General features: G+C 39.1%; 5 protein-coding genes across 9 annotated transcripts; 3 read left to right on the top strand and 2 right to left on the bottom strand.

Moving 5' to 3' along the window:
* The first annotated feature begins 15,724 nt into the window (after window positions 1–15,724).
* Window positions 15,725–19,392, top strand: LOC141547564 (glycine N-acyltransferase-like protein 2). Its single transcript, XM_074275950.1, has 5 exons — window positions 15,725–15,778; window positions 16,508–16,615; window positions 17,232–17,358; window positions 17,479–17,644; window positions 18,978–19,392. The coding sequence occupies exons 1-5, from the start codon at window positions 15,725–15,727 to the stop codon at window positions 19,390–19,392; spliced, it is 870 nt and encodes a 289-aa protein (XP_074132051.1).
* Window positions 19,393–50,559: 31,167 nt separating this feature from the next.
* Window positions 50,560–66,783, top strand: GLYAT (glycine-N-acyltransferase). 3 transcript variants are annotated; one of them, XM_074274186.1, is made up of 6 exons: window positions 50,560–50,770; window positions 57,905–58,008; window positions 61,309–61,416; window positions 61,568–61,694; window positions 62,598–62,772; window positions 66,175–66,783. In XM_074274186.1, the coding sequence occupies exons 2-6, from the start codon at window positions 57,931–57,933 to the stop codon at window positions 66,644–66,646; spliced, it is 960 nt and encodes a 319-aa protein (XP_074130287.1). In that variant the 5' UTR covers window positions 50,560–50,770; window positions 57,905–57,930; the 3' UTR covers window positions 66,647–66,783. The 3 variants fall into 3 exon arrangements, with proteins under 3 accessions (XP_074130287.1, XP_074130288.1, XP_074130289.1); XM_074274188.1 differs by lacking the exon at window positions 50,560–50,770 and adding an exon at window positions 57,643–57,694; XM_074274187.1 differs by lacking the exon at window positions 50,560–50,770 and having other exon boundaries at window positions 57,628–58,008.
* Window positions 66,784–81,137: 14,354 nt separating this feature from the next.
* On the bottom strand, window positions 81,138–86,912 carry CNTF (ciliary neurotrophic factor). The gene is made up of 2 exons (XM_074274552.1): window positions 85,532–86,912; window positions 81,138–84,003 (listed from the first exon to the last, which is right to left on the bottom strand). Exons 1-2 carry the CDS (start codon window positions 85,643–85,645, stop codon window positions 83,512–83,514), a joined length of 606 nt encoding a protein of 201 aa, XP_074130653.1. The 5' UTR covers window positions 85,646–86,912; the 3' UTR covers window positions 81,138–83,511.
* A 105-nt stretch (window positions 86,913–87,017) lies between these two features.
* On the bottom strand, window positions 87,018–120,369 carry ZFP91 (ZFP91 zinc finger protein, atypical E3 ubiquitin ligase). Of its 3 annotated transcripts, none has more exons than XM_074274550.1 (11): window positions 119,900–120,367; window positions 114,412–114,443; window positions 99,271–99,483; window positions 99,035–99,071; window positions 97,979–98,080; window positions 97,161–97,295; window positions 94,785–94,835; window positions 94,412–94,490; window positions 93,887–94,001; window positions 91,196–91,295; window positions 87,018–90,868 (listed from the first exon to the last, which is right to left on the bottom strand). In XM_074274550.1, exons 1-11 carry the CDS (start codon window positions 120,286–120,288, stop codon window positions 90,358–90,360), a joined length of 1,764 nt encoding a protein of 587 aa, XP_074130651.1. In that variant the 5' UTR covers window positions 120,289–120,367; the 3' UTR covers window positions 87,018–90,357. The 3 variants fall into 3 exon arrangements, with proteins under 3 accessions (XP_074130651.1, XP_074130650.1, XP_074130652.1); XM_074274549.1 differs by having other exon boundaries at window positions 97,979–98,083; window positions 119,900–120,364; XM_074274551.1 differs by lacking the exon at window positions 97,161–97,295 and having other exon boundaries at window positions 119,900–120,369.
* A 4,635-nt stretch (window positions 120,370–125,004) lies between these two features.
* Window positions 125,005–142,879, top strand: LPXN (leupaxin). Its single transcript, XM_074272812.1, is given in 10 exon segments — window positions 125,005–125,104; window positions 128,432–128,496; window positions 128,498–128,572; window positions 130,273–130,319; window positions 131,245–131,344; window positions 134,743–134,907; window positions 138,017–138,193; window positions 138,283–138,364; window positions 141,482–141,630; window positions 141,986–142,879. Coding segments are annotated over 10 exon segments (1,143 nt in total). The 5' UTR covers window positions 125,005–125,091; the 3' UTR covers window positions 142,256–142,879.
* The last annotated feature ends 1,300 nt before the right edge of the window (window positions 142,880–144,179 follow it).

Raw genomic sequence — 144,179 nt, 5'->3', positions numbered from 1 at the left:
TAGGAAGAGAAAATTATTGAAAGAACTGAGAATAGAGCCCATGAATTCCTTCCTTGATATCAAGCTCAATGTCACCTTAAAATCAGAGAATGTTAATAACAACAATAAAAATAGTTAATATTTATACAAGGTTTTAATACTGGCTAAACACTAAATATATTCTATATACCTGTATTTCACCCTGTGTAGGTGATTATTATTATGCCCATTTTACAGATTGGGAAGCTAAGCATAAGAAGGTCCAATAGCTGACCTTAGAAATTATCCCCGGAACACTTTTATGTATAGTTGAAGAAATGGAAGTCTAGATTGTGGGAAGTCACACAGTAGGTACATGCCCATAGTCAGTATTCTCAATCATGGATTTTTGCTCCTAGCTGAGAATTTGTTCAAGCCCATTTTATCGCCATGTGAAAACCGAAAGTAATCTTAGTAAGAAAAGACAACCAGAAAAACAAACTTTTAGAATTCTTTAGTTGAACTCTTGGAAAGTATCAACAAAATAAAAAGAAGAATGGCCCCATCTTGTGGTCTTTGAGAATATTGCTACTAAAGCAAAGTATGGATGAGGACATGGCTTAAAATCAAGACTTTTAAGAGTAAAGGGGAGACCTTAGAGAACATCTAATTCAATCCCTTCAGTCAGTCTGCTTAGGGAAATTTACTTTCCAAGGTCACATAAATAGGTGTGTATTTGTATGTATACATATGTTATTTGTATCTATCAATCTATATCTAAATCTATACATCTATCAACCTATCTATATATCTCTATGACTATCTATATCTATAACTATCTATATATCTATACCTATATATTCAGATTCTGAAGCCAGAAGTTTCTCAGTCCTGGTTAAGACACATTAGGTAGGGTATTTTATTAAAGAAGTGGGAAACTGGGCATTTGGGAAACACATCCTTAAACCTCTTAAGAAAGTTATTTCTGCTGTTGTTCAGTTGATTCAGTCATGTCCAGTTCTTTATGATTCAATTTGGGTTTTCTTGGCAAAAAAATACTAGAGCAGTTTGTCTTTTCCTTCCCCAGCTCATTTTCCAGAAGAGGGAAAAGGCAAACTAAGGTAAGTGACTTGACCAGGGTCACATAGCTAGTAAGTTTTCAAGACCAGATTCAAATTCAGGTTTTTTTGACTCTAGGTCCAGTGTTACCGTGTTTCCCCGATAATAAGACCTATCCTGAAAATAAGACACCCACATACTCTTTAATATTCCGCTAAAATAAGCCCTCCCCCGAAAATAAGCCCTATCGAACTTACTATGAAAACGGTCATCATGGTGATCCCCTGCGCTATATGCTGCGTAGCGGTACCTTCAGTAAGCAGCGCCGCCCTCCCCTCCCGGGTGAAACGCACGTCGCGCTCCGAGCTGCATCCAATCAGAGCTGCAGCAGTGAGCGCGTCATCCTCTTCTTCCCTGGTGATTTGCTTGCTGGCGCTACTGAGAGCAGCGCCGCGGAGTAGAGCTGAGACAGGACCATCTAAAAACTCGGTAAGTTCAGTAAGCGATGGAGAATAAAATAAGCACTCAGGGGGCATGATGGAGGCTAAAAGGGGCATGATGGAGGCTAAAATGGGCATGATGGAGGATAAAAGGGGCATGATGGAGGCTAAAATGGGCATGATGGAGGATAAAAGAGGCATGATGGAGGATAAAATAAGCCCTCCCCTGAAAATAAGCCCTCTGGTGTTTTTTAGTCCCAAAAAAATAATAAGACAGTGTCTTATTATCGGGGAAACACGGTATAACCAGAGTCACCAAATTGTCCCTAAGGAAGTTATGGGTAATAAGTATTTAGAAGAGGCTAAGAGGCAATGTGATTGGGAAGATCTGAAGTCAAAAGATCTGGCTTTAAAAACTTATCTCTGACTTATATGAACTGATGCTAAGTGAAGTGAGTAGAACCAAGAGGACATTGTACACAGCAACAAGAAGATTATATGATGATCAACTCTGAAGGACTTGGCTATTTTCAGCAATGAGATGATTCAGGTCAATTCTAATAGATTTGTGATAGAGAGATCCATCTGCATGCAGAAAGAGGATTGTGGGAAATGAATGTGGATCACAACATAGGCTTTCCACTTTGTTGTTGGTTAATTATTTTTGTTTCTTTCTCATTTTTCTCTTTTGATCTGATTTTTCTTGTGCAGCATGAAAAATGTGGAAATATGTTTAAAAGAATTGCACATGTTTAACCTACATTGGGTTACTTGCTGTCTAGGGAAGAGGGCAGAGAAGAGGGAGGGAGAAGGATTTGAAATAGAAAGTTTTGCAGGAGTGAATATCTTTGCATATAAAATAAAAAGCTATTATTTAAAAAAAAACTTATCTCTACTATGTACTATATGTGTGACCATCTGACTGATCTTATACCAGCAGAATGATGCTGAATGATTCCTCATTGATATTTACTCTTGATAACAATATGCTAATTAAAATCATTGAGCCTCAGTCTCCTCATCTAGAAAATAATGATGTTGGACTCATTGACACATAAGGCCCTTTCTCATCCTAATTCTATGATTCTATGAAGATCTTAGATATCATGGAGTATAATCTTTTTCTTTTGTAAGAGAAGAAAAAAAATGGAAGAAATCAGAATGGGGATGAGGTAATAAAACTATTTCTTTTTGCAGACAATATGATGATATACATGGAAACTTGAGAGTTTCAACTAAAAAGTTAGTTGAAAAATTAATAATTTTAGCAAAATAGCAGGATATAAAACAAATCCATATAAGTCATCAGCATTCCAATAAATTGCAAATAAAACCCTCCAAGAAGAGATAATAAAAGATATTGCATTTAAAATAATTCTTGACAGTATAAAATACCTAGGAGTATGTAACCTGCCAAAACAAATCCAAGAATTATATTTTTAAAATCATAAAAAAACTTTTTACACAAATAAAATCAAATTTAAATAATTGGAGAAATATTAATTGTTCATGGATAGGTAGGGTCAATATAATAATGACAATTCTACCTAAACTGATGTATGTATCCCAATCAAATTACAAAAAAAAAAGTAGTTGGCTGATTTAGAAAAAAATAAAAAATAAAGTTCATTTGGAAGAATAAAAAGTCAAGAATATCAAAAGAACAGGTAAAAATGTGAAGTAAGGTTTTGTTAAACTAAATTAGAAGGCAGTAATTATCACCACTATACCTTTTTATAAAGAAAAAAACCTTTAAGTTCTAAAATGCAGATAGCAGCTCTCTTTGTGGCAGCAAAGAATTGAAATGGAAAAGCTGCCCTTTAGTTGGGGAATGACTATACAAATTGTGGGATATGATTGTGATAGAATACTACTGTGCTATTAAAAATGAGTTTAGTGATCTTACAAAAACTTGCACGAAATAATGAGAAAGGAATGAGTAAAACCAAAGAATATTATATACAGAAACAGCAATTATTGTATTGACTTTCAATAACTAAGTCATTTTGACTATTATAAATAAAGAACATAAGAAGAAAAATTATATCTGCATCCAAAAAAAGAACTACTAAATTGAAGTATGTAAAATAATTTTATACATGCACACACATACATATACATATACATGAACACATATTTGTGTCCAAAGGTGGTCACTTCTAAGGGGGAATGTAAAGGAAATAAAAAAGGAAAAAAATTTGCATGATAGGCAATTTTATTATATATTTAAAAGGAATAAAAAGTTGCACATAATAGAGTTGTAGTTTCATGTATAATCATGTTTTTAATATACTACTACAGAAATCTGTTTTATTCTATAAATTTATATATGTATGTATGTATATGTAAAGAAAGAAAGAAATTGATTGAACCTGAGTCAATAAAAGTGACTATTAAGTTAGCAGATATCTAAGCTAGGATTTAATCCAGAACTACCAATTATAAGATCAAATGGACCAGAAGCTGGTGAAATCATGCTTGCTCACATTTTGGATTTTCCTTCATTGTCTCTTTCCATGAACGGCCACTGGGAGGTGCAGTGGATAGAACACTCTGGCTGGAGTTAGGAATATTCATCTTTATGTGTGCAAATCTGCCTTCACAGAGACTTCCAGTGCTAGAGTGAGGCAGGAACTCTCCCAAACCCTCCCAAATTCCCTTCTAAATAATCTTATGATACTATCTCAGAAGAAGTTTTAGAGTAGTGAAGCAGCCTTCCAGCCTAGGTATTTATTACATTATATTTTATATCATATCATATTATTTTTATATTATATTATATTATATTATATTATATTACATTATTTTATATTGTATATGTTATATTGCTATGTTATGTCATGTCATGTTAAATTATATCATATATTATGTTATGTTGTATTACAATGTTATACAAATGACCTTTGGCAGAAAAAATGATTCTTTATCTCTGCACTAGAGAAATAAAAGTCCACATGGACAACTTCAACTAGTCCAGATCACTTGTGGCAGTGAGATTTGAATCTCTAATCCCAGATTTCAAAGCCTCATGTCAATTCTATATTGCACTTGTCTAGCACATGTGATAGTCTCAAAACCAATGGGAGGGATGGATTTCGATCTTTACCGCCAAGTGGGCATACACATAAATCAATAACTTATGCCGTTATAGTAAAATGCGGTAAATAAAGTTGCATTAGAAAGCTAATATTTATTCCTGATCAGAAAATAAAACAGTTTCATAATCTTGTTAATCAGAACACTTATATTTCATATCAGCAAGCATTGTCTCCTTGGTTAAGCTTGATTTCTCTAATAACTGATTCTCTGAAGCAAATGCTTCTTATTCTTCCCAGTCTAGAGCCACCTCAGCTGCCAAGCTCTCTTACCTCCTGAAACCTTTGGACCTTTCAGAACTCACAGGTTCACCCGTGGCTCTGAATATATCCATCATGATACACTCATTTCCTTAAGGTCAGGAAATAATAAAGATAAACACAATAAAGTAGCTGGAGACCCTGGCTTTTGTGCTTGGTTGAGATCATGTGGGTTCACCATGACATGAGAGTAGAGAACTGTCCTTCTCCACATTTCACTGCAAAGTGGAAATAGCCAAGCTGGGAGCTATTTTTCATTTACTTATTTATTCATTCATTTATTTATTTATTTATTTATTCATTCATTTATTTATTTATTTATTTATCTATTTATCTATTTATCTATTTATCTATTTATTTATTCATTTATTCATTTATTTGTTTATTTATTTGTTTGTTTGTTTATTTATTTATCTGTTTATTTATTTATTTACTCATTCATTCATTCATTTATTTATTTATCTATCTATCTATCCATCTATCTATCTATCTATTTATTTATTTGTTTGTTTGTTTATTCATTCATTTATCTATCTATCTATCTATCCATCTATCTATCTATCTATCTATCTATCTATCTATCTATCTATTTGTTTGTTTATTCATTCATTTATCTATCTATCTATCTATCTATCTATCTATCTATCTATCTATCTATCTATTTATTTTAAAACAGATACAGCACCTCACTTCCTATTGTCATTGAGAAAGGTAATTCAGTTTGTATCTACCTGAGTTTTCACTCCCACTTTCATTAAATAGAGATTGAATCCAAAGACTCAGAACTAGGATATTCTTGAGAACCTGTCTTTCATTTAGTAATACAAAGACTCAGTGCCCAAGTAAAAAACTGAGGAGGATTAAATTATGATTGATTAGAAGTCCCCTTTGCCCTTGGAGCTATCCAAGGTAGCAGAAAGCTCTGTCCTCAAACTCAGACCTCCCTCCACCCCAGGTACTGGCTATGGAAGGATGTCTGTTGTAAAGAGTGACCAAATAAGGAGAAAGCCACTTTGCCTTTACGATTGGTTGATTTGCATCTCTGTGCAATGGGCTAATTCAGAGGAAAAGGGACGAGTGCTCCATGACCCACAGAGGAATCTACTGGCCTAAGTAAGTGTATATTGCACACCAAGAAATCCCCTTCCCCAGATCAGTATAATAAGAAAAAAACATTTATTCCCTAAGAATAAATCTGTTAAAAGTCTCTTCTTATTCCTGACTTGTTGACTGAGAAAACCACTTCACTTCTTGAAACCTTGATTTCCTTTTCTCAAAAATGGAAATAATAATATACCTTTAGTGCCTATCTCACAAGTTTGTGGTGAAGCATAAATAAAAAATACATAAAAGATGCCTTGTGAACTTTAAAATACTCTAACAATGCCAGTAATCACATATGGAAGTGGAGATTTAGCTTTATTTGGTACCCCAAATCCAACTAAACAGTTAGGAGTGTTTAATTTCCACTCTCCATATCATGTCACCAATGTCGGAGCTTAGAGCGTGGAATTTCTTCCTAGAAGTGAACTTAGATATAAAATATTAGGTCAGAGAATATAAATATGAGAGCTAGGAAGGACCTTCGTCTGCAGAATATAGATGAAACTCAAAGAGGCCATAGACCACTGGATATAAGAGTGTGAACTCTGGAAGAGAATCTAATTTATAGCATTTTAGAACAGACAATAGAGAATGTAAGGACCTTAGGTCACAGAACAGAGTGTAAGTGCTGAAACAGAGCTTAATCTATAGAAATACAGAAGTGAGAGCTAGAAAGGACCTTAGAACATAGAACATGGACTATCAGCATTGAATGTCAGAAAATAGAACAAAGAATGTGAACGCTAAAAAAGACCTGAGACCATGAAATAGAGGATTTTTGAGCTGGTCATAAACTTATGAAGGAACAAGTCCAAAGAATGAATCTTTGAAAAACTAGGCCTGTGAGCTTCCCAGACAGCCTCAGTGGGCAAAGTTCCATCCTGGAACTCACTCTCCGCTCCATTGATTGGTAACTCGTTCAGCAGAATCATCGCTTCTGGATGGCTCTCAGACACGCTCTCATCACTACCATGTCAACCTGCTCTTCAGGCTTCTCCACTTCTTTCTAGCTGCTTTTGCCCCTGTGCGGGCATCTTTCCCCATCCACACTTAATGCTCACTTGCCAGCTCCCCTTTCTGTATTGTCTTCCCCCAGGAGAATTAGGTTTTTTTTGTTGTTTGTTTGTTTTTTTAACGTAGGGTAAGGTAAGATCTTGTTTAGTTGTTTTTACGTCTCAAGAGCATATGCCTAGAGTGGCACATGATTCAGCTCTTTCAGAGAGACATAGACAGGGACAGAAAGCATAGGCACACAAATAGATAAGGACAGATAAATGGTAGATAGAAATGTAGACAGATTATATAAGTGTAGACAGACATAGACACAGACAGTCAGAGATAAAGAGGTAGACAGAAATGGAGACTGATGGATACACAGACATAGATAGACAGACATAAATAGATAAGACAGACATAGACAGACAGACAGATAGATAAGGACAAATAAATGGGTAGATAGATTTTATAAGTGTAGACAGACATAGACAGAAATGGAGACTGATGGATACACAGACATAGATAGACAGACATAAATAGATAGATAAGACAGACAGACAGGCAGATAGACAGATGAGAGACAGATATATAAAGACAGATAAACAGACAGAAATGTAGATAGAATATATAACTGTAGACAGACATAGACATAGATAGAGATAGAGGTAGAGAAATACAGAAATGTAGACTGATGGATACACAGATATAGATAGATAGACAGATCGATTATAGATAGATATAGATATAGATTAGACAGATAGATAGACAAATAATCAGAGATAGAGGTAGAGAGAGATAGAAATGTAGACTGATGGATACACAGACATAGATAGATAGATACATAGATAGTTAGATGATGGACAGATAGATGATAGGACATACAGATAAATAAAAATAGATATATACATACAAAGAAATTAAAAAGTAGGTAGATAGACGCACAAATACAGATAAATAGTAATGTAAAAAAGACAAATAGACAAAAATATAGATAGAAACAGACAAGAGACAGACACATAGATATAGAGACAGAGAGGGGGGGAGGAAGGGAAAGAGAGAGAGAAGGAGAGGAGAGAGGGGGAAGGAGGGAGGGAGAGGGAGAGAGAGGAGAGGAGAGGAGAGAGAGACAGAGAGAGACAGAGGAAGGGAGGAAAGGAAGGACATTGGGTATAGTCCTCTCACTTTATAATTGAGGAAATTAAGACTCAGAGGAATGGCAGAGCATTCAAAATGACGTGGCAGAGTCTGCTGATCACTAGAACAGAACTATTTTTATTAGACCACATTGCTCTAGCTTATGAGTTTCCAGTCAGTGAACAAGGTGAGAAGAGGGAGGAAGACTTCAAAGAAATACAGAATCTCAGAATTACAAGACACCTCCTTGGCCTTCTCATTCAGCTGTTATGATATCTCAAATGAGTGGTCATCCTGTTTCCAGCTGAAGGCCAGAGTAAGATGACCCACCTTCCTCAGGGCTCATCTCATCTAATCTAATCAATATCTGAGCAGGAGTAACTTCTACCATTATTACCACCTACAATGGTCATTTAACTTATACTTACGGGGTTTTAGATAGCTGTGATCATTGGGGAATTTTCCTTAAGGTGGAATTTTCCCAGTATCTTTACCACTCTCATCTCCCCCTACCTCTAGTTTTGGGGCTAAGTGGAGCAAGTCTAATCGTTCTGTTGTTGCTGCTGTTGTCGTTTGACCATTTCAGTTACGCCCAACCTTTTGTGACCCCATCTGTGGTTTTGTTTTCCTTTTGGGGTTTGCCATTTCCTTCTGCAGCTCATTTTACAGATGAGGAAACTGAGGCAAACAGGATGAAGTGACCTGCCCAGGTGACCAAGCTAGTAGGTTTTTGAGGCCAGATTTAAACTCAAGAAGATGAGTCTTTCTGACTTCAGGTCCAGTGTTCTATCCATTGTGCCATGCTGCTTGTTTATGCCAGGCCCAGAGGGATTTGGAGAATACAAAGTCAGAGCTGGGAAGGATCTCAGAATTTTAGTTCTCTGATACTCCATAGTCACTCCATAGGTCACCACTTGCTCCATATCAGTTTCTCTGCCTATGTGTCCTCCTCAAGAGCTGGCAGGGAAGTTTGGGGTCTCCCTTCTTGATTTAGCTAATGATTGGTTCTTTTTGCAAAGCTTAGTCTTTTAAAAAAACTTTTATTCATTTTATTCTGAATTTAAGAAATAAAATAATCATTTCTGTGACATAATAAAATAGAAAAATGATTGTATATGACAGTATATTATATATAACTTGCGATTCCCATAGCTACATTTAAAATATCTAATCTCTTGTAATATTTTAAGTATTTTAATATGATAAATGTTTTAATATATAATATAGTTATCATGTAAATTTCTTTTCCCCCTTTTTTCCTTCCCTCCTCCCACCCACTCTAGAAATGGCTACCATTAGACTCAGATATATATATATATATATATATTTATATGTATGTGTGTGTATAATATGCAAAACCATCTTTTATAAACTTCTATTTATCAGTTCTATCCACAATTTTTGTGGATGCAAATAGTATCTTCCTTCTTATGTCCTTTATAGTTAATGTGCATATTTGTAATAGTCAAAATGACTTAGTTACTCAAAATTATCCTTAAAACAGTATCTGTCACAGCATACAGCATTCTCTTGGTTCTGCTCATTTTGCTCTTCATTGTTTTGCACAGATCTATATGTTTTCTCTAAAATTATGAAGCTCATCATTTCTTATAGCACAGTAGTATTTCATCACAATCCTATAATACAACTTGTTCAGCCATTCCCCAGGTGATGGGCATCCCTGCAATTCCCAGTTCTTTGTCATCAGAAAGAGCTTCTATAAACATTTTAGAGCATATAGGTTTTTTGGGGTTTTTTTTGCCTTTTCCCCCTAATTATCTTGAGAACAGATCTAGTAGTGCTATTGCTGGGTCAAAAGTATAAGCAGTTTAATAATTTTTTGGACATAATTCCAAAGCCTTAGTCTTAAAACAAAAACTGCAAAGATCCCTTTCCAGACCCCATTCTTCTTATCCTATCTACAATGGATAGAAGGGACAGGTGGGATGAACTTCCCCACTGAGAACTACCCAGGCTTCTTCCCTCTCTCAGCGACCTGAATATTCAGTTATTAACTTGTGTACGAGTCCAGCCGATGCCTCGTTCCAACTCTGGTGTGCTCCCAATTTTCTAAATGTAAGAAAACCAGCAAGGAACAGTGGAAAGAATATTCTATCTCAATTGAGGAGAGAGCAGGAAGACAGAAACAAGTCCCTTTAGTCAGTTAATCAACAAAAATAACACTATGTACCGAGCACGTGGTGATACTAAGAAAGGAAAGAAGAAAGAAACACAACAACAACAACAAAAATAAACTCTGCCCTCAAGGAGATTATGTTCCCAAAATTATAATATGTATATAATCAGGTACTAAGACACACAAAGAGCCAATTTAGGCCATCTGAGATCTGAAGGCTGAAGGATCAGAAAAGACCCCCAGAAGTTAATAGAATTTGTTCTTGAAGAAAGTCTTAAAGGAAGCCAGAGCTTCTAAGAGGAGGTGGTAAAAGGGCAGAATTTCAGGCCTGGGGAGGAGGAAGGCTAGTCTGTGTTAAAACTAGAAAGAGAATGATAAGCATCAGTTTCCTAATCTATGAAGAGAGGATTTGAACGTCCATAGTGTCTACCTCAAGGGATTTTTGTGGCCATATGATGATAAATCTAAAATACCCTGTAAATTGTAAATTACTCTGTACTCAAGACACTACCCTTGACTGTCTTGGTCTGAGGAGTAATTCCTTAGCTTATTCCCATTGATACATAGGCTAATTATCTGGGACTGTAATGATACTTAATATTGATAATTAACAGCAATAGTATCGATATAACTAATATTAATTATCAGTATTTAATGACACTTTTTGTATGAGATTTCTAGAATGATCATGTTGGAGGACGACTTTGGTATGTGCTTACTCCTGGGGTAGCTTTGTGAAAGTCATTTCACAATAGTATATTGGAGTTGGCAATGGACAAATTATTATCCCCATTTTAAAGATGAGGATATCGAGGTCCAAAGTTTGGGGACTTGTCTGATTCCTCTGAACTAGTCAATGGTAGAAACAAGACTCAAACTCAAGCTCCCATTCACTCTCCTAAGTCTCAAAACGAAAAGCACCAGTAGAAAATTTCTTGACATGTTAAGTCTTGAACATGGTGTCTTATAGCAAACAAAATGCTGCACTTGATGGCAGAAGGATCTGAGTTCAGAAGCAGCCTCAGATACATTGTGAGGATAAGAATAGAACCTACTTCACAGGGTTATTAATGAATCAGATGAGCTAACATTTGTAGCATTTGTAAAAAATGCTTTCTAAGTCTTAAAGTGCTATAAAATTCTGCTTGCCTTCTCACTAAGTAGAGAAAGAACAGAAAGAAGAGAGAGGATTTGGAACTCAATTTTTAAAAAAATGAATGTTCACATTTTTTTAAATTAAAAATTAAAGTTGCTATATAAATGAGTAATTATATTTGCTATTGATCATCCCTCAAGCAGTGGTCCTCAAACTGGCCCTTATTTTAAAAGAGAACTAAAAACTAAAAACTAAAGCTCACACTCTGTCTGCCCCCCTCAGCCCATTTGCCATAACCCTGCATGCCGCATAAATGTCCTCAGTGAGCTGCATCTGGCCAGCCGGCCATGGAGAACCCCTGCCTCAAAGGTCTCATTAGATTAGGGCTAAATCAATTTTGTCCTCTTGTGACCTCTTATTGTCTGAGAAATTTTTATGTGACTGGATATTTAGGCATGTAAAATAGGTTTAAAAACCAAACATTACTGATAAAAATCATAATTTTGTGACCTGCACATTCAGCTATGAGACCCCATGTGGGGTTGTAAACCACAGTTTAAGAAATTGAGGACTAGGCCATGTATTTCCAGTTAGAAGAGATCTTAGCTATCAATTATGATCTTATAGGGAAGGAAGGAAGGAAGGAAGGAAGGAAGGAAGGAAGGAAGGAAGGAAGGAAGGAAGGAAGGAAGGAAGGAAGGAAGGAAGGAAGGAAGGAAGGAAGGAAGGAAGGAAGGAAGAGATGGAAAGGAAGGAAGGAAGAGAAGGAAGGAAGGAAGGAAGGAAGGAAGGAAGGAAGGGAGACAAAAAACAAAAAAGAAAGAATAAGATGAAGGAAGGAAATAAGGAAGGAAGAGCTTTCCTCTGATCTTTACTGCTTTCATGACTTTAGATAAATCATTTGATTTCCATGAGAATCATTTCCCTCATGCCCTCAGACCAATGGATCTGAGGTGCCTTTCAGCACTAGCTCAGTGGCTAGATGATAGAGAAGGAAGCAAGGCTCTGTTGGTTGGGGAACTTACTTTGAGAAATGTAGCTGGTAGAAGCCTAGGTCGGGGTGGGGGGTGCAGGAAGACCTATATTCCAAGCCTACCTATGATGCTTAGGTAGCAGTCCTATCTCCCTCCCTCTCTCCCTCCCTTCCTCCCTCCCTCTCTCCCTCTTTCCCTTCCTTCCTTCCTTCCTTCCTTCCTTCCTTCCTTCCTTCCTTCCTTCCTTCCTTCCTTCCTTCCCTTCCTTCCTCCCTCCCTTCCTTCCTTCCTCCCTCCCTCCCTCCCTCCCTTCCTTCCTTCCTTCCTTCCTTCCTTTCTTCCTTTCCTTCCTTCCTTCTTTTCCTTCCTTCCTTCCTTCCTTCCTTCCTTCCTTCCTTCCTTCCTTCCTTCCTTCCTTCCTTCCTTCCTTCCTTCCTTCCTTCCTTCCTTCCTCCTTCCCTTCCTTCCTTCCTGTAAGCATACAGTTAATTCTGTATGATCAGAGACAAGTCATTTCTCCCTAAGCCTCAGTTTCTTCATCTGTAAAAAAAGCACTTTGGAATAGATGGTTCCTGAGATATCTCTTCTGGCTCCAGATCTGAGGTCATATCAACCTCAAAGTCTCCATAGCCCAGTGGCCACATGAAGTGGCACCTTATTGATATCCCAGACAGGGCATAATTAGACTTTCTGGCAGCCAGATAGCTGTAAGTCATAAGATAGGGAAGCAGGTGCCATGCCAGGTGTTTTGCAATAAAAGTAATTTAGTAAGCAATAATTTTTCCAATTGTGCTTATTTTCATAATGTAGCAACACTTATTTATGCTCTGCCAAATTCTTTGGTAATTAGTGACCATTTTCTGAATGGACCAATGAGATAGGGATCTTGGCTATAAAGCCAAGAGCTATAAGGAAGAATCCTTGAAATTGGATTCATTCATCCAAAGCCATTCATCCTTCTTTCAAGAAGGTTCCTGGTAATTGAATCTAAAAGATCTAAAGGATCTTCAAACATCCCAGAGCCTCCCAACAGGCTGCCAGAGTGTGAACCAGAGAAGGTTGACCTGTGGCAAGCATCCCTACCACCACTACTGCGTGGTCAGCTAGGATCTCAAGAGAAAGGTGGGTATTATAATTTCCTAACCTAAATAAGCCAAAGGCTGCAATGGCCATTGGTATAGGGAGCTGAGGTTTAATTCTAAATTTCAATGGACCCATTTCTTATTGAATGGGAGAGGTTGTAACTCCGTGGGCTTCTGGGTTCTGGAACTGGAAAGGATTTTAGAGATTTGCTTATCCAGTTTCCAATCACATCCCCAATACATACTTTCTGGAAAGTAAAGACTAGAGATAGAAAGTAATATCCAAGATTACATAGCCTGGAAGGAACAGAACTACCTGGATTCTTAATTAAGGCCAAATCATGAGGTGTAATGGAGAGAGAAAACCAGGGATCTTATCCTGGCTTTCCGGAGGATAGCCATAGGGATAGAAACTGCTTCTGCTACTGTAGAATAATAAACCTCCATCCTGGAGGTTCTGCTCTGTCATTCCATCTTTACTACTCAATCAAATCCACGAGGAACAAGAATGGGTGGTAAGGATCTAAGGTGAAGAGAGTTTTAGGCTCAAATGGTCCCTCCTCCAAGGAAGGTAGGTGATCCTTGGGAGAGAGAGTCTTGGAAGAGTTTAGTGTAGAGTAGTAGGGACTAAGGGTTTACCAAAGCTCTATTCCAGTGACTTTTTCCACCCTAGGATATCCTCACCATTGATATTCTCATCTATTTCCATGGCTTGGTTTGTGAGTTCTATGGTGATGATTCCCAAGACTCTTCCTCTAAGCTTCAGAACTATAATAGGACATAGAATCATGGGATGCTAGATGTAGAGTCAAAATGAATCATAGAAACCAATGAATACAAATCCTTTTTTTTCTTTTCTTTGTTTTTTTAGAGATAAGGAAATTCGGGCACCGAAAGGTGAAATGAAATGCCTTGTGTCAGAAGCAGTATTTGAATCTAGCTCTTCCTGATTCCCTTTCTATCACTCTATCACCATATGGTGTCTCTCTACTTGGAACTCACACTAGCTCCTCAAATTCAAATCAAACTTGTCTTCTTCCTCTTGAGTCTGGAACCTGTCACTCCTTTCATTAAAGACATGCTATGTACCCAAGGCTTGGAATAGGGCAAGGGCAGGGGTTAGGGAAGAGCCAAGACTCTCCATCTTACCTCTACAGTACCTTTTATATCCTCTCCCTTCTTCTTACCCATAACATAGAACAGCTATTCTACTTCTTTCAGATAAGGGAAGAAAAACAGTTTCATCTATTCCCATTTTAAATAATCTGACAATGCACTGATCATTCCAACTACTAAGCACTTTTCTACCAAAGATCCTCTCTCCAATTTATCTCGCATTCAATTGTCTGAATAATCTTCCTAAATCATTGGTCTTATCCCATTACTTCCCTACTCAGCAACCTTCAATGGCTCTCTATTACCTAGAGAATCATTTTTTTTTTCTGGCATTCAAGACCTTCTTCAATTCTAACTCCAACTCTCAAGCCTTATCTCACACTACTTTTACCAATAAAATCAAGTTTCTTTCTGTCACTCATTATCTCCTATTAACATGCCTTTGCTCAGATTATCCCCTTTATCTGAAACAGAATCCTTTCCTTTCCTCTTTTCTCTAAATCTGGAAGAAAAAAAATTTAATGGTGAGTTCCCTATCATTAGGGATCTTTGAACAGAGGTTGGATGACCATTTCTGGAATATTATGTCATGGTGAGACTTTCTTTAGTTAAGGGTTGGATTTGGTGACTTTAAAGCTGTAAGGAACTTTAGAGATCATTTTACATAATCCTACATGTTATAGCTGAACAATCTGAGGCTTGGAGAGAAAGAAAGAAGTTGTTCAAGGTCACACATCTCTAAGTTATAAGCTGGGGGGGGTAATAATTAGCATTAGTTTAGTGTTTACATATGCTATCGCACTTGATTCTGACAGCAACCCTAAGAGTAATATTACTCTTAATATTGTTATTAATTATATATTATATAAATATAATTATTAATAATTATATTAATTATCCCCATTTTACAGATAAGAAAATGAAGGCACAGAAGTTTGATAATTGTATAGGGTCAAACATCTAGTTAAGTGTCTGAGAATGGATTTGAACTCTATGTTCAGCATTTTATACATGAAATCTCCTAAAAATCACTGGAAGATGTCATTCGTCTTCCCTATGTAATTCAAGAATTGGATTTTGCAGGGACTGCTTTAGTCCCTCAGTATCTGTGGCTCCCATAGGTCCCATGGATCTTTCTTGCCTGATTTCTTCTTTCTGCCTTCTTGGTCCTAGGTCCCTTGGTCCCTTGATTTCTATATTTGCTCTACTAACCATTATTTCATTTTGAAAATTTGTGTACAATACAGAATGTATCTAGTGTGTGATCCCTACATGGTGAAGACTCTGCATCAATCATTGGCGAAAAACATCCCAGAATCTCTGAAGGTGAGGTGGGAAGAGGGTGGATCAATCTCCAAGGGAGGACAAAATCGGAATAAGATCTATGGTCAAACTGGTAGCAAGAGGAAAGCGATAAAATAGAAAGGAACAGTAGTGACTAATCAAATTGAGTAACTTAGTTCAATCAGAAAAATCAAGCAGAATTTTTCACAATGAATACGTTTAACATAATAATTAGCTGTAATCATATTTGTGGTATTACTACCTAAGGCATTGGGAAATTGAATGACTCTCTCAACACAATGTAGTCAGTTGGTTTTAGCAGGACCCGAGTCAGATCTTCCTAATTCCAAGCCTAGCTCTCTATTATCTCTGCTCCATTGGGAGTGTGTGTGTGTGTGTGTGTGTGTGTGTGTGTGTGTGTGTGTGTGTGTGTTCCTTTCAAAGAAATATTGTTGAGGTGTGGATATTTGAGATGATCAATATGGACTTTTCTCTAAGGATAAAGTACAACTTGATCAGACTCATACACATCTGTTTGTTTGTCCGAATTTATTCAAAATCATTTGGATTTCGAAAAATATTTGTGCCTGACCCTTTAGCTTCCTCCAAGGTCCCAAGGCAATAGGGCATTTCCAGAGATGTAGCTGCTTTTCATCAAGTTACCTGCCATAATTAAACCTTTCATCTCCCAAGTTCTCTCAGGTACTTCATTTCCCACCTTTGGTTTTCATTAGATCATCTGCTTTTTTCTCTTTCCCCTCCACTCTCAAGGTATATGGTTCCATTTACTACATCATTCATGGAAACCCCTTCAATCTGGAAGTGGTGGTGGACTCCTGGCCAGACTATCAGATTGTCATTACTCGGCCTAAGAAACAGGTAAGTAGAAGAGAGAGAAATAAAAAAAAGGAGGAGGGGCAGGGACAGCTGGCAGTGGAGAGTCCAATTGGAGTATATTGAAAGATAGGTGGCCAGCCCCAAAGATGGTACTTTCAATCTCTTTGCTACCATAAATTCCCTGAAGGAACAGTTGGAAAAGTGGAAGAATAACCTACGAAAATAAAGTTGGAAAGAATAGTAGGAGATAATAATAACAATAATAATAATGACTAAAAATAATGATCATATAGCATTTTAAGATTTGCAAAATACTATATATGCATTGCATGCATATAAATAGATAATCTCATTTGGCAATAACAAAAAACTCAGTTTCTATAGATTTTTAAGGTTATAAAGCACTTTCAGCCCTAAGTTGTAGTTAGGGCAAATATTATTACCTCAGTTTACAAATGAAGAAACTGAGCTTTAGAGAAATGAAGACACTCGCTCAATATCCCAACTCTCCATAATATTTGTCACTTCCTTCAACATAATGACTTATAAGCATGTCTCTTGACTATGAATACTGGTTCTTGGAATGAAAAAATGAAGAAAAATATTTCTTCCATCATTTTTAACAAAATCCAAACATTCCCCTTTCCATTCTAAATAGGAAATGGTTGACAAATTGGATCAATACACAAACACTTACCACATCTTCACCAAAGACCTTCATAAATGTCAGCAATTTCTAGAAACTCCTGGGGTCATTGAGTGGGACCAAGTCATTCAGATTCAAGGTAATGGGTCTTGGGGCTAAGTAAATGGTTCTCTATCCCACTTAAAAACAAACAAACAAATGCTGGTATGAAACAGTGTAGACAAAGCTTAACAAAAGCCTTTCTCCTTTTTTCTCCCAGGTTGCCAGGAGAGTGTAGATAAAATCCTAAGAAAGATTGCGATTTCCAAGTCTCTTCAGATAGAACATTTAAGCAATGTTCTCTTTGTGAAAGAAGAAATTCTACAACTTAGGTCAAATGAGGGGAAATTGGCTACAACTGTGCCAGATACAAAAGTTTGTGAGAGGTAAGAATAAAGCTTTAAATCTCAAGAATCCACATGTATATTTCCTAAGTTCCTTGTTCTTTGTTGATAAAATAAAGCAAATTTAGAAATGTAAAGTTTGGGATTAGCCTGTGTTAGAAAAGGAAGATAATAATGACAATAGGAAGAATACTAGTTAGTAGTAGTAGAAGTACTAATAGTAGCATAATAGTAGTAGTAGTTAGTGTGTGTAATAATCGTAGTGGTAATAGTAGTGTAGTGATAGTATAGAAATAGTACTACTACTAGTTGTATAGTAATAGTAGTAGTAGTGGTAATAGTAGTAGTATAGTAGTACTAGTAGTAGTAGAAGTTATAGTAGTAGTAGTAGTAGTAGTAATATTGGTAGTAGTAGTATACTACTAGTAGTAGCAATGGTAATAGTAGTAATGTAGAAGTAGTATTACCTCTAGTTGTATAGTAATAGTAGTACAATATTAGCAGTAGTGTAGTACTGCTATATATAGTGGTACTATAATAATAATAATAATAGTGCAATTGTGGTAGTATTGCTATTAGTGGCATAATAATAGTATAGTAGTAGTAGTAGTAGTAATAGCTAGCATTCATATAGTATTTTTTAAAAGTTTGCGTTCACTTTGTATGTGCTATAACATTTATTCCTCACAACAACCCTGTGAGATAGGTGCCATGATTCATAATTTTCAGTGACAAAACTGCAACAAATAGAGATGAAGTGGCTTGTCTATAGTCTAGCTAGTAAATATTTGAGGCAGGATTTGAACTCAGGTATTCCTAACCTCAGGTCTACTACTTTCTCCCCCGAGCCACATGGCTGGGAAGCAAGAGAAGAGTACCACATTCTGGGAAGGGTATTGCCATATGGGGCTGCATCTGAATAAGGGAGATGACAAAGATACCAGATAAGAACTGAGTGAAGAAACTGGGATTTTTACTGTGAAGAAGAAAGGAACTATGAGAGAACTAGAGCTGTCTTCTAGTATCTGAAAGCTGTCCTGGTCAGAAATCAAAGCTATAGGTAATGAGTGGAATTATGGAGAATTAGACTGGACGTGAAAACTAAAATGTAACAATAAATACTATTGGGAAGGAGAGATCTTGAAGACAAAGCTTGATGACCCACCAGGGATGGAATAGGGATGATTCTTATGTAACTACATGGGTTCACCTGATAGTCAGGTTGAATGCCTGAATATTTATTAAGAACTTATTATGTGTAAAAGCCTTGGCCAAATAATTGATAAAAGGGAGAAGGAAAAGAAATAAGATTTTATTAAGTTTTTGTTACTTTTGTAATTTCATATTAGTTTTTCTTTCTTTCATTTCTTTACAGCAAAAATCTGGACTTCAAGTTTGCCTCCCTGAATGCATCTCATGCCAAACTTGTAAACGATAACTGGGAGATGGGTCTCAATGAAAAGAGCCTCAATTATGTCTTGCGTTGCATCTGGAGCCTTCCAAATTTTTGCTTGCTGAATTCTGAGGGGAATCCTGTTAGTTGGATTCTCTTGGATCAGACGGGAGAAATAAGGATGGGCTTTACCATTCCCAAATATCAAGCAAAAGGCATGGGGAGTTACTTGGGAGCTTATATGATACAGTATCTTAGAAAAGAAAAGATTCCATTTTTCCTGCATGTGGCAGAAAAGAAGAAACACCTTTTTGGGGCCATGATACGGTTTGGTTTCTGTTCTTTCCCTCATGGATGGAACCAGTGGAAGTTAACCCCTCCCAAAAGTCAATACTGATTCATACAAATATTTCAGATAGAGCTAACTAATGCAAATGCATATGTGTATATAAGCTTTTAGCACTGTGCTTAGCACATAGTAGGCACTTAATAATTATTTGTTGAATAAATGAATGAAAGTTACCAAATTAATTGAGCCTTGTAGTACTCTTTGTTCGCACCCCAATAGACAAAAAGAACCTTTATCTTCCTTCTACTCTTATTTCCTTACAAGTGGAACTACCCCATCCCCTCTGGAATAATGGGATCATTAAATGATAACAACAAGCCAGCATTTATATAGTTCTTTAAATTTTGCAATGCACTATACATGTTATTTTAACTGATCTTCACAACAGCCCTATGAGATAGGTGCTATTATTACCTCAGTTTACAGATGACAAAAATGAGGCAAACAGAGGTAAAGTGACATAACAAGTGTCTTTAGGACAGGTTTGAACTTCTGGGTCAGAAATTGAATTCAGGTCTTTTTTACTCCAGGTCTCATTCTCTTAGCAGCTATACCACCTAGCTCATTGAATCTAATCCCCATTATCTTGCAGATGAAGCCAGAAAGTGGCAGAGGTTTGCCTAAGATCTTACAGATTTTTAAAAAACATAGAGAACCTAGAATTTTAAATAGCAGTAAATCTTAAGCTCTACTCTGTGTTAGGAGTCTGAGATCCCAGATCTGAGTCCTAATGGACAAGCCTCCTGGCAACCCTAGTATAGGTCCTGATTTTTCTCAGCCATAACTTAGGGAAATTGAAACCCTTTATGTCTAAGTTCCTTCTCAATATTGATATTATATAACTAGCTGAATCTCCCATTGGAAGGGACTTCATAGATTATCTACTGTATCTATAAGACTTCTTCCTGATGTCATCACACAAAGACAGCCCACTGTTCTATCTCCTTTCCACTACTTCACACTGTCCTTTAAACAATCACAGTTCTCAGAACTGGAAATCTAGCAGTATCAGTGCACAAAACAGATTTAAACTCAATGCCTTGATTTCATTAAGAATATCTTTGGAAAGGATTCTGGGAAAGTGACAGAGCAGATCAGAAAATTTCAAACACTCCAGATTTTCCCCACAAACAAAACAAAATAAGGAAGACTTAGAGTAGAATAGTCCAGGTCTTCCTGGACAATCCAAGATTGAAAAAAAAATTCCAGGGATAGAGTTTGGGCCCCTGTGAAATGTAAACACTCTAGACTACTTCGGCTGAAGCAACCCCAGGCCAACTGTATTGAGAGATAGTCCCAGTCCAACAGAAGTGTATGAGAATCTTGGTTCAAGAATTTGAAGAAATTCTCTTAAAGTCACAAAGAGTTTATTAACTTCATGGGCTAGCCTCCAAAGGAAGTTTAACAAATTAGAAATAGTTCAGGAAGAGCTTTATAGATTGAAAATTTGGCACTTAGCTAGCAGGCTAACAGCCTATAAGGTTATAAATTATAAAAGAACGATAAGGAGACAGGATTCCCTTTAGCAAAGTATTGTTAATTAGACAGGATATCATCCCCCCCCCCCCCCAGAACAAATAAGGAGTAACAAATAAGAGGTTTTATTTCTTCATATTCCTTAGCTGGCTATGCAGTTTTGAGTAGACCCTCAGCTCTAACTCATCGTTTCCCCCTTTTTAGTCTTTTGGGGAGAGGAAATTCTGGGGATTCATCACAACTCCAGGAATTTTTCACTCCCAGACACTGTGGGGAGTTGTCAATCTGAGTCAGGGAAGATTGGGGAAACCTCTACTGATTAGGAATGCCAGACCCAGCTGTTCTGCTGAAAGATGGTCCTGGGCAAGAAGGAACTAGCCCTTACCCACCTTGGTGAGTGCAGAAGCTTCTGGCTATAAGCATTTAGAGGAGGAGAGAGTTCTTGGTCTCAGTTCCTGCCAGAGGGGAGAACTGAAGGAGAATGCCAGAAGCACAATACCCCATATCCCAAGACTAAGAGATGATTATACTAATCTGTTTCAAAAGGAACAGGCAAAGGAGAAAGAACCCAAACACAAATTACCATGGGAATAGGGAAAATTGGATTTCATTTTCAGAAGAGGATACAGAAAATTTTTAAGTCCCTCATCCTTCCAAAGAGTAACATCTAATGGTCAACTGTCCAAAAATAATTCATAGAAGAACTTTATAAAGACTTTAAAAATCAAATGAGAGAGATTGAGGAAAAACTAATAATAATAATAAAATTAACAATCTAAGAAAAACAAGATTATGTCAACCAACTAGAAAAGGATGTTAGAAATACACTCTTGACACTGAAAATCAGATATCAAGGAAAAATTATTAAAGAAGAATCTTAAGAAATCATCTTAACGTATCTGGCCAGAAGCGGCCATGCTCCTCTTTGGGAAGAGGGAGTCCTAAGCACAAAAGTGAGAAAAATTTTATAGAGTTTAGCTTGCTACAGTCCCTCCCTTCAAAAACTAGTCCTTTCCCTTCCAGATTACAGTTTTTCTTATATGTCCACTATAAGTTTCCCCCTAAATATTTATTGACCTGTTCCCCCTCCCTCATCATACTTCCATATTCAAAAATGGCAGAAAATTCTTCCTAGGGGGCATGTTGTTTATTATTCAATTAGCCTATTAATCAGACTCAATAGTGATTTGGTCATCAAGTTATTGACCCCAATCAGTTTGGGCTGAATTGGCTATTATTTTAAATTTGTGGTTTTCTCAAAACCACAAGTCTCTTTCTATTTGGCTGAATCCACCTGTACCTTCCAAGCTCCCCAATTTTTTATTTGCTCAAGTCTTCTACTGATCACTTAATGGTTCTGTGGTGTCTTAACCTTCCTTAAGCAATCACATTCTGAAAACCTCTTGGTCAGTGGTACCACCTCAAAGCTTGCAACACTATGGAAACTCAACTTTTCCGCATTTCTCACAAGGAGATCCAGAATCTTAAGGAAGAAAATTACTTATTAAAAACTACATTTGGGAAAGCCCATGAATTGGAAAGTCAGCAAAGTTATAAAAGACCCAGCACAAAGAAAACAAAATATAAAGAATAAAAAAGTAAAAAAGAATGTGAAACAGAGAGATCTAGAGAACAGATCAAGGAAAGAAAACATAAGAATAATTGGATTACCTGAAAGTTATGATTAAAAAAAGAATCTTAATACAATAATACAAGAAATAAATAAAGAAATTAGCATTTCTCACAAGGAGATCCAGAATCTTAAGGAAGAAAATTACTTATTGAAAACTACATTTGGGAAAGCCCATGTATTGGAAAGTCAGCAAAGTTATAAGAGACCCAGCACAAAGAAAACAAAATATAAAGAATAAAAAAGTAGAAAAGAATGTGAAACAGAGAGATCTAGAGAACAGATCAAGAAAGAAAACATAAGAATAATTGGACTACCTGAAAGTTAGGATTAAAAAAAAGAATCTTAATACAATAATACAAGAAACAATTAAAGAAATTAATTAATACCTTGTAAGAATCCTTATTTCAAGTACAGAGTTCTGGCCCATAACAGTCTATGATTGTCATTAGTTTGTAGGTAGTTCAAAAGAACTACCTATATGAGTATGTTGTAACTGAAAAAAAACCATATAGGAAAAGGTAAAAAAAACAGTAATTAGGTTATATGAATGAGGTATGAGAGCAAGACCTGGGAGAAAGAAATTAGATGGAGAAGAAGGGCTAGTAGTTCAGAATCCTCACATAAGGAATGGGTTAAAGAGAGAACAAGAGGGAGAAACCTTTGATGCAGGTGAATTTCAAGTAATTCTGATGAAAAGACCAAAAGTGAACAAAAAATTTTAGACTGTTCAAAAACACCTGTCATTATAAGGATGGAATATAGCTGTGGTGTAGGAGATGGAGTAGATTTAGAAAACTGGGAAAACTTGAATCTAAGAGAGATGATGTTATCCACCTTCAGAGAAATAGGACACACAAGCAATAGTACAATCCCACATAGGTGTATATGAATAGTATATATGTGTATATGTGTATGATTATAGATATCTATGCAAATGTATGTGTATATGTGTATATTGATTTTAATTTCTCCGGGCCTCAATTCCACTAGACAATTGTATAAAGTCTCTTTTACCTCTTAATCTTTCAGTGAAGACTACCTCAAAGGAGTTTACACTTTTGATTCTCTCTTTTTATATAACACAGGAAGCCCAATTCAAAAGAGAGACCGCAGTTTATCGCTCTGAATCAAAATTATCTAGCTTACTAATAGGAACTGAATCTAGCAATATTTCTAATTAAAACCCAGGTCAAAAACTTGCAAGAGTTCAGATCAGAGGGAGATTTTTACATTAATATTCTTTGGTTTCTCAGTAGTCACTGACAGACACTGGAAAATTCAAGTTTATTCTCTTCTAGTGAGACACACTCCACCAATAGATGAAAGACATAGGTGTCTATTATAAGTTAGCTAATGATAATTTTACCAGTCTATTATTTATCTCATCAACAATTCATTAAATGAGACAAAAAAGGGATGGGCTTGTTGGGCAATAGAGAAGGAATGTATATATGTTATATAAAAAAGAGGCCATTTATCACTTGTTATAAAAGAAGAAATATGTCCTAGTTAGCAAAGCTGTCCATATTAAATCAAAGGGAGCTATATATCACCTGCTGCATAAGACGAATAAAAGGGACAGATTTACAAAATAAAACAGATTACAAAAGAAAACCTTTCATAGCCATTAGAGACTTAATGGAAACACTCAAAGAAGTGAAGCTAAAGTATGTGCTGAAGCAATACATAGTAAAATAGTGACTGTAAAACAAAATGGAATTAGCTATGTTAAGTCTCAGTAGATTATTCAACTCCCCCAAATCTACTTTTGACAATCCACATTTTGATTCAAAATGATACAGGGCCAACTCAGATAAGTATAAGATTCAAAATTATTTTTCCCCTTTCCTCAGGGGCTGATGGTAATGTATCTAGAAGGACACTGCTTTTGACAGAAGAAATACAACCTTGGATGACACGCTTTTCACAGAAATAGAAGATAAGCATAGTTTTACACATCTCAAACAACAGAAGAGTCAGCTTCTCATCCAGAGTTAAGCCCATTAAATAGTTCCCATAGACTCTAACCTGAAGGTTCCTCTCTTATGCCAGGAGACAACTTGACAGGACCTTTCATTTCACTCAGAAATACTTCTGTTGTGGTCAATATTAAAACAACTTGCACTCCAACTAAGGTACAGGTATCTACTTGATAGGAAGATGGGCTATCTTCCATTGTCCTTTGATTTGGGAGTGCCACTGATGCTGAAGAAGCAGCTTGCTCTTCGAAACTTTGAATGACTCTGATCAAGACATTCAATGATTTTTCTAATTCTTAAGAAATCTTGACAATAGCCCAGTTCAGATCACTAATCTTATAATGAGTCAATAAGACTATTTTTTTCCTGAGTTCAGATTCACTCAGATACTAGTAGTATGACCCTGGGCAAATCACATAACTGTTTATCTCAGCTTCCTTATCTGCAAAATGAGCTGAAGAAAGACATGACAAATCACTACACCATCTTTGCCAAGAAAACTCCAAATGGAGTCACAGGGAATCAGACACAACTCAACAACAAAGATAATAAATCTTATAAAAAATTTCTACACTTATCACTTGCACTTATCCTAATAATCCAAGGTACTGTATAAATAGATTATTAAACAAACTTCCTTATCCTGTGTGAGAAACTATGAAAGTTGGTGAGAGTATAAGAAAATAAATCCTTTGGAATATGGAAAAGAGAAAGGATATTCAGAGTCCATTCTAGGCTGATGAAAGGGCCACATGCAATAGAGTAGTCCCAGGGTTGTGATAATAAGGATCAGGGCATTATCTTGTATGAGTTTCCAGGGTATTATTTAGGGTTCTATGCCTAAGATCACAATCTTATTCTAAAGCATTACTTAGTAAAAATGCATTCCAATTTGTGTTATGAATTCAGTGTTTAAGGGTAAATTTTAATCCATGTATAATCACTCAGTGAATAATTTAAACAAATCCTTGACCTAGAGAATTATAACAAAGTCCATTCTGTAATATATTTTGGATTATGCACAACCATTCTCAATGCAAGGAAAATGCTATGATTAGTGAGACTATCAGACTGGTTTTTCAAAAAGGTAGGTATCATTTAACTGTCCCCAGCTAATATTTATCAATTCGTATAGACCCTGCTCAGAGGTAAAGGACTTTCTGCATTCATTTTATATTGATTTTTAAAGAAAGGATTTTTATTGATAGTAAGCAGAGAAGAGAATTGTTAACTTTTATCGAGTCCAAACAGGGATACAAGCTGAGTGGCCTGCATTTACATAGATTGCTTGGGATATTCAATAAAGGTAAATAAAAGTAAAAAATAAAAAAATATAAAGGTAAGATAAAAGTAAATAAAAACATTCAATAAAACTTGTACAGAGCCAAAACACAAGCTCTTTGGATGTACCCAAAAAAGACCTGGGTGGGATCTAAGCTTTCCTTGCAGTGAAGGGTTCCCAAAGTAATTATAATCTGTGGTAAGCCTTGAGTCAGACACTTAATACACAAATAAAAATAGGTTCAAACAATATTAGTGAATAATAAAGTATTTTACCTACTCTTCAAAGAGATATTTCAAAGAGAATTTCCCTGTGGTATCAAATTTTTTTTCTTACAAAAATCCTCTCCCAAATCCATAAAGGCTTACCAGTCCCAGTTGGATTTTGGAAACAAGTGGTATACTTTGTAGCTGAAATATGAATTATTTGGGTTTGGGATATTACTTGAAAAGAAAAGACATAATGTTTTTGTTTACTGTAGGGAAGTTGGGGGGCACAGGGGATATAGTGCTGATCCTGGAGGCAGGAAGACTAGTCTTCATGTGTTCAAATGTGAACTCAGATATTTACTAGTATGTTCCTCCATCTGTAAAGTGAGATGGATAAGGAAATGACAAAGCCAGTATCTTTGCCAAGGAAACCTCAAATAGGGTCATAAAAAGTTGGACATAATTAGATAACAAGAAGAACCTACCATTTCTTTTTGTTTGTGGACATAAAAGAATAAAGTCTTTCTTGTAATCTAGAATCCCTAAAGCACAAGGAATTATCTGATCTTTAAGCTAACAAAATGCACACTCAGGAGCCTTGCTCAGGTTCAGGGAAAACTTTTTGAATTAGTCCAGGTAGTTGTTGGATATTGTTTAAAAATCCTTCAGCTCCCCCCCCCAATACCCCCACTTACCTCTGGCTTTCAGATTATGTCACTTTAGTAAATTGTTGCTCAGTCATGTCCAAGTCTTCATGACCTTATGGACCATACACTCCATGGGGTTTTCTTGGAAAAGATACTGAAGTAGCTTGCCATTGTTTTCCTCTGGTGGATTAAGACCAAGGCTAAGTATCTTGCTCAGGGTCACATAGATATTAAATTCTGGGATCAAATTTGAACTAACATCCTTCTGACTCCAAAACTCTATTCATTTCATCACCTAGCAACCCCAAATTATCCAAGCCAATAGTCATTTTCCCAAGGAGTATACAAGTTGATGGGGCCTAAATCTGACATAAATTTTCGTAATCAGAGTGAATCTTTATCATTAATGATCTAAAGCTGACATAAGACTTACTTAACTAGTCATTCTTCTTTAATGGGATCCAGTATTTTTGGTCATTCTGTTTTGTAACAGAGCCCTACTAAGCTTATTTTGGCTAATTAGGAAAAAAAATTCCTGGAAATAGATCATTAGTGATAAGGATCTACTCTGATTACTGAAAATTCATGTCAGTCTTGGACCCCACCAACTTGTGCACTCTTGTAACTTGGGCCTTCTTCCCTAATTACAGGTGTTTTAGAAGCATTCTCTTCTTCTGCATATGTGTCTTGGGTGTCCCTGCCACCATAATAGCTCATTATGGAAAGTTTCTTTTTTGGCTTACTTATTACCAAGAATTTTAAAAGGAAGGGTAATTTAGAAAGGAAGAAATATGTTCGTCTTAAATGGCAGGAGACTAGTATGTGGAAAATGAAATAAAGGGACATAAAGTACAGAAAAATCCTAGTCCTGGCACAAATATTCACCCAGAAATAGAAGAAGCCCTTCTATTAAAAATTACTTTCCTCAGCTAAACCGTTGTGTTCCTGTGCTGAATTATAGTACCATATTCATTGGGGCTTCAGGGAGACTGCCTAGGTGATTGCCTCAGTTTATTGGTTTATATCTAATAGGTATGGATTATTCAGATGCAAGAGACAAAAAATAGATTCTATCCCTATCTCTGAAGAGCTCTCAACTTACACAAAGGTGTTGGACAACAACTCTATCAGACCTTCTTGCTCCTCCTCTCTACAAGTCTCCAAATACGTGCATTTACCTGGTGTTCTTGGAGATGAGAAGCTGAGATGGTCTGAGTTGGCAGTCCCTTTATGGTCTCCAAAATATTTGCACAAATCCCCTTTCGGTACTGACTAGTCACTACAAAAAAGACAACACAGAAGACAGACATAGGAGAAACACGTTTATTTACCCAAATGAGGCACTCCACTAGGAAATGATGGACATATATGTCTGCTACAATTCCACAGATGACATTTATACCGTCTATCATTTGCCTAATCACTATAAGATTAATCTAGGTTCAGAATTCACATTCAATAGGAATAGTCTTAAAGAGGGTGGATACCAGTTTATTACTGCTTAGAACCATGATTTAAATAAGACATAAGAGAAGAGGAAACTCATAGCAGGAAAATAATACACAATTAACAAACACAGTGGCCACTATAACATACAGACAACATACATCATCACCACTCTGAGGAAGCAACAAGATCTGAATTCCTTGGCTGGGAGGACAGTCACAGCTATTCAGAATCTCCAGGGGGAACCGTTGCTAGGCAAGTTTGTCCAAGAGTTCCTAGACCAAATCCTCAAAGTCCCTTTCCACTAGGGGACTTTTATAGGCTGAGAACCAAGAAGGAACTATTGAGTATTCTCATTTGATATGTGACTCTTGAGACATGGCAGCCTTCCTGCTACAAGATACTTTATCATAAGAGGCTCATCAAAGAGAATTCTTTTAGGAAGACTGTTTATTCAAGGAACTGGCCAGGTTTCTGGGATAAATACAGGCTTGCAATAAAAGATATTTATTTGTTAATTAATGCACCAGAAGAGTAGCCTTTCGATATTTTTGGTGCTTTTCCTGGAATTCCATCAGATAACTGCAAGCCCATTCTCATGTTCTCAGCAAAAAGTTACACAAAAGACATGGCTAAGACTTAAGATTCCTTATTCTCTGGGATTTCTTACAATCACTCACTAGACAAAGCAAAGAGATACACTGGCGGTTCACATAGAGAAAGAAAGTGTTTTTCTTATATCAAAAAGATGCTTATCACTTGTTACAAAAAGAGAAATACGTCCTTGTTAGTATAACTATTTCTATAGGATCAAAATAAGCCATACTTTTTTCTACCAGACAAAAAAAAGGTCATTTTTTCCTTGGGCTTTCAAAGTTGTCCTTTGCAAAATAAAATATTTTATCAAAATTAGAAACTAAAAGAAGATATTCAAGGAAGCCAGCCTGCAGGCTGTACTAAGGCAATACATGGTAAAATGAAACAGAAGGGGGTTAGTGACATCAATTCCCAAGAGATCACTCAGTTCTCAAAACTCTACTTTTGAAAACAGCAATAAGACTCTTTTCTTGATCAGATCACCCTAAGAACAATGAAATTTTTCAGGTTCCTAGACTGTCTCTGAGATTTTAGAATAACACAACATTTAACATACCAAAAAAAAAAAAAGCGTAGCTTGAGAGTCATGAAAGGAAATTAACAGAAGCCCAAAGCCTTGCTCATGAAATATACCCTGAAAGTTAGAATGAACCAAATAGAAACCAATGACTCCATGAGACAACAAGAAATATTAAAATAATCTCAAATCTGAAAAATAAAAAAAATTAAAGTAAAATAAAAATGTCATCATAACAGAAAAAACTGACAAAAAAAAGATCAAGGAGAAAAAAAAATTAAGAATCATTGGACCATTTGAGTTCCATGAGCTAATAAAGACCTTAGACATCCTATTTCAAGAAAGCAGAAAAGAAACTTGTCCAGATCTAATAGATTCAGAGAGAAAAATGGAATTAGAAAAAATCCATTGGTCACCTCCTGAAAAACAAAACTCCAAAATTAAAAGCTTCAGGAACATCATAGTCAAAATCCAGCTTCTAAGTTAAAGGGGGAAAAGCAGCCAGAAAGAATGAATTTATGAACTGTGGAGCTATAGTCAAGATTACACGTGACTAAGCAGCCACTATTATAAAGAAGCAAAGAACTTGAAATATGCAATTCCAGAAGACAAAGGCTCACAGCCAAGAATAGTTTACTCAGCAAAACTGAATACACATGCTTTGGGAGAAAAATGGACCTCTAATGAGATAGAAAACTTCCAAGCACTGATGGAAAATGTTAGAACTGCATAGAAAGGGGGCAGCTAGGTGGCGCAGTGGACAGAGCACCAGCCCTGAATTCAGGAGGACCCGAGTTCAAATCTGGTCTCAGACACTTAACACTTCCTAGCTGTGTGACCCTGGGTGAGTCACTTAACCCCAGCCTCAGAAAAATAAATAAATAAACAAACAAACAAACAAATAAATAAATAAATAAAACTGCATAGAAAGTCTGAGGTTCAAAAATAGGAGTTAAGATAGACATGAAACAGTAAACATGAATGAACAATGATAATTATATGTGTATATAATATACATATAATATCATATAATATGTATTCCCACAGGGAGATGACACAGGTATCCCCTCTGAATCCTGTTATCATCAGAGATCATAAAGGAAATTTAATTAAACAAAGCCTAAAAGAAGTTCTATCATAGCATGATGATTTTAAGTAAATACAAAGAGAGAAGAAAAAAATTAAATACACAGGGTGGGAAATAAGGGAAAGGAAGAGAGGAAGAGGAAATTATTTCACATAATTAAGGTACACAAGTAGATATTTACATAAACAAACAAAGCTGTTGGGAAAAGCAGCCGACATCTCACCTTTACTCTCATCTGAACTGATTAAAGGAAGGCAAAATATATATTGCACATACATAGATAGATTTCATTCATTCATTTATAAGATTTAATTTAACAGTGAAATAGCAGGAGAGATTAAGGAAGGCATTAATTCTACGCAAAACAAACTCTAAGGTGTAAAAAGAAAATTAAAAACATAGTTCTCTGGAGGAGGTTAAAATTGGACCTTATCTGAGAAGGTATTTATAAATTAGGAAATAGATGAACAAATTATGGCATATAAATGTGATGGAATATTGTTGTGATGTAAGAAACAACGAAAGGGATAACTTCAGAGAACCCTGAGAAGACATGTGTTCCAATGCCTAGTAACATAAAGAGAACAGGAGAACAATTTATAAAGCAGCAATACCGTAAAGGCAAATAACTTTAAAGGAATTAGGAACTCTTATTAGCTTAATGACCACTCTGGATGCCAGAGGACTGATGAAGAAAGTTGCTACTTACTGCCTAATAGAGAAGTGAAAAACTTAGAGTACAGAATGAGTTACTTTCTAAAAAAATGGAGCATGGCCAACATGGAGATTTGTTTTGATTGACAATACAAATATAACAATGTTTATTATTCTTTATGCCTTCCAGGAAATGAAAAAAATAAAATATAGGTTTACAAAAGCTTAAATTGATCTCTCTGCATCTCTCTTCCTAACCTGCCCCTACTCCATTTCTCCTACTTCTATCCTCTGAGATGAAGTAGAATAGTCTCATTCTTCTTCCATATGGCAGTCCTTCAAATATTTGGAGAGACCTATTATAGGATCCTGGAATAGTTGAGAGGAAGGGGGAAAGTGGAAAGAGAGGAAGATTGCCTCACAATTCTATTCCATCACATTGTTTATCCATTTCCCAATTTATGAGCACATTCTCAAATAGAGTCCTATTTTTACCTTCTCCAAAGAACTACAAATACTTTTACATCTTAAAGCCAATGAAATCTCAATCCACAGGACCTTGGACAATACTGTCTACTTAGTCTTTATCTGCATTTCCAGACACATGACAATACATAATGGAGAGATTCTACCTTCTTTCTCCATATCCAGTGCAGATATCTTGACCGTTTCCTGTTGGCTTTCTACAAAGTGATAAAAACATTTTGATTGATTGTTAAGAAGAACTAAGAATGTACACAAAAGATATAAACATATAAGAACTCTCTCTTTTCCTGCCTCGAGACATTTGGATGATGATAGTACTTAGAAAACTGCCTGTAGTAAAGAAAACCCAAGTTCAGTCTGATCTCAAACACTTGCTACTTTGGACAAGTACTGTTTGCCTCAATTTTCTCAACTATGAAATGGGGATAAAAACAGTTTTGCCTGCCTAGGATTGTTATAAGGATCAAATAAAATATATTCAGCAGTGTCTATCACCATCACTTTAAAAAAATGATTACACCATCCATCCTTCTCTGATAGAAGTTCAGTAAAAAGAAAGAAATATTGCAAACCTCTGGCTAAAGAGAAAGGAAACAGACACTATTTGCTGTATTATATCCCCACCTGGATGGGGTCACCTATGTGACCTGAGTCACAAATAAATGCATGGCACCTCTTATTCCTTAGATCTGTTGTCTTTCACTACTGATCAGAGAAATGCAAATTAAGACAACTCTGAGATATCACTACACACCTGTTAGATTGGCTAAGATGACAGGAACAAATAATGATGAATATTGGAGGGGATGTGGGAAAACTGGGACACTAATGCATTGTTGGTGGAGTTGTGAAAGAATCCAGCCATTCTGGAGAGCAATTTGGAGCTATGTCCAAAAAGTTATCAAATTGTGCATGCCCTTTGACCCAGCCTACTACTACTGGGCTTATATCCCAAGGAAATACTAATGAAGGGAAAGGGACCTGTATGTGCCACAATGTTTGTGGCAGCTCTTTTAGTAGTGGCCAGAAGCTGGAAAATGAATGGATGTCCATCAATTGGAGAATGTGTAAATTATAGTATATGAAGGCTATGGAATATTATTGCTCTGTAAGAAATGACCAGCAGGAGGAATACAGAGAGGCTTGGAGAGACTTACACCAACTGATGCTGAGTGAAATGAGCAGAACCAGAAGATCACAATACACTTCAACAACAATTCTGTATGAAGATGTATTCTGATGGAAGTGGAAATCTTCAACATAGAGAAGATCCAACTCACTTCCAGCTGATCAATGATGGACAGAAACAACTATACCCAGAGAAGGAACATTGGGAACTGAATGTAAACTGTTTGCACTACTGTCTATCTATCCAGGTTACTTACACCTTTGGAATCCAATACTTAACGTGCAACAAGAAAATTGGATTTACACACATATATTGTATCTAGGTTATACTGTAACATATGTAAAATGTATGGGATTGCCTGTCATCTAGAGAAGGGAGTAGAGAGAGGGAGGGGAAAATCTGGAAAAATGAATACAAGGGATAATGTTATTTAAAAATTACTCATGCATATATACTGTCAAAAATTTATAATTATAAAATTAATAAAAAAAAGATCTGTTGTCTTTCTTCCCAGCTTGATCTGAAGTGATTGAGGATTAGACCAAACCAGGTTCAACCCTGTAGTTTTCAAAAGGTCAAGAGAATTATCAGATGTCCAGCAATGGGAGTTTCTGGGAAAGTCTGTCAGGAACCACAATAGCCGAGCCAGCCTCAGAATTAATTGAACTGGCAGTTGATTTATTTTGTCCTGAAAATAAAGAAATGAGCTATCCATCAGTTAAGGAACACATAGGAGTGAATTTGTTGAAGACAATCTTTAGAAGCAGCCAGTCCACTCTCCCCAGGGACCATCAATCAGTAAACATTTTAGAGTCCCTACTAAGTGCCAGGCACTTTGGTCCTTGCCAGGGATGTGAAAAGAGGCAAAAGACAGTCCTTGACCTCAAAGAATTTCCGAGGGAATGGAGGAGACTATGTGCAAACAATTATATTCAAAACAAATTAGATCCAGAATAAACACAAAATTAACAGAGGGAAAGCACTGGAATTGAGAATTAGGGAAAGCTTTCTGTAGAAGGCAGGATTTTAGTTAGGACTTAAAAGAAGCAAGAGAGTTCAGTAGTTAGAGCAGAGGAAGGACAATATTCCATGTATGGAAGTAGCTAGAGAGAATGCTCAGGATTGAAAGATAAACTTTCTTGTTTATGGGACTTTGTGTCACTGGTGTGGAAATTATATGACAGAGAGAAAGGTGTATGAAGAATGGAAAAGTAAGAGTTAAGGAAAGGCTTTGAATGACCAACAGAACATTTTGTATTTACTCCTAGAGGCAGTGGAAAGTTTATCGAGTAGAGATGGGTGACATGATCAGACTTATGTTTTAAAGAATTTACTTTAGTGGCTGTTTGGAGGATGGATTGAAGTGGAGGGAGCTGGGAGGCAGGCAGATCATCAGCACACCATCATAATAATCAAGGCATGAAGTGTGAGACGAGAGAGTGCTACAAGTTTTATAATCTTCTCTCTGTATCTTCTCTTTGTAAAAGCTCCAGGGTGTTACTTGTTTTTTTGTTTTGTTTTTGTTTTTGTTTTTGTTTTTGTTTTTGTTTTTTTTCCCAGAGCTATTAAGAAGCTACTAATGGGCAAATTGATGTAGAGAAGAGATAGTAACTGATTGATTGAGAAGGAGGAGAACATATCAGATTGGGGTTAAGGAGCTAAAATATTAGAGAAAAGTCCCCAAAGTCCAAAGAGTACTCCTAGAACCCTAAGGAACAGTAGCAGAGCTTTGGGACAAATCCCCAATGTGAGTTGGAATTGGGAAAATGAACCCCCAAAGCTTATAAATGTAATAATAGAATCATAGATTTGGAAATGGAATAGAACTCAAAGATGGAAAAAATATGGAAAAGAAGTCCAAAAAGTAGAACCTAGTCTAACCCAAACGCCCCATTTTACAGATGAGGAAACTAGGTCTGAATAAAAGCCCAGCAGTCATAAAGTTTGGAACATGTTTGAGGTATTTCATTTGACTATCACACAGAAGAAACAGAGTGTATCTGGCACATTGTAAGTACTTAATAAACGCTTGTTGACTGACTAACAGGATAATGGGATGAACAGCTGTGATCAGGATTCAAGATAGCTTAACCCTATTTGGTTGTCTCAAGAACAGACATTATATGGTACAATGGAAAGAAAAGACCTAACTTTAAATCTAATCTCTTTTATATATCAATACTGTGACTATCAACATTATTTGAAATGTAAGGAGCTTCATCTCTCTGGGTCTTATTTTCCTCATATGAAAAATGGAAGACTGAACTAGATATCCCTTATGATCCTTTCTAACTCTGATTCTTGTAATAATTAACCAATCAAACAGTAAGAAACGAGAACTGCCCAGATGTCAGACTCTCTAAGAGAACATTCTATTATAAGTACACAAATTTAAAATAAGAATCATATGAAGGATAATTTAAATTTATATTAAAAATTGATAAAATTATATAGAAAAATTTCATACACACATATATATTATATATAACATACCTTTTTGTCTTTAATGAGAGCCATCTCTAGAAATAAGATGTAAGAAAAAGAAAGAAAATAATGGGAAAAAAAGAAACTCGTATGATGATTTTGTTGAATATTTGGAAGGAATAGCAATTTGTACATGATAGATTTACAGTTTCCTGTGCAATCATATTTTTATTATAAAAATTGTGTTATGGAAATGCTTGTTTTATTTAATAAATTAAAAATAAATAATCTTTTTTGAAAAAATAATATAAGTTTATTGAGAGCCAAGACTTTTTTTCTCTTTTTCTGTATCTTTAGCACATACCACTGTGATTTGTATATAATAGAAATGTAGAAGCATGCTCATTGGATGGAATTGGTATCATTATTACATGAATTTGGACAAATTTTAAAAAGATTATAAAAAAGGTAAGCCCTCAAAAAAGAAGCTCCTTCCTCTAGTGGATTCAATCTGGTTTCTTAAGTCTTGATTTTAATATATTTATATTCTATATCTTCTTTCTCAACAGATTTATTAGGAAATCATCAGTTGTCTTTGTCCTTCTAGCCCTTTCATCAGAGCACACTATATTTAATCATAGTTGTTTAAATAAAGAAAAGGAAGATAAAAACCATCTCCAAACATTTATTTTCATATCATTTATAAAATGGCTTGGTGTAGAACTCCCAGGCTGCAATACAAATGAGGAAACTGGATGAGTAGCATATCAGAGGAGAGAGGGACGGCCTCACTGTGCCAAGCTGGGATTGACCAAGGGCTATTGATCCCTTGGGCCCAACTTCAGCATCCCCACTGAGCCCAGGAAGGACTGAGTATGGAGATATGAAGAGGTCTTGTGATTTGTTGTTTCCTGACTCCTGTCCCTGTTCCAAATGAACTTCAAACATAGAAAACAAATGGCCTTTCTCTTATTAACTCAGATGCTGACCTTATGATCAGTAAGCAAACACTGAATAACCAAGCATTCCAAATGAGGAAAAAGTCTTAGGGCTTCTGCTATTAGAATCTCTGTTGGGGAATTCTCATCTTGTGATATCAGGCTTCCAGGCCTGACTGTCTCTCATGAATGGGGGGATGTTACATAATGATCTTTAAAATGAAAGGCATAACCTGTGTATACCCTTAGACCCCAAAATACCATTACTAGATCACTCTAATCCAAAGAAATGAAGGAATAGAAAAAAGGGACCCAGACATACCAACATATTTATGTTTACAAACATATTTTTGTGATGACAAGGAATTGGAAAGTGAGAAAATATCCATCAGTTGGGGATGCTGAACAAGTTATAATACGTAAAGTGATAAAATATTATTAGTAATCAGATTTCATTATTATCATTGATTAGGTCCATTGATTAGGTACTGCTGTCAGTTACTAAATCAATGATGCTGAAATATTACTGTAGTTGTATTATATTTAGTGCATAGACATAACTGTATACAAAAATTGATGAGCCCAGAGCAACATTTATATAGAATATAAATACGTGAGCAGCATGGGAACAAAGGACATTTGCAGAAAGGACAAAATAAGGGAGATCTTTGAGTTAGCTGTTTAAAATTGGAATATGAAGCTTGATTTCACAGACTTTGGCAAGACAGGGGATATGTTTAATTCAAGCAAATAGTGTCAGGAAGTTCAAAATAAAGCCTGGGGCAGAGTTTTTTTTTTCCTTAACACAATGGTAGCAAGAAGCCTGAGCCAAAAATTTGTCATATTATTATGCTGTAAGAAATGATGGTAAAGGGGATGGTTTCGGAAAAAACTGAAAAGACACTAATTGATGCAAAATGAGCGGAGCAGAACCAGGAAAACAATTTATAACAGCAATAAGGATAAACTACTTTGAAAGATTTAGTGACTGTGAAACAATGACCAAACCTAATCGCAAAAGACTCTCGATAAAACATGCTCTCTATCTCCACATAAAATCTGATAGACATGAAGTGCAGATTAAACACATTTTCTTCTTTTTCTTTTTTCTTTCTTTTTTGTGGTTGTAGCTAATTGAGAATTTGTATTATATATATATATATATACATATGTATATATATTATATTACATATTTATATATATATACACATGTATATATACATATATATACATGTATATATATATATATATATATATATGCAATAGGTTTTGTTTTTATTGCCTTCTCAATAAGTAGAAAAAGATTATGGGGAAAGGAGAGAATTTGGAACTGAAAATAAAATAATTTTTTAATTAAAAGGGGAAAAAAGAAAATTATAGAGTTAAATTAGCTCATCTCTAAGCTCTCTCCAATTCATGGCCGCCTTAATAGTGTGATGAGGCATTAAGTGTTGGGATCCTGAGAGAGGGTCACATAGCCTCTATGGGTTAGAAGCAAAACTTCTTCCTGACTCCAAGCCTGGTTTTACAACCATGATACCATGATGAATCTCTTCTAAGCTTTTAGACTAATAAGAAAAAATATATAAGATATAAGACCTAAAAATAATTAAAATAAAGACTATTAGACAGGTAGATAACACAATAAATAGCTAGGTCTGGAAACAGGAAGATCTGAATTCGAATCTGTCTTCATAGTTCTGTATGACCATAAGCAAGACATTTAATCTCTGCTTGCCTCAGTTTTCTTAGCTGTGAAATGGAGATAATAATAACACCCACCTTAAAGGATTGTTGTGAGGATCAAATGGAATAAGGATATTGGTAAAGCACTTAGCATAGAATCTAGTACATTTATTGTTATTTAGTTGATTAGTCACATCCAACTCTCCATGAGTCCTTTTGGGTTTTCTTGCCAAAGATACTAAAAGGGTTTGCCATTTCCTTCTCCTGCTCTTTTTACAGATGAGTAAACTGAGGCAAACAGGGTGAAGCGATTTGCTCAAGGTTGCATAGCTAGTAAATGTGTGAGGCTGGATTTGAACTCACAAAAGATGAGTCTTCTTGACTACAGATCCTGCCCTCTATCCACTGCCCATCTAGCTGCCCATCTGGCACATAGCAAGCACTTAAAAATGCTTGTTTCCTTTTATAAATTCATTTGTGTGTGTGTGTATATATATATATCTATCTATATATATACATATATATCTATCTATCTATATATATATATATAGATATATATATACATATATATATATATCCTTTTATAAATCCAAGGTCACCTAATCCAACCCCCTTATTTAATTCTGGCTCCTTCCTAGCAACTATAAAAACACTAAACTCACAGACCTCAGGGATGTCATACTGGCAAATCTAAGACTTGGCAAGCACTGCCTATTGCCGTACGTTGAGCTTATAAGATCATTCCTGCCCTTCAACACACATGCAAGATTCCTACAAGACACCTGGTAGGAGAAACCATTGTAAATGACCAAGCACAACATAACACTTTTCTCAGAATCCCTGTTGGGAAATTCCCATCTTGTGAAAAGATCATTGGATTTGGAATCAGAAGTCTCGGCTTCAATGCCCAATTATCACTCACAAACTCTGTGACCTCAACAAGTCACCTAAAAATCTTTACAATGACAGCAATGACCAGTATATATCCTCAGACCCAAAAATACCACCCAAAAGAAAGGAAGGAACCCAAAGAAATGAAAGAAAATGAAAAAGGATCCATACAAATAAACATATTTTATTTACAAACATATTTTTGTGGTTTCAAAGAATTGGAAAATGAGAAAATGTGCATTAATTTGAGATGCTGAACAGGTTATAATAGATGGAAGTGATGAAATATTATTAAGAAAAATATGATGAGGGTAAAGAAAAAAGCAAAGTGGTGCAGGAGACTTGAGTTGTCACCCTGGCTCTGCTGTGCAGCCTGAAGTTACCTTAGCCTTTGGGTTTACCTGCTTTTCTTACCTGGCTGGGTTTCAATTTCCTCATAAAATTAGACATTGGACTGACTCCCTGTTCTAATTGACTCTGTTAGCTCTTAACCTATGAAAGTGTCCTGGTTCACATTTTTTGTTAAAACCAATGTGTTGACAATACCAAGGAAACAAGAACTGCTGTCTCTCTTCTCCTTTGTGAATTTTCATCTTCCTTTAAAGTTCAGCTCAGATATCAACTCCCCCAAGAAGTTCTCCTTGTTCCCCTTCATTATCATAGTTTTCTCCTTTCTCAATTATCTGTGTGCTAACCTTATTAGTGTAGCTATATTTCTCCTTCCTTTCCCCCACAAATATGCAGCCTAGTAGCCTAGCAGAATGTAAGCTGTATGAGGTCGGAGCATGATTCTTTTTTAAATGTTTTCATTTCAGCTCCAGCGCCTAGAACTCTGCCTCGCATGCAGTAAGCTCTCCAGAGAAAGCAAATTAACCTACCAAGAAGTCACATAGTGAGTTAATACAGAGCATAGGTGGGAATCAAAATCTCCTGGCTTTTATCCTATTGGGTTTTTTCCTAGTGTAACAAATCATCAATATTCGAATATTGTACACCTACTATATTCCAGGCACAAAGGATACAAAGAAGGGGGGAAGAAGAAGAAAAAGGAGGAAACAGTCTCTATCCTCAAACTGCTGACATTTTAGGGGGGGGAAAGACAACAAATAGCTGTACAAATATATGCAGAAACAAAATAAATGCAAAGTATCTTAGGAATAGAGGCTATTTTGGGGAGGAGGGCATGGATTAGGAAAGGTTTTACGCAGCTGTTGGTGCTTGAGTTTGTATCTTGAAGGAAAAGAGAGATTCTGGACATGGAAGTAGGCGATGAAACTTTTCAGAGCTGCTTCTTCTCAAATCTTTTTTGGCATGTCAGCTGAAATGAACTTGGAGGACGTTGAACTCATCAATGGCCAGATCACTCCTTGCTCTGAATCTAAAATTCTATGAATTATGCAGAGCCTGAGTCCATCCTTTTGTTGTTAAGTGATTTATTTACTTAACAAACAGATACAAGTGCCTAAATTCCCTTAGGAACTGTCTCTGTCAAAGAGTTGCGGAGATTGACCTTCCTTAACCTTCCTTAACTGAGCCAATGAGGAAGTTTTGGACCCTTCTCTGTATCTTTCCTACCCATCCTTTCCTCTACACTCCAACTGACCCCACCACACTTCAAATCCTAGCTAGTTTTCCTCTGAACTCCTTGAAGAGGGTCCGCTACTCTAGACCCTGCAACATCCCCTTTGTCCTAACATAGGTCATCATATTATTTTTGTTCCCGAGAGCCTTTGGGGCCATTTGTTTTGATTGAATAAATTATAAGCACCTTCTTATGGTCTTTGTCATTGAACTCCAAATTCTCTATAGCCTTTCTTCAGATCATTCAGATAATTACAGATTTAGAGCTAAAAAGGTTCTTAGAGGTCAAGTCCATTTCTCTCATTTTACAAATGAGGAAATTGAGGTATGAAGTGTTTAAGTGATTTGTCATAGTCAGGAAGTGTCTGTGAACTCAGATCTACATGGTTCCAATTCGTGTCCCAATTAATGGGTTCAGAATTGCTTTGAATGTCTATTATTTGGAAGTTTGCTAGTTCTAAATCTATAATCTTCTCATGAAAGGACTGGCCCTCGAGCTTAGATCTATGATCATACAAATAGTTCTCGAAGTTGGGAGTTATTCTCATTATTGGGTTTTTTTTACATAGGTCTGCCTATTTACAATTTGTACCCTTTGCTCTTTGCTCTGTTCTCCAGCATCAAACAGAAGAATAAGTCTAACCTCTCTTTCACAGAACAGGCCTTGAGCATCTTTCCTTCTCTCTTTATTCCATTAGTCAAGCCTTTTCTAGGCTAGATATCCCCAATTCCTTCTAATAATCCTTATATGACATGATCTTTAGACTTTTCACCATTACAATTGTTTTCCTCTGCATTTTGTCTGCCTTATCAATAACCTTTCTAACATGGCCCTTTCTTCCTGGGAGATCTTATAGCTCATGTATGACTTTTCTTAATATGGTCAAATCTCCAGAACAATAGAAAAAAAGAGAAGAAATCAGCCATAGAGGAGACTAAATGTGGATTGAAGCTTATTATTGAACTTCTGATATACTACATTCCATATTAATAACTCATATAAATCTGACATTCTCTCCAGTTTAGGGTCCCCTCCATCTTTGACAGTCTTTGTTTTTATTGTTGTCTGTATATGTTTGTGTATGTTTTAATGTACGACTCTATGTTCTGGATGTCTTTTCAAGTTCTAATAATCTAAGGTTTAAGAGCTTTCCCAGCTCTATGATTCTTAACTTCAGAAATATTGACTATTTATGATTTCTTCCTGTCTGCTGGCTTCTCTCCCAAAATACTTTTTTATTTATCTTCATCTGTTTGTGTACATACTTGGAGAGGGAAGGCTGGGCTTGGAGCCACAAAACTCACATTCTGTCCCACACACTCACTGACTGTGGAGATATGGGAACATTCCCTAACTTCTGTCAGCCTCAGCTTTTTCATATGTAAAATGAGGATAATAATAATACCTACTCCCAAAGAGTTATTGTAGGGATCAAGTGAGATGGTACCTAGTATTAAGCTAGTAAAGTTAATGAATGTGTGGACTTCCAGGCCAAGATGGCAGCGAGGAGGCAGACAGCTGCTTGAGCTCCACGTTTTCTCTCTGAACTTACTTCATGACAAGCTTCGGAATTAATGCTTTACCGGAAAAGAAACCCACAAATAATCACCAACAGAAGCCATCCTTGAAATTCGCCAGAGAAGGTCTGTGTTTGCTCAGGAGAGGGGACGAACACACTGGGCGCAGACTGAGGGCAGGCAGCAAGAGCGAGACAGACCAGAGGGGGAGGGGTACGATCTCTGCCGTTTCTGCAAAACAACCTTTACTCCAGTGTTGATGTTCCACCAGGAGCAGCAGAGAAGGTGTAAACACCAGAGGTAAAGAATAAAACCCCGGAAAACTAGCATTTCACGGGACCCAGCCACACCTACCCCCATTCAGACTGACTCAGAGCATTCTTAGAGCCTCAGAGCACAGACTAAGCGCAGCCATCGCTGTCCTGGTAGTGCCTCATTGCTATCTCCCTCCCCCCTCCACCCCCCCCCCCCCCCCCCGTCTATAGAGAAAGCCCAGTAACACCATCCAACCCCATCCCCCAGCCCAGAAACAGACCAATTGTTTCTCTTGTCAATTTGTTTTCTTTGATTCCCAGTCTGACAAAATGAACAAAAAATTTAAAAGGGCTTTAACCGTTGACAGCTTCTGTATGGAAAGAGAAAAGACTTCAAACACTGAGGAGACTAAAAGCAGACTGTCTCCAGAGGAATCCCCTAAAGGGGATATAATCTGCTCCTCAATACACAAAACTCTCATAGAGGAAATCAAAAAGGCTCTCACAAGAGAGCTAGAAGAGAAATGGGAAAAGGAAAGGGAAGCTTGGCAAGAGAGTCTGGAGAAGTCATCCCACACATTTAAAGACAGAGTAGATATAGAGATCAAATCATTGAGAAATAAAATTAGTGAGTTGGGAAAAGAAAACAGCTCTCTAAAAAATAAAATTGATGAAATGGAAAAAAATTCCATAGAAGGTAAAAACTCAATTGGACAATTACAAAAAGATATAAAAAAGTGAGTGAAGAAAATACATCATTGAAAATTAGACTTGAACAAGTAGAAATGAATGAGTCAAGGAGAAACCAAGTAGTCAAGCAAAACCAGGAAAACAAAACAATTGAAAAGAATGTTATGTACCTTATTGGAAAGACAACAGACCTGGAAAACAGATCCAGGAGAGACAATTTGAGAATAATCGGACTCCCTGAAAAATGTGAGGAAAAAAAGAGCCTGGACACTATTTTCCAGGAAATTATCAAAGAGAACTGCCCAGACATTTTGGAAACAGAGGGTAAAATAGACATTGAAAAAAATTCATCGATCACCTACTGAAAGGGACCCTAAAATCAAAATGCTAAGAAATATAGTGGCCAAATTCAAGAACCATCAGATGAAGGAAAAAATATTGGAAGCTGCTAGGAAAAAAAGCAATTCAGATATGGAGGAGCCACAATAAGGATAATCCAGGATCTGGCAGCATCCACATTAAAGGAACGAAGGGCCTGGAATATTATATTCCAAAAGGCTAAGGAAATTGGTATGCAGCCAAGAATAACTTACCCAGCAAAAATGAGCATCCTTTTCCAGGGAAGAAGATGGACATTTAATGAAATAACCAGATCTACACAAAATGTTTGATCTTCAAATACAGAACTCAAGAGATTTCTAAAAAGGTAAAAAGAAATCTTGAGAACTATATTTCTGCCATAAAGATATGTAAAGAACACATGTATAATTTGTCCTAGAAACTAGAGGTGGAAAGGAAATTATATTATAACAAAGGGTAAAGTGGTGGTACTACATCTCATGAAGAGGCAAAGGTAACCTATTATATGTGAGAGAAAGAAAGGAAGGGGATGAACATAGTGTGTATCAATAGACAGATTCAATTTATGGTGAAACTTCTTCTACTTCATTGAAAAGTGGGAGGGAAGAGTAAGCTAAGGGGAAGACAATACAGAAATTGTGAGAAAAAGGGGTAAAAGAGGAAGAGGAACTTTAAGGTAGGGCAGGGATACTAAAAAGGGAGGGCTGTGAAAAGCAAGTGATGCTCACAAGTTTAATACTGAGTTGGGGGGTAAGAGGGAAGGAAAGGAGAAAAGCATAAGCAGAGGTTAACAGGATGGCAAGCAATATAGAATTAGTCATTCTAATCACAAATGTGAATGGGGTAAACTCCCCCATAAAGAGGAAGCAGTTAGCAGACTGGATTAAAAGCCAGACTCCTATATATGTTGTTTACAGGAAACACACCTGAAACAGGGTGATACATTCAGAATAAAAGTAAAAGGGTAGAGCAGAATCTACTATGCTTCAGGTAAAGCCAGGAAAGCAGGGGTAGCCATCCTCATCTCAGATCAAGCAAAAACAAAAATTGATCTAATTAAAGAGATAAGGAAGGGCATTATATCCTGCTAAAGGGTAGCATAGATAATGAAGCAGTATCAATATTAAACATATATGTACCAAGTGGTGCAGCATCTAAATTCTTAAAGGAGAAATTAAGAGAGCTGCAAAAAGAAATAGACAGCAAAATTATAATAGATCTTAACCTTGCACTCTCAGAATTAGATAAATCAAACCACAAAATAAATAAGAAAGAAGTCAAAGAGGTAAATAGAATACTAGAAAAGTTTGATATGATAGATCTTTGGCGAAAGCTAAATGGAGACAGAAAGGAGTACACTTTCTTCTCAGCAGTTCATGGACCCTATACAAAAATTGATCATATACTGGGACATAAAAAACTCAAAATCAAATTCAGTAAGGCAGAAATAGTAAATGCAGCCTTTTCAGACCACAATGCAATGAAAATTACATTTAATAAAAAGCCAGGGGAAAACAGATCAAAAAATAATTGGAAACTAAATAATCTTAAACTAAAGAATGATTGGGTAAAACAGCAAATCATAGACATAATTAATAACTTCACCCAAGAAAATGACAATAATGAGACATCATACCAAAATGTGTGGGATACAGCCAAAGCAGTAATAAGGGGAAGTTTTATATCTCTAGGGGCCTACTTGTATAAAATAGAGAAAGAGAAGGTCAATGAATTGGGCTTACAATTAAAAATGCTAGAAAAGGAACAAATTTAAAACCCCCAGAAAAACACGAAACTTGAAATTCTAAAAATAAAAGGTGAGATCAATAAAATTGAAAGTAAAAAAAAACTATTGAATTAATTAATAAAACTAAGAGTTGGTTCTATGAAAAAACCAACAAAATAGACAAATCCTAAGTAAATCTGATTAAAAAAAGGAAAGAGGAAAAGCAAATTGTTAGTCTTAAAAATGAAAAGGGAGAACTCACCACTAATGAGGAGGAAATTAGAACAACAGTTAGGAGCTACTTTGCTCAACTTTATGCCAATAAATTCGATGAATGAAATGGAAGAATACCTTCAAAAATATAGCTTGCCCAGATTAACAGAGGAAGAAGTAAATAGTCTAAATAGTTCCATTTCAGAAAAAGAAATAGAACAAGCTATTAACGAACTCCCTAAGAAAAAATCTCCAGGACCAGATGGATTTACATGTGAATTCTACCAAACATTTAAAGAACTAACTCCAATGCTATATAAACTATTTAGGGATTGAAGGAGTCCTACCAAATTCCTTTTATGACACAGACATGGTACTGATACCTAAACCAGGTAGATCGAAAACTGAGAAAGAAAAGTATAGACCAATCTCCCTAATGAATATTGATGCTAAAATCTTAAATAAAATATTAGCAAAAAGATTACAGAATATCATCCCCAAGATAATACACTGTGACCAAGTGGGATTTATCCAGGAATTTAGGGTTGGTTCAATATTAGGAAAACTATTAGCATAATCGACTATATCAATAACCAAAGTAACAAAAACCATATGATCATCTCAATAGATGCAGAAAAAGCATTTGATAAAATCCAACATCCATTACTACTAAAAACACTTGAGAGTATAGGAATAAATGGACTATTCCTTAAAATAATAAGGAGCATATATTTAAAACCATCAGTAAACATCATATGTAATGGGGGATAAACTGGAACCTTTCCCAGTGAGATCAGGAGTGAAACAAGGTTGCCCACTATCACCATTACTATTCAATATTGTACTAGAAACCCTAGCCTCAGCAATAAGAGCTGAGAAAGAGATTCAAGGAATTAGAGTAGGTAATGAGGAAATCAAACTATCACTCTTTGCAGATGATATGATGGTATGCTTAGAGAAACCCAAAGACTCTGCTAAAAAGCTATTACAAATAATTCAGAATTTTAGCAAAGTTGCAGTATGCAAAATAAATCCACATAAATCCTCAGCATTTTTATACATTACCAACACAATCCAACAGCAAGAGATACAAAGAGAAATTCCATTCAAAATAATGGTCGATAGTATAAAATATTTGGGAATCTATCTACCAAAGGAAAGTCAGCTTTATATGAGCAAAATTACAAAACACTTGCCACAAAAATAAAGTCAGATTTAAATAATTGGAAAGAGATTAAGTGCTCTTGGATAGGCCAAGCAAATATAATCAAGATGACAATACTCCTTAAACTAATCTATTTATTTAGTGCTATACCAATCAGACTCCCAAGAAACTATTTTAATGACCTAGAAAAAATAACAACAAAATTCATATGGAAGAACAAAAGGTCGAGAATTTCAAGGGAAGTAATGAAAAAAAAATCAAATGAAGGTGGCTTAGCTGTACCTGATTTAGAACTCTATTATAAAGCAGCAGTCACCAAAACCAATTGGTATTGGCTAAGAAATAGACTAGTTGATCAGTGGAATCGGTTAGGTTCATAGGATAAGATAATGAATAAAAATAGCAATCTAGTGTTTGATAAACCCAAAGATCCCAACTTTTGTGATAAGAATTCATTATTTGACAAAAACTGCTGGGAAAACTGGAAATTAGTATGTTAGAAACTAGGCATGGACACACACTTAACACCACATACTAAGATAAGATCAAAATGGGTCCATGATTTAAGCATAAAGAACGAGATCATAAATAAATTAGAGGAACATAGGATAGTTTACCTCTCAGACTTGTGGAGGAGGAAGAAATTTGTGACCAAAGGAGAACTAGAGATCATTTTTGATCACAAAATAGAAAATTTTGAATACATCAAATTAAAAAGCTTTTGTACAAACAAAACTAATGCAAACAAGATTATAAGGGAAGTAACAAATTGGGAAAACATTTTTACAGTTAAAAGTTCTGATAAAGGCCTCATCCCCAAAATATACAGAGAATTGACTCTAATTTATAAGAAATCAAGCATTCTCCAATTGCTAAATGGTCAAAGGATATGAACAATTTTCAGATGATGAAATTGAAACTATTTCCACTCATATGAAAGGGTGTTCCAAATTACTATTGATCAGAGAAATGCAAATTAAGACAACTCTGAGATACCACTACATACCTGTCAGATTGGCTAAGATGAAAGGAACAAATAATGATGAATGTTGGAAGGGATATGGGAAAACTGAGACATTTATGCATTGTTGGTAGAGTTATGAAAGAATCCAACCATTCTGAGGAGCAATCTGGAATTATGCCCCCAAAGCTATCAAAGTGTGCATACCCTTTGATCCAGCAGTGCTACTACTGGGCTTATATCCCAAGGAAATACTCAAGAAGGGAAAGGGACCTGTATGTGCCAAAATGTTTGTGGCAGCCCTTTTCATAGTGGCTAGAAGCTGGAAGATGAATGGATGTCCATCAATTGAAGAATGGTTGGGTAAATATGGTATATGAATGTTATGGAATATTATTGTTCTGTAATAAATGACCAACAGGATGAATACAGAGAGGCTTGGAGAGACTTACATCAACTGATGCTGAGTGAAAGGAGCAGAACTAGGAGATCACTATACACTTCAACAATGATACTGTATGAGAATGTATTTTGATGGAAGTGGATAATTTCAAAATAGAGAAGAGATTCCTCAGTTACCCTCAACCTGGTTTATTCCATCTGCAGAAATGGTTTACCAGAATGTGGCCACTGAGCATGCTATAACCACAGGTGAGAATTAGGTGGATCAGGTAGACCCCAAAGATGGAAAGCAGAGCTGAAAGGGGCTCAACAGTTTTGAGACCAGAAGTACTCATTTTCCCTGAACATGCCCTACATCTCAAGCTTAAACTATTACGATTAGCATGAAAACATCTGAGGTAATAAGATAAATGACTTTAAATTTGGTCTAAATTATCATCACTTGATTGATGTTTTAAATTTGAGGCTAAAAGAAGCTATTAAAGCAAATTTCTTTCTCTTTTCAAATTGAATACTGTTAAATTATAAATATATCTATTATATGATTTTAGGGTATATTTTGAAAAAGAAAAACTAGAAAATAATAAATAATTTGCTGTTGAGGAAAAACATGGTAAAATCCCTTTAATCTTCATAAGATTTCTTAGGATGGACTCTGCTGACAAGGTATTGTTGCATCATGAGGGAAATGAGTCTTTGGATTGAATTCAATTTTTCAAAAGTATAATTGTAATTCTTTGGGCTAGCTAGATGATGCACTGAGGAAAAGTACATGTGTTATAGCAATGTAGAGAAATTTATTTGAAAATAAATGCATTTCTTGACTATGCCTTAGTGTGGAACTAAGTCCAACAAATAACAAGCAAGTTTTAATAGTTTCACTATTTTGGTTTTCTTCATTCATCTTAATTACAGCTTCCTTTATAATTTTATTTAGTATAATCTATTGTGTTGCTTTTTCTGTTTGGCTTTGTAAAATTGAAATTTAAAACAAGTTGTTAGATAATGAAAACATACACATATACTAGGTGGGGTTCTGAAAGATTTCTAATACTATTCTTTTTTATATTTTTAACATTTTTTTGAAAGTACATATGCATAGTTAATTTTTTACATTATTAATTTCTTAATACTTCAAGTTCTTAAACTTGAATGGCCTTAAACCGGTTTCAGCTCTAACAATGGAATTTTATTTGGATAATATTTCCACATTCTGATGTAATTTTTTTAATTAAAATTTACCTGTTAAAGCTGGCATTTTTTTTTTCATTTCTGCAACATTGGAATACCTTTTCGTTTGAAGATGTGAAGTATGCAGATACATAAGACAGTCTAATTCTCTTTTATACTATTTTTTCAAATGTAATCGTTTTGCACATCCTCTCACAAATACTGCATTGAAGAGCAAGAATCAATGCCATTTTGTGCATCTGGAAGACAGAAGCAAATGCTTTACAATTGTTCTGTTGAATCTGTACTCAAGATATAATAGGATGATATTTTCTTATTGTTTAGTAGCTATTAAACCTTGTTCCTGCATAAATAATATTTGACAATTGTAAATGTACAGACAAAAAGAGAATTTTGAACAAGTAAACACTTGAAAGCTGACAAAGCCAAATCAATATGTGTTAAATTAAAAATATTTTCAGCATTATATATTAGAAAGATGAAACTAGATGAACTGACTTGCTATAGTTAGAACATCTCATTTATTTTTTTAATTTCAATAATATTTTATTTTTCCAATTACATGTAAAAGTTTTTAACATTCATTTTTATAAGATTTTGAGTTTTATTTTTTCTCCCTCCCTTCCTGACCCCCCCAAGACAACAATCTAACATAGATTATACATGTACAATTATTTTAACTATATTTCCATTTTAGTCATGTTGTAAAAGAAAAATCAGAACAAAAGGGAAAAACCATGAAAAGAAAACAAGCAAAAAAGGTGAAAATACTATAGTTCAATCTGCATTCTCCATAGTTCTTTCACTAGATGTGGATGGCATTTTCCATCTCAAGTCTACTGGAATTGCCCTGAATCACTGCATTGCCGAGAAAACCCAAGTCTATCACAAGTGATCATCACATCATCTTCTTGTTGCCGTGTACAATATTCTCCTGGTTCTACTCACTTCACTCAGAATCAGTTCATATAAGTCTTTCCAGGCTTTTTTGAAATCAACCTGCTCGTCATTTCTTATAGAACAATAATATTCCATAGCAATCATATACCATAACTTCTTCAGCCATTCCTCAACTGATACTCATTCAAATTCTAATTTTTTGCCACTACAAAAAGGTCTGCTACAAACATTTTTGCACATGTGTATCCCTTTCCCTCTTTTATGATCTCTTTGGGATACAGCCCCAGTAGAGATGCTGCTGTATCAAAGATTATTGGCCTTTGGGCATAGCTCCAAAATGGCTGGATCAAGAAGTTCATATTTAAATAGGATGAAACATCTCCCAGTTAAATATTTGCCTTGGATATTTTGCTTTTTTATAAAGAGTATTCTTTTAAATTTCTTTTGGCTGAGGCAATTGGGATTAAGTGACTTGTCCAGAATCACACAGCAAGGAAGTGATCTTTTTTTTTTTTAATTTAAGTGGCATTCATTTAATTTTTTTCCCTTGTAGCACTGTGGCCCAGAAAAGTGAAGTAGTCTCCCTAGTATTATGTGGATAGTAAGCAATAGAGGTAAAATTTAATCGAAGCCTTCTGACTTCTGAACTAGCCCTCTAGTTCTCCTACATCTTTGTCTCTTTATCTCTAAATCTCTCTGTATCCCTCTCCATTACTGTATCTCTGTCTCTGTATCTCCATATTTCTCTGGTCTTCTGTCTCTCCCCATCTCTCTTCCTTTCTATCTACTTGTATGTCTCTAAGTATAAATGAGGATCTTAGCCTCCAAAGGCCCAGAGTTCAAATCTAACAGTACTAGGTAGCTCTGAGCTTTTCAAGGTGGGGGAAAAATCCTTGTTCTCAAGTGAGAAACTGCTGAAAGTTCCTTGGGATCCATCTCAATGTCAAGATCAACCAGCTTTCCTCAAGCCATTTCTCCCCTGCCTGAAACCACGGTTCCCTTGCCTCCCACCTGGCCCTCACTGACTCTGCTTCTGCTTTCAATCTTAGATTCCCTCGCCAAGCACAGAGATATAACCCTAGGCTGCTAACCCTGCAGCCCTCCTGCCCTTCCCCTCTTCAGCTACTGTGACCCGTACTGACCCAAGTTCCAATAACCATGACAACCCCATCCTGGCTGATTCTAGACTCTGTTCAGTTCCGCACCACCTTGGTGACCTGTGATGACTGTTTCCCATCCCGATCAGTGGCCCTGAAGTGCCCAGTAAGTCTGTCCTGCCCCTGTCAGGAGCTCCAGACTCCCTGGCACAAGGCACTTAGCTGGTCTGTACTGAGGCTGATCCAGTGCAGAAGAGGAAAGCTCTCCGGTGGCAGAGAATCCTCAGGTACTGGGGCAAACTTTTTCTTTCTTCATGGGTTTGGGTCAGAAAATGTCCATCTGACTCTCAACTCCGTCCCTTCCTCTCTTGAGCAAGTCACAACTTACCTGGACCTCGTTTATGCCTCTCTATAATGAGAGAGTTGAATTAAATGATCTCTGATGTTTTTCCCAAACAGAAATCTATCTCTCCCCATGTCATCTAGGCTTGATTTGGAAGATAGGCAAATCCAATAATCTTCTGATGCATTCTCTGTTACCGTAAAGCTCTCAATTAAATAAACTACTTTTTAAATTCATTTTATTTATTATTTTTACATTATTAATAGTGATTTATTATTTTATATTAATTATTATTTAATATTTTATGTTGATAATTATTTATTTAATGATAATCATAAAAATAGCTTTCTTCATTAGGATATTCAGGTTAGTAAGATAATTCCCACAGAATAGATGCATTCTCCATTACCATAAAGCTCTCAATCAAATATCTAGTTTTTTTTGTTAATTTTATTTATTATTTTTATGTTAATAATATTAATTTATTATTTTATGTAGATAATAATTTTATAATTAATGGTAATCATTAAAACAGCTTTCTTCATTAGGATATTCAGGTTAGCAAAATACTTCCCACAGAGTAGGTGCATTCTCCATTATCATAGAACTCTCAATTAAATACCTACTCTTTATTGTTTTATGTTAATGATTATTATTTTATGCTGATAATAATTATTTCGTGGTAATAATAAAAATCGCTTTGTTCATTAGGATATTCAAATTAGCAAAATACTTCCCACAGAATAACCTTGTGAAGTTGATTGTATAGATTTTTGTGTTTTTGTTTTTGTTTTTTTAAACTGGATCTGTAATATTATGGGGATGAGAAGCTTCTTGGGAAAAGTGCACCTTATTTATACATCTCAGCATCTGCTCCCAACTGAAAGCCTTTGAGAGTCTTGGAGAAGTTAAGGACCTTTATCCAGGATGAGGAAAAAGCAATTGACAATCTGTTGGTCAGTGATAAAGGTTTCTGAGACAAATGGTGAGGGACATACCAGGTCTTCAACCTCACCTCTAAACTGTAAAATTCAATATTGAGGTACACAGCAGACCCCTCTTCAGTTCTACCTCTAAGCCATAAAATAAGCATATCATGAAGAACTGGATCTCTCTGTCTTTTCCTATAAATTTATCTTCTTGCTCCTGGTTCTTTGCTAAATTCTTTTGGAACATAGCCAGCTTCAATTGAAATTATACTAAACTTTGCCCTGGCCTTGGAGATGGGTTCAACCTTGCAAATTATTTTGAGACACCTCAGGACATTGATCTGCAACTCCAATCTTTTGGGGTTTCCTTTTGACCTTCAACAAAGTGACTTGAATAGAAAAACACAGAAAGTGGCTGATGCCAGATTTGAACTCAAATTTTCTTGACTCCAGTAATTTATTCACTGTGAAGCCTAGCTGCCCCATATCTTTCTATACCTTAATCACCTTTGCTCATTCTATAATCCAGCTACACAGCCCTCCAATACAATGTCTAGCGGTCATCTTTGTGCTTCTGAATTCTTTTCACTGTCCCCTCATTCCCAGAGGGCATCCTCTGCGCCCCATCTTCACCTGTACATTATTCTGGCTTGCTTCATCTCATCTCTACAGGAAACCCTCCTAGGGGCCTCTCAACCCCTATTATTTTTCCCTTTCAAATTACTACCTATCTGCTCTGTACCTCTTTAGTTTCTTACATTTTGTCTTCCACTTTAAAACACATGTTCCTTAGGAGTTATGGTTTTTGTTTTTTGGTTTTATCCCTTTTTTGTATTCCCTCAAGTTTGAAATAGTGCCTGATACATAACAAACACATTGCCTTAAATTAGTTCCACTATAGATTTTTTAAAAATCATAATGTCCCTTGCTGGACACTCCTTTCTTTATGGCAGTGTATCTTCCCATTCAAATTTAAGTCCTGTATTTGTATTTTTGGTGCTTAGTACAAAATAAAAATAAATAAATATGTTTTATTCCTTCATTCATTAAGCCATTATTTGCCTCTTTTCAGCTCCATATGTCATTCAGACAGAAATCAGTTCTCATCCCTGACAATTCCAGGAATAGTTGGCCACAACTATCATGTACTTTCCTGCCTTTTCACTTCTCCAGGTTAAACATCCCACTTCCTTTAACCAAAGCTTCAGTGGGGACTCAAGGCCATTCACTACCTTGGTTATCCTTCCCAAGATGTTGTCCAGTTTATCAATAACCTTCCTGAACTATGGGGTATAGAATAGAACACAAGAGTTCAGATGAATTCTAATCAAGGTAGAGCAAAGAGAGCAGCCTTACTCCTGGAAGATATGATACTTTTAATGCACCAAGACTGCATTGCCACTGGTATTTCCCACTCCCTTTACTGCTCCCCTTTATATATTGTCTTTTCCTACTTAAGTAGACAAAAGCTCCTTATGGATAGGGTCTAGGCTTATTTGGTCATTTTTAACACAATGACTAGATTCTAGTAAATACTTCCAAAAGGATTTATCTATCAATTAGCATTTGGGGCAGCTACATCATCCTGCTGACTCATACTAAATTTGAAGTCCACTTAATACTCTAAATCATTTTTAGATAAATTGCTGTCTTTAATATTACCCCAGATTGAATTTTTGAAAAATGATTTCCTTAATGCTACAAAGATTATAGTTAAAAGTCATTGTCTCCAACAGATTTATCCCTGAATTATTTAAACAAACTATTGAAAATGTAAAAATGGGGAAAGGATAACAAATGACATCAATATTGACCAAAAGACACCAGAAATTATCTTAGTCAACAAACATGTAGCTTGTTTGCCCAATAGAGATGGCTGCCAAAGATTAAACCAAGTTAAAATATAAATTTGTTTGTAAAATTTTATAAAGAAGGATTTTGGATGATTATGAACATAGAGACCCACATAATAGAGCCCCATAAAGCAGGAAAAAGCAGTGGAAAGAGACATTTATAAAGAAATCTTGGCAAGATACAACCAGTTAAGCACAGTCACCCTAGTGGCATTTAATAATGAAAATGGAAAACAGACTACAAACAGAAGAAAAATGGAAAAGATTTGCAAAAAATCATTTCAACAAAGTGTTTGATCATTTGAGGAGAATAGAAGCAGCATAATATGACAGCCCCTGAGGTATTTATAGTATTAAAGAAATTGAAGGGATGGCAACTAGATTGGACCAAGTATATAGAGAGAATATTGACACTAGAAGTAGTACATATGAATGCATTGAGAGACTTTAACTTTGCTGTTAATTCTAATTCATCTATAACCACATCTAAGATTGTGATTTTAGAACCCAAGTGTGGTTGATTTCTTGTTCTTGATGGTAAAATGCTTTACTTTTACAGATATTTCTTTTCTTTGTCGTTCTTCCATTTTCATCTGTAAATGTCCTGAAGATGATTCTGTTTTATTTGTATTCTAAAATGATACACTCTTTGGTTGATATCTCTCTCCTTTTGTCAAGTAAATGATGCTTATTGCCTGAATGCTTTTTTTGGTTCTCTTGGTGGTCTTCTTGTAACAACTGATTTTCATCAGTTAAACTTCTCTAGAATCTCTCCCATTCATTATTCAGTTTTCTTCATTACTATCTTATTTCAATAGAATGTCATCTTTTCTTATTTTTATCCTTTCTCTTAATTTTGCACTACTTTGCTCTACTAAATTGTTAATCTGACTGTACAGAGCCAGCTAATTCAGGAATGGCTCTCAAATCAAGGACATGTTCATTTTTAATCTGTTAAAGTGTCATCTTTCAAAGGTTATTCAGTGTTCACCATGTCAGAGTTAAGAATTCTTTTCTCAAAGACAGTACCTCTGATATAGCTAAAGAGGTATAGAATATATAGAAATCTTAGACCTCTATATCATGAGCATTATCTTTGAGAAAATACATTTTTGTTACACTCAATTGTCCCCGGTTTTATATTGAAGTCATTGTTTATGAATGTGTATGTGAATTTAATTTTGAGGTTCTTATAGTGCTCTTTGATAATTTTTCTACTTCTTGATCAATGGTGATATATGGGGTTGCAAATGGCTACCATTATTTATTTCCTGGTAGTCTTTTTCTCTTTAAATTTTTATGAGCACTTACAACATAAGTGATGCAAAATCTGTGAGATCCATTATCTTAAAATTTATGCAACGAAAAAAATGTTGTAGCAAAACAGAACATGGAGTAACATTCTTGGCCCCAGGGAAGAGATCAGAGAATTTGCAATTCTGCTTTCAGTAGAGATATAGAGGATAACAGGGAGAGAAAAATTGTGAACTGTTGGATGGAGTCATTGTTTTGCTGAAAAATTTTTATTTGCTAGAGGAGAGGATTCCTTGTCTGGAAGACAAAAAGGGAAATATCCCTAAAATTGACTGCTGTTTGAAAATAAAAGACATCCATACTAATTGTTTTCCTGCAGAATAAGTCTAGGGAATTATATTGTAACACATGTAAAATGTATGGGATTGCCTGTCATCGGGGGGAGGGAATAGAGGGAGGGAGGGATAATTTGGAAAAATGAATACAAGGGATAATATTATAAAATATATATATATAATAAAAAATTAAAAAAAAAAGAAGAAGTCTAGGGAGAAAAGGAAACCTAGTCCGTATGTTATTGAGAAGATAAAATTAACAAAATAAAAGCTAACATGTATATAGCTCATTACATATATTATCTAATTGATCTTTGAGATGATCAGACACATTGCTTAACATCAATTGTAAAACGATCATGAAAAATGGAGACTCATTAACTTATTTTGAGTCACCAAGATCATAACTGGCAGAGCTGGGTTTCAAAACATATACTCTTTTTAAATAGATCACAGCAGCCTCTATTAAACTAGTTGTAGTTTAATTACATTAACGGCTTGGCTTGGTGGCAAGAATGCTGCCATGGCAAGTCATGGAATCTCTCCAGGTCTCAATTCGTTCGTGTGTCTAAAGGAAGGGGCTGTGTGCATTGTCCCCTAAGGTCTCTCCTGGCTCTCTCTTTCAGTGATAATTAAAGATCAGACTAATAGTAATATGATCTCTGTGTAGAGGTAAAAGACCCAAGAGACCAACTTTTTTCTGCCCCCATGTAACCCTATTGCTGAGTCAAGTCATCTGCCTCTCGTGATTATTAAACCCGATCACTGATGTGTGACCAGTTGGCAAAAGGTAAAATGTACAGAAACTTCTTGGTCCAGTTATAGTTCTTGGAAGAAAAACTAACCAGAAAGTATTCTATGAGAACTCAGTTTCTAAGAGAGACATCCCATGTTTTCTATAAAATCATCTATCTCCCTCTATTCCTTCCTAAATTCTATAATCACACAGGGTCAACTGTTTCCCAGGTAGGTTTTGCTTTGCTTTCACTTGCAGTTTTCCACTGAGTGGAAGAAAAAAAAACCAGAAATCTGTACTTAGCATATCTTAATTTTTGAATGGAAATTTTAAGTTCATTTGTCCTGGCCATAAAAATAAAATCAGCTTCTGAGAAAGGTGAAACCTGGAAGTCTACTGTTCTAGGTTATCGGTTCAATCCTAAGAAGTCACATATGTCTTTGGCACCTTATGGCCATATTCTGATTTTACTCTAAAAAGTCTTAGAATATAGCTTTCCAACATGTAGGCAAAAGGATCCCATTGTAATCCACTGAGATAACGAAGCATTTATTGATCAAGTCCCTTAATCTCTCTGAATCTGTTTTCTCATCTGAAAAACGGAAATATCAATTTCCACTTAAGTTATTGTAAGAATCAAATGGGATAATACTTAGAAGACATTTATGGTACTACTTTGAGACTTTGGACTACATTGGAAAATAAATTTTCCTGGAGCTAAGGAATCTATTCAAGTAAGAGACAGAATTGAAAAGATAGCTCCTTCCCTTGGACCATTGGTAGGTACTGGGGAGTACTACTTAAGGGAGTAGGAGGTCCTCAGTGAAGTTATTAAATACAGCCTAGGGGTGATAACCAGGATGATAATTCAAGACTAGATCCCCTAAAAGTATATCTATCTATCTATCTATCTATCTATCTATCTATCTATCTATCTATCTATTTATCTATCTATCTAGATATATTATACAGTCAGAGGAGAAGAAGCAAATGCGAAACACTTGGAAAACAGATACATTATGTCTGCACATAATGTACAGCCTTCCCTCACTTCAAGGCATTGAAATGTCATGATCTCACTTACCAAATGTCATGGTTGTCTTCGAGAACATAGGGCATACAGCCATAATAACTGTATCACTGACCTCAATAGTGTTACTCTCCAATAAGAAAGTATATGATGGCTTGAAAGGTTCAGAAAACTGGATTCAAATTCTTCCTCTAGAGCTTACTCCCTATGTGACTTTGGATCTTTCCTGCTCTATAAAATTAGGATATTATACTAGATAGTCTGAAGTTTCTTTCAACTCTAGATTTACAAACTACGGTCTATAAAAATGAAACAATCCCCCCGGTCAGCCTTCACTTCATAGTTAAATATGAGTACCAAAAGAAACTATGTCAATTTTTGCAAACCATAAAGGGTCAGATACTGCTATTGCTATTAGGCAGATTCTACAAGATGGCAAAAGGTAGTGGTCCAGGCCATTCCATGGCCTTTGAGGCTGGGACCAAAGGCAAACTGAGAAGCATAATTTAATTTAAAAAAAATAGAGCTAAGGCAACTAGCCAAGGTCTTAGAGCTGGCCAAAGGCCCGGAATAATCTTTCAAACTGTTAACTGTTAACTTGTGACTATCTCCTCCCCAGTTCCTCCTCCAGTTAGCCAATGTCTCTTCCCCTCTCTGGTTTCCTAGCAAAGTCCCTTTTAAACGAGTTGGGAGTTTTGTATGCTAAGGTTGTGCAGCAGCTACAGGAACAGGTGGGTGGGAGCAGAGACATTGTGTTCTTTCAGATGAGGGCCTGAGTTTAGGGCACTGGTCAACAGCTTAAAGCCTTATGGGCTGCTCAGGAATAGAGAACGTTGGAGAGCCACTCCGGGCATGGAGTCTCACTGAGTAAGGGCCCATCCAAAGGGCTCTCTTTTGCTTATTTCTGTCTTTCTCCTTCTTCCCTTTTTGTTATTACTTAGACAGCTAAGCTGAGCATCTGCCCAAGATGCTCCTTCTCCGTAGCTCCCAGATGCTCCAGACCCTGGAAAAAGCCTTGAGGAAGGACATCCCTGAGTCTATAAAGGTAAGGATGAACACTGACTTCCACCCTCAGCTGCATTTATCATTCATGCACAATGCCTTCTCTCCACTCAATGCAATCAATACCTCAGATCATCTGGACTCCTGCAATAACCTTCTCTACTGGGCTGGCCTCCAAATACTAGTCAAAATGACGTTTTAAAAATGCAAGTTTGATTTTGTCATTTCCCTCTATTCAGTCATCCCTATTGGCTGACTTTGTTTCTGGGATCAAGCATGAGCTGCTCAGTCTGGCATGGAAAGCCCTTCACCTTATGGACCCTTCTAACCTTCCCCTTCCCGGTTACTTGGCATAATGCTTACCACCTACCCCTTAAGAAATGCTTATTGAATGATTGCACGCACTTAGCATTCTAGTCCTCTATTTCACACGTATGACAGTCCATCTTTCATCTCCTAATTTCATTCCTTTTCACAAATTGGACAGATTCCGAGAATTATTTTCCATTCAACTTCCTCCTTTTGGAATCTCCTATTTCCTTCAAAATTCAGTTCAGGTACCACATCTATATCAAGGATTTTTAACAAACCTCGATGAATTTGTGTTTCAAAAATATTTTTATAACTCTATTTTAATATATTTAAATATATTATATATAACATATGCTATATATTATATATATATGGAATATAATTAATATATATTTTATAACTGTATTTTAATTGGCTTCCTTTGTAAGCTTATGTATTTTGTGCATTTCAAAATATGGTCCTGTGATGGAGTCCACAGACTTCACTAGACACTTCCCAAGAGGTCCATAATAGACACACATACATGATAGACACACATACATATGATTAATAAACCATTAAATTAATATCATAATATCATATGATTATGACTGATGATAGGCAGTCATCAGCCTGGATGTAACACACATATACATACATACACAATCAATAAGAATTCCTACATGAAGCCTTCCCTAAGCTTAGTTCCCAGATGCCAGTGACCTGCAAAATTGCAATGTATTCATTATATATATAATTAAATGTATATATATTTTATATTATATATATGTGTGTATCTATTTTTGTTTGTATATATAGGATGTACTTTTGGGTATCCAAAAAGTCTTAATACTAGCTATTAGTGCTTAAAAGTCATCGTGCATTTCAATTGTTATTATATGTAGATATTGTCTATTTTATAGTAAGTGGAAAAGCCAGAGTCTGAACCCACAAATTCAGTATGAATTTTAATATATTAGACTCTCAACTCAGCTCCTAGTTAGAACCAAGGTTTAAAAAAAACTGGAAAAAACCCTATTTATTATACACATAAAAAGAAAAGCAAGATGTCCATAATAGAGAACTGCACTTTCGTGTACAATCCACATTGTCTTCCACCCCAAGGGTCTGTGGTTTCCTACTTTTGTATTCTGAGGAAAGTCACTATGTTTCTGGACCTCAGTTTCCTCATCAGTAAAATTGAGAGAGTTGGGTAATGATAATCTATTGGTTTCCTTCCAAGTTCTCTAGTCTGGGGTCCTTTGATGATACACAAAATAATCTTGGAGGAGCTCCAAGTCTCAGAATTCCTTGCAAGGAAAATTAAAACTCCTCTAAGTCTTGGAAAGTTGCTTGAGGCTCAGAGAAGTTAGCACAGTACTTATTCATACTATGAGAGATTAAGTAACTTGGATTTTGTGTCAGAAATAGAGTTTGAACCTTTATTCCCAAACCTGATGATCTGCAATATCAGGTTGCCTTGGGCAACCTGCTTAGAAAATCCTTCCTTCCTGTGTGACTGCTCATTGGAGATTGAATCTCCAATTATATACAACTTGACTTAAGCAACTACTTGTAAGATTCCCTATTAGTCACTGGGAATAGACTTTTCTGATCTGAACTTGAAACATCTAGTTACAAAGTGTTCCTTTGCCTGGTCCTCTCTGTAATTTGGATCCCTGCCAACTTTGCCTCCATTCAGTTCTGACTCTGGCTATGGGACAATTCCCTCTTCCTGGGATTTATGTCTTCCCTCCTCCAAGAGAAGATTTCAGATTTCTGGACCCGTTTCCTGGGGCCATGCCTCCCTGGACAAATGCAATTTTAATCAAGTGCTCAATTTGGAATTTTTCATTGCCAAATCAAACCCTAGACACTTTTCTAGCAGTGTCGTCCTAGTCAAGTCACTTAATCTCCCTTTCTTTCAATTTCTTCAGATTTCAAATGGGGATAATAACAGAATAGCACTTAAACCTTATAGAATTTGTTGTGAAGATCAAATGAGATGTTTCTAAAAGCACTTAGTATAGTGCCTAATATAGGAAGTACTTAATACATTTTTATCCCCTTTCTTTCCTTCTCTTTCGTCCTCTTTTTTTCTCATCCTTTCTTTACAGACATATGACCTACCATTTTCTCTTGCAGGCATCAGAAAACCATAGACCATAGTTTCTATAGCTGAAAAGGAATTCACCAATCTTCCACTGTAATCCCATCATTTTATCTTTTTATCTTGTAAAAATCCTGACTTTAATATTAAACAAACCAAATCATATCATAGCAGAAAAGACAGTGTGGGTTGTACATGAAGCTGCAGGTCTTTATTATAGATAGCTTGTTTTTCTTATGTGTATAAGAAGTGTGGGTTTTTGTTTTTACCATCCTGATCTATATTCTCTCTTTCTCCCAATGAGAAAGGGCTTACAGTAAGGGCTTAATAAATGCTTGTTGATTGATTGATTCAATATAGGTTGGACTAGATGAGTGGTTTCTAACTCAAATAGAGATGGATACTACTAAGCCATTCATAAGGATCCAATCCCAGAAGTAACTTAATGGTTTAGAAAACCAAATCAACATTACATTCGATTCTATTTTTATCTTGTTAAATATTACCAATTACATTTTGATATAATCTGGCCGTCATCAGCCTGGATATTTGAGACCTCTGGGCAAGATGACCATTGAAGTTTCTTATCTCTGCCTCCTGGCTTCCTTCAAGTTTCAATGAACATTTCATCTTTTGTAGGAAAGTTTTTTTTTAATTCCTCTTAATTCCAGTGCTTTCCCTTTACTGTCTCCCATTTATCCTGCATGTCCTGTATATATCCTATATATTATCCCAAATATATCCTATAGGTAGTTGCATGTTATCTCCCCATTAGATGGTGAATTCCTTGTAAGTGGTGACTGCTGTTTCCCTTTCTTTGACTCTCCAGTCCTTAGCACATTGGCTGATAATTCAGTAAGCACATAATAAATCTCTATCAACTGATGTCATCACCTTTTCCCAATGGACTGACTCTCTGGTTTCCTTGGCCTGCCTCTCCAGGTTTATGGCACCATCTTCCATATGAACCAGGGGAATCCTTTCAAGCTGGAGGTATTGGTGGACAGGTGGCCAGATTTTAAAACTGTCATTGTCCGGCCTCAAGTGCAGGTAAATCACTCGTTTATCTCCTTTCCCCTTCACTTCACCAGAAGCAGAGCTAGAACACTTGTATTACCAACAATTTCCCCCAACACTGTGGCTCTTTGCTATATTAAAGTCAATGGCTTTATTTCTTTTTCTTTTTTTCCAACTTGCTCAGGATATGACAGATGATTTCGATCCCTATACTAACACCTACCAAGTTTATTCCAAGGATCTCCAGAATTGTCAGGAAGCCCTCAAGTCTTCAGATGTCATCAACTGGAAACAACACTTGCAGATTCAAGGTAAGAATGGCTTTGCATTAACTAGTCCATAAATTCGATTCTTATTGGATGTTCTAATTTCTAGGGGCTGCAAGCTCAATATGACTCTACAGGGCAACATGGCAGCCACAAGAGCTAAGGTGACCTTAGATACCATCAAAGAAAACATAATTTCCAAGACTAGGGAAGTGATGCTCTCCACCCTGGTCACACTACACTTAAAATATTATGTTCAACTCTGTTCTCTACATTCTTGGAAGAATATTGGCAATATGAAGCACATCTAGGTTGGCTGTGGGCTTTGAAATCATTCTATTAGAAAAACTCATTTAGAGAACCAAGAATATGTAGCTTGAAAGAGAAAAAAATTGGGGTGGGATTGGAGCTGCTGGTTGGAATATGAAACCTGTCTTCAATTATTTGGAAGGCTGGTATGTGGAATAGCGATTCTATTCTTCTTGGCCCTGTAGATAGAATTATCAACAATGGGTGAACACTGCAAAAAGGCAAATTTAGGCTGCTTCTCTGGGGGAAATTCCTAAGAATCAGAGCTCTCTGAAAGTGCAGTTAGCTGCTGTGGAAGGTAACCAGTTTCCCATCATTGGAGGTCTTAAAACAAAGGCTGAATGGTAATTATTAGGGATAGTATATAAGTCAGATATGTATGAGTAGGAAGAGAAGTCTCTGAAACCCCATCTGATTTTGAGTTCTGCTGACTTTGTCATATGTCTTCCCCTCTAAGGTCCTGAGCCAGTTCCATTTTCCTAAATGTCCAGAATCCCTTTGTGAGATTATGCATTGGTCTTTCCCTCAGGCATTAATTGTACAGACAATGTGTCTCCCCTGTACCTGAATAATCTGTCATAACATTTATGTTTTCTTTTTCTTTGTTTGTTTGTTGTTGTTTTTTTTTTCCTCCAATAGGTTTGCAGTCTGGCTTGAATGAGGTGATAAGTAATGTCGCCATGGAAAAATCGGTTCAGGTCAAGATGACAAACCGCAATCTCTATTTGATTTCTGAAACAATGAATAGATATGCGCCTCCCCAGCAAAATGTGGATCAGTCACTTGCCAAAACTGAAAAGCCAAAAAAAGATATGTAAGTTGTCTAAAAGCGGAAGTATACATAGCTCCTCTTTACTCCACAAAAGATGTGTTCCAGTCTAGTTGGCTAGAAAGTGAATTTCTATCTGTCAAATTCTGTTTTCCCACTGATTTGCATTTCAAAGATCAAACTATCTTGTTCCCATTTGATTAAAGTAACAACTTCTAGCATCATAAAGACCAAAGAAGTGAGCAATGGGGCTCTTGCTATAATTGTGCTTCTGTTAAGTGCTATCAATTCCCTGTTCTGGGATTTTCTGCTCCTAACATCTTATATTGATTGATCTTTTATTGATATTATAAATCTCCAAAGTCCATGGACACAGATCATAGCATTGGCTTAGGTATCTGCCCTTCACTTTTTGTTGGATATTCTCATTACCTCTTGGAGCTACACTATAATTGTGTGTTTCCCTGTAAAGACTGATGTGTCTCACAGTAATGTACCTGGCTCATCAAGGCCTATTTCAAGCTCAAAAGGCAATATGACATAAAGAATTGAGCCTGCCTTGAAATTAGGAAGGTTCAAAGGCTACTATTGAACCTGAGCAAATAAGTCATCTTTGGAATGGCCCAGACAAATCTCCGAAGCTCCAAGTTGCAGGACAGTTGCTAATCTGCAGTGGTAATGAGTTGGCCCCTGAATTAACCACATCATGGGTGTAGAGGAGAAATATAACATAATATAATATGATTTAATATAATATAAAATATAATTAATATAATAAAATATAATAGAGAAGGTCCATTTTTTGGACCATAGAAGGGAGAGAAAGATGGGTAGGGATCAAGTTGTGAAAGATTTATAAGATGGTATTTGTAAAAGGACCTCTTAACATAGGACCCAGCACCATATAAATGTCTACTCCCTTCTAAAATAGAGAAGTTTGCAAAAGGAATAGATTTGAGGGGAAAGATAATGATTCTATTTTGGAGGAGTTCATTTTGAGTTCTTAAAAATGTCCAAGGAACAGTTGATAATATAAGTTCAGGAGAGAGAATAAGGCTGGATTTGGAGAATTAAGACCCATCTACTTAAAGATAATAATTAAAATATCTGTACTGATGTTTTATCTTTCTTCCACATTACTCCTGAAGGGAAAAAAGACTGTGTGTGTAGTGTTAGCTTTACGTGTTCTGTACCCCACACTTATTAATAGCGGATGCTTAATAAATTAGAGAGGGCTTACAAGACAGAGCATACAGCCAGACTGTCTAAGGTCTCAGGCTCAAGGGGGCCCAAAAGGACTTTCTCTGAACCTATATATGGACAATGAGGGTAACCTGTTCGAGGAAACTGACATCCATAGGAAACAGACATCTTTCAAAGATCTGTGGTTTGATTGCAACATGGGAACTCCCACCCTTCTCTTCATGGTCTGATAGTGGTTTTGTGGTGTTGGGTTCCCTAAAAAACTCATCCCCTGATGGCTGAGTCCCAAACCAAGATGCTTATACGGTCCATGACTCAACCCAGATTGGAAGTCTTTCTAGTTTGGCAATGTTAGCCAGAGCTATCCTGTCTGAGAACAACACAATAAGACCTTGTTCTCTACAAAGCCTGGATTCCCTACATTAGATGGCAAAAAATAAGCAAAACAAGACACACACACATAGCCCCCAGGAAAGATGAGATGGACCAGTATCTGATGTCATGTTACCAAATGAAAAGAGAGAAGGAAAAAGCAAGGTGTCAGAGTATCTGGAAGTTAAATTTCCATAAATATATCCCTAGAGAGCCATCTAATAAAAGCTTTTTATTTACTGTTCTAGAAATTTTCTTAAGTGACTTTCTGAAAGTCACACAGATAGTAACCTAGAGACAGGCTTTGAATCCAAAGCCTGTGACTCAAAAGCTTAGGATTCTTTCCAATATAATTTCTAATATATTTCCAATATACCCCAAAAGACTGTCTAGTATATCAAAGAATAGCCAGGCTTTTGTAGAAGTGGGGAAAATCTGAGTTCAAATCAGCCTCAGACACATAGTAGCATCATGACTTTGTTTTAGTCACTTCATTGTTTGCCTCAGTTTTCCTAAATCATAAAATGGGTATAATAACAGAATAAAACCAACTCTTAAAATCTCATCTGTTAAAGGAGCTGGAGAAGAAAATGGCAAATCACTCCATATCCTTGTCAAGAAAATAGATGTACATAACTGAAAATGACTGAATAACAACAATAGAAAATATCACTGAACCTCGAAACTATATTAATAGTTAGCACTGACAGAGAATGTTTTAAGTTTTTATTATTATTTAATTTTATTTCATTCCATCTTAACAATAATCCAGGGAAGTAAATGCTGTTATTCCCATTTTACAATGAGAAAATAGAGGTATTTGCTCTGAAATACTCACCCTAAGAGGAGCTTCTTTTTGCCTTTAAGCATTGATTGAAATATGACAACTGAAGTCATCTGAAAAGACAGGGGGAAAGGTAACAAAGCCATTTATGAATAAGGAAATTTATTCAGAAGCCTCAGGCACAGATCTCCAAGGTAGAATAAATAGCTGGCTGCTGCAGTTAATCAAAGGGACCACAGAATTTTGGAACTGGAAGGGACCACAGGAGCTATGGACTTCAGCTCAGAGCTGAACAGAGCTCCATCTTCCTCATTTTCCAGAGAGGAAAAATGAGATTCGGGGAACTTGGTTAGTCCAAGAAAATACAAATAATATCAGGTGGGATTTGAGATAAGGGATCTCAGCGTCTGATCTGAGAATTCACTTTCTATGTTTCTGCCAGGGCTAAGTAACAATGAAATGTCTGTGAGAGACACCTTTGTTTTCTGCTTATAAGAAAAGGTAATGGGGCTTGACTAATACATCACACTGACTTGTTAGGGAGAATGAAGAGTTCCTAGAAAGAATGGAACTGTTTCAACAGGGGGAAAAGACGGAGGGAGGATGAAAATGGATCTGAGAGACAGAAAAGAAGTGCTAGAAAAATGGCAGAAACACAGAAAGAGCCAAAGGTAACCAAAAACATCCCACCGAGGCCTTGTGCTCTTCCAAGACTGGATTAGAACCAAGGGGAAAGGAGAGCTGAAATGAGGCACCTGGAACTGAGTTAGGGGTTTTATAATAAAAACTGGTGGTGATGGAGAGGGGGAAGAGTCCTGCTCTCTGGGATCCTCCCCATTATAGGGGACCATCCAGGGAAAAGGTTCCAGTTCAATATAAAGGAAAAACTTACTAATTATTAGAGTTGTCCCCCATGGGAACAGACGAGGAAAGCAAAGCTCCTTTGCCCAAAGGCCCCCCACTCCCTCCCCAGCAAGGGCTGCCCTGCGGTTTGCCCATGGCTTTGTACTTGGCCGGTGTAAGGGAGCTACAATGGGCCTGATGCTCTCACCCAGCCACTGACTGAGCTTTCTCCTTTCTCTCGGCAGAAACACAGAGATATTTAAGATGTCCTCCCTGGACATCGAGCACGCTGCTTTAGTGAACAGCCTCTGGAGCTTTGGGGGGAACGAGAAGAGCCTGAAGTTCATCCAGCGCTGCATCCGGCACTTCCCCAGCTACTGCCTGCTGGGCCCCCAGGGCACTCCGGTGTCCTGGGACCTCATGGACCAGACCGGGGAGCTGAGGATGGCCGGGACTCTGCCCGAGTACCGGGGCCTGGGGCTCATCTCGCACATCATCTACCACCAGATCCAGGCCCTGGACAAACTGGGCTATCCCATGTACTCCCACATCGATAAGAACAATCAGCCCATGCAGCGCATGAGCCAGACCATGAAGCAGAGGTGTGCGCCCTGCCACTGGCAGCAGTGGGACTGCAAGCCCGACGCGGGCTCGGCCCCCAAGGAGAGCGAAAGCCAGGCCGAGGCGGGGAGCAAGGCGGCGCCCGGCTCCTCCTGAGCGGGGACCCCGAGACTTCGGCGTCTGTAACCGGAGGGCCTTGCGGTACAACATCGGACTGAAGTAGAATGCTCTGATTCCCTTGTTTAAACCTTATCATGGCACGTTTCATGTAATTATAGCCATGAAGAAGTTAAGAAGTTGTCTTCTCTTGTCTTCTTTGTCACCAAGTTGTGATGGTTGTGGTAGTTGTTCTCCTTCCTCTTCCTCCTTCTTTCCTCCTCCTCCTCCTCCTCCTTCTCCTCCTTCCTTCCTTCCTCCTTCTTCCTTCTTTCCTCCTCCTCCTCTTCCTTCTCCTCCTCCTTCCTTTCTTCTCCTCCTTCTCTTCCTCCTTCTCCTCCTTCCTTCCTCCTCTTCTCTTCCTCCTCCTAATTATTTTCTTCTTCTCCCTCCCTTCCTCCCCCCTTTCTCCCTCCCTTCCTCCCCCCTTTCTCCCTCCCTCTCCCCCCTCCTCTCTCCTTTTCTCCTGGGATATTCCCCTCAACCCCAATCTGGTCTTTCTGTTAAAAAGGGGCATCTCTAAGGGGGAATGGAGATAATGTCTAGGAAGCTTCAGTAAATACCTATCCCTTCCAGTTCTAAATGAGCTTGAGCAGGTAGCTTCTTGTATTATGACCCTTACACAAGTGGTCCCTTATGTGGGCCCTTAGACACCTTTGGAGTCTGATGGCCAGAACTCTAGACCTGGTTCTGCTGCCCACTCACTGGGCAATCTAAGAGTCAGGATCATGTAATAGGGAGGATCCTCAGAGGCCAGTTAAGGAAAGCAATTCACATTACAGATGAAGAGACTGAAGCCCAAGGATGTGCAGGTTTGTGCTGCACAGGTAGAAAATGGAAGGGATGGAACTTCTTTTTTCTTTTAATCTCTGATGGTTTGCACTGCTGCTCCATGAACCTCAGTTTCCCATTCTATAAAGTGAGCAGTCTTTGATCTGGTCCCTTCTAGTTCTAAATTCTCTTTATTCCCTACCCCGCCCCTAGTACATCTTTCCAGTTACTGCTAGTTCCTCACCCTTCATCCCACTCTCCAAATAAGAAAACTTAATAAGTCCCACTCTTGATGAAGGCCATTAGTCTAAGATTAGGACACCTGGTTGGACTCCTGACTCAGAGTGAGCTCAAACAAATGATTTCCTTCCTTTGAATCTGTTTCCTAACTTGCAAACAAGAGTGATGATCGTGGCCCTGGGGCCATTGGAATATAATATACTTCATGAATCTTCAGGTTTGCAACTTCAGGTAAGACATTTCATTTGCCCCCAGTCCCCCTTCAAACTCTAGATACAAGATCCTAAAAAAAATCACAATTCACCTATTATTTAGGATAACTGGAGTTAGAGCTGGAAGAAGCTTTAGAAGTTACTCCATCCCCATTACAAGTGAGGACCAGGGATGAAAGTCAATGGTCCAAGTTTTCATTACTAAGAATCAGACCAGGGATTTGAGACCAGGATGTCAGAAAAGCAGAGGGGATTAATTCAACAGGCACTATATCCAAGAACAAAAGATTTGGGTTCAAATTCTGATCACACTATAAACTTGGGCAAGCCTCTCCACTTTTCTGGGCCTCAGTTTTCCCATCTGTAAAAGGAAAGAGTGGTTTGAAGGAATGCTATGACCCTTGTAGTTCAAAACCGAAATCACTTCAGATCTGCGCTTTCTGCATAGCGTGTACTTGGAACCATCATCAAAGCTCTTTAAAAACTCCTCCCCTTAGCCTTGCTCTAGCTTTGGCTTCCAATGTGATTTTGGGGTTACGAAACCATGAACTCATGATTTCTATTTCCCCCATCTTGAATATAGTCTAAGGACATATTTTTTTAAACTTAATAACTTATATTTATATAAATAACTTATATTTCCAAGTATAAGGCTTCCTTGTAACAAAGAGGGAGGAAAAAAAGTTAGAAAAAATAACTTGTGGGATAATATATGCAAAAATTACATACCTATAGTCATCCACCTTTATGGTAAACGAGTAAAAGTACATGTTCCCACCACTTCTGAGCCAAAGTTCATATTACACCAGAATTGGTACAAAGCTGGGTCTTGATCAACTATTAACATTTGTGTCAAGCGCTAAGTGCTTGGGATATCAAGGTAAAAAGCAGCCTCTTCTCCCCTTCACCGGGAGCAAACAAAGGCAAAAACTGTCCCTGCTCACAGTCTAAGGAGGAAAAACACATGCAAATAACTAGATGCAAATTAATATTGGATAAATTGAAGATAATGGATGAAAGGCAGTAACTTTAAAGGGGATGAGTAATTAGCTGAAACTTGAAGGGAGCTGGAGAAAGCAGGAGGCAAAAATGAAGAGAGAATTTGTCAGGTATAAAGCCAGTGAAAGTGCTCAGAGTGGGGAGATGGGAAGGGCAAGGCCCCCAGAGTGTGGGGGGGATGTAAGCAGACTACAAAGGCAGAATCACAAGCCGGGACTCCAAAGACACATGTCTTTTGTAAACCCGCCCTCATGGTCACATTGCTATAATACTTTAAGACATATTCATCTGCTGTTCACAATCGCTTTGTGAAAGGGAATAAAAGAATTTTACAGATGAAGAAATTGAGGTTCAGAAACTTCCCCCACAGAGATATTTTAAATGCTACTTTTTCACATTAGAACTGCTTGACATCAGTAAGTACTATTCTATCAGACTGAGACACACAGAGATACACAGAGACAAACAGGAGATATAGAGACAGAGACATAGACACACAGAGAGAGACAAAGACAACATAACTTCATGGCTCTAACATGGAATGCATGGTAAGATCTCAAAAAGCTTGGGAAAATTTATTGTAGCGTGCGTTTCTAGGCTCCTCCAATCCTGGCCACTCTGATAAAAAATACTCTCCAGCTTCTCAGCATCCTTTCTGATGCTGAAAATAATCCCTGAATAAATCACAGTCCCTCTGTTTTCAGTTTCCTCCTTTGTTTGAAAGGTTTGATTCTCCCTCTAAGGTCCATTCCAGCTCTACCTACATCTCAGCTTCTTTGTAGTCTGACCAGAGCAGAAGCCAAGAGGATAGGAAAAAAAAAGTGAGAGATTATCTGTCTAATGCTGTCGTTTTATGGATGAGAAAAAAACTGACTCAGGGCAGGTAAATGGCACAGTGGACAGAGCCCCAGACTTTTTGTAGCAGCAAAGAATCAAAAAAAAGGGCAAAAAACAAAATGTGCTACATGACTATAAGAGGATATTTCTAAGAACTGATACAAAGAAAGCAGAGAACCATGGGAAGACATATGAGCTGAAGCAAAGTGAAGTGGGAAGATAATACAATGATTTCAATAGCATGATTCAAAACTACAAAAAAAAAAAAAATAAACTCTACAATCAAAATTATCCATCTTGACCCCAAAGAGATGTATCTCTCTCCTTTTCAATTAAAAATCTAGTTAACTGTGCTATAGTCTAGCCCAAATCTTACCTCGTCCACAAGAAGAAAATGGAAGACGACTGAATATTTCACTATAATCCAGGTAAACTTTATGTCTAGCATTCTCCTGACCTGCCAGGATAGTAACACCAGAAGAAATAAGTTTAATCATGCAGATCTGCATGACCTGTTCTTGATAAAGCCAAGTTAGCTAGCTCTTCACCTTCACTGATGTCTTTTTCTAGGCAATCACAAACCATTATCTTAATATTATATCTTAGAATTTTGTCAGGAACACTCCATCCTCCCTTCCTGTTCTAAACAGCTCCACCATTCACATTATTGTTTTTAATTGGGGCAATATTTGTCCTTTGGCTCTTGTAATAGCTTTTAGACTTTTACTTTTTCAATATCAGTTATTAGCTCCTCCAGTTCTTGAACTTATTTATAAAGGACAATCTTACTATTTATGTCTATGTGTCTATCCATCCATCCAACCATCCATCTATCTGTCCATCCATCCATCCATCTATCTATCTATGCATATATATGTATGTATGTATAGGGCAATCTTACAATCTCCTCACATATATTGAGTTTTAACAGTTTTGACTTTTCCTTCTGAGGCTGACCTTCCCTTATGGTTCCTTATCAGCATTCCCATCCCCATTCTCCTCTCTAACCTCCACTTATTAGCCTTTGCTTCCTTCTTCAATACAAAGTTCTATTTCAAAACATAATTTGGCTGTACTTCATTATCAACGTAATCAAAGGGATTTAGAATTGAAAATTTTTCAGGCCTAGAGAAGTCAGTATGGAAACTTTATCTTTTATTATATAACATCTTTACTTCTGGATAGAGAGGTCATAGACTCAGCAATTGAGATTTTTTTTTTTTTGCAAAAAACAATTTGTTTTGTTTAAATATACATATTTTATTGTACATATTTTAAGTGGATTTTGTTTTTGCTTTCCATTGTGGGTGTGGAAGAGAAGACTCTTCACTGATTGAAAAAAATTTTTTTTAATTCTACAAGAGATAAAACTAGAACTCTGAGCACTTGATTCTGCTATCCCTTCCACTAGTGCTCAAAAGCAAATGAAATTTTTAACCACTGTAATGTTTATAGTGATTTAAAATTTGCAAATTATATGCATTCTCTTGGTTGATGCTCACAAATATCTTATTAGGTAGTTGTTGTTCTTGAGTCATTTATGTCCAGTAAGACTCTCTGTGACTTCCTTGGTGGTTTTCTTGGCAAGGATACTGGAGTTTTCTACCAGCTCATTTCACAGATGAGGAAACCGAGGCAAATGGCTCAAAGTGATTTGCCCAGGGTGACACAGTTATTAAGTATCTGAGATCAGATTCGAATTCATGAAGATACTTTTTCCTGATTCCAAGTCTAGTACTCTATTCCCTGTGCTCCCTAGCCTCTATGAGATAGGTGTTATGATTATCCCCATTTTAAGATTGGGGAAATTGAAGGTATCAAGTGATTTGCCCAGCTGTTACTTGGCTGAATATGAGATAGGATTCAAATTCATATCTTTTTAATCCCCTGGCACTTTTATTCTTTTCCATTTTACAGATGAGGAAACTGGAACTAAGAGAAATTAAATAGCTGGCACAGAATTTCAGAGCTGGCAAGTTTCTAGGAACCGTTTTACTTATTTTTCTTTGGCAACAACCTAGGTGTCCTTCCAAATCAGGACAGAGTTCAGGTTGCAAATCAAGGTGTGATGGAAGGAGATACAGGAGCTCTTGGATCTTCTGGCACTTAGTATTTTTCAATCAATGTCTTCAAATTCTGGTCTCCTTCTCCTGGCCCTGGGCTCCCAGGCTGGCTCTCCAGGTTGTGGGGAGGTGATCTCTGGGCAACTTGAGGGTCTCCCAGTTCCAAGGAAGAAGCCATGGCACTAACCCTTGGGTCCCTGCAGATCCTGCTGGGGTCAGAGCTGGGCACATCTTCCAGCAGCTTGGGGCTGGACCAGTCTCGAGCTTGCCTGTCCTTGGGGTGCTGAACAGGGGTGACTGGGACGACTGTCCCATGGAGTTCCTCCTACCGCCGGGAGTACCTGATCCCAGAGCAGGCACACGGGCCATCCCGCTGGAGACTCCGAGCTCGCCCAGGACAGCCCATCATCTGGGCCATCAGCTCGGAGGCCTCCTCGGGATCCATTCCCGATGATAAGTTGTTGGCTGCTTGCCACATGCCCAGGACCCCCTGCCAATGGGACCAGACGGTGCCCACTCGGGGACAGGTTTGCCCACCACGTCTCTCCGCCAGCAGCCCAGCCTCCCCGGACCTGACTTCGGCTGGGGGGACATTAGTAACTCCCTGGAGAGCAAGCGCGGCCTGGTGCCAGCCTTGGTGCTGGCCTCTGGCACCCCTTGCGAGGCTGGGGCCAGCCTGCTGCAGGAGGATCAGGGATGGCTGATGCCATCCAGAAGGCAGACAGCACTGCTTCAATATCGGCTTTTTTCAACAGCCACTTCTGACACTGCTGGGCCGACGGCGTTGGGAGTCCGTGAACGATACGGTGACCCCCAGGAGCTACAGCCAGAGCAGTGGGCCCTACTATCCTGACATCACCTCAGAAGGGGAGCATCCCCAACAAACTAGTGCCCATTGACCAGTCAGCCCCGTCCCTGCCCTTCTTGCCCAGGCCTGAGGCTCGGCCAAAGCTCCCGGTACCCTCGGGGAGGCGGCTGGCTCTCCATCCCACCACCATGCAGTCGAACTCCTTCCCAGGCTACTTGCAGCCCAAAGCCAACTTCCATCGCGGACCACGGTTCGTGCCAGGAGGCACAGAACAATTTCCCCTTTGGGAGCGTTTTCCAGGAGTGCCAGCCAGTGCCCGAGAAGGAAGCAGAATTGTCCTGCCAATTCTACGGGGCCCAGGACCCCCTAACTGATGGAGACTCCTGCTCCCACTGCCCTCCTGTTCAGCAGTGATGGGCCCAAGATGGAGTGTGAGCAGCAGTGCACCAGCTGCTATTGGCTCTTCAAATGCTGTAAGAACCTGTACGGCACCTGCTACCACTCCAACATGGTCCACTTATCTGTACTCCCCCGATCCGGCTTCCTCTTTGGGGGACCAAGAGGGTTTTAAAAAACTTTTAAAACCATTTAAAAAACTCAATCGCACCCCAACTATTTCTACCTCTTGCCACTCCCTGAGGACCTGAAAGTGTGTGTCAGCAGCGTCTATGAGATGGCCACAAAGGCTGCTATTCCCTTTGGGGGCTCCTTCAACTGCCCAATGGGCAATCCTCTACTGGCTTTCTGCAGGGGCAGAGCCTGGGATTGAAGGAGCTCATGGGACAATCCCAGGATTTCCCCACGAAATCCTCCCTGGTATAATCAATGCCTAGTTCTGTCTCAGTCAAGGGTGCCAAATTGCCTGGAAGCTAGTATGTTATTTGCCCAAAAGTTGGCTCCTATTCATCTTCTCTTTTTCCAGCTGCCTATGCTAAACGAAAACAGGTTTCTGAGGTTGAAGGGTACCTTTGGCCCCTGGCTCCTTGTCAAGGACAATAAAGAAGCTTGAGTCCAGGGCAGTATGGGGGCCATTGCTGGAGTCTGCTTGTCCCTAGTGTTTGCTGCAGGGAGTTGCTGGGAAGCTGGTCTGGGGTTTCAAATTCTATAAAAACAGGAGCTATCGGGATTTGCAAGGACATTTGGGTTCAGATCAGGGGAGGAATGTAGAAGAGACCCAGAGCAATCTGGCCTGAATTGCCCTCCCTAGTCCCTTACTTAATCCTTCCCTTCCCTCACTGTTAGCAGTCTTACAAGGTACTAAGTCAGTGGAATGGATACAGACAATAATTATCTAGTTTAGCATGGGTCAGTATGATTGAAGGGTTATGGGCCAGAACTTGAAACAAGGTACTAAGTGGAATTGAGGAGACACTGGTAAAATCTAATTTAGCACTGATTTAATCCCGCAACAAATCATGATTTCCCAGTGATATAATGATTGGTGTATACTCAGTGTGGAACATATAAGGAGGAGCTGTCAGGGCCAGAAAGGAGAAGCCCCCTAGAAGCTCTGGGAGCCTCAGCCAAGATTCAGTCAAGGAGATTCAGAAGCCAGAGAAGGCAGCTTAAGCTCTCAGACTTTAACTCCTGGCTGCATTTGGGGTGATTACTCTGAACTGAAAGGAAGGTTGCTCCCAGAAGCCCCCCAAGAAATCTGCTCTCAGAGAAGATTACATTTTAGAGAAGAACATTACACCTCACCTTTCATCCAATCTTCACTCTCACGAGTTATCCCTCATTCTCCTCTTGCCTCAATGGGACTTGGAAGTACTTCTTTATCCTTCCTGTCATTTGCCTGGGGAAAGAAGGGTATTCTTATTGAAACTTCAAATTCTCTCTAGAGACCCCCTTTATAAAGCAGAAGATAAGTCCTGAAGCCTTCAAGTGCCTTCTCCTTTCTTGAGTTTCAAAATAGATAGAGAAGAGAGAGAGACAGAGAGAGAGGGGGAGGGAGGGGAGGGGGAGAGAGAGAGAGAGAGAGAGAGAGAGAGAGAGAGAGAGAGAGAGAAGAGAGAGATGAGAGAGAGAGAGAAGAGAGAGAGAGAGAAAGAGAGAGAAAGAGAAAGAGAGAGAGAGAAAGAGAGAGAGAGAAAGATAGAGAGAAGGAGGAGAGAGAGAAGGAGAGAGAGAGAGAAAGAGAGAGAAGGAGAGAGAGAGACAGAGACAGAGAAGGAGAGAGAGAGAGAAAGAAGAGAGAGAGAAAGAGAGAGAAAGAGAGAGAGAGAAGGAGAGAGAGAGAGAGAAGGAGAGAGAGAGAGAGAGAGAGAGAGAAGGAGAGAGAGAGAGGAGAGAGAGAGAGAGAAAGAGAAGGAGAAGAGAGAGAGAAAGGAGAGAGAGAGAGAGAAAGAGAGAGAGAGAAGGAGAGAGAGAGAGAAGGAGAGAGAGAGAGAGAGAGAGAGAGAGAGAGAGAGAGAGAGAGAGAGAGAGAGAAGGAGAGAGAGAGAGAGAGAGAGAGAGAGAGAGAGAGAGAGAGAGAGAGAGAGAGAGAGAGAGAGAGGGGTAGACAGATAATTTAGTGTTCTGCCATCAGGAGTTTACTTTCTATAGAAGAAGAGAACACAAAAACTAGAAGGGAGCTAGAAAGGGGAGATAGGGTAGGGGTAATGTGTAAAATGAGGGAATTGGGTGAAATTATTTCTGTCCCTTCTGACAATGAAAGTGTGATTTCTATTTCAAAATGCTTGGGTTGATCCCTGTGTAGGACAGATACTCTGCTTGAGGCTAAGAAGAATTTTGGGCTGAGTAGAGGCACTTACAGCCAGATTATAGGAAGTCCTTCCTATCTTCAGACTCAAATCCAGGGGGTTTTTAAAAACAAGGATCAAACCCAATTTCAGTATTGAACATAAGCTTAAAGGCACCTGAAAAGGAATCAAGCTTTCCAAAGTGTTCCTAACAAATACAACTGGGAAGACCCAAGAAGGGGGAGTGCATGGCTATGGAGGCAGCCTCGTTTCCATTCCGGGGTAGCTCTATTTGATAATAATATTTCCTTTTATCCAGCCTAAATCTTCCACTTGGCAAGTTCTTATTTCCACCCTCAAAGTTCAAGCAGAACAAGTCAAGTCTCTTTTCCAAGAAGCATCTCTTTGAATACTGGAAGGCAGTTGTATTGTCCCCACCTTCAGTCTCTTCTTCTGGTTATTCTCAGCACCCCCCCCCCACAATATCCAGTTCTGTCAGCTAATCCTTCGGCATCCCTTCAACCATTGATTGTCCTCACTGCTTTTTGGTTTTATCAGCACCTCCCAAAAATAAAAATAAAAATGTGCTGGCTGAAATTATTGCAGGTATGGTTTTCATATGTGTATTCTGACCTCAGATCACTTGAGATGTAAAGATTCTTGTTTGTCCAAAGAATAGGACAATTTAAAAAATAATATTTCAGCCTGGTATATGGCACCTCTGTATTGTGGCTTTAATTTTAGTGTGATTTTTTTTTTTATAGACTAATTCTAAGTTTCGGTTTCCTTATCTGCCTAGGGATGTTTGACATGGTTATCCTAGGAACTAAGATATCTATCCTGGCTTTCTTTACCTATGATTTGTGTTGGGTGTGTGAATTAAGTCTTCACGGAATTATAAGTGACTCACAATCTGGATGAGTCTCATTGCAGTCATCTTTTGATACGTACATCTAAATCTCCCTAATGGAAAGTGATGCCATACTGAACCAGCAAGACCAAAAAACATGCGTGTGAGAAGACTTGGATTATTGGGAATATTCAAGGAATTAATGGGACCTGAGGAGAGGCAAAAAAAGGAAAAGAAAGAAGAGAGGAAGGAAGGAAGGAAGGAGGAAGGAAGGAAGGAAGGAAGGAAGGAAGGAAGGAAGGAAGGAAGGAAGGAAGAGAGAGAGAGAAAGAGAGAAAGAAAGGAAGGAAGGAAGGAGGAAGGAAGAAGGAAGGAAGGAAGGAAGGAAGGAAGGAAGGAAGGAAGGAAGGAAGGAAGGAAGGAAGGAAGGAAGGAAGGAAGGAAGGAAGGAAGGAAGGAAGGAAGGAAGGAAGGAAGGAGGAAGGAAGGAAGGAAGGAAGGAAGGAAGGAAGGAAGGAAGGAAGGAAGGAAGAAAGGAAGGAAGGAGGAAGGAAGGAAGGAAGGGGAAAAAAAAGGAGAGCTAATTAAATTTCTTGGGACTCAGGACTGGCCAAAAATTTCTTATATTTCAGAGAAAGTCAAAATCTTTTCAGAAATATCTTGGTGCATTTAAGTGTCTGAACTGTACAGCAAGACCCAAAGAAATGTCTTGTTTCAGCTGAATCCCTTCTATAATTCAGTATGATATCACCTAATTCAAAATAATCTAGTTCAATTCAACTCAACATTTATTGCATACTACCTGGGTGCTGAGAGGAGACACTAAGTTAAGATAGTGTGGTGGTCCTTGCTGTGGCAGTCGTGGTCTAGAATGGAGACAAAGAAGAAATACAAAAAAGGATAATACAAATCATTTGGGGTAGTTAGAAAATTGGTATTTTCTGAAAGCAACCAGCCTTGAGGCTGAAGATACCCTGCACTAGGTGGGTGGAGAGGGATCATCACTATAGAAAATGATACATTTTTCCCCCAAGGTTGATTGTGGGTTTCTAGTAATGAAAAGAGTAAATATGGGCAGTCCACTCAAAATAGACTACAAAGCCACTGTGCATTGGGTGGGGGGCCTTCTTTTAATGAAGACAGCATGGATTTATTTTTAATAATTGTTTGTAAAGCTACAATTTCTTTTTTTCTCAATATTATATTTTTCCAAATGCACATAAAGATAGTTTTCACATTCATTTTTTTTTCTTGGAAGTGTTTATGAAAGACTTTATTTTTCTCCTCTAGTATTTTTTTTATGAAAGCCTTTTAATTTTCAAAAGACATGCATGGATAATTTTTCAACATTAACCCTTGCAAAACCGTGTGTTCCAGTTTTGCCTCCCTTTCTCCACACCCCCTCCCCTAGATAGCAAGTAATCCAATATATGTAAATATGGTAAAATACCGTGTTTCCCCGATAATAAGACACTGTCTTATTATTTTTTTGGGACTAAAAAACACCAGAGGGCTTATTTTCAGGGGAGGGCTTATTTTATCCTCCATCATGCCCCTTTTATCCTCCATCATGCCCATTTTAGCCTCCATCATGCCCCTTTTATCCTCCATCATGCCCATTTTAGCCTCCATCATGCCCCTTTTAGCCTCCATCATGCCCCCTGAGTGCTTATTTTATTCTCCATCGCTTACTGAACTTACCGAGTTTTTAGATGGTCCTGTCTCAGCTCTACTCCGCGGCGCTGCTCTCAGTAGCGCCAGCAAGCAAATCACCAGGGAAGAAGAGGATGACGCGCTCACTGCTGCAGCTCTGATTGGATGCAGCTCGGAGCGCGACGTGCGTTTCACCCGGGAGGGGAGGGCGGCGCTGCTTACTGAAGGTACCGCTATGCAGCATATAGCGCAGGGGATCACCATGATGACCGTTTTCATAGTAAGTTCGATAGGGCTTATTTTCGGGGGAGGGCTTATTTTAGCGGAATATTAAAGAGTATGTGGGTGTCTTATTTTCAGGATAGGTCTTATTATCGGGGAAACACGGTATGTCAAGTCTGATATATGCATACATATTTATACAATTTTTTTTGCTACACAAGAAAAATCAAATTAAAAAGGAAAAAAATGAGAAAGAAAGTAAAATGCAAGCAAACAATAACAAAAAGAGTGAAAATGCTCTGTTGTGATCCATACTCAGTTTCCACAGTCCTCTCTCTGGAGGTCATTAGAACTGGTCTGTCAACATTCATTTTTGTAAGAGTTTGTGTTCCATAATTTTCTCCCTCTCTCCCATTCTGCTCCTCCCCTAGAGAGTAAATAGTCCAATATAGGTTAAATATATGCAATTCTTCTAAACATATTTCTATACATTTATCATTCTGCACAGGAAAAATATGATCCAAAAGGAAAAAAAAGAAAAAAAAAAACAAAGCAAGAACACAACAAAAACAACAACCAAAAAAAGGTGAAAATGCTATGTGGTGACCCACATTCGATCCCCATAGTTGTCTCTCTGGATGCAGATGGCTCTTTTTATCACAACATTAAATAATATTTATTTTTAAGTAAATCTTTTAAAAGAAAAAATCTTTTTTCCCCCACTCCTTCTCTTTTTACCCCCCTGGAAACAGAAAAACAAACTTCAAACTTAAAGCTAGGACTTAGGTCTATGTTTCATCTACGGATTAAAATTCTAGTACTTCTCAAGGTAGGAACTAGGTAGATTAGGAAGATTCCGAAGAATTGAATGCATTGGAGTAGAATGGAATTGAAAAAATGGATGAATGGACTTTAGGTTTGGAATCCTGGCTTATTTTAGTGCCTATATTTTACAAGGAGACAAGAGGGAGTGAAGGAGGGATTCTCCTTCCTTCCATCTTTCTCCAGGCTGTCATCAATTAGGCTGGGGTGGCCTCTAGTGGTCACAGGCTGAAATAGTCCAGTCTATTAACCACTACTGACCAGGCTACAGGGATTGTGGGTCAGGGAACACAGGGTCAGAGAGAGGAAGTCATTTGCTGAAGGCCCCACATCTAGCTTACTGGCAGGGCCAGGAGAAATCCTGAGAGGTACAAGTCCGTACGTTTGGACATCTGGGTGGCCAAGCTGGATACTGCTCGGACACAGATTTTTGAGGAAGCAAAATGAAGGATGGAATTCAAATCCAGCCTCGGACAGGTAATAGCTGTGTGATCCTGGGCAAATCTCTTACACTCGGTCTACCTCAGCTTCTGCATTTGTAAATGAGGGTAATAAGAGCCCCTGTTTCCCAGGTTGTATATTTTTAATAATTGTTTGTAAAGCTACAATTTATTTTTTCTCAATATTTTATTTTTCCAAATGCACGTAAAGATCGTTTTCACATTCATTTTTTTTTTCTTGGAAGTGCTCATAAAAGACTATTTTTCTCCTTTAGTATTTTTTAGGAAAGCTTTAATTTTCAAAAGATATGCATGGATAATTTTTCAACATTGTCATGAGAATAAAATATCTATAAACCTTAAGACTATTTAAATGCTAGCCACCATCACCATCATCTTTCAGAGGAAGAAACTGAGACTTAGCCATGCGGAGATTAGTACAGGAAGAGAGACTGAGCCAATGGCTTTTTGTTAAAAGGTCCATGGTCCCCTGTAATGAAGTGGACCTCAGATCTTCCTCATGATCTGAGAGGCCCTCCTTCCAAGGCCCTATTTTCTATAGGGCTGGATGTCCAATCAGAATAACTCCACTGAGTAAGCAAATAATGTCAGCAGGGTCATAAGCTGGATAGCGCAAGGAACTTCTCCATATAAGACAGACTAGCAGGAGGATATGGTAGAATCCATCATTATCAGTGACTTACGTGGTCATGGTCATCTGCTCCCAGTGGACGAAGGATTGCTCTGGAGCTACAGAAGCATTTTGGGGGATTATCACCTCTGACAAGCTGGGCCCGGTCATCATCACAAAGCAAAACACATGTGGAGTTAACTTCCTGTAGTCAAGCAAGTGAACTTAGAATCTGCAGCCCACAGCTCTGGGGCCTTATTTATGTGTGTGTGTGTGTGTGTATATATATATATGATATGTATATATTATAACATAATATTATATATTATACATATTATATATAATGTTATATATATTATATATTATATTATATATGTTATATATAATATAATATTTTATATATATATAGATATAGATATATATAATACAGAGCTCTGGTACGATACCATCAAATTGATTCCTATTGATTGGAATAGAAGAAGGGCTCAAATGAATTCTTTCTCTCGGTTTTATGAAGTGACTTGTGACCCTGAGACCCATCTGTAGTCAGGAGCAGAAATGGGACTCCTCATGCTTTTCCACTACAATAACCTGATGGTTCTAGAGAGCAAATGACTCAATATCACAGATTAAATACTGTTGAAGTTGTTAGGGGCCCAGTATTCAAGAGAAGGACTAAGTGGAAAGATATGAGCTGCTAGTGATAAATGAAATGAAGATGAGTTAATCCTGGAGAACTGGGAGGGAGGCAGGATTTATGGGGGGCCCCACAGAGCTAGTCATCAAGGAAGTAGGGTGGGGGAGAGAGAAGGCAGGCACGTGATTTCATGACTACTGGCTGGGCTGTGGATAGCAAAGCACCCATATCAGAAGATTCGATATGCTAATTGTGAGTCATTTAGTAATTTCCAAAAGCTTAGGGAAAGGCTGGCTACCCTGTATCTCAGTCCTCCTTTTGCCCTCATAACCAGCATGGAGATTCAGGTCACAGAACCACAGGCCTGGAGTCAGAAAGACATCTCCCCGAGCTAAAAATCTGACTTTGGATACTTGCTAGTTGTGTGACCCAGAGCAAGTCACTTAACTCTGCCTCGGTCTTCTCATCTGTGAAAGATGCTAGAGAAAGAAATGGTAAATCACTTCATTATCTCTGCCAAGAAAACCCCGTATGTTGAATGTGACTGGACAACAATGGGGCCTCGGGTGATCAACTATCTCCCAGGACTCCTGTGGACATTGGGCAGGGGCTGTGAGGTTAGATTCTAGGATTTTGGTCTCCCAACTTCCATCTTCAGGTTCCTTGTAAGGTCTTTCACAACTAGAAGTGAATGGACACTTGGAATTAATGAAAATTAATCCTTCCTGTACCAGACTCTTCTGTATGATAACATATCCAAGTAGAACTCAGGGAGAGGCCAGTCCTGGGAGCAACATGGAATTTGCCCGTTGGTTTCAGGAGAAATCCACCCTTCCGATGTCCTCCTAGGAGCCACCTATTTGCTTAGCCTTGGACAGTCTGCCCAGTGGCCTAATTATGCTAATGGTTTGCCTCATGCACCACCCTGACCCAATAAAATATAACTCAAGGAAACCAATATTATATCACTTGTGGAGTTCCCTTTGTCCCACCTAACACAAAAAGTCAGGCTAGAATAAAACACTATTGTCTGGATTCTGTAGGGGTGACATTTCTTTTTTATTAGGAATTGGCATTACTTTTTACTTTCTACACATCAAAGAAAAACAACAGATGAAACTGAACACATTACACAACAGATACACTGAAAAAATAAATTAAGTGGAGTCTTTCAGGTCTCATGTTTCCTCACAAAAATCAGAGCAGGTATACGGGCTTAGCTGTAGTCATCAGTTGTTCCAAATGCTTAAGGATGGTAAACCTTTGTTACGGGAGGGCCTGAAACTATTCCACTACCTTTTAGAATACCTCTACACGTAGGAGAAACTCTTATCTCATTTCTCCAATACTCAAGAAATCCAGTAGAACCCTTTACATTTTCCAAGGGAAGTTAATATCCAAAATATACCATTTCTGTCCTTTCTCAAACTCACAAGACACTCACAATGTCACTTGCTTATTTTTCCAAAGACCGACCAAACCATCCCATTTTTCTTAATCACTTCAAAATGTTCTACTACTTTTGTCTCTGCTCTCATCATGCTCAGCTACCCTCAGAAGGTATGAGGATGGAGGGAGGAGGAAAGGAGCAGGGAGAAAATCAATCAACCAATACAAAACCACTCTAAAATGTCTACTAGACTTTTCCTATACTGGAAACCAGATTTTATTTTGTTTGCTAGTATTTCTATTCACCCAAAGCCTACTTTCTGTAATATTGTATTACATTTACAAAAGGCCTTTGTGCCTGGCTCTTCTTAGTTCTCTTAGCCTAATGCAAAAAAGATTAAGAGGTATTGCCTTGTGACTCTCTGACCCCTATAGTCCTCACCGGCCCTTGGCCAAAGGAGGAAGGGATCAGAAAAATTCAATTTTGGGAGACAGTGGGCTAAAAATTAAGGTGCAAAGAAGCCTACAAAGGGCAGTTCATTTTTAGTTATTAAGTCCTCACATTTTGGGGGGTTAGCAGAATTTGGGGGCTTGTAGCCCCTCATGCACTGAATAGAATGATGATATTCATTGAATTTTTCCCAATCCACAGGTCAGAATTTTTCACTAATCTGGTAGGATTTATCTTCTCCTCCAAATATGCCCTTATTTAATTCATCAATTGGAGTTTTAATGTTTCAGCATCATGTCCTCTGGCATTCCCACCTTGGAAAAGAGAAAGTCTTCTTGTGAGCCAGTCCATAAATAAAATGGAGGAATTCCCAAACTTTTCTATCTGAATATCACACCATCTATTACATATCAAAATACTTCAATTATATTATTTATAAGTATTTTCAGTCACCTCAAAAAAAGTCAGTTTAGGTAGTATGTGCTTAACTGAGCCTTTAATAACTGTAAGCAAGAGATGCTTTATTAAGCAATTAGAAATGTGTTATTCCACCACTCCAAGGGACAGAGTCAGACAACTTGGAAGTCCTTTCCTGAAGGAGGTCAAACGGTGAATGTGGCTTTTCCCTTTGTTTTCTAGCAAGGGCGAGTAGATCTTTGGTCTAGGTTATAGCAAGGTTCTTTGCTGCTCCAGATCTAAAGATCCTTATACATTGTCAACAGGTTGAAAGTGTTGACAGGGGATTGAGAAGTTGCCAATCACGTGTTCTCTTTTAATCGACCCAAGATACTCCATTATACAATTCATAACCTGAGTCTCCTCCTGTCTTACATGAATAAGAAATAAGAGGAAACTTGGAAAGATAAAGGGTCATGATTGGTGATCTTGAAATCTGGCTTTTCTGGAGATCTCTGTGAACTACTAATGTTGTAGGTGGTAAAGAAACTGTGTGTGAAAGATCACAGAGTTGGGGTCATCCACTGAGCCAAGCTTAGCTCATGGTTCTAAAAGGCAGATGGAACACACTCTTCAATGACATCTTCCAAGTGTCTCTGGCTCCTCTTAAATAAATAAAGGCTGTCAAGAGCATGAGAAAGATGAGAATTGCAGTGCTGAAGTCATGTGGGCAGAGGGACGAGAGAAGGAAAAGGGGCAGCTACATCGGCTGGGCCTTGGCAAGCTGCTGGCCCCCACGGGCTGAGACCCTGCTCTGGCCAGGAGACGAGATGAGACGGAGGTCGTGGATGGATCTGACCGTCCACTGCATGAGCTCCTGCAGCACCTTCAAGCCCCACAGCTTCTTTTCCAAGAAGGTGCGGTGGCTGCCACCCACTGGCACGCTGTCGGACTCTTGAGATGGGGCCTGATGGCCCAGCAGGGCCATTAGCTCCTCCATCTCGTAAGCAAAGGCGGCCACTTGGAGTAGGACCCTGTGGATGTTCTGGTGGAAATCTCTTTCTGTGGGGGTAAACTGTACCCTCTGGTCCTCCAGGACCTCGGTGAGGAGCACGTGGAAGGTACGATAAGCATGGAGGTTTGCTTGTAGCCTTTCGGCTTCTGTCAGCTCACTCCAGCGGTCAGTGCTGGCTGTGGGCACGCCGTCCATAGAATCCAGGTCAACATCCTTGTTCAGGCCCTGATATTCAACCTGGGCAATTGAAGGGAGGAAATACAGGAAAGCATCAAATTTTCTAAATGCAGTTATAAGCACACCCTTTAACCCAAAAAGGAAAAAACAAGCAAAAAAGTCTGTCTTGATACATTTGCTGTTCAGGATTGAAATTAAAAGGACAAAGTTCTCTCTCTAGAAAGCTTCGAGCAGCTCTGCCTGCCCAGGCAGGGCAGCATCAGTAATGGAATGGTAAACTAGAAGTCAGTCTCAGAGGATGTGATTAGGGAACAGGAAAGTCCCTGAAGTCACAGAGAACAACATTCACACATCTTGGGAAATCAAGGGTGACATGACAGATTGTTGAGGTTCTCTCTACTTAGGAACCTGCACAGGCTTTCAGGGAATTAAGATGTCTGGCTCTACATTTAATTTTCTAGGACAACCTTTCCACAGCTAAATACTTGTTTACTTTTTCAATTTTTTGAAAGGAAGACAGAAGTAAGACTTCTATGTGCTAATTCTAAAAGCAAACAAGAGCTGGATGTGTACTATCACAATCTGGGAGAATCTGATTTGCAAACCCGAATTCCATGCAGTTCTTTTCCCAAATTCAGAAAAATTGCTCCTTCTTTCATTCCGCATAAAAAAGGCATTTAAAAATATATCTGGAAAAATGAACTTTAAAAACAACAAGAAAGCTGAATTTGGAGGGCATATGCAAAGTACTTTCATATAAATCCACAAGAAAGTTGTAAGAGATACTCCTATCACCACACCTGTAGCTCCCAGGCTATTTCTTATTGAATAACATTTCCAGAGAACTCAGAATTCATGAGGATGATGGGGATAACAGCATGTAACTTCAACCCAAAAAAGAAAAAACAAAACAAAACAAAAAAAAGGTCTGTCTTGATGGAGATACCATTCAGGATTGAAATTGGAAAATAAACTTGAAATCAAAAGACCAGGGTCAAAATCCCAACTTTGCGAGTTGTGTGACCTTTTGGCAAGACTGTGCAACAATCTAGCCTTATTTTTAAATGAGATGCTTCCCCTGTATGATAGCTTCCAAATTCTAAATCTATGATCCTGTCAACTAAAGATCTCCTGTGACATTTTCAATCCCCTATAGCTGCCTTGACCCGCATCTCTCCAGGAGAAAAGGAAGCAATGCTGTTCTCTGCACCTTCACATTCCCAGAGATAACACCAGAAAATGGTGCTAAAAAGGAAGTTGGGAGAGGACTAAGTCTTTAGAAGGCCATCCTTATTAACATGTCTTTGCCTTTCAGACACCGGCAGTCTCCCCCCCCAGCCAGTTAATCATCTCAAAAAGCCCTCCCCTGGTTCCTAAACCAGACCTATACAAATCCTAGATGCTCAAACTCTGGAAAAGCCTACACTTGAAAAAGAGGGTTTGAAACGTCTTCTGACATTGCAGGCAGGAACCATGCCTTTCCCAAGTGCTTTTTTAGGAGGAGGGTTTTAAGTTCTCAGTAACTGGGGAGGACAGAGACAACAGTAGCTGGTGAGGAAAGAAGGCATTCATTCAATTGGCTACTTACATAGGACTCTAGGAGGGAAGTCAAGTCGGAACGGATTTTCCTTGCTAGCCAGATGGACCGGGTGCAGAGATCCCGGTGGTGGGGGGTGAGTGGGGTGTGCTCTGGGAAGGCCATCCTCTCAGTCAGCGGCGTCCAGAACGTTCACGGCCACCTGAGCTGTGTGTGATTAGGTCTGTGCTCAGCTCGGCTGGCTCCAGGGCCTTCTCAGCCTCTGTGGGCCGTGGGGCTTCCCCCTCCCTCCCCAATCGCACCCACAAAAACAACAAATCCAGAAAAAGTCCCTCTGGTTCTGAGGTGGCAGCACATTCCGAGACAGATTTCAGTCCTTCCAGAATTAACAAAGGGCACTTTTCAGGCCCTCGGCCTTCCTTTGTCTCTCCCTCCCAATAGGCTCCCTGCAAGGCTTTCTGTTTTCTTGTTACTCCTCTTCCTTCGCACTTAGCAACAAGGTCTTGATCACTGGAATCCTCCAAGGAAACACCCGCCTGATGTAATATATTTTATATACACAGATAAATAGTTGATTTCATCAGAGGATTGGGTAGTTTTTCCAACCTCATTTTTTTCTTTCATGCTTCCCATTTAAAGAAATGGTTTCATTCTGAAATGGGCCATTTTTCATGAGCATAGAATGCTTAAGTTTTTTAGTTATCTTTAGAACCAGATTTAAATCCACTCTGGATGCAAAGCGACTACAAGATGACTCTGTGACCCTCTACCCTGTGGCCTTCACTCTAGTTTCTAAAGCACAAGGGCCCCCACTACTGCTTGGGAACTTATTTCTAAGTGTTATCAGAAAGATGATGCAAACTAAAACACTATGTGTGTGTGTGTTGGCAATGGACAGGGTCACCTACTAGTCAGCTAAGAGTTCGTGAAGTTTAAATTTTCATTTCCAAATGAAATTTCATTCACCCATAAAGTTCTAACCTTGCTCAGATCCTGCCAACGGATCAGTACAAAGCTGGCCCAATTCTCAAGGACAAAGCCTCGATAGCTGGTCAGCAGCATGTGTTTCATTAGATCATTTTTGGATGAGTTCTAACAGAAATGTCCAGGGATGAGGTGATGGGAGCCACCATGACAGACAGCTTGATTTGAGGCTTAGACCCTCAAATATATGATAGAACTATTAAGATCTCCCTTCCAGTGCTTCCAGAAGAACATCCTCTCCCACCTCCCACTCTCAACCACAATGAAATTCACTTCCCCACCCTTGACTCTGGCATAAAGAAGTTTGGTCAGCCAAGGGATTTCCTGTAATATTATATAATATTACGCTGAGCCATCACTAACTGTTGTCAACAATCATAAACCAAGATTTTGGCCTGAACCAAAGATTGAAGAGTGGCTCCCACGTTCAGCCAACACCATCCCCCCCCAGAATTTTGCTACTTATTCCTGTAAAGTGACTGCCTTCAAATTTGACATGACCATTCTCCCCAGGGATCATTGCAAGCCCATACAACCAAGGAAGACAAGTTGCTTCCATGAAGACAACTTTTATTTTTCTTTATACATTTATTTTCATTATGTTTTACCTAGATTAAGAGAAAACAACAGGAGTTGAAAAGCAGAGTATCCCTTTTATTATAATTTTTTTACATAACTTTTCCAACCTAGGTTCAGTTAAGTACCTGTCTCTCCCATTCGATAGAGTCCTGCATATTTCAACAGGCAGAAAGAGAGGTCTTTTGAGAAATAAAATATTTTAAATTGATCCATTACTTCTTTTTCCTTGAATACTACATCTGGGAGGAGGGAAGAGGACAAAGAGGGAGAAGGGGAAAGATGGTTCATCAAACGCCTTAGAGCCGATTGTGTCCCTTCTGTTCTTTGCCCCATGCAGGTATGGAACTGGTACGGGTATTTCTATATGGAAGCTGCATCACACCCTGAAAGCCCAGTTCCTCATGGCCAGTTAGTTATCACATCCAAATCTCTACCTGAACCCCATTTTAAGATGGTGTCTCAATCATGCAAAAGTGACTACAAGATGTCCCTCTTAACAAGGAGAAAATACAGCTCCCTGCTCAACTTGCAGCCTCATGTCCACCAGTCATCTACTTTTGAGGTACAGTGCGTTGTGACAGGTGTCCATTCAAGAGAACATACAGCTAAAAATAGACACAATTTAAATATAACAGGATTGGACTGTTTCTGGACCAGGGGTAGGAGATGTGCATGTAAGGCTCCTTGGAAGTGCACTTAAGTCAACTTTAAGGAAAGGAGAGAGAGAGGGATGGAGAAGAAAACACAAAAGGGGAAGGATGGAAGATATTAGTTTACCTAAAAGGAGAGCAGGAAATCAACTCCCAATTCCATATTATGTTCTTTTCCCCAAATGTTCCCAAAAGGAAAAATAAAATAAAGCCCATGAAAAATACAAAGTGTTTATTGCAAACTACTACAATAATTTAATTGAAGCAAACTGCATGCATGCGAGTGGTGGCAGAGAAGAGGACAAGGAATGAGAGAAGTAGGAAGTTTCTAAGTGTTAGAACTAGTCAGTTGATGGGAGTGGGAGGGGGATCGGACACAGCTCTCGCCCTCTCCTTAGACAAGCTATGTGTGGAGTTTGCTTCTCCGGGAGGGAGGGGGGTGGGGGCAGTGGTGTTGGTGAACTCGCTAACCACTACAACTGAAACATCAAAAAAAAGCAAAGGGCTAGCCAACGGAGGAGGGGTGAAATAGATGCACACAGGCGTGGCCAATAGAGCCGGGCCTTTATGGGGGGGTGGGGGGGAAGGGCATTTGATCAGGTTTTGTGGGCTTTTCAAACGTTCCCAGCACACCAAGTCTACCAGCCACCCGCTAGGACTTGAAGGGAAGCATATTCCACATCAGGCCCCGTCCTTTTCCCCTTTTACTCTCTCTACCCCCACAGCAAAGGGCCCGCAGATCTGGGAAACAAAGGGGCATTTCAGACTGTCCATTGTGGGAGCTCCACTCCCTGTTGTCCTGGCAGGCCTATCCCCAACAAGTGGTCAAGTCAAGCTTCTTTCAAAGATGACATTTTGGTGCCACCCTTTTCTTCAGAGGGATTGAGGGAGGGAAGGAGGGAGAAAGAAGAAAAAAAAGAAAAATCTAGAAAATGATAACCTTTGTACTTTTAGTGTTCATAAAAAAACAGCTGTTCCTCACCTTTTCCAACAAGCCTTCTTTCCCTCTTAACAGTCACCACCCATTTCTCACAAGGGATAGAGCAAGCCTTTCTGTCCTAACACAAGAGGGACACAATTAATCTTTTTTCAGGACAACTACTGTCCTCTGGATGCTCTAACAACGAGACCAGACAGGCGGTCTTTAGAAGGCTTAATTTAGATACCAGACGCTATTCCGTAAAGCAGCAAACCCTGGACAGTAATACTTAGGATACACAATTTATCATAAGGGACGGTGGAGACCCTTCTCATGACATCCCCCCCTCCAGATTCCAGTTCAAAATGATAAGTTGACTATATCCCCAAGTCTATTGTAGCCTCACTCTCTTATAGACAGGGCCAAACCCTCAGAGCTGGGAACTTTTCATGGAATCTAATCACTTGATGCTAAGTGCTTTGCCCCTGGCCGTTGCAGTGTCGGAAAAGGGCACTGGAATGAAGCAGACAAAGCAATGATTAGCACAGCCATAGATGAGAATAAATGACCTTAGAAGGTCTAAGGGGGAAAAGGCAGATATACAAGAGGAACTTGTTTTTGCAGTTCATACCCTGAAACAGCCCTTTCCTTTTTTCTCTCAATAACAGCTCCAACGAGGGCACTAATTCTCATCAAGCCTCTTACCCTTCCCCCAAAAAAAGATTTTTCAAATGATCACTAGGTTACTGTAGTGATTCTCTTAGTGCTGAAGACTGACTCTCCTTAGAGACCACTAGAAAACTAAGATTTGGGGGGCTGGCTATATTTCTCATACTTTACAGTCTCGCCTCCAAAAGTACCTATTGTGGGAAGGATCCCTTGTCAGAATAGTTCACTTTCCTAGCCCCACACACACACACAAAAAAAAAACAACAAAAAAAATCAGACCTTTTGTCAATAAATAAGGAATTGTGTTTCCACAACACAAAAACACATGTTCAAAGTGCAAATTTCTGTCATCAGTCTGGGACTCTTGTGTCTCTCCAACATAGAGCTCTGTTTTCCAGTCAGAGAATAGAGGGCAGACCCCTCCCTCTCCAGAAAACCTGCTGCTAAACAAGTGAGCACCACTGAGAGAGCCCCGGGAGGGGCTGACCAGAAAGGGGGGAGGTGGAAATCCCCACGCAGCCTTTCTTTCAGAAGCTCAGTGGGAGAGGGAAGGAGATGGGGAGGAAGGGTGCGAGCTGTCTGACAGCTCATCCTGAAGAGGGGCCTAAAGTGCCATGGGAAGCTCCGAATCCAGGGGAATACAACAACGTGAGGCTGAGTGCTGCAACAGGGAACAAAGAATGGTGGGGTTGCCCTAGAGGAGATAAGATTGAGAAACAGGGACTGGTTAGAAGAGTAAGAAGCCAAGCACATCAAAATGAGAGTCTGGGAAAGGGAAAGGCAGGGAGGAAGTCTGCCCGAGATCAGGAAGTCTGTCTGGCTTGAAGGCGTGAGGACTGCCCTCACTTTGCTGTGAGTTTCTTCTGTGTATCACTGGTGAAAGCAGCATTACTTTCATAAAAGGGCCAATGGTGGAAGGAGGAAGGGAGGGAAAGGGGTGTGCTATGTTCCACACTGGGAGGAGCAGGCCCTTCAATTACTTTTACTAGTATTTTAAATCTGTTTTAACTTTGTAATTTTTTTCCATTTTTTTTTTCTTTTTTTAAAATACAAAGTCTGAATTGTCCCAACGCCCCCTACGGTCCAGTCGAGTCTGAGTCTTCGATTAGAACCTCTGTCGTGGCCCCGAGAATCTCCGTGTTCATGACGAGCCCTTCGGTGCCTCCGCTGCTGCCGCTTCCCACAAAGATCTTCCCATCTGCCATCAGGCTCACCCTCTCTGCCCCGCTGCAGAATGCCTTGGGCATCCCTTCTGAATCAAGCAGGAGGCACTCTGTAGGTGCCGAGTTCCCCAAGGGCTCTGGAAGAAGGGGAAGGCCCTGAGCATCAGTAGGTTGTGCCAGGGACTCTGGGGTAGCGCCCAGGATATCTGTGCTGGTGATCAGGGCTCCAGCATTGGCCGCCAGAGCTTCAGCAATCAGCACCTCCGGGTGGCTCTTTGCTTTGTGGGCCACCACGCTGTCCTTCTTCTCAAACTTCTTGCCACAAATATTGCAAGAAAACTGGTAGAAGGAATCTGCATCATGCTTCTTCATGTGCCAGTTGAGGGAAGCCTTCTGCCTACAGGTGAATCCACAGATCTCACACCTAAGCAGAGAAGCATGAGAACCAGGATGTCAAAAGGGAACCGTAAAAACAAAAATGGACGCTCACCCATCATTCTAGGAGTGACCAATAACTGCGCTCTCAAGTAAAAATGGAAACTGTTTACGAGGAAGATGCATGTCATTTGTGTCCCAGTTCTCTACTTCTGAGGGATGTGACAAAAGGGAAGATGAGGAGGAATCGATCCAATAGCCAAAAAAGGCCAACCGTGGGCAACATGGCTCTTTGCTAATGACACTTTGAGACACACCAGTACAGGGCCCTTCCGAATCCATGGTTGGCACCTCATTTATGCCTGCAAACACTTACTGTAATGGTTTCTCGCCAGTGTGGATCATCCGGTGAACTGCCAAGTTGTGGGAGCTCTTGAAGGCCCGAGCACAGTATTCACAAATGTAATCCCTTTGATCTAAAAAGTAAAACAGGTGCTGAGAGTGCTAATTTCCTTCAAATTTTTTTTTCTTCTTCTCTTTTCTACTGTCCAACATTCTCTACCCATATCCCACACTCGAGTGGTTCATTATGGTATACAGTGACCCTTGACTTTCAAAGCTTACATCAGCAAAATGTAAGTGCTGTTAGAAGACAGAATGCTTTAAAATATAAGTTTAATATGCTTTGAAATTAAAACTGCAATTAATTAAAAGTTTAAAATTGTAATCTGTTCTTCAAAGAATAGCCAAGATAAATTCAGAAAGCTCATTAATCACAGACACATACATACACACATAGAGAGGGAGAGGGAAAGCACCACAACAACTACTTAAAACCACTAGAGGCACTAAGGTAGGATTTGGGTTCCATACCAATAAATCACATTTTTCAAAATCTGAATTATTTGAGAGAATGTCACTCTCTCAAGGAAACCATTAATCTAGGACAGGTCCATATGAAATAAAATCCCGAAAAAATTAATTTAATTGAAACGAACTGTTATCCATTAAATTTTACTCTTACATGGTAGCAAAGAATTGGAATCTTAAGTCTCAATCCTATTACTAGGGTTATTGGCAACTTGGTGATATAGTGGAGGGAGAGAGGGCTAGATTTGGAATCAGGAAGGACCAGAACTGAATTTAAATCTGGAATTTGCTATCTGTGTGACTCTAGACATGTCATTTAACTGTGATTGGCCTAAAATTCCTCATCTATAAAATGGAGATAAGAAAAGCCCCTACCTATAACAGGGTGGTCCAGATAAAATGAGGTATTATTTATAAAGTGTTTACAAGCCTTCAAAGCTCTACATAAATGTTTTTGCTTTTATTATTACTATTAATAGTAATCTTAGAATTATGTTCTCAATTATGCAGTTCATATTCTTGAACGTTTTAAAGAAAAATTCTAATACTTTACAATAAAACTAGAAACCCGAATGAAAAAAACATTGAGATACTATGGCAAGGATATTGCTCTACAAAAGAAAAAAGGAATTATCAGTGTGGGGTTCTGGAGAGTTTTAATGGCTCAAACTTTACCCAAGAATTAATTTGCAATCAACATCTCCCTGCCCTCTATCCACCCGGCTAGCTTCAATGTCTTTGGTGACAGGCTTTAGAACATGTGCCTCACAATTCCTGGCTGTTCCCCCACAGCCTAGCAGGAATCAGGAAGAGTTCCTTAAGGACAAGTAGCACACATGGGTAGATGAGCACCAAGTTCTGAACTTTGCAGTCAGGTTAAGACGAGCAACAATTGCAGTTTCTCCTCAAACTTATTTGCTAAATGTTTTTTTTTTTTTTTTTTTTTTATATGAGATAGAAACATGGGTCAGTCAATATGACCCAAATTAATCATAAACTCCTTAAAAATATCTTCCAACAGAAGACGAGACCCTTTCCCAAAGCCATTACTCCTCTAAGTACATTATGACAATTATGCAATATTCATTATTTACTAGTTATTTGTTTATACACAAAGTGAATTTCTGTCAAAATGTTTTAGAAAGATTTATAACCTACTCTGTTTTAGATTTTTTTCTAAGTCATTCAAAAATCTTTCCTCCTGTTATGTAGCTTCACTCATTCTCAGTCATGAGCTTCAATCCCACATCAACTAACTGTTGCATAATTCCAAGTAGATGACGTGCCATATACTTTGCCATACCTCCCTGCCACTGATGGAACCTAGGCCTAGATCCCCTTTCACAGCACTGGGCTGGCTGCCTCTTCACCAGGACCACTTTTTCCTTAGCTGCCAAAGTGACTCCCACAGTGAAGGACTCCTTCATTCCCTCAATTCCAGGAACTAAAACACACTGTCTCCAGGACCAAACATAAACTCCTAATCTCATCACAGAACTTCTCTTAACAGAAAGACAAACTAGTCTCTTTTCTGCACACCCAACACTCTATCTTGCGTGCCCAAACCTGGGACACATTTTTGCCCCATTTCATCCTCCTCTTCAGATTACATGAAAATTCTACCCAATCTCTCCAATCACAAGAACTCTCTCCCTTCCCTAACTATAGTTTTATTTATTCTATATATATTTAGTCCTTGACTGTGCTGTTGAGTTGCTTCAGTCAGGTCTGACTCTTTGTGATCCCATTTGGAGTTTTCTTGGCAAAGATACAGACGTGGTTTGCCATTTCCTTCTTTGGGTCTTTTCACAGACAAGGAAATTAAGGCAGTACTCCAAATTTGTATGCTAATTTCATTATTCTACTTTTTAGCATTGGCAAATTAATGATGGGGTTAGCCATGTTTTAAAAAATAAGATCACGTTAATGAACTATTTTGGGAACATGTCCATTTGTATCTTAGGTTGTCTTACTTGAATATTGTTTTCATCACTGCTTAGCACAGTACTCTGCCCATAGTAGGTGCTTAATAAAACTGGCTTTTTAAAAAGGGATAATATGGAATTATCAGGTAATGCTGTTATGACATTAAAATTTAGCCTAAATTTAGACCGTATTTTAGCCTAAAATAAAATCAGTTTGTGTTTTTTCATCAATGGAAAGAAAAAATTTTAATTGTAAGATGCTGTCTTGCTACCTGTGTGATGTTTGGCATGTCGCAGCAGCTGCTTCTGGAGCCTAAAGAGTCGTCCACAGGAAGGATGAGGGCATACATATTTCTTCTTCAGCATATGCTGGTATTTAATGTGGTGCTAAAGAAGGTGAAAGAAAATGTAATATAATGAAAATAAATTTTTCTTTGAATGAAGACACTCAAGAAATTTTTTTTTTTTAAAATATGTGACATACAAAAAAGACTGAAAGATATTAAAACACAAGGTCAAAATAATAATAGCACAGAAGTGTTTTACCATAAAATAAATTTATAGTTTCAATGTCAACACGACTAAAAAAATTCACAATTAAGTTATTCTCCCAGAATCAAGCAGATGATTCCAAAGAGCTTAGAGGTTTTTTGTTGGGGGGGGGGGGAGGGCGGAGAGGAAGAGAGACGTTGCTCCATAAAAATCAGACCAATAAACTGAAATCATTGATCAAGTAGAGGAGAAATCTTCCCTTGGTATAACCGAAGGTGTATTGAGTATTCTGTCACTTTACTTACTTGCAGATATCGAGGGTGAGCAAGAACAGTTCCACATCCTTCCATCTCACAACGCACATACTGGATTGGAGGTTTCTTCCTGTTGTGAGAAAAGGGAAAAGGAAAAAAAAAAAAAGAAAGAAAAAAGAAAAGAATGGTCCATGAAGGGATGAAATGTTGAGGCATATTTGTAAATAATGTCCACAGAGATAACAGAAAGCTCCCAAATGTTGAGTGGGATTGTGCAATACATTAATCTAAGCTCCTAAACAAACTAAATAAAAAGTTCATCAAAATATCAATCTTAGTATCAGTGATTTATGAAGTAGATGTTAAAATTTCATCTGCTTTATACCAGGGAAGGATCTAAAAAACTGGGGTATAAATTATTCACCTCCTTTTGGGTAATCGTGGGCTTTTGTCATCTTTTCGCCTCCTTCCTCTCCTGAAATTAGACAAACAGAACGAATTTCAATGCATTCCAGAATAAAGTCAAAGAAATATTTTCATAAGGTCAATGGAGTCTGAGACATATAATCAATAATAAAAGACATGTGAGACATGCTAGAAAACACGTATGTAGCAAGAAAAACAACTCACAAACCAAATGATCTGCACAAATTTTGAAATTTTTAGTTATGTTGGAAAGGGTGGTAGTTTTTTCCCCCTGAAAACCTTCATCCTAACCCTATAAGAAAATTCTATTTCTAGGAGAAGTTAGGCAACTTAATTTCCTCAATAAAATGTGTATTTTAAATTAATAATAAACAAAACAAAACCAATATGTCAAGTTGCACTATTCCAACAGACTCAAATTCCAAGGGTTTGGTATCCTTAGGCTAATAAAAGCATAAGATTGCTAGTCTTGTAATAGAATTAAATTTTTATGCATACATTTCTTCAGAAGAGAAACTGGTTAATCTATATTAGGATGAAAAAGTGGGAGTTATAAAGAAGCAGAGAAATGGACAAGTTTTTTTTTTTTTAATCCCCTTAAACAGAACTATCAAAAAAAAAGGGGGGGGGCGGGGAGTCGAGGTGAAGGGATGCTTCTTTGGGAGGTGCTGAGTTCACAATCACTTAAAATTATTAAAAGGAATTTTGTTTCAGGTGGGGCAGGATAAGATGAACATCAAGTCCCTCAAAAAACTGGGATACTAGGGCATTATTATTTCAATCATACAAATTAAATTGTGTCCTTTACATATTTTACTTTTCCCATAAGCACATCACTCTGCCATGAACCATATGCAGCAAAAGGTAGTTTGTCAATACTTCAGTAAAGCCATGATTTTGTGGGTATGGGTATGGCTTACACTATTCAAAGCAGCCAAGCTTCTATATTTTCAAGAGTAACTACGTATAAAGGATTTATTATCCTGAACCAACCTAGTGATAACACCAAATGCAGTATAAAAAACGCAAAATGAGATAAGACAATCTAACTGAAATACCAGTAACGTCAGAGGATACTTAGTTCTATTTAAAATTGTGGCCACAAGTCACATTTTAACATAAAAAATTTTTCTTTTGGGAATATAGTGTCAGCTTGTTCAAATCAGTCATTCAATTCAAGATATCTCATTTATTTTTTCTTTGTATTAAGAGTCATTTGACAGATCTCTTATTACTTACAGACCATGAGAGTACTTTAAAATACTTGGAGCTACTGATACATAGTATCAGGGCATTCTAAAGTGTGGCAACTGACTGTGTTCTCTGTATAATAAACTGTTTCTACGAATGCAGATCTTTACAAAATTTACTAAGGAAACACAAGTCCCTCAAATTTCATCTGGCCTTTTAGTATTTCTACTGTACATTCTGGGTTAACTTTTTCATGCCATTAATTAAGAGATTAAATTTTCCCTCTTAAGTTCCTAAATGTAAAAGCAACTGCTGGTGCAGTCACGGAATATTGGGCCTAGAATAAGTAAAACCCCAGTTCAAATCTGACCTTAGATACATACTAACTGTATGATCCTGGGCAAGTAGTTAACCCGTTTGCCTCATTAAAACCATAAAATGGAGGTAATAATAGCATCTATCTCCCAGGATTCTTGTGAGAATTAAATGAGAAAATATTTGTAAAGTACTTAGTGCAATGCCTGGCACAATAGATATACTTGCTTTCCTTCTTCCTTCCCAATTTACACACTACCACATCTGGATGCTCATAGAAACTTCATGGACAGAGGGATCTGTGCTCCTCTAGTCCAATTCCATCCAACTTAATGGCAGAGAAGAAGAGCAGAGACTAACCCAACTCCCAACTGAGTTACCGTTGTGCCACCCTAACTTGGTGAATTCTTCCTTTGGATATAGAAAGAACCAACATCATAATATCATATATTCTTTCACCTTGCAGGAACAACTTTACGACTAATAAAGATAAGAGTCCATTTAGGGACAAAAGAAGTAATTCCAGAGGGGGAAGGACTGGAAACATCTTACTGACCCACTGAGGAAAAGATAGGAAATATTAACCAAACTCTCATAAGAATAAATACTCCTCTAGAAGGTCATGCCAGCTACAGGAAGCTCCATTCTACTGGTAGGAAGATTTTAAATTAAGGTTGCCAAACCATTGAACTAAAAGATCAAAGTCAGAAGTGAAAAGGAAAAAAAAAAAAAAAATTGTAGCGCAGACATTTCAATTTTCACCCCAAATTTCAGGCTCATATTTTCAAAACCCATAGGAAAAAGAAATTCCCCCAAGGCTTCAAAATTTCCAGTAATTTTACATCTCTAATTATTATCTCCTACTCACTTCCTAGGAGGCTCCTCATCTTCCCTAATTTCATTTTCTTCTTCTTTGACCTCCACCTCCACTTCCACTTTAATTTCTTTCTTTTCTTTCTCTTCTTTCACCTTCCCTGATTTTCTCCGTGGCTTTGGGGCTTCCCTGAACACAAATACATGACAGTAAGGGACCATTTTACGGACCATCTCTAGAAAGGGGATGAGGCTGAGTTCAAATCACTATAATGACATATTTCCTTCCAAAGACCCCTCATCTAAATTCTGGGAGTTCTGTATTGCCTTTTTCCTTTCCTCCCAAGTTCCTACAATATGTATTCTGTCCAAAATGCTCAGTAGTTGCCACTATAAAGAGTTGCTATTTAAATCACGTGCAAGGAAAATGCTTTATAAACCTAAAAAGTGTTACAGAGATGTGAATTGTATTTTTCTACTAACTTAAGTTGCTATTCCAAAAATGTCCTCAACATAGGAAAAATCTCACTAAATTAAGTAGTGAAGGAATCATAATTCTGCTAAGTGCTGAGGCAGTTCACAACATTTGATTAGGTAGCAAAGATGTGGACAATGCAAATGGGGGTCAGGTTTATTTCTGAAACAATCTATATGAAGGACAAGATCGGAAGGGGTAAAAGAAGAAAAAATGGATGTATAAACAAACAAGTATGCGTGCATTCTTTTGAAACTGAATATATGCCCATACACTGAATCAACATGATAAAAAGACAATTAAAAGCATGCAACATATCAGCCAAGGATTCCCAATTATTTTACATTAAAAGAAATGAACAAAACATCACTACATTTCAAATGGAATTTGAAGCATGCCTTTCTAAGTGGGGTTTGTAGGTCTCATCTCTTGGATCGTCTTTGAAGGGTATCTCCTCTTCGCTGATCAACATCTCCTCTTCCTCCTCCTCCTCTTCATCACTACTAAAAGGAGAAAGCCAAACAAAAGAGGTGATGGAAATTCTACAGCTGGATTTACTTTGTGATCACTTAAATGTCACCATTTATTAAGCCTAATATTCAACCAGGCTTCCAATTCTAATAATCTAGCCAAAGTGAAATCTAGTCAGCTGTTTTTACCAGGCTATAAATGTCACATGAGTATGTATGTGCATGTATTTTTATGTATACACATAGAAATATAAAAACCGATGTTGCTACGAGTACAGAAATTGCTTAGTTATTGTTTAAAGTCTTTTACAAAATTAAAATGCTTGGATTCAAACAGGAAGTTTTAATGAACCCTCCCTCTAACTAACAATGGATTATTTTGAAAATTAATCAAAGAAAAGTAGTTGTGAATCTGGGTACAATATCCTATTCTCCTAAAAGATTAAATTCCCTATTTTCTCTAATGATTCTCAAGCATTTCAAAATTCTGACTCATTATGTCGAAGTGTTCCGAGATATCCCTTTTATACGATTAGAAACATTCTAGGATTATTTAACACCAGTTTCATAAATTGCTGCCACATATTTGTCCACTTAAGTAAAATGGAAAAAAAAAATGACCCCACCCCATTAATCTTTTACATTCTCCTTTACCATTTTCTAGTGGGCAAAAGAAGTTGCACGACTGTTTTGGCTTGAGAATTGCCTTAACAAAGACTGAATTTAAATTCTGTAAGAATAATGAATTTCTATTCCAGAAAACAACTAGGATCATAAGGTTTTAATGGTGTAATTTTAAGAGATTTACTCCAAATCCCTTGTTTGGTAGATGAAGAAAATGAGACTTGAGATATCATTAATCATTAATAAGAACAAGAATGAAGAAAAACAAAACCTGATTTAAGATTAACAGTTCCTGAATTGTTTAATGACTGTATTTCATGTTCTTAAATGAAATAAAAGTACATCCAGGGAATTTCCTACCTTACTCCACCAGGAGACTGATGTTCTTCTGTGATGTCTGGAGGAAAAATATGTATATGCTATTAGTTCTATCTCTGTTAACAAGAACCATAAATTACATTTCAAAATAGAGTGAGTTTTTCTTTTCTCAAATTAAGCTACTGTTTAGTCAGTAGCCAATAGGTTAATTAATATATATTCAACATTTGTTATCTAGCAGCTGGTCATTCTACAACCGCTTCCCACTTTCACTATACCGTATTCAAGTTGTTCTGTATTGGGTTCTGATTTACAAATCAGCTGCAAGGAGCCAGTCTTGGACCTCGAACTTCTCGTGTTCTCTGTGTCACACTGGCGAGAGGCAGCGGTTCTGCTGCTGCTGCGCCAGCCCCGGCTAGGTCGAGAAGCAGCAATAGAAGCTTCCTGAGCAAGTGTAGAGTTGTCTTCCTCCTCCTTCTCTTCCTTGGGATCTGAGACAAAAAAGGACACACAAGACTCTTTGTGAGTTAACAGTTACACGAAATAGCTATGATGTCTGATATTATTTTTACGTCCAATAAAGACAGGATACAAATTAGAGGTTATGCTCTGTACCACAAATAACCTACCTTCTCCCTCCTTACTCCAAAGCCACATGCTGGTTTGGGTTGCCAACTGACCTTGTTTCTTACTGCATATTTCTTAGATAACCCTTTATTCCTCTGCTACATTAAAGTCATTCTTTCCTAAAACTTTGTCCTTTTGGTAATTTTATTGTTCACTTCCCCTGTCCTCCCACAGATGAGGGAAAAAACCCAAACCCAAACCAAAAGAAAAGGGCCACATGTGAAAGTGATTTACAAGTCTATTTCTCAAACAAGCTTTGGAATAAAAGTTGGTCAATGTACTGATTAGTTGTCTTGTTTTTTTCTTTATACTGTTGTTGCTATTTTAAAACGTTTCAAGTTCTACTCACTTCATTCTGCATGTTTTCTTATGTTTCTTGAGCCCTTTCAGCATTTTTCATGGATATATTTATTACATTCATATGCTATACTTTGCTCAGTTATTCCTTCACTGATGAGCATAACCTTAATTTCCAGGTCTTTTCCATGAACCACTATGAAGAGTAGCTCTATATAGCGGTGTACATAATGGGAGGAGGAGGGACTTTTATCAATTTGGGGGCTATTAGGCCTAGTAGTACCATTACAGTAAAGTCAAAGGACTTGCATAATTGAATGACTCCTCTTAGATAAGAACTATCTAGTGCAATCCAGAGACACGCCTCCTTCCTGGTCCCATGCCTGGAACTTTCTCTTTTCCTCTCTTCCTTCTCCTTTCCTTCAAACCTTCTCTTCTAAATCTTATCTTCTCAAACCTCTCCACAGCTCCCTCTATCCTTAAGCTCTCATTTGAGAGAAATTTGTCCCATATTTAAATGAAAAATGAAACAAAAGAAAAAATGTAAAGTTATACACCAAGAGCTCTTACTTTCCCCTTCTCATCTTCTCCTTCAGATGCCTTATGCTACTGTCCCAACTCTTCTGACACAGCCATTGCCCTGATTAGTCTAAGTGCCACAAGTCTTTCTTTAGTCTGATCCATATTCCACTCAGCAGCCAAAGTGATTTTCCTAAAGCACAGGTCTGATCCTTATCCCCTTTAGGGATCAAAATCAAAATCTTGTTTGGTCTACAAAATCCTTTATAACCTGGCTCCTTCCTCCCCCCCCCTTCCTATCTGGGTCATCAAACCTCTACCCCACCACTGCAGTATACACAAACCCTTTGATCCAGGAACAATGGCTCCTTGCTATTTTCACTTCTTGGCTCCAGAAATCTTCTTGAATTGCTCCCTACTCCTGGAATGCTGCTCATCTCTACCTCCAGGCTTCATGTTGCAGCCAAAATTCTGCCCTACCCAATATGCTTTTCCCAATCCTCTTAATCTAGTACTTTTTCCTCTTTTGATTACTTTCTATTATTTATTCAGTGGATAGCCACTTAATAGTTATTGCTCCCATTTGATTGGGAAGTCTTTTTGAGAATAATACTGTCCTTTTGCCTTTCTTTCTATGCCTAACACTTAACACAATTCTGCTGATACTTAATACAAAGCTTATTAAGGGGTGGGGGTGGGGGAAGCTCAACCAAAGTCTCAGTTTGGACAAGAAACTTTTCCCGGTATTTCTTAATCTCACTACCTTCCACCTCACATTACCCTCAATTTATGATGTATGCGTATATATAGAGAGATGCTTGTACAAATTGGTTTGCATATTGCTGCCACTGTATTGTGAGCTCCTTGAAGATAAGGTTCTTTTCGCTTTTTTCCCCTGTGTTAATTAGTATAGTGCCAGGTAAAAAAAAATATTCATTGATTTGACTTTATTTGGGTATAGTTCAAATTGCTTTTTAAATGTGGGCTTCACTTATCTCCAGTATTTTTGGCTGCTACTGTCATAATGGTTTCCAAATAATTCCCCTCAGATTCCATAACTGTAAAGCTGATTTTAAAAACAGTTAAAATGTATTTTTATTATTTGATTTTAAGTTCATTCCTTATTCACATTTCTGTCCTCTCATCAGAAGTAGGTCTTTTGGGAACAGCTAGGTGATTGAGCACCATCAAGAGGACCCCGAGTTTAAATCATACTAGCTGGGTGATCTCATGCAAGTGGGTCTTTTTTGTCATTATGAAAAAGAGAAGCTCATGGCCATCTCATTCCCTGTCTATTTCATAGACCACCCCCTATTCTTTTCTTCCTTTGTTCCCTTCCCATATCTCATGAAGTAGTCCTTTTCCTTGTCAGTCCCAAGTTTTTATTTTATGCCCTTGCTTGACCCACCTCAGTATTTCCTCTTTTCCCTCTTCCAAAATCCTTATCAACTGGCTCCTTCTCTACATGGCTAGGTCTCTTTGCAACCTTAAAAGCCCTAAACTTGATGCTGCAATCACACTCTACCTCTCTCTGATGTCCCCCACCCCCATTTACTCCTCAATCCCTCATAGCCTGAATTCTGACTTTACAACTCATGAAAATTCTCTCTCCAAGGTAGTGAACACAGCTGCTAAATGTGTCAGTCTTTCTCCTCTTGATTCTCATTGTCTTTGGCCTTTCTATATTGCTAAGAATGCCTTCGTGCTCAAAAGAAAGGGGGTAACACTGACACCTTCTCTCTGATATTCTGGAGAACTACGGGGTTTACAGACTAGAGCTTCTTCTTTAATGTTGGCCAGAATATTCCAAGTGGATCCTTAGGATATTCCCTAAGGATTTGTGATGGGCATTTTTTTTTTCTCTGTAACTTCTACTCTTGAATGCCCTGAATCAAATGAGTTCAAATCTATATCCGCAGTCCTAATCCTTACCCTTCTAAAAGATTCAGTTTCACATTACTAACTCCTAAAGAGATATCTCTATCCAGATGTCAAATCAGCACCTCAAACTGATGATCCAATTAAAAATCCTCTTCCAGACAACTTACTTCTTTCTCCAAATTTCCTATAATTTTTGATGAGATAATAATGTTTTTTTCCTAACCAACTATAATATTGGGGATTTTAATTTTACATCCTCCAACTTTCTCCAGAGCTGAATGCCTTATCTTATCAATCCTATCTCTAGAATAATCTCTTTTCCTCTCCCAAATCTCATGGTTACTTCCACAATCCAGTGTCTCATCCCTTATTGCTCCAAGAGCAGCAGCTTTTTTGGTCTCTGTTTCTAGTCTGGTCTAGTTTAGTCCTTCTTCCACTTGACTGCCCAATTATTCCTAAAACATAGGTCTAACCTTGTTAATAATCCTCTGCTCACAAGCTTCAATGGCTCACTGAGATCTAGGATTCTAGAATCTACCCTCTGGCTCTCAATTACTAGTAATTTCTTGTTCTTGATATTCCATTCCTGATTTCTACATCTTTGAACATGGCATGCCTGAAATGCCCTCCTTACCCTAACTTCTCAGAATCCTTAAATTACTTCAAGCTCAAATACACAATATATAGATTGATTTGCTCAATATTAGTGTTTTTCCTTTTCCATCAAGTAGTTCAAATAAATTATGTACCCCTATACCACTGTGTAAAATAATAAACTTCTTAATGGTGGGGACAATTGTGTTTCTCTTTTGTCTATTTGAACAAGCAGAAAGAAATGTAGTAATTATTAAATCTAATCTCATACCTTAGAGCTAGAGGGTACTTCAAGAGATCTGCTATGAAGCAGTTAAGATATTTTGACAATGAGATCTCTAGAGACCAGAAAAGTTAAATGCCTTGCTCAAAATTTGAACTAGAGTCCAAATTGCCATCAAATGCATCAAAAGGCAATGCTCTGCTTTGAATTCAGGTCCAGCCAGGTCCCCACAATCATTGTTCAGTGAGAAATCCTGCCAAGTCTCTCTGAAAGGGTTGTTACCTTCCCTCTATCAAAAGATACAGCTATGAAAGATAGGGGAAACCCTATTCTTGGCTTGTCAAATAATTTAGGGAAAACCTCTGTTCTTGGCCTGTCAAATAATTTTATCACTGGATCTGACATGAAGAGAGATGAATAATTATGTTTTACCACTGAATCCCAAGGCCCACTGACCTTTCCCATCTGATTTGCAGAACCACCTCCTGGATTCCATTCTATGTGAGCTCTCAGGACTTGGCACATTACCATGTACAGGAAGCACTTATTAAAATGCTTTTTCATTCAACCAAGTTGAATGGAACATGATATAATAGAAATTCAAGTTCTAGCCCCAAACCAACCAATAAGTAGTTGTGTTATCTTGGACAAGTCACTTGCCTTGTATGGACCTGTTTCCTCATCTGTAAAATATGGTCCGTTTAGGCTATCTAGCTGGTTACTTCTAGACCTGAAATCCTATGCTGTTATAAAGCAAAATTTCCTTACAAGCTAATTTAAATCAGTAAGTGGGCAAAGCAGAGGGAGAGCACCAATTTTTCCAATTTAGCAATTGGCTTATAAGAAAGAACTTCGTGTACCTACTAAAACACAAATACAACATGACATTTACTGCCTTCTGCAACAAAACTCTTATTTCAAGGTTAGTAAAATGATACATCATTCTGTATCTCCCAAAACAAGTAGCTGTGGTTTTTCCCCTCTGAAAATAACAAAACTTCAAGAAGACTTTTAAAGATTTAGAAAGGAATGAAAATGCTTTTGCAAATCTTGACATTTAATCATTTTAAAATCAGTACTAGTAGGTCAGTGACCAGTATGCTTCTCTCTAACCCCTTTCATCTTTTTTACCTCTATGCTTTAAATCCTCAAAATCATTCAAATCAACTCCAATTTTAGAGGTGAAAATCAAAAAAAGAAGTAAAGTGACTTATCCAAGATCAAATTTCTGCACATATTAAAGGTGTATTTTCTGATCTAAATTTTAAAATTGAGGAGTCAGTTTATATTTTTCTCTTAAAAACATTATTTTCCCCTCAATTAATGTGACCCTCTGATGATTTCTCTGTGGTTCTGCAATCCTGTTATAAAAGACTCATCATTCTCCATGGCCTTTACCCCAAAGTAGTGTTGCCCTCATGTGGTCATTTCAAAAGTTTAAAAAAAAAAAAAAAAAAATTAATGCAAACTACTTTAAAGGAAAAAAAAAATGTTAAACAGATTAAGCATCATTCTGAAATTATGATAATGAATCAGAGAATTCCCATCCCTTGAGTTTCCACTTAGCTCACTTTATCTTCTTTAGAGTTATTTGTGTGCAGATATGTCTTTTTATCTACACTGCACTCTCCCTGAAAAAAGAAGATATACATGTCTTTCTCTGGGTTTCTACTGAACAAAATATTGACCATTCAATATTACTTAAATGAACTGCAACAAAGTAAATTCTATATTAACAAATTAAACTTTGTACACTATATGAACTCAATTATTTGTTGAATCACCAATCCATTTTTAAATCGTTTGAAGTGCCAACAAAATACTGATGTCAATAAGTTTGCATGATTTCTAAAGTTAATTAAAAAGATTGTTTTTTATTGTTTTACTTTATTTTTGAAGTCCTGCCATGGCTGCAGTAATATATATAATCAATCTCCCTAAGATTTATTTTGTTTCTCCATAACTAAAGCTATCATACTACACCTCCTCATTTCATAGAAATGACCTCAGGGTGCTAGTGATTCTGTTCTGATGGAGCCACAAGATCTGGCCTCAATTCCTTATACCAGCCAATTGACTTTGTCCTCTGGGAATCAGTTTGTTCAAGTGCAAACCAAGAGGGCTGGACAAAAACACAAAGAGCTTTTCCTGCTGTGCATGTACAATCTTCTGACTCAGCAATTTTGGAAAAGCCTCAAATATGGACCTTATTGTGGATGAGAAAGTCTGCTGGTTTAAGGAATAAGCAAACTAAACAGAGGTTTCTGATCAAATAGGTTTAAGTTACAAACAGATGGGGTTGTGAAAGGAACATGGTGTATTGGGACAAGTACTACATTTGGATGCCCAGGTATGGGCTCAGATCCAGGGTCTGCTTCTTTCTCGTGAGGATGTTGTGCAACTTCATTTCTCTGGGTCTCAGTCTCTTCATCTATAAAACGATGGATTGGAGTAGCCGATTTCCAATAATGATATTTAAATTATTGGAGCCTAGAGGATTGACATATACTCTGCTACTGGTTCCTTGGAACATTGACTAAAATGACCAGAATGTTTGGGAACCTTTTAAAAAATGTTTCACATTATTGTCTCAAATAACATAACTAGCACTCGTTCCATGAGCTTCGGCACCTTATTGTTTTATTTTGCAAAAAAGCATTTAAAGCAGAAAAAAAATCACATAAGAGAATCCTACATTTTTTATATTCTTTATCCTAGCAAAAAGAATGAGGGCTGTTAAGAAATCCAGATACTGAATAAAACCTTCTAAGTCACAGAAGAAATGTTATCAGAAAGTAAAGCGACCCATTTTAACCCTACATTAACTCAAGGTACTAAAATTATTTTAGAAGATCTATTAATTATCAGTATCAAAGAATCAATCATTTCACAATGTAAAAACTCAAGAAAGAGACACTCGGTCCACATTGCCAAGAACAAAACAGATTGATTCAGAATCACTGGCAACAACGGTTCCAAGAAGGAATCCAAAAACCAAATTGTCTCTTATTATTCCCATAACCTTTTAATAGATGCTTAGGGGAAAAAAAAAATTGTATATGTTGATTTCAGTTTTATATTAAAATAACAAAATTAAATCTTCTTAACTCCTCAATGTAGGTATTTTACAAATCTGATCTTGGCTTTCTTTCTCTCAATCTTACACGCCACCTCCTGTCACAGAAGGGGTAGAGGGGTTGGGGAAACAAGAAAAGGAGAATTTCCTTCACTCTCAGAACTTCCAACTCTAGGCTTCAAAATGTCTCTCTCCCGTTCTGGCTTCCTGGTGACAGGGTCTACCCCCATATCTCCAAGTGGTTGTAGCACACCTCTTTGCTGTTTTCCAAATGGTAACTCAAGTTGAATAAGCTTTACCTTTTCTGCTCCCTAATTTCACCAACTGAATTAGTGGTGAATATTCATTCCCGCGTTCATGCACTTGGAGGTTCTCTTTCATGTTTTGTACCCCATTGGGGAACCAAGATCTGTCAATTCCATCTTTAAATATTTCTTTCCATCTTTATTCATACTGCTATCACTCAAAAAAGATTTCCTAGCTTGATCTACTCCCCAATTCAAGCTAACTTTCAGATCACCTCCAGGACAATCTTCTTCATCAGCCCAATCATATTATCATCCAACTCAGAAATCTTCAGCTTTAACTACTATTAAGAGTAATTGAAACTCTTCCGCCTCGTAGTCAAGGCTTTCTACAACTTAGTACCCCACTTATTTTTCCAACCTTAACTTATAATGTGATCTATATAGTCAAAACAGACATCTCTTTGTCCTCTTATCATGCTCACAGGCTGGTCAGTCCCTATGACCAGAATGTCCGTCCTCATGTCATCTTTATCTAAATCAGTAAACAACTACCTGCTAGTATCTTACTTTTAAAAATCCATCTCAAATACCATCTTCTTTAAGATGCCTTCCCTGCCTTAACAGAAAGACTAATAACCTTGCCAGCTGAAGCTTATACATCATTCTGTTTTTTTTCCAACTCTGCTGTATTCATGAAATATTATGTATGGATGTTTCACATACTCCTACTTAATTATAAAGTGAGGAAAGGATCAGCTCTTATCTAAAGTGCACTTAATGTATTTTCTTTCAGTTTTTACCAAAATGTCTTAGGAACTATACTAAAGCTCAAATCACACCCCCTATCTTCTTTTAAAAAAACAATAACAACAAAAATGTGATATTACTCTCCCAACTGTTCAGCTCTCATAACAGGAAGAAAGACCCAACTGCTTGTCCTAGAACAAGTCCCAGGGCTTTCCTACTTCAATGTTTTTGTTCAGAATGTTCCATTCTCTTGGAATGCCTACTCCTGGGCCTATTTAGCTCCTCCCTTTATTTAATGCTCATTAAATATATGTCAGTCACTGTGCTAAGCACTAGGGATAGCAATGAAGTAAAAAAAAGTCCCTACTTATTCTCAAGGAGCTTAAAAACTAAAGGTAGAGGAAGGGAGAGAAGCAACTTATGAATAAATATACACAACAAAACTGTGGAGGGCATAAGTAAATAATAACTGCAAGAGGGAACCCACTGGAATTAAGATCAGTTAAGGAAGGTTTCCTGTAGCAGATTTTAGTTGGGACTTTAAAGGAAGCTGGGGAAGTTGGTAATTGGAGTGGAGCACGGAGAACACTCTAGACCTGTGCAATGGCCATAGGGAGTATCTTTTTCCTAGAATAGCCAGGAGGCCATGTCTCTGCATCTAAGAGCATGTGCTGGAGGGTAAGGTGGATGAAGCCTAATTTTCCAAGCACCACCTTTACAAAGCCCTCCCTGATTCCTTCCCTTACTTCACCATGGGACTTTGTACCACTTACTGCCTTTTTACATCGTATGTTGAATTACGGTGATCTGTGTACACACCTTATCTCTCTGTATTGAGAGATAACATACAACTTCCATGAGGGCAGAGACCAAGTCATCTCCTTGTTCTCCCCAGGGATGGTACAGAATTGTGCACCACTGTTTACCTTATGAACAGCAAAGATCAGAAAATCACTTAAAGATCACATAACTGAAAGTAGTTTTAGCTATTGTACTTCTATGAATCCATTTTGTTTATTGTTTTATAGATCAGGAAAGAAATTAAATTTCAAAGAACCAGCTGTAAATGCAAGAGCAGTTTTTAAGAAATTATATGATTTCTTCTGGTACCCCTCCCCCTTAAAATACATTTTAAAATTTCTAAAATATCTTCATTAAGTACATGCTGATATTCTTAGTTGAGTTCCTCCCTCCCTGAAAATGATAATGCCAAATAATTTCATGATTTTTGGAGAACTAAGCTAACAATTTTTCAATTGAACCTGTCTTAAAAATAAATGCTGAACACAAAGAGAAAAGAAAAACAGAAATAGGTTATGTATTTTCAACAGTCAACAGAAAACTACTAGATATGGCAACAGATAAAAATCTTGTTTGCCAAAATCCTGTCTTGGGAACGATGGTTTAATTGTGCCACCTCTATCCCCCCTTTACAGAGCAAGCAAAAGATATTTTCAAGCTTAAAACTGTTGAGTAATGTGGCTAATATTGTATGGTACGGGAATGGGAGAGAGATGGGGAATTGGGTCAGAGTCAGGTTGAAATCAAAGTAATTTATTTTTCTGGTCTATTCCAAATTCTTTGGAGATGCAGGCTTTCGCGTGAATTCTATTTCACTAAATTACACTTAACAGTCACATGTTCTTCTGAACACATCTCCTATCTTTTAAGCCTAATCCATTAACTGGCAAATAGTCAGCTCAGCATGCAAATGTCTTTGGTAGAGGACACCCAAATCTACACATAAGCATTATATGATCAGCACTAAGTCTGGACAAATCATCATACACAGTTACGTAGCTGAGAAAGGCAGACTTGGTGTCTCCAGTGCCTTTGGTTTTCAGAATTGTTTAATGCTTCAGGCATGAAGATAAAATGAGATTTGAAAAACATTACTTTAAAAAAATCTATTTACCATAAAATAACCATAAATAATAATTCCATGAACATAAAAAAACCCCAGTTTCAAATTTCCTAAATACTACACATGGTTAATCCCTGATAATCTATGATCATTCTGTTTAAAGAATATTTCAACCACTATTTTTCTTTACATTAACTCCAACAGAGAGACATTGAATATATATAAGGAGGAAATTTCATTTCTTAGATAACTTTTTGTCATCCATGAAAAAGAGGCACAATTACTTGGAGGGATTTTATACTTGCAAGTAAGTTTGCTGGCTCAAATAGGAACCATATCCCAGTGAAGGGGTTAAATAAGAAAGCAGAAGTTAAACAAGAGTGACCGAGCTGGAAAATAAGCAAGAAAATGGCAAGGACTCTGGGTTAACAGAATGAGATAATGTGAGCAGGACCGTATGGGTGAGAGCAAAGAGACCAGGGAGATTGCTTCTGTACATGCTAAAGACTGCATAAGGGCCTACAAAACAGCTAACTGGGAAGACAGTAGTTTCATAACAGACTAGAAGCTGCAAAGATTTTCAGCTTTTTGTAATATTAAGGTTATTACTCATAAAGCTGGAGGAGATACATAAGGGAGGGAGAGGAGGAAAACTAAAGTCAATGCTGTCATCACATTTAGAGAACACAATTGACCTAGGAGAAGCTGAACATAACTGTACATTTATAGTAGCAGAAATCGTAAGAATAAAAGAATTCCCCAAGGTTCAGAAGTAAAGAGAGATCTAGAGAAGAGGGTGAGGAGTATCAAAGGAAGCTTATGAGAAGTTAGATCTGAAAATTGTTCTGGCCTCAATTTATCTGGTTGTGGGACTCTAGAGTTATTTCCCTTTGTTGTGTAATATAGCTTAAAGAAATAAGGTAATGACAAAAAACAAGAAAGATGTCTCAGTCATACACTTGTTTTGCTTTTTCACATGATGTTCATCATGTTTTCGAGGCTCTGCCACTTACAAAATAAAACCCTTAAATAAAGTACACCTGCAAGAAGCTAAGGAATCAATTCCTACTCCCAAAAGTAACAAAGTATATGGGAATTAAGGTTTTATATGCAGGCAACTCTTGAGAATTTAACTATAAGTATTCTTAGCTTTTCCTACATTGTATCCCTAAAAATAATGCCACAAAGCACATCCTTCCCGCACTGGGCAATTCTGAAACACACTAAAGGTATACAATACCTTACAATACACCTTATCTTCAATTTCCAAGTATGTAGGAACAGAAAGATATGAAATAATATTTCTAATGTGACAAAGAAACATTAGTTATTATTTTCAAATGATCTACAAGAAGACTTCCTATGGTATTATATATCTAAGTGGGAAAGCAGGACACCTGTCTAGAGTCTGAGCCATGGACTAGGGGGAGACATGTCAAAGACAAGAACAGTATTTTAGGGACATAAAAAGGTTGGTCTTGGAACTGTGCAGGCTGAAAGAGGGGTGGGAGGAGTCTGAGATAAGCAACACCAAGATAACCAAAAGAAGCTCATGGAGGATCTCCACTCTACTCTGCTCCTGAGTGATTTCATACTCACTTTATAATGAAGGCTTAAAATAGTTCTCTGTAAGCAACATCCTCATTACCTAATGCTTTCCTTAGTTTAGAAAACACCAACAAAAAGTAAAGGTTAAAGATGTGAGGAGAGGAGCACAAAGGCTTTTCTGATGAGGACAATGAACTACAATGCAAGAATAAGATAGAATAAAGCCCATACTAGAGTATGATAGCTGCCTACAGAGCTATGCAAAGGACTAGGGAGGTTCAAATTCTGCTACTGAAAGGAGAGACTATTCTTGCTTACAGAGTAGTCAGAAGAAAGTTAGTCCCCACCCATCCATACCCTCCATTCAGCAAAGGAAGAGACCAGAGGGCCAGAGAAGCAAAGGAGGATCCTGAACCAAGGTTTCAGGGGTTTTGCAAAGATAGATCCTGTTGAGGGAGGTGAAGAAAATCATATTGCATCTTGCCATTTACCATTTCAATTCTGTAATCCAAAGAAACTTGTTTCATCCTGTTCGTAAGGAATTCTTTAAAGCTTTCCATTATCACACACATATGAACATACATCTGTACATATGTAGAAAATCAGAAATAAGTCAAAAATAAGTGTTTTACTACTAGATGAGCATGTAGGGATTCTCTTGTGGAAAGTGAGAGGGGTTAAATAATTCAATGCTAAAAGAACTCGAGTTGAAGTCAAAGGACCCCAATATGAACCCTGCTTCTGTCATGCATTACTTACTCGACACTAGGTAATTCTTTAACTTTTCTGGGAATGTTTCCTTCTCGGTAAAAAGAGTAAACTGGGCTAGATAATCTCTAATCCTCTTCTCCAACCTTCTAAAGTTTCACGCTTCAGCACATGCAAAAAATTCTGAAAATCATCTTAAAATGTGTAATATTGGAGTTTTCAAAAACAAAAACCGCCAACAAAAACAACAAAACCAAACCCGGAAAACCTAAATACTAAAGAAAATCTCACTCATTCACTTTTGTAACCATGAACTGTCTAAAATGAAAAGTTTATAATCTTAACAAGGATAGGAGGTTTACTCCAAATTAAGCACAGATTAAGAATGGCAATTATTTCTGAGCCAAAAAGCCAGTCCTTTAGAACTCAAAATTCTTTTTCAGTCTGTATTTTTTTTAATCTGTCTTCCTGTAGAAGAAACAATTCAATACCTATTGTGTTCAAGACATAGTGCTAGATACAATGAACATAGAGATAAAAACAAAAATGTCCTTGCCCTCAATGACCACACCTTCTACTGAAGGGAATGAAAATATTGTGTACAATATTATAACAAATATTTGATAAGAAATGTTTAAGAGAATTCCTCTGAGACTTAATAACTAATTGGCTACATGGGTTGATAGAGAAGGGAAGACTTACTTATGATTGTGATATTTCTCTTATCTAGAGAGAAAGAGGAAATTTAAAGGAGGATTTAGTGTGGAGGGCAGGGAGATGCTTCAGTGCATAGAGTGCTGCATTAGGATTGGAGACAGAAGACTTGAGTTCAAATCTAGTATAATACACTTACTTACTTTGTGATGAGGTAAATCATTTAACCTATTTGTTGGACTTGACTGAACAATAACTATGGTTTGGAGAAAATACTGAGTTCTATATGCTTTAGTATTATAAAAAGTTATTATTAAGTTGTAATGGTACCTCTCTCTGTTAAAATTAAGTCTACTGGAACGGCAGCTCAAATCGATGTCTTTATTCCTCAATACGATAAGGCAATGCTAATGAGCTCATGAATAATGTGCAAAAAATATTCTTTATTTGTATTTGAGATATTTTACCGCCAAATAAGCAAGACAAAATCAAGGGTAATATAAGAGTTTCATATATGAACAATGCAAGTATAGTAAGTGTAAAAAACTATAAAAGAAGACTTCTATCTTTAAAAAACTGTATAAGGCACTTATATGCCATTATTATTATTTTGTATTATCTATATCCCAGAACATCATCAAGCCAAGGATTATCTTATCTAAACTTGCTGCTTCCTGCAGAGTACAGAACAGTAATCTACACACATCAAGCAATCACGTTTGCTGAATTGTACTGAAGAGTAATAAAAGCATGAAGGTAACTACATTAGTCAATCAATTATCCTTAAGATTTTTGGCTGAAGAAAAGAGTCTGAGTAAAACAGGCATGATGGATACGTATCTTATAGATTTTCCAGTTTTTTAAAACAATAAAATTTTAAGGTACTTCAACAACTGAAATTAACATCAAAGAGAACCAGTGAATGACAAACAAGAGTGTATGGGGGGAAATTAGGGATCTAGAACTGGAAGGGACCCTAAAGTGATGTATTCTAACCCCTCAATTTTATAGATGGAGATAACCAGCAGTTAGATCATTTGCCCAAGAATTTAAATGTCTGAGTCCAAGTTCAGCCTATTTTCTTCTGTACCACACCACTTCAGACTAAGGGATCCATCCAACGTAAGAGTTTCTTTTCTGCAAAGTCTATTATTAATTATATTTTAAAATATCACTTTAAAAATCTGAGTTGGTCTTTTGGTCACTCTCATAGGGAGATGACTGGATGACTATACAAAGATTTGCAATTAAGAGGAGCTTCAATACTGTGATCAAAGTTTAAACTTCAATAATTCACTTACCAAGAATGGTTCCAATGCTCTCTTAGGAACAAAGAGAACTCCTCAGTTTGGCTTATAAAATCCTTCACAACTGAGCCTATCTTGCCATATTATCTTTCTAACCTATCACCTAAAAAAAAAAAAAAAAAAAAAAAAAAAAAAAAACCTGATAACTTTTATACCTTCATTTTCTTTATTTTGCTAACAGGGTTTTTTTGAGTATATCCACCACCTGTCCTTCAGTTACTCTTCCCTCACTAGGAGTGGGAGAGGCAGGGGAGAGGAGAGGGAAGAAAGCCACCACTTTCATAAATATTCAGTCCAGAAAAACAAATGACCCCATTAGCCTCTTACCAAAAATGTACACCTCTCTTTGAAGTCTTTACAACCTTATATACTTCACCCTTCTTAAATTCTATGGTCCAGTCACACTAATCTTACCATTATTTAAAATTCCCTCTCTAAGCCTCTTAGGCCTGCAATGGACTGCCTTCTTCTTTTCCATCTCTGAGAATAGCTTATTTCCTTCAACCTCTCTTCAAGTGTCACTTTCTAAACAGAGATATATATTCCTGGTTCCCACAGCTGCTAATACATTTGCATATACTCTGTATTTATTTATTTATGGATATATAATCTTCCTGATAGAATGTAAGCTCCTTGAGGGCAAGGACTGTCTTAGTTTTGTCGTTTTATTCCTTAAACTTAATATAGTGACTGGCACATAAGTTTCAGCTTTTGTTTAGGTGGATATAGATTGACATTTGCTACTTTAGAAACTAAAATATAAGAAGCTATCTTTTTATTCTTTCCTTATTCCTCAAACTACATTTAAATTTCTAGTTTATATCAATGCCAAGAGCAATTCAAAGATTCATAAAACTTCAAACAGGTCAAGGAAAAAGAAAATGGCATACAAGAAATATGTTTTCCTACCAATGGTTATTTGGACAATTATTGCCAAGGGAGGTGCCTCATTTTATCTAACTCTTCAGCATATCTGAATAGCCACCATAGCACAAAGGACACTTTGCAACTAATAAGCAAAGGCTTCTTTAAATGGAAAGTGAAATGAATTTTTACATTACTTTCTCTTCTCTTACATGTTAATCAAAGTAAAGCACACATGGAGAGAGGGGCAATAAAGTCTTACCTTTACTGGTTGTTACTACTTTTTCTGTATATCTGAAAGAAAGAAGGATTAAATGTAAGTGGAAGATTTCCTGCATTTCCTTATTCACATTACTATATTACACTGTTTTAGGAATCAAATAAAATAATAATCCATCTACTATGCAATAAGAAAACTTCACTAGGATTCAAAAGTGGTTGACTAACTTATTCCTTTGAAATAATAATTCAGAAATTTCCAATCACAATTCTCTCATGTACAAATGGATACAAATACAGATGGCTCTTGTCAAGCTAAGCAACCAGAGAAGAGCTCAAAGTAATACTGCCCATGTGCTACTTTAAAAAAAAAAAAAAGTACTGTTCATAAATGTGTCATCTGCATTTGTTTAAATACCAATATATCTATCAAAAATGCATGAAAATCCTTTCATATTGCCAACAAATTCATGAAAAAGAGAAAAGCCATGACATAAGCAAATTCCATTTTGCTTTAAAAGACAAGAGTAGCTGGATAATCATTTTGTGCTCATGCTGACCTAAAAGACCTTTTAATATATTTCAGAAAAGTAATTGAGACAGTAAGATAAATAACATCCCATAAAGTGTAAAGCCATAGTTGTGATTTTGAGGCTACATTACGAATTTTAAAGAGAAGGGTTTTCTACAGCCTATAAACCTCTATTAATGGAAAAGTTGTATTATAAAAGCATTTACAAGTCAAAAAATTATGGCACAAAGACTAATGCCCCAATGAAAAATATTAAGATCTTTTACAGGTAAAATGGGCAAGCACTTTAAGTAGCATAGTGAATAGAGTACCAGGCTTAGAATCAGGGAATATTCATCTTAATGAGTTAAAATCTCACCCCAGACATTACTAGTTTGTGACCCTGGGCAAGTCACTTATCTTTGTCTCAGTTTCCTTACTGAGGAGATGAGCTGGAGAAAGAAATAACAAACCATGGTAGCATCTCTGGCAAGAAAACCCTAAATAGGATTGTGGAAGCGGTGGGCAAGACACAAAGGACTGAACAGACAATACATAATACTGAAGAAAAAAGCTAAAATATTGGGCCCAATGTATTAAACATGAAATTCAATAAAGATAAATGTCAACAGCTGTTCTGAAAAGGACGTCTAGGTTTTAGTGGCCTACAAGTCCAGGGAGGTCTGCAGTGAGATGAGGCAGCCAAGCTCAAGGGGCACGGCTTCCAAGAATAGGAATCTAGAGTCCCAAGGTCGTCTGCTCTCCTCAGACTTTATCTGGAAGACTGGATAGTAATGGGCAACACTGGAAAGGCTGATGAGTTGGACGATGTGCAGTAATATAACTAGGATGGGGAAATGCCTTGATTACCTAACACATGAGGATACACGGAAGGAACTGGGTATGTTTCACTTCAGCAGAAGATTTGGAGGGCATGATGGTTATCTTCAAGTCCTGGAAGGCTGCTAATGCTAAGTACAGGAGGGCTAAGACTAGTTCTGTTTGTCACTGGAGGGAAGAATCAGGAGCAGTGGGTCAAAAGAATGCAATGAGGCAAATTTGGGCTGGATTGCAGGAAAAACAACAATTCAAGGTGTCTAAAATGGCTCAAGAAATGATGGAATCACCCTTGCTGCAGTCTTTCAGCACAGGCTGGCCACCAGAAGATGACCACTTTCTAGACGTTTTAAGACTGGAGATTTCTTTCATAAATAGTTGGATTAGATGGTCACAGAGGATCCTTGATGAATCTAATTCTTTGTCTTTAGGACATGATTTAAGCAGCACTGGAAGGAACTTCCTGAAGATCCATACAAATGGGTACACAATCATGTATGTATTCTGTTATGTTGTTAACTTTGTGTTGTTTGAAAAAGACAGTAAAAGGCTTCCAGTTTAGGCAAATAACTACATCTGGTCTCACTTGACCCGAGAGTAAATCTCAAGCTATAAGAAGTCCTTTGCAAATGCTTTTCTCATTTGCATAACTCATAACTATTCTTCAAATCTTGGCTTGATTTTCTGCATTATCATCTTGCCAAACCTGAAGTTTATAGGACATTGCACAACACAAAGGGAAAATACTAGGATGATTTTGGCACCATGAAAGAATACAACTAAAATCAAACAAAAATTCTGCACAATTTTAGTTCTTAAATATTAATTTTAGATACAAACTTTCTAATCTCAACTATTATGTCAAAATTTCCTTCACCTTTCATTTAATAAATATTAAAATTAGAATTGTAGAGAATATTAAACCAAGAGGACAATCCTACAGAAATGTAATAAGTAAAGTAAAAATTATTATCAGTGAGCAATGGTAAACTTAAATACCATTCAAGAACTGGTTAATTTTGCATTTCTAATGACTAGAAGCCCGGCATTCTAGTTTGAGACTTGTAGTTGCACATTCTTTACAATCTGCTTTTGAGGAAAGGAGACACAGATCATAAGCTGATTATCTGGGACTTATTTAAAAGGAGAAAAAAAGCCTCCTCTTCCGCCAATCCTTCCACCATGATTCAAAAATACTAAAAACTTTTCTGAATGAAAGGATTATAGTAGTTACTGTAGACCAAGTCTGTTAACTGAATGTGGCATAACTTTCCCTTAACCAAAGTTTCTGATTAATCAGAACTTTCTTACACTACTCAAGAAACCATGGGTTTATCAAATTATATATTAACATTAAGATGATAATTAATATGTCTTAAGGAAGGAATTTTTACAAACACTGCCTTTTAATCACTGCTCTGGAGATGAATACAGGTATGAAATTCCTTTCTATTGTGATATGAGATGGGGAATTAGAAGAGAAAGAGAAAAGGACACAGAATTTAGGATATTCCTTCTTCCTTGCTGGCAACATTATGTACAAGAAACAGCATTATACTATTCATTTTTAGCATAACAATACAATTATACTTTTTGAGTCTTTCACAAATAGAAACAATTCAAAATTTTGGTTGCAGCATCCTTTTCTAAAACAGATAGATACTGTGGCAGTGAATATAGTTACCATTTCTGAAATTATATTGGAACAGTTAGGCTGTAAATACTTTAAACAATGTTTTGCTCAATTATACATCTTTGTAATGGTTTTTGTTTTTCATCTGTTTACAAGTAGGAGGAAGAGTATGAGAGTGGGAGGCTGAGAAGATAAGATTATTCCTGAGCGAAAAAAATGTTTAATTAAAAAAAAAAATAAGCAAATACATATTTTGTGGCAGAAATGTAACACTGATAGTTTTAAGAAGTGAGTAGGAAAGACTTTGTTGAAAGGGATTGCTTTCTCCTAATATATCATCTGCCCAAAGAAACCTAAATTAACAGTAACTTAAATGAATGAAGACAATTCTAGGAGGGTGACAGGATGAATTTGGGCATCACTCTAAGAGAGGAGGTAGAATTCCTCCTACATACTACCATGCCATCTATTCAAATGGACCCAACCAGGAATTATAAATCTATTATGACTAACGAGTGAAAACTGCAATTACATCCAACAAGATGTTCAAAGTTACATACAGTACAGTATGTCTATTTCAGCGCCATTGACTTAGCTGTGAGCCTCTGAATTATTTTAATTGATTCCTTAAGAAGGAAATGAGGTTTATCTTTCAAAATCATTTCCTCATATTTCAGAAAGTATACCAAATTTTGATCACTCTGCCATAAAAGGTCAAAAAAAACCCCTGTACTTCTTATTAGAGTAAATGGCTACGTCATTCCAAAAATAACTGATGAGTAGCTTATGAAGCACTCCCATTAATTGAGCAACTTAAAATCTGTCCTAATTTTGGATGAAGTATACTTTTCTTTTTTCACTAGACTGGTTTCTGTCTAGCGTATCCCAACTGCTATCATTTATATTTTTGGTCATAGGAAGCATTTAACTCAAATTTTGCCCAACACTCTCAGTGTTTTCAGTTAGTTAATTTTCTTCAGATCAAAGGTTAGGGAAGCTGAGAAAAGCACCTGGAGGTGAATTTAGTCCAACCATATAAACACTTTCACAAAACAAAGTGGAGCCCAGAAGAAAAGAAACCTATTAATGCCTTATTATGTGCTAAGTGCTTTACAAATACTTAGGTGATTTGATCCTCATTATAACCCTGAGAGGTAGCCAATAGCCTTATCTCCATCCTACAATTGTGGAAACTGAGGCAGGCAGAAGTTAAGAGCTTCTAGCCCAAGGACCCACAGCTGGTTCTCTCAATGACTTTCCGCTCCATGCTACTACGTTAATTAAGTTCTGAAAAGCTGAAAATGACCATGAATGAGAAATAATCCTCATTCTATTAGGTCAATTTAATTCATAAAAGGGAATCACTATGATACTTAATTGCTTTTGTCTCATTTCATGACGTCATTTTTCCCCTGCCCCGCTTAAGTAATTATTTTATTAGTAGTTTCTGCACCTGGAAATAACTACTTGAGTTAAAATTAAAAAAAAAAAAATTAACACCCACGTTATGGTAATTTTTTTTTTTTTAAAGATTCTAAGTCAAATAAAAATGGAGCTAGACTTCAGTTCAGATAATGGGAGGAGTGAAGAGGGGAAAAATGTGAAAACAACAACAAAGTCACGTCCTAATTCAAATGGCACCTATGCAAAACACTAAGTAATGTAAACATAAAAACTCTCGGACACAAATCTAAGGTCTAAAAATTAGCTGAGACGCTGGAGCCAGCGGCAAAGCCCGAGATTCAGGGGCCGGATGCTGCCCTCGGGGCGCAAGGCTGAAAAGGCGGTGAGGTTCATGGAAGATCTAGAGTGACGATCGGACCCCAGGGCGAGGAGAGAAAAAGGCAAGAGAAGGTAAATGTGGAGCTGTGGGGAGCAGCTCGGGGACACGGCTCAGGCTGGAAGGTGCAAACGTGGGGGAAGTCAAGGAATGGGGGGACTGAAAGGCTGGATCTGGAGCAGAAAGGCCTGGGTTCCAGTCCTCCCCGGGATGAGTCACTGCTAAGGAGGCTGTGCGGGAGGACCCCCCTGAACTGGATGGGTTCGTTTTCGGTTGCCACAAAAACACGGAGACCCGCCGCGCAGCGCTGGGACCTGTCCACGGGGGCGGTTGTTTCTAATTTTCGGAGCCTCGTGAGCCCGAGGGTGCAAGTACAAAGAGAACGCTCCACACCGCGGGTCAGGAGACTTGCTTCTCCCCCACCCGCGGCCCCCATGCCGTACGGGCGCTTTCTCCTCCTCCCCCTCTCCCCCGCCTTTAGCGGAGCGCCGTCCAGCCGGGCACTGCCCTCCCAACCGGAGCGGGGACCGCTTTCCCTTTTGCCTTAGGGGTCCCGCTGCCTCGCACACAGCAAGCACTTAATCAATGCTGGCGCCAGAAGAAGACCCCGCTTCGGTCCCTCCCCGTCCGGCGGGGCAGGGAGCGCGCTGCGCCAGTAGGGGGCAGAGGCGGCGCGCGGTCACGTGGAACGGGCTTTACGGAGGCCGAGAGGGGGGGAGGGTGCCGCGGTGACAAGGGGGAGGGGGAAAGTCTCCAGCCTGAGTACTCACGAGAGTCGGGAGCTCTTCTTGGCCAGGGCCGGCTCCGCCGACGAGGACTCCTGCCGCGCTTCTGCGGAGTCCCCTGTCCGAGCGCTGGGGCTGCTCCTCCGCCGCCGGGGATACTCAGCCTTTCTCCGGCGGGATGCCGCGGCTGCAGCCGCGGCGGCAGCTGCGGCCCGGCCCCGCTCGCGTCCTCCCCTCAGTACCCGGCTGCCGGTGGACCCACCGGCCGCCGCCGAAGGTGGCGGCGACTGCTGCTGCTCCTGCTGCTGCTCTTGCTCCGGGGCCGCCTCGGCCGCTACCACCTCCGCCCCTTCCTGCTCCGGCTGCTCAGGCTCGGGCTCGAGCTCCGGCTGCTGCTGCTCCGAGGGTCGCGGCTCCTCCGTCCCCCCCGGCATCGGGGCTCGCCCGTCCCCGCCTGCGGCTCTCCTCAGGCGGCGGAGCCGGCCGCGCCGCTGCCCCCCTCCCCCGGTCCCTCAGTCCGTCCGTCCACCCGCCCGGCTCACGCTCGGCCCTCACTTCCCCCTCCCGCTCCCGCCCCCTGGGCCAGCACCACCACTCACGGCCCGGCCGCCGCCAGCGGCGCGCGCGCGCCCGCTTACCGCCGGCCAATCAGAGAGGCTCGGCTGCTCCCCGGGATCCGCCCCCGCGAGGAGCCCCCACGCGCCCCCCCCCGACCCTCACCCCGCACTCCTCTCTTTGGCCAATCAGGAGGCAGCTTCAGAGGAGCGCGCGAGGTTTCCTTCCCCCCGCGCACCCGCTCTCACCGTTAAACGGCCGCGTCTCGCGACAGTCCCAATGTGACTTTTTTCCTCCCTCCCCGCGTCTAGAGACCCCGCCCCACACACTCCTTCCTCCAGCCCCCCGAGGGAGTTTGCGCGCGCACCCGTCTCGAAGCGCTGGGGCTGCTCGCGCTACCGGGGCCCTTTCAACCCCTCCTTCCCCTCACTTCTTTCTCAGGCCACGGAAGCCGTCCTGGCAGGCCTTCGCTCCGGGCCTCGGGCCTCGGTCCCTTCTTCCAGTTCTCTGGATCTTCCTGCCCTCAGCTTCTGCCAGGTCTGGCGAAGAGATGAGGGTAAATTTTTGAGCTGTTGCTTCTCCTTTAAGAAAAAAAAAAGGCTCATCGGCTGGAAGATGAAAGTCCGTATCAAAATGGCGGCGGCTCCGCGGGGGGCGGGGCTACAAGGGATCTCGAGCCCGCCTCTTCTCTGGCGCATGCGCCAAGCCCCGCCGTCGAGGAATTCTGGGACTTGTAGTTCTGAGTAGTGGGCCTAGCCGGAGGCATTACAGTAATGGAGGGACTGCACGGAGGATTCTGGGATAGAGTTTGTGAAGCTTGACTCCATGGGAAATGTAGTTTTGCTTCAATAAGGCTTTCTTCCTCTCTTTCCCATCCTCTTTCCCTTCCCCCCATCATCTCCCTCACCCTTCACCCCCGGCGGAGGTGCTCGGGGACGGGACTGGTTTGCTGGGAATTGAGGCGTATCTTGCCGGATTTTAGGCTGTTCTCCAGTCTGCTCGCCCTGGGGGGTTGGTCCTCTCGGGCCCGTGTAAGCGGCTGGGGGTGCGACTTACAGGTGCCATACTTATTGTTAATTACAGATGAAACATTCATTGCGCTTTGACGTGGCCGAAAGGCTACGTTTATCCAGAAAGGGTTAAAAATGTGCCCCGTTCCCGCTGCTAGTCTGGGACACCGCTGGGACCGAGCTCCGGCCGGCCGAAGCGGAAGGGCCTCCCCGCGGTGTGCCCAGAGAAGTGAGGTTCGACAAGCACTTTACCGAGCTTATTTAGGGGTCGCTCCACCAGCCCCGGGGGGGGGGGAGCTTGGTGACCCCTCAGGCTTTTCTGGCAAATAGCGGAGGAAGTGCCTCGTGCATTTTACGGAGGAGGAAACAGGCAGTTAAATTGCCCGCTCAGCGTCCCAAGCGGAACTCGAAGCCCGGAGGATCTTCACGATTCCGGGCCCTGACTCTCTCCCCGGGCCACGCTTTACAAACGAGGAAATCGAGTCAGGGAAAGGTTGACTTACGCGAGGTCCTGCAGCTAATCGCGGGAGTTAAGCCGACTCCTGGTGTGCAGGGGGGAGGGAAGATGGGGAAAGTGACCCCAGCCTCCTGGGGTCGCGCTGGCCCAGCGTTGGAGTTGGGAAACTTGGGTTAAGTGCTGACCCTGCCTCTATCCCTGGGAGGCGGAGCATGAGCCGGCAGCGCCCTCCCAGTTCTCTGACTCAGTTTACCTTTGTGACGGTTCCCCGTGCTGGGAGTGTTCTCCCTCCTCGTCCACAGACCCCCAGGTTCCTTTAAATCCCAATGAATATCCCCTCTTACGGGAAGCCGTCCTTAAATCCCCTCACTACGTCTATGTAGGCTTGAACCCGCTCCCCTGTAAGGTGGTACCCCGTGCTAAGCCTCTTGGGAGGAACTGGGAAGTAGCCATTCAATAAAGGTCAATTGATAAGTTAATGTGCGCGTGACTCCTAAATGTCTGCTACTCGGAGTTGTGTTTTTGCAGGCTGGTCCTCACACTTTTAAACAGGGGCCGGTTCTGTCCCTCAGACTGTGGGAGGCCGGACTAGAGTAAAACCAGCAGCTCCCACTGTCTCCGCCTCGGCGCATTTGCCACAACCCGGCGGCCGCAAGAACGTCCTCGGGGCCGCATCTGACCCGGGGCGCAGTTTGAGATCCCTGAAATTTTAGTCAAGCCAAGAACGAGAATCCCTGTCAGGCCCGTTGGGGCCCTGAAAGTCAGAGCTTGGGCTGCTTTAAGTGTCCTGGAGGGTTCCCAGAGACCGCAGGGGGATGAGGGACGGAGCTGTGGCCCGGGCCCAGGAGGGCCGGAATCCTGCCCCCCCCCCCCAGCTCCCCATGTAACCCACAAGTCTCCTAACTGTTACTTGCTGGGGCCTAAACAGCGCCGGCCTCCCTGGGCCACGGAGAGGATCCCGAGGGATAACAAGGCCCTAGGGAATCTCTCTTAACCGCCGCAGGACTCTGAGTGTGACCTAAATAAACACCCATGACTGCTCTCAAGCCATCCTACCCGGTGGATCTAGAGCCGGGAGGAGGCAGCAGGACGGAGGCCGGCCCAGGGCCTGGAGGAGCAGGGCTCAGGTTCCACCTCGGACAGGCCGCCCCCCCCCCTTTTTTATGAGGTAATTAGAGACAGGTCGGGGTCACAGCCCTAGGAGGTGTCTGAGGGCGGGTGAAGTGGATGGTGTCAGGTCTGAAACGGGGCTCCTGGACACTGGAGACCGAGCGCTTTCAGTGCTCCAGAGCCGGCTTGAGAGGCTGCAGTGGGAGAGAAGGAGGGTCGTCTTGCGTTTGCTCATTCAGGGGCTCCTTCAGCCAATAGAATTCCAGGTCGGGGCCAAACGTGGCGCCGGAGGGGCCTTGGAAGTCACGGAGCCAAGCCCTGGGGTTTAGAGTAGAGGAAGGGACCTGACCAGGCTCCCGGGCCGGGAAGTGCGGTGCTGTCCCCCGTGATTGGGAGGGAGCCCACTCTGGCATGGGAGGACATGGACTGGGGGGCAGCCTGGCCCCTGGTGCTCCCCTCACACTCGCCCTCCCTCGCCTGTTACATGAGTGGCTCCCACTTGAAACCCCCATCTTTACTCCTGAAGTTCCCCCTGACTCTGCGAGCAGAGCCCCCACCGGCTCTCAGGGCTGGCTCCCTCTGCCGCCCTGAGACCTTCCCTTTGGTTCTTTCCCCCAGGCGTGTCTCCTCAGCTTTAAACTGATGCTACAGTTACCTCCAAGGCTTTTGTTCCTGCCCAGCATGGAAGCCTCCTGGAGAAGGGAATCACCACGATGCTCCATCACATGACGCTCCCGGGCAGGTCAGTCCGTCTCTCCCAGTCTCCCTTTGATCATTTATAAAGTGGGACTGACGCCTGCACGTTAGAAAGGTGGTGATGAGGACACGGGAGTTCTCATACGGAGGCCGGGCCTCCCCCCCTGAAGACGGAAGGCTGCCGTGAGACCCTCATCACTCCACTAGGGGAAGGGAAGAAGCACCTGGAGCCAAGCCTGGCTGTGCCCGAGGCCGGAAGAAGGCCCGTGGCCTGCGGCCTCCCCACGGCCCATCTGCCCTGGGCCGCTCCTGTGGGCCCAGCCACCTGCCGCTGCGTTTGGGCTCGTCTGCCTTTCCGGAAGGCTCTCCCAGGGGCTCGCGTGCCAGAACTGTCTGTGGCAGGTGTGTATCTCGAGCTGCTCAACGCGCCAACACAATTCCCATGTGCTCATCTCCCAGGCTTAGATTTTCTATCTCCCATTATTCCCCCATCTTGGCCCTTGGCTACTTTTATGAACCAGAACAAAAGTCTTTGTCCACAGAACAGAGAAATCACGGAATGAGAAATCCTTGAATCTTTTAAGAGATGGAATCAAAAAGAAGACCAAGCCACGGGACCAAGGGAAAAAAAAAAAAGGATTTCACATAAACCGTTCATTTAAATGGTGGACCAGATCCAACACCTTAAGGCAAACATCGAAGTTATGGGGCTGCTCTCCTCCCCACCAGTATAACATTTCTTCCCACAGACACTTAGTCAATGGCTCCCCTTCCGCTGAATTTCCTTTGGAACAGCGCTGACATCCTATGGTTATTTAGAGTAATGCAAACTAGGAATCCCCAATTTCCTTTCAGGTTCTATCCCTTTTCATAAAAACTTCAGCAATAAGAGATTGCCCAATAAGAAAGTTAGTCCTATAGAGGGAAAGGTGACATAGAACAGCTTAGGTTCCCAAACCGTAATAACACGTGCTCTGTAAGCTTGTGCAAACATCGGCAGCAACGGGCTTTCGCAGCACTTGGAATACAGCTTTTTAATGAAGAATGACTTCTTGAATCTTCTAAATGTCATTCATTTCCATGGAATCCAGCCCGAGTATTCTCCTTATGAGATTAGTCTTTGGTGCCCCTTGTCGGGCTCTAGAAACAATCTGTTAGCCAAGATATTTGACCAAATGAATTCTCATCAGTCATATTGTTTTCAGATATGGCTAACCATGCTTTGAAAAGTACGTGACTCACAAAAAAAAAGAAAAAAAAAACCAAAACCCTGAGTTGAATCAAAAGAGAGGAAGTGCTAAGCAGATACAGGAACTAAAAGAATTTAGAGAGTACTTCATGCAGTGTCACTCAACTGCTTTGTGATCTTCCAGTCCCACACCTTGTTGGAGTCCCTTGGGTGTGTGAAGATGGAAGATCTGGGTGAGTAGGGGCTTCTCTGCGAAGAGGCAAAAGGGAATGAACCTTTGGGCTCTTTTTGTACAGGGGCTTCTTTGAAAACTTAGCTTGTGCACATAGACTGAAAGGTCCGATTTTCACTTCTGTTCCTCACCCCTAGAGCAGGAAGAACTGTTCTTATTTTGCTGGGCATCCCCTTTGTCATGGTGGGTTAATCAGAGGACCTAGACTGCTATTCTGCGGGATGTTTTTGAATTATATATTAAACCAGTTTCCTTAATGTATCAAAAGGATGGATGTTTCTTGGAAGGTGCTTGAGAACTGGTCTTTTTGCTATTTCCCTCCCTTAGTGGATGTTCTACTCCCTTAATCTGATCTTATTTACCATGTTTCCAAGTATGCCTCAAGTATGTAATTTTTAGTATTATTATTCTATAATATTGTGAAAACTTACAGAATAAGAGGTACCGAATAGATTTAACACACACACACACACACACACACACACACACACGTACACACATATGCATGTACACATAGATTTTTCTACGTATATATTTGGTTATTCAGTCATTTCATTCATGTCGGACTCTTCATGACCCCTTTTGGGATTTTCTTAGCAAAGATATCGGAGGGGTTTGCCATTTCCTTCTCCAGCTTATCGTGCTGAGGAGAAAACTGAAGCAAGCAGTCTGGTACAGATTGCTTCAAAACAAGAGGAAGAGCAGTGGTGATATTGGTGAAAGAATGAAATAATGAGACAATATTGTGCAATGATTAGAAAATGCTTCTAAGACTTAGGAAGGTCTGGATTTGAATCTTGCCTCAAATACAGCTGTTTTCCTGTAAATAAGTCACTTATTTTTGCAAATCTGTGAGCTAGCATTGTCCAGTTGATCTCTACCAATGGAGGCAGTTTCCACAGTGGAAGTTCCTGAACAGATACAATCTGCTTTTCTCCTCACTCCCCCCCCCAAAAAAAAATGAGAGAAAGGAGAATTCGCATTTTGAGCTCCCTGTGGTGTGTGAGACTTGGGTCCTTCCTGGACCTCGGCCTGCTCCGGGTCCCCCAGCTCTGGTCTTTGGTGTCCCTCGGATCCCCTTGCCCAGCTGGGACATGAGGCCAGAAGGCTGCAGGCTACTCTTCCAGCTCCTGCCATGAGGGTAAGTTGCATCCATCTTCTCCTCCGTCCTCCCTCGATGCTCTTGTCTCTGCGGGGGAGGCCGTCCTCCTGGGGATGTGGTGAGGAGCAGCATGGCTGGCTCCCGTATCTCTCTCAATCTCAGTTCATGATCTGCCCACTTCCTTTACCAGCAGAGAGACTGATGACATCCTTGGGCTGCACACGTCCGGTGAAAGGCCGCAGCCATTTAGACTCTGCCCCTCTGTCGCCTTTTTGATCATCAGCACTTTGGGGTGGCAGTTGTGGTTTAGTATACTCAATATGAGGTGATCTAATGAACCCAGATGTGTTAGGAAAAACCCGCTGCGGTCTTCAGCAGCTGCTCCTGAGGAGATCTCAAGAAGCTCTGGGTAGAGCTAAGATCTAAAGCTCAGTTCTTGGTATATGGCTTCTCTCCCCCAATCCGTATCCCTCTTCTCCTCTCCCCATTGCTCATACTGAAATTAGTCATCCTGAAATTATGAAATCTGGAGAGGAACATGATGTATTAAGAGAAGTGACAGGGAAAGTAGGGTGAGTGAAGCCTGCTAGCTGGCTTTAGTGAATGTGGGCTAGAAGCAAGTTTTGAAGTTCTGTTTTTTCCACCCTCCTTCCACCTCCAGCTAGTTATCCAATACTTTCTCCTTGGTAAATGCTTTTACAGGGTTAAAAGCCTGATCTTCATTGTCAAAAATCTGCCTCAAAACCAAGGACCACTAATAAGTCATTTAAACACAGCTGGAGAATTGAAAGAGGGGAGTCTGGATGTTTGGGGAAGCAGTAAGTTTAGGGGCTGGAGATTCTAGCTGTGATTTCACTGGCATGAGGAACTCTCGGGCAGGGAAACTCCCTTTGATAGAACTTAGATCTTCCTGTTGCTTAGACCAGGGCTTCTTAAACTTTTTCAGCTTGCAACTTTGCAAATGTTTACGTGACCCTGGATATATAACAGGACATAAAATGGGTATACAAATGAAACCTTTACTGATAGCAAAACCCCTATGTTCAGTTATGAGACCCCATATGGGGTTGAGAAGCAGAGTTTAAGAAGCTGGGGTTGAGAGCACTGAGTTTAGAAGCCCTTTGCCATCAGAGACTTGAAACTCATGCATTGATTGCCCTGAGACTGGAAGAATGGACAGGATTGAATGAATGACTGTGTCGTCTCCCCAACTATGGCTTATTAGTCCAATGGCCTAAAGGACTCCTGGATGGAACGCCATTCTGCCGGGATCACTGTGTGTCTCAGCTGGAAGAGATCTTGGCTGTTATCTAGAGCAGAGCTAGAGGGAGACATGGTGGTCCTGGGGGTACCTCCAGCTCTACCTGGCACAAGAGGTGATGGGCTTGGGGGTACTGCCTTGTGGAAGTCACAGACCCCAGGATACCAGTTTGAAGGCTGCTGTTAGGAGGGGCGTGGAGGAGGAAAAAGCAGAGCCCAGTGGGCTAGCCTGCCCTCTGGAAAGTTGCCATTTTAATTATTCTGACTAACTAGGTGCTAAGCTCTGTTATTTCTGCACAGCTAAAGGCCCAGAGTGTTTTTCCTACTTGGGGCAAAGCCTTGATTATCCTTCTGTAGTTATAGTTCTGAACAATTAATCCCCAAACCTCTTTAGTTAGTAATGCTTTAAAAATGCACTAAGACTTTTGGGGGCTTCCTTTATAAAGACTTCCTTTATAGCTATGGAAATGGAAATACCAAAAAGGGATGATTTACCTAAGTAAGTGATAGAACTGGGATTTGAACCCAGGTCTGAGATTCCATTTCATTAATGAGGTTATTAAATATAAGTATTAGAAGCATAGATGGTAGGTAATTAGGGGACAGCCATGGCCTGCCCAAAACATCTCGTGTCCACTCTGAAGAAGCGGTGTATTTACATTGAGAAAGAATCAAAGGGAAGGGAATAAACATTAAGTATGTGTATATGTATAATATATATATATATATATATGTGTGTGTGTATATACATATACATATATGTATATATATATATAATCTGTATATACATAATAAATATTAAGAATTAAACAAAGTGGGTATACTATGTTTCAGCACTGTGCTAAGCACCTTATAAATATATCATTCCATAGGAAACACAATAAATAACCAGAGAGATGGGCCTGGATTAATGAAAAGGTCTTGTGTTATTTGACGCTTTTTGTTTCTTATTCTTTGGTGGTTCAGATGCTTTGTTAGAAGAACTGGAACGATCTTCCCTGGGGGAAAGTCATGAGGATCCTGAACCTCTCCAGGGGACCCAGGAAAGATGGGAAGGTGTCGGAGGCAGCCAAGGCCAGCCCAGTCCAAGATGACACACGGCCCCATGCCGGTGAGCTTTTCCTTCAGTTTTCTGTGCATGTAGGGAATGGATGCATGTGCGTGGCCTTTAACAATTCCATCGGTCCTCATTAGACCATGGCTCTGACTGAGTTCTAGAAGGCTGTTCTAGCAAAGAAGCAGCTTCAGTCAGGCTCTAGATGGTGAACCTGGGCTCGGGGATGAGCCGGGTGCCGGAGGACTGAGTGGAAGGCCCCAGCCCTGGAGGGCTGGCAGTGACACGTGTTGTCACCATGCAGCAGCCAGCTGGGGTGGGGAGGAGGTAGAGGCTGTGGGGACATAAGTGAAATCATAAAGCTTTGAAATAATGCTCAGAATATAGGAGTCTTCCCAATATTGAGGGCATCTCTGAAATGAAAACTGTTCAAAAGATATTTATATATATATATATATACACATAAAATATATATAAAATATATACACATAGATATACATATATGTATGTATATATATGTGGTTTTATATATGTATATATATATATATACATACATATGCATGTATATATATAAATGGAGAGAGAATATTTATATATATATGTATATATATATATATATACATATACAGACAAATATATATGGAGAGAGTGAGAGAACTATTTATGTATGTGTATGTGTAAATATGTATGTATATATATGTATACATATACATATATATATATATACATATATATTTACACACACATACACACACTAATTTTTTTTTTTAAAGCAAGCAAATTGGAGGTGTGATTTGCCCTCAGGGACACACAGCTTGTCAATATTAAGTGTCTGAGGTCACATTTGAACTCATAGGTCCTTCTAACTCCAGAGCTGGTACTCTATGCACCATGCCATCCAGCCACCCCTCCTCCCTGATCCCTGCAGATTTTTTTTTAATTTAATTTACATTAAAGAAATAAAGCACTTATTTTCTTTCCCTCTATGACATAAAGACATCAAAGCCATTTTAATGACTACACATAGTAAAGCAAAGCAAATCCCCAAATTGTCCAGGTCCTACAATGTGTCTCATTCTCTCTGGCGAGTTCGTCAGTCAGAACAAGGGAGCTTAGCTCATCAGTCCTCTGGAATGATGGTTGGTCAGTGCTGTGGTCAGAGTTCTGAAGTTGCTCAAAATTGCCTTTACGATGGTGTTGTTCCGATGGTGTAGGTTTTATTCCTGATTCTGCTCTTTTCACCCAGCATTAGTACATACAAGTATTTCCCCATTTCTCTGACTCTAGCTCTCATTGTAGGTTACACAGGGAATTTCTGTTAGCCACATAGGATCAGAAAGGAAAAGCAATCTATGTGTGCAATAACATATACAATATATGAAAAGCATCATCATTTGGTAAATATGGAAGTCTTGTCAGAGTCAGGAAGCCCTGGATTCAAGCTTACCTCTGGTTTGTAATGGTCGTGTTCAAATTTATTGGAGAGAAGTAAGCCACGTCTAGCTGCCCTGTGATTCTGGATGGCACAGGCTAGGGACGAGCAGACTTTTTCCTTTCCTTGCCTTCTTTACTCATCCCAGTCCTGCCTAGAAGTAATTGGATGGACCTCCTTTGATATCTGGAGGCCGCTCATTAAAAGAGAGAGCTAGCAATTGCTTCCCTTATGAAATCAGAACCATAACTACAGGATGCTGATAAATAGTAAGACAATGGAGATTTTTATTCTTTTTTTCATCACACCTCTGTGTTTTAGGCACAGGTGATATATACTACAAAGATTGAAGAGGACAACATCTACAGGTATTCCATTTTCATTGATCTTTTTGTTTAAATTTTGGGTACCGTGAATGTTTGATAAGGAAATTTGTGATCGAACATAGACATATCACAGTCGCTCCACCATGTCTCATCTCCGAGCAGGCTTAGGTTGCAAAGTCCCAAGATGGTAAGTGATTTTTCTTTTCCAGATCTGGAAAAATAGATGGAATCTCAGAAGTGACCAAAAGTACAAGTGCCCCGCCCTGCCTAGGACATGAGGAGCTGGTCAAATACTCCCTTCTCCTGTGCACATTTGGGCAAGCTAGCAGAAAAACTGGTTTGCCCAACAATGTGAAGGCCAAGAAATAGAAACTTCATGTCCTTGGATCACAGCCCCACTGCCTAAAGTTCTCACCTAGTGATTAACCATATCTATTTGTTGCTCTGCCTGTGAGGCTGCTAAGGTGCTTGATCAGCATGGCTATGGAAGCCTACTCTGGTTGGAAGCTCTGGAAATTCTGGACAGTGATCCCTTGAGAAGCTTTTCTTTATCGGCACTAGAGTCCCCATAATGGCAAAAGGGACTATTTTTACTCTATTTTTATTCGTAATTTTCACCCCCTCTTTTTAAGGCTGAGGCAACTAAGTTAAATAAATAAGGTCATGGAGGAGATAAATGAACTGGGATCCAAACTGAGATTATTCTAAATTTCTCATTTGATCCCTACCATTGTGCTATCTTTATGGCTGCTTCATTGGACACCCATGATCCCCTGGTCTTTTCATTTCTCCTCCATTGTAATAAGACTAGAAAGAAATGTTGCATTTTCTTCCCCGTGCTGCATCTGTACAGACAGGCAACCACCTACCCCTTACCTGGGAAAAAGAAAAATAAGTAGTTTTGACAGTTAAAACTTAAGTTGTGGCGACTTTTATTGATTCTTATTGTGCTGTTGCTTCTGTGTAGTGACATTCAAGAGCCAGAGGCCGCGGGGCTGCCTCAGAGCACCTCAGCGGCTGCCCAGCTGGATGAGCTCATGGCTCACCTGTGTCAGATGCAGTCCAAGGTAAGTGTGGTCCTTGCTTTATAGGCTTTCGAAAGGAGCAGTGAGTAGGACATAATCATAAAACTAAGATTTGTGTTTAGGCCCTCTATAAAGATCCTGGGTTCCATGCCTTTTCAGGGAATGACTTGTGAGTTGGTGTGCCACCATCTGTATGTTCTACATTCAGTGTTACAAAAAGACAGCGTGCCATGATCCTTAAGAAATTAAAAACTTTCTTTTAACTCAGCTTAAAATATCAAGAAATAAATGTTTGTCTGGTCTAAAATCCTTTTTAGACTTTTCCTTTCCCTTTCACAAAATGTATAGAATAATAACAAAAACCCAAGTGCCTCATGTTCAGTCCCCTAAAAATACTAGTCCTATGACCCTTCTAGAGACTGTACACCTATCCATTCTGAAGGGTTTAGAGAAGGAGTTTTTAACTTTTTTGTAGCATGAACCTTTTTGGCCAATAGACCCCTTCTCAGAAGAATGTTTTAAATGCATAAGCTAAAATAAGGAACTGTTTTGAAATAGTTATCAAAATATATAAAAGTTGATGGATCTCAGGTTTTAAATCCTTAAATTAGCTTGATTACATAAAATAATGAACCCTTTCAATCCTTGAGGGATTTAGTTGAGGAAGAGCTTTAAAAGATTAAGATACAGTAGAATGTGAAATCCAGACTATCTTAACATGGACTTCCTTTCCTTGTTCAAGTTTCTCACAAGTTAAGTATTGCCTTAAATTTTCAAAAATGTATCAGTTTTTATTAAAATTTTATGTTTTTGCATCATCATAATTTCCCCCAATTTCCTCTCTACACCAGAGCTATTCTATAGAACAGATAATATTTTTAAAAAGAGAGAGAGAGAGAGAGAGAGAGAGAGAGAGAGAGAGAGAGAGAGAGAGAGAGAGAGAGAGAGAGAGATATGAAGGAAGGAAAGAAGGAAGAAAAGAGGGAGGGGAGAATGGAAGAGAAGAAGAGGGAGAAATGAAAAAAGAAAATGAAGAGGAAGAGATCAATAGTCAATATCTTGAAAAAATTCAAAAACGTGTTCAATATAAACAGCTGTGGATATCCCACTTCCATGAAAGGGAGGTTTGGGGTGTTCCTTCATATCTCTTTTTTGTGTCCTACTTGATCTTTACAAATTTATTACACTCACTTGTAACTTTTTGGTTTGTAGTTTTTCTATTTTTTGTTGTTTTCTGTTTGCATTGATTTAGTCATTGTGTCTCTTATTTTCTTTCTTCCTGTGCATCAATTTGTGTATTTCTTCCCATGTTTATGTTCATCAAACACATCATTTCTTACAGCCTAGTAAATTCCATAACATTTATGTACCAGTTTGTTTTGCCATTCTCCAATCAATGCATGTCACTTTATTATAATTCTTTGCTATCACAAAAAGTGATGCTCTAAATATTTTGTGTCTGTTTCTTCTCATCAATGGTCCCTTGGGTATAAACCTAATAATGGAAGTTTTCTGGTTCAAAGATTATGAATATTTTATTCACTTTGCATAACTCCAAGTTATGCAAACACAACATGTTAGGATTACTCGCTACAACAACAGTTATACCATTTCACAGTTCCACCAACAATGTATCAGCGTACTGATTATTCCACAATTCATCCAGCAGTGATTATTGGCATTTTTGGTCAATATTTTTGCTAATTTGCAATGTAACTTTAAATTGTCTTGTGATAGAGAAGTGCCTAAGCACTGTGGGGATAAAGCTAGGGCATTATCAATTTGAGCATTCTTTTTTCTGAGCTATAACAGGCAACAGGCATTTATTAAGCACTTACTATTTGTCAGACTGAGAAATACAAAGAAAGGAAAGGCAGTCCTTATCCTCAAGTTCACATTCCAATGGGAGTGACAACATTTAAATAACTACGTATAAATAAATTGTAACCAGTATAAATGGGAGATAATCTCCGAGAGAAGATGCTAGAAATGCTTGGAATTATGTTAACAAAATTGTTTCTGGCCTACTGGTGTCTAAAATACAGAAAAGCTTTTTTCTTTGACAGAAGCCTGTGACCTAGTTGGGGAGGTACATGAAATAGCTACATCCCAGGCAAATATGTCATTTCTCACGGTGTAGACATGAAATGTTTATTAGATAAATAAATATAAGGCCATAAAAGTGAGATATTGGTGATTGCGGGGCCTTTTGGGCAGAATCTGATTGTTGAATCCTAAGGGTGGAAAGGGTTATCTATGCCAGTCCCTTTCCTGGGCCTGCAGCAGGGGTCTCAGTTTCAGAGGAGCAGAAGAGCCCTATTTCTGAGATTTTGCTAAGGTGAGATCCACCTTTTGGGGAGTGAGAGGTAGGAGGAGTCCAGACCCTGAGGGACTGTCCTTAGCAGTGGTCAGGAAGCTAAGAGGAGGTGAGGGGTTAGAGGACAGAGAATAAGTTGGTCTTGGACATAACTGAATAGAAGATGTCTGCAGGAGATCCAATTTGAGACTTCTCAAAGGCAAGTTGGAGTGGGAGATCTGAGGTCAGCGGAGAGGTTGGGGCAAGAAAGGTTGATCTGAGATTTATCAGCTCAGAGACAGTAATTAAATTCATGGGAGCGAATGAGGTCATCAAGCAAAGCCAAGCGACTTGTCCAAACTAGTAGATGTCAGGACCAGGATCTGAACTCCATTCCTCCCATTTCCAGTCCATGGCATTGATTGCGATTAGTTCATGGGATCTTAGGGCTGGTTAAGCAAGAGAGGCCATCCATCCTGACCTCAGCCCTCCTCAGGAACACCTGCCTTACAGGGGCTCACCTGGCACTTCCAAGAACCCCCCCAGGAAACCCCCAGGGACCCACTGCTCTCTGGCTTCATGGTTGAGCAGCATTTCCTTCCTGTTGAAGTGAAAGCTGCCCTTTGCTGGGCACTAGCCCATGGCCTCTAGGCATTGGAAGATGCTTTCCTTAACTGCAGGCCAGCCTCAGACTTGGCTGCTTAGGTGGGGAGACTGTCATGGTAGATGCTAAAGGTGAGGGATGCTTTGGGGATTGTGTGTAGCATGATTTATCAGGAAAAATGCTAAATTAGTTAGGTGGCCATTGGCTCAGAGAGCTGAAGATGCAAAAGATCTCGGGCTATCCAGCAGAATACAGTTTACCTTGGAAGCACCTGCCACAGGTGGGATTTGAACCCACGTTGTCCCACTCGAACCAGTGCTCTTGTAGCTGTACCAGCTAAACACAGAGTCCTGAGAGATTGGGGCTAAGAGAGCCCAATTCAGGAACCTTTTTCCCCCTCCCAAATAATACTTTTCCTGGGTGATAGCTTTTCTCTTGGTGCTTACATGTAAGTAATAATGGGATATTGATGTAGATGGGCTTTTGAACGTTAAATTCCATGACTGAAAAGCCTTTTAAAGTTTTTCTTCCTGCTGGTAGGTCATGGCGAAGTCTGCTGGCCCCAGGGAGCCGCTGCCAAAGAAAGATCCCAACAGTTCCTTGGACACGATGCTCGGGGGATTGGAGCAGGACTTGCAGAACCTTGGCATTGCCACCACCCCCAAGGGCCACTGTGCTTCCTGCCAAAAACCCATCGCTGGAAAGGTGGGTGCTCCGCAGCTACTGGGGTGTGTGTCTGGGTCTCTGTTCTGTGTGCCCCCCAGGACTGATCTTTCTTAGTTTGGGACTATTCTCATTTTGATCTTCTTTCTTATGATAAAAAACTTTTAATAGCTAAAAGATATCCAAATAAACAGAAACAAATATGAAAACATGAACTAGGAACCCAGAACATATATATATATATATATGTATATATATACATATATATATGTATGCCCACATAAATATATTTGATTTGCTTCTTTGTCTCTTTATAAGCTTCTGTTTACAATCAGTTTATGTTGATTCTTATTTTTGTATATTGTTGCTCTGAGAATGTTTTCTTTTTTCTGTATCACTTCATCTAAAGCTTCCATGTTTCTTTGTAGTCTTTATTTTTCTAATTTCTTATGGTACAATAATGTTATATTTATATACCATGAGTTATTCAACAGTCATCAGTCACTGAACTTATGGGCTGATTGTTGTTTTTGCAAGTAAAGTCACTCTTAAGTATTTCTGTGCGGATATCCTTTCCTCCCATTAGTAACATCCTTACATCTAATCCAAGTACTGGGATCTTGGGGTTGAAATGTGTGATTTGTTTTATAACTCTTGGCATGTTCTTTTCAGAAAAAAAGTATACTAATTCAAATTTATTTTTCTTTCAATTGAAAAAAAAAATCTTTCTCTTTCACTTCCCCCACCACTCAGAGGGATGGGGGAAGGGAAAGTTTTGCTAATTTACAACTCCACCAACGATGAAGTAGTGTTTCTAATTTCAACACCATCAGCATTAGGTACTTCCTTACATACATCCAGTAACCAGTATTGCTTTAAGTAATAAAGTTCACTTGTTTTAATTTGCATTTCCCTTTCATTCTTAGCAAACTTTAACTGGGTTTCTTCAGCTTTGATTCATTTTTAATCAATCAGTAATTATTTATTGTTGTTCAGGCCTGTCTGACTCTTTGTGACCCCATTTGGGGTTTTCTGGCCAAAGATACTGGAGTAAGTGATTCTCCAAGTATTTATTGAGCCCTTATTCTGTCTGTAGCTCTATGCTAGGCAATGGAAAACAAAGAAAAAAAAGGCACCAGTCCCTGTCTGCAAGGAGTTATGACCATTTATCCAGTGGGTAGTTATTGATTTTGCAAATTTGGGTCAATTCTTTATGGGTTTTAAATGTCAATATTATCAGATATTTCACCACAAAACATTTCACCAATCTGTTCCTTTCTTTATGGATTGTATTACTTTCTGTTGTATTAAAAGTCTTTATTTGCAATTGAATTAATCTTTTTTGTCATCAACAATTTCCTTCACTTATTTGGTAGATATGAATTTCCTTTATTTCCACAATTGGGATAAATATATAATTCCTTTTCTAAAATTCTTGTGGTATTTATTTAAGTATTAAGATTTTTGATCACCTTAGAATTTATTATAGAATATGGATCCAATCTTACTTGTTATTCTGCCAAATAATTTTTCCCCCTTATAAATGAGTGGTTCTTCCTGTGTTTTGTAATTTGAGATTGTTCCTTGGTTTTGAATTTATATCTGGCCTATCTTTTCTGTTATATTGACTTGTTATTTAAATATTCCTAGATATATTTTAAAATGATCACCGTACAGAATATAAATTGAGATTTGGGGATGAAAATCATCCGACTTTATCACAAAATTCATAATTCTCTTTTTTCTTCTTCTGCATTTGTTCTACTGTGTTTATTTGTCATCTTTGTACACAATTCTGTGGAATGGCAATCTTTGGAGGAAGTTAGATGAGAAAGGCACCACCAATGATTGCAAGATCCTTTATTTTTTTTTAATGTTTTAAAAATTCAATTTTGTTTTATTTTTGGTTCTACGTTCTCTTCCTTTCTTCCTCTTCCCCTTCCCCTCACTGAGAATGCAAAAAAAAAAAAACCCAAATCCATTACAAATATGAAGTCATGCAAAACAAATTTGTGCATTAAGCCATCTTCTAAAAAATAGTGGGGGGAAAGGAGATAAATATGGGTCTCATTCTGCCCCCTGTGCCCATGAGTTCTCTCTATGGAGACAGAGAGCATCGTGGTACATCATTGTATTCATCAGAATTATTAGGTTCTTCTTGGTGGATATCTTTACATTATTGCTGTGACTACATAAATTGTTCTCCTGGTTTCCAAAAGTCTTCTCAGATCTTTCTGAAACCGTCCCCTTCATTTCTTACCTCAAAATAGTACTCTACCACATGGCTAAATCATAACTCGTCCAGCCATTCTTCCATTTCCTGTTCTGTCACCAAAAGAAGAACTGCTAGAAATATTTTTTGTCTTAATTTTAATAGGTCCTTTCTTCTTTTCTTTGATCTCTTTGGAGTGTAGACCTAATAGCACTTATTAGTTTGGGAGGCACAGTTCCAAGTTGCTTTCCATATGGTTGGACTAGTTCACAGTTCCACTAATAGTATATTAGCATGAAACTACCCACATTATCTCTTCTGTTAGATATTTTCTTTTTCTGAGTAATTTAATGGATGTCAGGTAGTACTTTAGACACGCTCTAATTTGAGTTTCTCTTATTATTAGTGATTTAGAACAATTTTTAATATTACTGTTGTGGATAGCTTTGATTTCTTCCTCAGAATGTCATTTACCCATTTATCAATTGGGAAATGGCACTTCTTTTTATAAATTTCATATATTTATATAAATATTAAATATAATATTTATTTTTATATTTTTATAAAAAATAATAAAATAAATATAATAAATGAGTATGTGTGTGTATCTATCTATCTATAGATATATATGTGCCCTCTACCAGAGAAACTTATTTTCCACGTGGGACCTTTGAGGCGATCCCTGAATGACTCATCTTTACCATTTTGAAGGACTGGGCCAAGTGGAGTCTCTAAGCCTGATTATTTCGGGTCTCGGCTTAAGCTTTCTCTCCTTAGCCCAGCTCGTGTTTTCTCACCTGTGTTCCTGGAGAACAGGAGTTCCTCGAGGCCCAGGCCTGTCTCCTTTTGATCTTGGGGCCCAGCGTCCCTTGTGCGCTTCTCACAGAGCAGACCTTCAGCCATTTCCTTTCTGGCCATCTTTCTTTCCTCCCACTGCAGGTGATCACAGCTCTGGGAAAGACTTGGCACCCGGAACACTTTGTCTGCACTCACTGCAGGACGGAGCTGGGCTGCGGCAGCCCCTTCTTCGAGCGCAGCGGCCTGGCTTACTGCTCCCAGGACTACCACGAGCTTTTCTCGCCCCGCTGCGCCTACTGCGCCGCCCCCATTCTTGACGTGAGTATGTCTGCCCTGGCCCTTCCAGCTGGGCGGATGGGGGAGCGCCGCCGCCATGTTCTGACCAGGGGCACATGTCCCTTTTGCAGAAGGTGCTGACGGCGATGGACCAGACGTGGCACCCGGAGCACTTCTTCTGCGCCCACTGTGGGGAGGTGTTCAGTGAGGAAGGTAGGCCGCTCTGGGAGACTGCTGCACACACTGGGCAGAGATTCTGAAGAGACCATGAGGTGTCTGCCTTGGTATCCAGGTGCCAGCTCTTGCTTTGGGCCTAGAAGACACCAGATGGGCCTCTGCCCAATTGCCTGTGGGTTACTGGCAGTCTTGACCCTATGTTGTAGCTGCTTTCCTAGCCTGGGCCTTGTTGGAATGGAGAGAGCCATTTTCTTCCTGTTGGGGGAGTTTATCCCTTCAAGATTCAAGGAAAACCAATTTATGAATGGAGCCTTTGGCCTGCTCGTGAATCAGAGGCACCCTCCACCTCCTTGTTGGGAACATCTGTATTCACAGCCGCCTGCAGGATGGTTCCCCTGAGCTAGAAGCTCTCTACCTTCTGGTCAGCTTAGCCGGGGAAGCAGATTTTGTTTTACCACAAACAGTGACCACTGGCCTAAGGCTTGTGAGAAGTCCCTTTGGTCTGCACTTTTCTGCTTCCTCAAAGACTGAACTTCCTCGCCCCTCCCTGGTGCAGGTGCTGTCCCCCGAGAGCAGGCCCACAGGGAGCCCTGCCTTTCTTTTCCTTGTTTCCTCCCCGGCCCTGCAGGTGCTCACTGATTTCCCTCGTGGCTCCATGTCTCAGCTGAGCATCGCCCCCCTTTCCTGCTGTGGTACTTTTAATTGTCAGTGTTTCTTGTCAGCCCTCCAGAAGTAATTGGCCCCAGAGAGAGCCTCGGGAGGCTTGGGGCTGAAACTTTCTCAATTTGCTGGATTATTAAATGAGGGGCATCTCAGAAAGTTTAGCTGATTAGTGGTGATCCTCCCTCCCCTGAGACTCTTCTGATTTGGAATGGCTCTTGTTACTTCTCGGCCTCTTTTTTGAGACTCCTGGGCCCTGTTTTCCAGCAGCCCCTTCGGGGAGGGCCTCCGGGGTCATCTGGCAAGACTGAGTCATTGCTTTCAGAAGCCACATGAAAGTTGACTTTATTCATCGTCACTGCCATTTCCCAGGCTTGGTTCAGTGTTATTGGTTAGAAGCCTGGTGGGATGATAAGCAGCTTTTTATGGCTTCAATGGCAGACCTCAGTGAATTCCATGGCCTTTGCTAACAAGACTGGCTTATGGGAAATTTATAGTAGTCTTTGGTATGATGGGGGAGGGGACTGAATTTCTCTTTTATACCTACATTAAATGCCAAAAGAGAGCATCTGATGACAGTTATTCTTCCATCCAGCACATATTTATTTATTAATCTAAGAACTAGCATCATTAGTAGGTGACTAAAAGAAAGCAAGTTCTAATTTATTTGCTGCTTTTCAGCAAAGCCCTATCAGTTGGGGATTGGGAAATATATCAAAGAATAGCTCAGTGGGACAGTTCAGGGACTCTGGGAAGAAGAGGATCTCTGCCCTATACTGTAGTTGGTCCCGTGCCCCTTGGTCACTCTATCCACATTTGTCCAAGAGATTTGTCAAACCAAAAAAAAAAAGAAAAAAAAAAACCTCCCTCTGTCAGACTTTCTTTCTCAGTGAGAAAGGTGAATGTGAGAAAGGAAATCTCTTCAACTCTCTTATTTATACAGTAAGAACTTGGGATGCAGCTGATGGGACTTCTAGTAGTCTCAGCAGAGAGGTCAGAGGAATATAAAGGAATCGACTCAGTTTATTTCTGATAGTCTTTTCAGATTCAGGACAAAGGAGAATATCAGTTGGGAAACTTTGAGCTCAGTTTTTACCCAGTGTAGTGTTCATACATGAGATGGGTACTGGGTCCGGAGGCCAGGGCTCAAACTCTACCCTGGCCACTGGCCAGCTTTGTGGTCTTAGGCCTGTTACTTATCATCTTGGAGCCTCAGCTTCCTCATTTGTAAAATGGGTCTCTGAGGTGTGCACTGCCTCCCACAGAGGGCCTTTGGGCCTAAAAAGGCCCTTAAGGAAACTTAAGGTGCAATGCCAGACAGCAGTCTTGCCCATATTTGCCACATCCATATTTGTGACTATAGTTTTGCTCTTATGGATTTTCCAGTTCAGTCAATCAGTCAATCAATTAATACTTATTGAGGTGTCTGCTGTGTGCCAGGTACTTTGCCAAGTGTCAGGGATCCAAAAAAGAAGCAAGAGACAATCCTCTCAAGGAGCCTATAGTCTGATAAGAGAGACTCCACACTAATACATAAGTTCACATAAGTCTCTCCAGGCCTCTCTGAAATCATCCTACTGGTCATTTCTTAGAGAACAATAATATTCCATAACATTCATCTACCACAATTTAGCCATTCTTCAGTTGATGGGCATCCACTCAGTCTCCAGTTTCTGGCCACTACACAGACGGCCACAAACATTTCTGCCCATGTGGGTCCCTTTCCCTTTTTTATGATCTCTTTGGGATGCAGGCCTTTGGGCATAGTTCTAAATTGCTTCCCGGAGACAATACGAGGACATGGGAGTTTATTGCATCCCTGTGGGGCAGGGTGGCGTGATCATACCTACAATCTAGGAAAATCATTTTAGTGACTGAACCGAGGTGTTAGAGAGGGGAAAGACAGGAAAGCAAACCTGGTGGCGGGCTTTACCAATAGGCCAAGTGATGGAGGGATTTGCACCAGGGGCTGGTGAGGTCAAAAGAAAGGAGGAGGATTTGGGAGAGGTTGCAAAGGTGGAATTAACAGGTTTGGAAATAGATGGATTTGGGAGGTGAGAGACAGTAAAGAATCCAAGATGACTCCTAGTTTGTGAGCCTTCCACAGTAAGAGGGAATGTAGGAGGAACGATTTAGGAGGAAGGAGTTTGGTTTTGGACATACGGAGTTTAAGATTTCTCTTGGAATCCAGTTCCAAAAGTGTGAGAGGCAGTTGTTATCCTTTGAAGAGCCAAGAAGGTCCCAGGCAAGTCTCTGTGAGGGTGGGGATGGGGGGCAGGCAGTTCCCTTGTCCATGGCAAACACTAGAGCCTCCCAGATGTAGACAGCAGGTATCAGGTGTGCTTTTCCACTGCCCCGGGAAAAGGTCTCTAGTCCCAGCCAAATGATTTTCCTTTGAGTTAGCTAACCTGGTGTCCAGGCCACAGTCAGTTTTGATTTTGAGTTAAAGATACATTTCACATGGTGAGTGACTCGTTGGCTCTGTCTCCCCAGGATTCCATGAAAAGGACAAGAAGCCGTACTGCCGGAAAGATTTCTTGGCCATGTTTGCTCCCAAGTGTGGAGGCTGCAACCGGCCCGTGTTGGAAAATTACCTGTCTGCCATGGACACCGTCTGGCACCCGGAGTGCTTCGTGTGTGGGGTCAGTCAGCCTGGGGCCTTACAGAGAGTTAGGGGGCAGGAAGGGGGGCTTCTCAAAATTGCCAGGCTCTCATTTACTTCCTCTGTACAATGAGCAAATCCAAACCTAATTGATCCCCATTTTAGGGAGCTTTCAGGGAAGACCTGATGCTTCCTGATGTCCCCCAAAATCTGCATGTTCCCTTCTCTAATTCTGACTTTTTGAAACCATATTCTTCAAGAGATGCTGCTCTGTCAGCAGTTCTATCCCAGGATAGGCTTGGGGGCTCTTGGGCCTTGGGCTTCCTCTTTCTGGGGATGGAAACACATGGTACATGGTGCCCCCTTAGCACCTGCATTTGTTCCCTTGTCTCCAGGACTGTTTCCAGGCTTTCTCTACAGCCTCTTTCTTTGAGCTGAACGGGCAGCCTTTTTGCGAGCTGCACTACCATCGGCGGCGGGGGACCATCTGCTACGGATGCGAGCAGCCCATCAGCGGCCGCTGCATCAGCGCCATGGGCCGCAAATTTCACCCAGAGCACTTTGTGTGCACCTTCTGCCTGAGCCAGCTGTCCAAGGGCATCTTCCGAGAACAGAACGACAAGGCCTATTGTCAGCCGTGCTTCACCAGGCTCTTCCCACTCTAACTCCAAGGTGTTCCCCAGGCCCTCCTGATACCAACTGGGCCTTCCTGATACCAGCCGGGCCCAGGGGAGAAGGGGCACAAGGAACCACCCACAGACCTCTCAGCTGCCTGATGGGGAGGCCAGGCAGTGAGGAGACGCTTCTCAACAGGGCCTTTCCTTCCCGATATGGGCTGAGCCTTTTCTATATTTTTTTTTCCTTCCCCAAGGTAGCCAACCCCTAAAAGTGCTAGTTACTCTGAGTTCCTTCCTCACTAGAAACTTAGAGTTCACTTTTATTGCTTTGTGTATTCATCACACACACACAGCTCCTCTCTTTCTTCTCTCTCTGTCACTTTTCTGTCTCTCTCACTTTCTTTTTTTTCTCTCTATCTCTTTTTCTTGCTGTCTCTGTCTCTCTCTTTCTGTCTCATTCTCTCTCTCTCTCTGTCTCTCTCTCTCTCTGTCTCTCTCTGTCTCTCTCTGTCTCTCTCTCTGTCTCTCTCTTGCTTCTCTCTCTCTCATGCACACATAGACATACACATAGAGCTCCTCATCTTAAGGCCACCTTTTCTCACTTATCTTATTCTATTTTATATAATCTCTGGGGCTGCTGAAATTCTGACATATGCTAAAAAGACTATGGAAGCTTAAAATTCAAATGAAATTCAGATTTTCTCTTGGGGAAATAATTCTTAACTACATGCTCTTGAATTCTGGCCTCTGAGAAATAAAATAGCTTGCTATTTTGAGTCTTATTTCTTTTTCTTATGCCCAGTTATACTCCCCTTCCCCCCAATCCTTCTGTTTCATATTGTAGATAATAAAGAAAAGCTCTTTGAAGATGAGAATAAAGGAAACTATACTTGATAATTTGGGAATTGGAGGTCTTTGGAGCCCTATTTTAGATACATCTGTATCCCATGACTCATCTACAAAGTATTGTGACTCAATCTGAAAATTTTCTTTGACTATTTAATCAATCAACCAAACCAACCAGTTTAAGATGTAATGACAAGAGCAGCAAAGTCTCTTCCTTCAAGGAGCTTACAAATAAAACAGGAATGGGGAATAATTAAAATGTACATAGCTAAGTAAATTCAGTACATATTCAATTAAGTGAATTTTGCAGTTCAGGGGCACTTGGAAATCTGCTACAAAGTACACTTTATCATTATGCCCCTTACCTAATTTTATTGGTATGTCTTACAAATAAGCATGAGTCATCTGGGAAAATTTCCCATTTTGCAGAAGCAGCAACTGACCCAGAAAGGTTTAATTGCATCCTCTTCTGAAGAAAGGAATTTAAAATGGGATCCGTAGACTTGTAAATATAGTAAGTGTACACCTGGCCTTTCTGGTGATCTACAAGCTCAATATAAATCACAAAAAACCTGATGCTATCCTAATCTAGGTGACAAAATGGACAGAAAGTGGTTTAGTGTCAGGAAGAAGAATTCAAATCCGTCTTGGTAGTGCATAAATACTGAAATAGTCCCTGGAATTCTCCAGCTGCTGCTTAGAAATCAGATTTCCTGGCAGGACTCTTCCCAGGGATTTTCACACAGATGATGAGGTGGATGCACATGTTGCTAGTTTGGTACTCGAGAAGCTCCTAAGGAAAGTGTCGGAGAGGTGAGGTATTAGGTATTAGAGGTATTAGACTGCCTCCCTCTGTTGCATGCTGTGAAATCTGGTCAGTATACCAGAGCCATGCCAGGAAACTTTAATCACCTCCATTTGAATTGCTTTAGGAACTTTCTGAACGTCGCCTGGCAGGTACTGAAGTCCTTTCTTGAGCTGAACTGCCAAGCATTTGGACCTTACTGCAGAGAGTGCAACTCAATGTACATTTGCCTAAAACACTTTTATGGAGAAATCATCCAAAGCAGACCCTGTTAGGTCAGAGGAAGAATTAGGAGACAAGTCTGTTTGAAGAACTTCAAAA

This window comes from Sminthopsis crassicaudata, chromosome 6 (genome assembly GCF_048593235.1).
Source record: "Sminthopsis crassicaudata isolate SCR6 chromosome 6, ASM4859323v1, whole genome shotgun sequence".
In the NCBI taxonomy this organism is placed as follows: domain Eukaryota; kingdom Metazoa; phylum Chordata; class Mammalia; order Dasyuromorphia; family Dasyuridae; genus Sminthopsis; species Sminthopsis crassicaudata.
Note: the sequence above shows the minus strand (reverse complement) of the source record. Positions and strands in the feature narration are given on the sequence as shown.

What these genes read in the sequence shown, in the direction of transcription:
- LOC141547564 (XM_074275950.1), top strand. Translation starts at nt 15,725, where the DNA reads ATGGTGAAGACTCTGCATCAATCATTGGCGAAAAACATCCCAGAATCT. An exon ending in TTACTCGGCCTAAGAAACAG is followed by an intron (nt 16,616 to 17,231) that starts GTAAGTAGAAGA and finishes CATTCTAAATAG; the next exon opens with GAAATGGTTGACAAATTGGA. An exon ending in GATACAAAAGTTTGTGAGAG is followed by an intron (nt 17,645 to 18,977) that starts GTAAGAATAAAG and finishes ATTTCTTTACAG; the next exon opens with CAAAAATCTGGACTTCAAGT.
- GLYAT (XM_074274186.1), top strand. Translation starts at nt 57,931, where the DNA reads ATGCTCCTTCTCCGTAGCTCCCAGATGCTCCAGACCCTGGAAAAAGCC. An exon ending in TTGTCCGGCCTCAAGTGCAG is followed by an intron (nt 61,417 to 61,567) that starts GTAAATCACTCG and finishes CAACTTGCTCAG; the next exon opens with GATATGACAGATGATTTCGA. An exon ending in GAAAAGCCAAAAAAAGATAT is followed by an intron (nt 62,773 to 66,174) that starts GTAAGTTGTCTA and finishes TTCTCTCGGCAG; the next exon opens with AAACACAGAGATATTTAAGA.
- ZFP91 (XM_074274549.1), bottom strand. Translation starts at nt 120,288, where the DNA reads ATGCCGGGGGGGACGGAGGAGCCGCGACCCTCGGAGCAGCAGCAGCCG. An exon ending in ACATGCCAAACATCACACAG is followed by an intron (nt 91,296 to 93,886) that starts GTAGCAAGACAG and finishes TTTACTTTTTAG; the next exon opens with ATCAAAGGGATTACATTTGT. An exon ending in ACTGGCGAGAAACCATTACA is followed by an intron (nt 90,869 to 91,195) that starts GTAAGTGTTTGC and finishes TTCTCTGCTTAG; the next exon opens with GTGTGAGATCTGTGGATTCA.
- CNTF (XM_074274552.1), bottom strand. Translation starts at nt 85,645, where the DNA reads ATGGCCTTCCCAGAGCACACCCCACTCACCCCCCACCACCGGGATCTC. An exon ending in CTTCCCTCCTAGAGTCCTAT is followed by an intron (nt 84,004 to 85,531) that starts GTAAGTAGCCAA and finishes TCAATTGCCCAG; the next exon opens with GTTGAATATCAGGGCCTGAA.